The following is a 144,179-nucleotide window of genomic DNA, read 5'->3' on the forward strand; positions in this document are numbered from 1 at the left end:
AGGGCGTCACACATGTAATATGATTGGCTCTCAGCTCTGGCTTATAGAGCCCCCTTCCACTCTGGTAATAGAGGGGTCCTAAATGGATAACACCCTCCATAAAGTCCTCTGTCTTGAATGACTTTGTCAGAGAATGCCTTCAAAATAATTATATTTCTTTAGTATGCTGTTACAGTATCACATTTATCTTTCTGAAAAACTATGAAAAACTAGTTGTCTTTTAAATACATGTATTTTTTCTGCTTTAACTAGTAAAAAACTCCACTACATTATTAACCAGCAAAAAAATGTAATGATCTAATGAATTCACATTTGTATTGGAAAAATATACAAAACTAAGTTCAAATAAACAGTATTCTACAATGTACTTTAAAATCTGCTATTTATATGTTATTATCTCACTTACCATTTAACAATAATACTGTGCTGCTGAAATTTCATTTTTCACTATAAAATAAAAAGTTACTTATAAAAAAATCATAAGAAGAAATAATTTTACAAATTTTTACCACTGTAAAATATGTAGTTCCTTCTCATCCACAGGAGTCACAATTCTCCTGCATTTAATCCTTTACCAAGCATGTCCCTCTGTTTATACTGAAATTATCCAGAGCTAGGGACTAGAGATGAGCGAACCGGTCGCTGTTTGGCTTGAGCTCGGTCCGCCAAACCGAGGTCTGGTTCGAGTTCAGTTCGGCGAACCGGTTCGGCGAACCACTAGAACCCATAGGAAACAATGGGAGGCAATCACAAACACATAAAAACGCATTATAAATGTACACATACAGTTAATAAATATTGCCATAGCACTTACCTGTCCCCGGGATGCGTCCTGCACTCTTTCTCCTGCCGCTATTCCTCCCGATAATCGCTGTGTCTTCCTGTTAACCAGCAGTGATGCAGGACCTACGTGACGTCATCAAAATAGCATGTGACCAGTCACGTGTCTGTTATATCATTGGCTACAGACTGGTCACATGACTATGACGCCTCTTGCTAGGACCTGTCATTGCATCTCTCTGTTACACTAAGCGATGCTCCAATGATCCTACCAGCAACCTGACCTGGCAGGGATCGCTGGAACGTCGCTACACGGGTTGCTGGTGAGCTGTCACACAGGCAGATCTCACCAGCAACCAGTGACCAGCCCCCAGCCAGCAGCACCGCGTGGAAGCGATGCTGCGCTTGGTAACTAAGGTAAATATCGGGTAGCCAACCCGATATTTACCTTGGTTGCCAGCGCACACCACTTAGCGCTGGTTCCCTGCACTCCTAGCCAGAGTACACATCGGGTTAATTTAACTCGATGTGTAGTCTGGCTATGTGTGCAGGAAGCAGGGAGCTGGCACTGGCAGCGTGAGAGTGGCGGATGCTGGTAACTACGATAAACATCGGGTAACCAAGGAAAGGGCTTCTTGGTTACCCGATGTTTACCGTAGTTACCAGCGTCCGCAGAAGCCAGCTCCTGACCGGCTGACACAGCCGGTCAATAACGGAGATCACCGTTGCCATAGCAACGTGCTTGGTAGTGGTGATGGAGACGTCCCGCTACCAGCACGCAGTGGCACCGGAATCACGTAATCGGAGCAGCATTGCTATGGCAACCCGTGCCACCGCTTACAGCTGGGAGCCTGTGGTCACTCTCACAGAATGATTTCTGCACGGAGCCCAGCGTCTTCCCCCATGCAGTGCTGTCTGATGGAGCAGACAGAGCTGCATGTGTTGAAGGAGAAAGAAGACAGAAGACCATGGATCATGGAGGGCTGAGAGGGGGTAATAAAGATGGAGTCTCTAAGTGTGTCTGTGTATTTATTTCTATTAAAGTATTTTTTTTTCTGTGTGGTGTTTTTTTTTAACCCTTTATTGGAGATTCTTAATGGCCGGGTCAAACGTGCCTGACATTAAGAATCTCTGACTTAATACTAGCTAGTAAAACAAAGCCAGTATTAACTCATGATTACCCAACAAGCCACCCAGCTTCAGGGCTGTTGGAAGAGTTGGATACAGCGCCAGATGATGGCGCTTCTATGAGAGCGCCATTTTCTGGGGCGGCTGCGGACTGCAATTCGCAGCAGAGGGGCCCAGAAACCTCGGGCTAACCTGTGCTGTGGATTCCAATCCCCAGCTGCCTAGTTGTACCCGGCTGGACACAAAAATGGGGCGAAGCCCACGTCGTTTTTGTTTTTTTTTTTAATTATTTTATAAAATTCATGAATTAAGTAAAAAAAAGGGCTTCCCTATATTTGTAGTTCCCAGCCGGGTACAAATAGGCAGCTGGGGATTGGGGGCAGCCCGTAGCTGCCTGCTGTACCTGGCTAGCATACAAAAATATGGCGAAGCGCACGTCATTTTTTTGTAGTTTTTTGGCAAAAAAAATAAAAAATGCTTCCCTGGATTTTCCATTGCCAGTGAAGGTAACACCAAGCAGTGGGGGTTAGCAGCCAGTAGCTGCTTGGATTACCCTTAGCTAGCAATACAAAAAATGCAGCGGGAGCCCATATATATTTTTTTAACTATTTATTTAAAGAACTAAAAACAAAAAGGGCTTCCCTGTATTTTGATTGCCTGACACGACAGTGCTGTAAAAATAAATCTTTAAAAAAAATTATGTAGCGCTCTGCGGTATTTTTGATTCTCAGTGCAGATAAAGCAGACAGCTATGGGTTGCCACCCCCATCTGCCTGGCGTTACCTTGACTAGCAATCAAAATACAGGAAAGCCCATTAATTTTTTCTATTTAAAAAATAGTTAAAAAAAAATGACATTGGGTCCCCCCATTTTTGATAGCCAGCTAGGGTAAAGCAGACGGCTGTAGCCTGAAAACCACAGCTGGCAGCTTTACCGTGGTTGGGGATCCAATGTGGAGGTCACCCCAGGCTCTTTTTTTATAATTATTTTATAAATATTAATAATTACAAAAAAAAGTAGGGTCCCCCCCTAATTGGATCACCAGCCAAGGTAAAGCGGACAGCTGTGGTCTGGTATTCTCACAGTGGGAAGGTCCATAGTTATTGGGCCTTTACAGCCTAAAAATAGCAGGCCGCAGGCACCCCAGACGTGGCACATCCACTAGATGCGCCAATTCTGGCGTTTCAGCCCAGCTCATGCCGTGCCCTGGTGCAGTGGCAAACGGGGTAATAAATGGGGTTGATACTAGCTTTAAAGTCACCTGACATCAAGCCCAGCAGTTTGTGAACAAAAAAAATCGACAAAAAAAATTTATTTGAAAAAACACTCCCCAAAACATTCCCTCTTTCACCAATTTATTGTAAGAAAAAAAATAAGGGGGTCCCACGATGACTCTGGACCGTCTAGAATATGGGGGGAGACACTCAGGGAACGTATCCCCTATTTTCTAGGAGTGCAAACCCTCCATGTGAGGAGTGTGGGTGCAATGAATCTGCACTCACTCTCCCCAGGTCCACAGCAGCAGAGTCCATGTCGTAACGGTTGCTACCAAAGCTGCGATGCCCTGCTCATGAGGTAAGGGCATGCCTAATCAGTAGAACTGTTCTACATTTCCAAATATTGGTATTTCCAGATATTATTGCTATTCCACCTACTATATATTGGGGATAGGATCTTGGAGATGGAATACCCCTTTAAGTCCAGTTATCCAGCTGAATGAATACTAAACAACAGAGCTCGCTATTTAGATGTGTTTTCTTGTGGCGTATAACGGACTCTCATGTTTGGTAGTCGTTCAGCAGGGCAACTAGAAAATCAAATACCTCCATTTCGAAATGTAGTATATAGCTCTCCTGATCAACTATGTTCCTTACCTCATGAGCAGGGCATTGCAGTAATAATAATAATTTATTCATTTATATAGCGCTATTAATTCCATAGTGCTTTGCATACATTGGGAACACTGTCCCCATTGGGACTCACAATCTAAATTCCCTATCTGTATGTCTTTGGAGTGTGGGAGGAAACCACAGTACCCGGAGGAAACCCACGCAAACACGGGGAGAACATACAAACTCCTTGCAGATGGTGTCCTTGGTGGGAATTGAACCCAGGACTTCAGCGCTGCAATACTGCAGTGCTAACCACTGAGCCACCATGCCGTCGAATGAGCTTACAGATGCATAACCACCACTCACTGTGTCTGAACACAGGAAGCTGAGCTGACAGCCGCTCTGTGCATGCGGCAGTGTCTATTGTGAAGGAGAGGGCCGCGGGGAATCAACGCTGCACAGGTACCCTGGGACACTGGGGAACATCGGTGGGGTTATAGGGGGTGACCTGGCAGGACCTGGGGAGGAGTTTTCTGTCGCATGTGTCATGGCACATGCAACAGAAATCAGAGGAGTAGGGTGAATGCGACCGGCGCGCTGCTGTGCGCGCGGCCATCTTGGATTTCTGGAAGGGGGCCAGGGGGGGCACTTTGGCGACTCCGGGGGACCGGAGAGGAGATTTATCATGTTTGTTCATGCCAAATGGGAGATAAATAATTTTTTACTGATGCTGTCATTTACTGTAACGTGATCATCGGTATACGGTGTATACCGGTGATCTCTAGAGATGAGCGAACCGGCCGCAGTTAGGCTCGAGTTCGGTTCGCCGAACGGGCGTGTCGTTCGAGTTCGGTTCGGCGAACGTTCGACGAACCGAACTCGAACCGCATAGGAAACAATGGGAGGCAATCACAAACACATAAAAAAACCTAGAAAACACCCTCAAAGGTGTCCAAAAGGTGACAAACAACTCACAACACAACACAAACACATGGGAAAGTGACAAGGACATATACTCATGCGAAAACAAAAGAGCTGGACAAGGAAAAAGAGGAGGAGACACAGATATATGAGTATATGCAAGGAAACATCGATGCCATTACTGTGCAACTTGAGCCCTGCTCATTATAGGCTTCCAATCTGGATAAATTGCCTGAGCTTGCCACGTACGCCTTGGGGATCTTGTCGTGTCCTGCAGCCAGCGTTCTCTCGGAACCTGTCTTCAGTGCTGCTGGGGGTCTGCTGGCAGATAAGCACAAGTGTCTGTCCACTGACAATGTGGACATGGCTCTCAGAGGACTTTTCTTCCCCTGGGTCAGCCAGGGGAGGCAAAAGGCACGCGTATTTTTGAGAGTGCTTCATGCAAAGCATCTTTTTCTTTTTCAAAAGGGGGGTCAACTGATGCCAGTCAAATGGGGTGTGTGTGTGGCCCAATTAGTGGCAACGAGGGAGACTGTGGTTGGAGTCCCCTCGCTGTGTTTCTTAAAGAACCAAGATGAACAAGTCATGGCTCTCAGAGGACTTTTCTTCCCCTGGGTCAGCCAGGGGAGGCGAAAGGCACGTGTATTTTTGAGAGTGCTTCATGCAAAGCATCTGTTTCATTTTGAAAAGGGGCATCAACTGATGCCAGTCAAGTGGGGTGTGTGTGGCCCATTTAGTGGCAACGAGGGAGACTGTGGTTGGAGTCCTCTCGCTGTTTTTTACATGATTTTCGAAGTGCATGACATGCCTAAGAGGTTTAGTTTCGGCATCTCAAACTTGTTAGCTACAGAAAGGCTGCCTTTACACCCTTTTGTCACCGAGGATTTTCGAGACCTTATGCCCATTGCAGTGCCCCAAGAGCCGATGGCCATTTGCCACTCCTTCTCCAAGAAAGGGGTGCCTGCGCTAACACAGCAGGTCACACACAACATCACTGCTTCCTTGAGAAACTCTGTGTGTGACAGGGTGCATCTCACCACAGATACTTGGAACAGTAAGCATGGACAGAGCCGGTACATGTCGCTGACTGGGCACTGGATAACTATGGTGATAGATGGAGAAGTGTCTGCTGTACAAGTCTTTCCGTCCCCACGAGTTGTGTGTTTAAATCCTTCCTCTGTATGTACAAGTTCCTCCACTGCTTCTGCCTCATCAACCTCGTGTTGTTCCTGCACCTCAGCCCAAACCCTGTATGGTCAGGCCACCCTTCCTTGTAACTGCGCCCAAGGAATCCCACACACCTCCTTACTATGCTGGCAGCAGAGCTCAAGGCCATCAGACGGTCAAATGTTTACTTTGAAATGTAGGGGAAATGTGAGACACCGCTGAGGAATTGTGGACGGATAGCTCTGTAGAGTGAGACCGAGTTTCATCAATGGTTGTCTCCACTCAACCAGCAGCCAGGGAATGCCGGGTGCGACAATGATGCTAAACAGTCTGCGGCCCTTCTTCAGGGCAATGTGACACACGTGCCTTGTATGGCTCACGTGTTGAATCCGAATCTCCAGCAATTTTTAAAACACTATCCCGGCCTACATGTCCTTCTGTCGAGGGCACGGTGTAACGCCTGCCTGGATTGACACACTCAGATGGGCTGTAAAGGATAGGCTAGAGGGAACCCACTCACCAAGCTGGACCCCCAGAACCCTGAAACCCATTAATCCCTATACAGTGATGTTGAATGACACAGGGCCCAAGTTGATCAATACCTGTGGAAGGCTGCAGTTCCAGAGAATAGTAGTCATGCAGGGTCAAAACATTAATTGAGGAATAGGAACAGAATGGGAGGGACAGGACTTAATCAGAAAACAAGCAGAGGTGAAATGCAAATCGGCCAACGAGGTACCTAAACAGCAAGCAGGAAAAGTAGTCAGGTAACAAGCACACAAACTCATAAAACTAAACTGGGGGTAACAGTAACCAGAGGTTGATAGCTATGTCTGGCAGTGGTCTTCAGACAGGAGTGGCCTAAAAAAGGGTGTTGTGTCTTCCCATTGGTTGTAGCTGAATGATGGTACTTCATCTGTGAGATACCCACCACCTGCATTCAGCCTGTGGTTCTGCATCTGTCAAGGTAACGCATCCCAGTGGGTGAGCATAACCTGTGTCCACCTGCACCGCTGGCGTCGACTCCTCTCCCATCATCAGCACTATGCACGAAAGGAACACATTGTCACCTTGCGACAGAAGTACAAATTGACGTAGCGGACTACGGTGGTGACTTAACAGCTTTGTGCGGCAATGATGCAAACATGGCAGCGTGCCTTCGTCAGGCCCATGTGACACATGTGACTTGTATGGCTCACGTGTTTAATCTGATTCTCCAGCAATTTTTAAAACAACATCCCGGCCTACATGGCCTTGTACAGCGGGCACGCTCGCTATGTGCTCACTTCCATCGTTCGCACCCAGTAGCTCAACAACTTTCATCACTCCTGAAGTCTTAAGGTCTGGCGGTTAAACGTCAGAAATGCGATGTTCCGACATGCAGGAATTTTAATCTGCACATGTTGCAGCGTCTGTGGCAGCACCGCAGAGCCCAGCTGAAATACGTTATTATGACGTATACCCTGGGCTAACTTGATCCAGAGGTGATGCAGATCACGCTGCTGGAGTGGTGTCAGATCAAGGACATATGCACCGTTCTACACAGTTTACTAATGTCGACGCAGATGTTTCACACTGGCGATGACATTCTCAGCGTGACAATTTTGGTCATCTACATGATGGAACACACTGTAAGTATTATTCGGAGTCAGGTGTTGGTCCAAGAGGAAGGGAGGAAGTACTGGAGGAGTCATATGCAGAAGGGATAACAAGATCTACAAGGTCCAGACGTTCAGCGGCACCTTGTCGGCAGTCATGGTACGGTGGGGGAGAGGGATTATCAAGGGAGCATAGTATCAACAAAACAGTTGAGGAAGGTGCAGGAGCCCAGGAAGAAATGGACGACGAACTGGCGATGGGCATGGAAGACTCAGCAGATTAGTGAGAGCTTGCTCACATTTTGGTTGTGCGAGGTTGTGGGGAGAGGGCAGAGGAAGGAGCCACGATTCTCACCTCTCCGCCACCAAGACACCAAGGACTTGGTCCTCCTGAATGCTCAAGACACATGAGCGCCTTCTTGCTGCACTACCTACAACATGACCCTCGGATTGTACGACTTACAAGTCATGCTGACTACTGGGTTGCCACACTGTTAGATCCCCGGTACAGCACAAAATTTTGCGAAATAACTCCTGCCATAGAAAGGGACGCACGTATGCAGGAGTATCAGCAGAAGGTGGTACGCAATCTTACATCTGCTTTTCCACGAAACACCAGTGGTGCACAGAGTGAATCTCAACGCTTTTTCATCGATAGGAGGAAATGGTCTTACTTGTCCACATCTGAGGGACCGAGGGCTGGCTGCTGTGCTGAGATGGCGTTGAGTACGGTGTCTCTGCAGAGTTGCATTTTTGGTCATATACAAACTGAGTTGAAAAAGGACAGATGCTGGTGGAAAGGGGAACAGGTGTGTTGGAAAGGGTAAAAAAGTTTGTGTCCGTGAGTTTGGTGGTTAAGCAACATTAACATTTGCTGAAGAAACAACATCTGGTATGGTGGGACTGGCAGATTTTGATAAGGTGGTACATACTATGTTACCGCTATATCAAAAATATTAAGAAGAAAAGAAAGAGAAAGGTAGATATCCCAATCGCCATTCGGTGTCCACCGTGCTCATAGATGGAAAAGGAGAGGTTGGCAACTGGAAGGTTAGGTGGAGGATACAGAGCAGATAACTCTCAAACAAATAGTAGCCTGAACCGAGTTAGACGCAACTCAGATCTGGAGACTTGGAGCCCTGTTAGCGTGACAGGGTCCACACGACCACCCAGCCCCAGAACTCCCTGTTAACAACACAGGGGCCATTGGTTACGCAGTCCGTGTGCGTAGGGGACACACCTGTGGACAGCAGGCGCATCAGCAGCAGCAGGCCTGTTTATGCCACTGGGCTGCACTAGCAGGACTGGTAGGACAGGAGCTGTTCTTAAACGTTCTGCGTTACCAACTGTGGTGGCGGCCTGCATCCCTGCCTACCTCTGGCCTAAAGCCGCAATGGGTTCAACACATGGAGGTGTGCTCTTTCGGAGCATAATAGAAGACTGGGCACCTTCTTCTTGGCTTTAGCCCCTTTTATAACCTGGGTCCGTCCCAAACCAGGATGGACCACAATGCACCTCCTGGAGACAAAAGCAGAGTGACACGTCATGAGTGGCATAACTAGCGTCCTATTTTGAACCGCCACTTGAATGATGACCTCATGGCTGCCACAACCAAAACACCTCAACAGTCATCGTCTGACCAACAACAATGAGGTGACAAGTCATAGGGGTGGCCCTCTGCAAGCCTGTTGGGAGTAGCCTGGCCAAATTGTCAGGACACCTGATTCCCTGTGGTCTATATGGGCTCCCCACATCAGGGGCAGGGCCAAAGAGTTCATTACCTGACCTAGCCTCTGATTCAGTAAGTGCCTGAGCATGCTCAGTAGCATGAAATACAGTTTCTGAAAAAAAGACTATCCGCTTCAGCATGCTGTCTAGGCACAACACAGGACTTAGACCCGGCACGGAGTGCAAGTACCTGTGTAAAGAGGCTTTTCTCAGTCAGTGTGAAGCCCCACAGGTGTTGTGTTGTTGCATTACCTTCAGGGACTCCACGTGGAGGAAGAGTCTGGTCACACTTAGGTTGCTTCTTTATATGTATTTTCGTGATGCCACTCTCAGTATTGTGGTCGGTGGGGACCGCCACTGCAGTGTAAAAGGACACCTGGGGCTGATGTTGGGTGCAGTTAGTTTTAGTGGCCTCCCGAGAGTGAGTCAAGCACCAGGGCCCTGTGTAAGTGTGTTGAGCCGCAGGTCGCAGGATGACTCAGGCACAGTCCAAACGGGCATGCGCTGTAGCCCAAAATTAAGACTTTGCCTCAGGAATGACACAGTCAGGCAGAGCATGCTCAGTTGGCGAAACACTGGAGTTAGGCTGCGGCTGGGGTAAATCGGCACACAGGAAGGAGCAACTGCGGAAACACTTCGTTCAATTGTGAGGGGAGTCATTGTGGAGTTTGGTGAGGAGTACCGTAACGCCAGTGAGCAGCATCCTGTGCCACAGACCAACATTTTTCCGGTGCTGTCTATACTGTTAACCATGATAGGAGCGTAAAGTCTGTATTTATGGCAACTGGACATCACATTATCCGGGTACGGTAGGCTGTGCCCAGACAGTAATGCGTGCACGCAACACTTTGTTTTATTATGAAAACACATATCTGTTCTGGGTAGGACGACTATATAGACAATCACACTTGCTGCCTCTGCACTGTCAAATTGTCACGTACAATTTAAATCATAGAGGGACAGCGACACATGTTTGCATTGAATGTTGCTTTACAAGATTTGCATGACTGTGTTGCAGAGCTGTGTGGTTTGCATTCACACTGTTATGATCTGCCTTATCTGTGAGGCTTCAGCTAACAAGGGTATTCAGGGTGGGAGATGTGTTTTGTCTATGTTTAGGTAGATAACTGGGAAGCTCTTGTGATGCGCCACTAGTAAGTTGTCTTCGCACGCACACACATACACACACACACACACACACACACAAATACACGATTACTGCTGCTACGCAGAGGGCTTACCAAGCAGTAGGCAACTGAATAGATTGTTCTATTATTTCAATTTAATGCATGGTTCTTATTGTTTGTTTTCAGAAAGTGAAACAATCATTTATGAACCCAGCTGCATACAGTGCTTTTCATGTTGCGTAGTTTTGCTGCATACTGTGGATCCCACCAAATACAAGACTTAAAATGAAGCATAAGTCGCAATGAGAATTTCACTGTGCTACAATGCGGCCTAGCGGGGCTGTGCAACCACCGCCTGCCCCATCACGTGCATCTGCATGCTCTTCATCATCTGTGACTGTCGGGACAGCAGTCACACATGCTTTTTCACACTGAACTTCCACCCCATTACCCGTAAGCGGGAGTGTGATTGGCAGGTCGTCACTTGTTTTGTAAGTGCAAACAGATGTTATTGTTGAGCTGTCAGACATCGAGAGAACCACCATTGGATGAAGGAAACATTATATCCACGCCTACACCTTCGTCACAGATTGGCTGGACTACCTGCAGTTTATAATTACGTTCCACAAATGGAAAGGAGTGAAGAATGCACAGGTGTTGCACCTTGCTTGGCAGCAAAGGAACAATAACTTAGTATTCCAGACAATTTTATGATGGTAGAAAAAGAGTCAGCTCTTTGGGCAAATAAAATAGCGTGGCAAAAGTGGGCAGGTGAGTACAGTGGCCGTGTTCTGTGGGTACCAGGACAGTAAGAGAGCCTCACTTTTTATTCCTCCTAATGATGAAATGCAGCAAGGAATTCCATCAATTTGCTATAAAAATAGAGTAGCTAAATGAGCAGGAGGGTGGAATACAGAGGTGCTGTAAATAGCTTGGCACCATTGGGGCACAAATGGAATACAACAGCCACTTTTAGGATGCCACTAATTGGCAGCATTTTTTGCTATTATTATAGCTTATTAAAAACAGAGCAGGAGGGTGTAATGCAGAGGTGCTGCAAATAGCTTTGCACCAGTGGGACACTAATGGAAGTCCAACAGCCACTTTTTGTATGCCACTAAGTTGCAACATTTTTTGCTATTATTATAGCTTTTAAAAACAGAGCAGGAGGGTGTAATGCAGAGGTGCTGTAAATAGCTTGGCACCTGTGGGGCACAAATGGAGTACAACAGCCACTTTTTGGATGGCACTAAGTTGCAGCAGTTTTTGCTATTAGAATGGCTTAGCAACAATGAGTTTGAGTGTGCAATGCAGAGGTGCTGCACATAGATTTGCACCAGTGGGACACTAATGGAAGTCCAACAGCCACTTTTAGGATGAAACTAAGTTTACTCAGTGTTTGCTAGTATAATGGCTTAGTAACAATGAGCTTGAGTGTGCAAAGGGCAGGAGGGTACAGTGGCAGGGTTGTGGGTCTGGGTAGAGGAAAGGAAGCCTCCCTTTCTATCCCTCCTAATGGGGAAATGCAACGAGGTAATCCCTGACCTTAGCTACACAGACTCTGTCAACTTGTGTAGCTGTTAAAATCTGTTTTCACGGACCTGACTGTCACCTATGGCTCTGACCCTGCCGGTATTAGCCCTTAAAAAGACTAATAGAAACCTCTATCCCTATTCTGTATAGCGCTGTGTATAGAGCGTACACAGCAGTATCGGAGACAGGAGCTACGCCAGCGGTGACTGACACCAAGACGCAGAAGGCAGATAATGGCGTGCTGGAGGAAAATGTCCGTTTTTATAATGCATGGACATGTGACATGGACATCCTATCACACATGCCGTTGCTTCTCTGGCTAAAAGTCCACTTAGCTGTGTGTGTGTCTGGGATTGGCTGACATGCTCTGCCCACCCCACTACACGCGCGCGCTTAGGGAAGGAAGAGAAGGAAAAAAAAAAAAAAATGGCGATCGCCATTATCCAAACAGCAGTGATCTGAATGCGCTGTTCCCGCACACTATACACTGAAATGTCATAATAGTGTGAGTCACAGAGTGACTTACACTATTACAGCGGAAAGCCAGCTAGTAATTAGCTTGTCTTTTTGCTGCTAGAACTGTTCTCGAACGTATCTAGAACTATCGAGCTTTAGCAAAAAGCTCGAGTTCTAGTTCGATCTAGAACAGCCCCCAAAATCACTCGAGCCGCGAACTGGAGAACCTCGAACCGCGAACCGCGCTCAACTCTAGTGATCACGTGAGCGGGGACCGGAAAAACTTGCCTTAATCATGATCTCCAAGGTCTTAGCTACCCCCTGAAACCCCGGAGATTTTCTGACACTGGGGATCGCTATTCACTTATTTCTGCCTGCTGTTTATAAACGGCAGATCAGAATAAGGCTACATTCACACGACCGATCCGTTTTTTGCGGTCCGCAAAAAACGGTTCATTTTTTTATGGGTGCATCCATGTGGCATCCGTTTCTGTTCCATATGCGGTCCGTATGTCATCCGTATGCCTTCCGTTTGTTTGCGTACTGCAAAAAAACTGAAGGAGGTAAAATACATATACAGTTAGGTCCAGAAATATTTGGACAGTGACACAATTTTCGCGAGTTGGGCTCTGCATGCCACCACATTGGATTTGAAATGAAACCTCTACAACAGAATTCAAGTGCAGATTGTAACGTTTAATTTGAAGGTTTGAACAAAAATATCTGATAGAAATTGTAGGAATTGTACACATTTCTTTACAAACACTCCACATTTTAGGAGGTCAAAAGTAATTGGACAAATAAACCAAACCCAAACAAAATATTTTTATTTTCAATATTTTGTTGCGAATCCTTTGGAGGCAATCACTGCCTTAAACGAGAAAATGGGGGGGAGCCAGCACTGCTTATGAGTGGGATGCAATTATGACAAAATAAAAAGTGTAACATTCACAAATTCATTCCTACTGTATCAATTCAATGAGATTTTTAGCAAATAATTGATCAATGATTTGAGCCCCCCTGCCCCGTCACGGCAAATCTCTATAAGGGGGGTCCCTACACTACAGTATATAATATACATGCGTACCATGTGGTCTCGTGTGATGTGCAGGACCATATAGGAACACCACCTACCTTAGAAGTGTCAGAACCGCTCCCATGCTGCATGGGCTGACAACTGCGAGTAGAGAGGCAGTCCAGGTGCCTGCCACCAGCACAATGTCTGAACTAGCCCCCACAGTGTCAGACCAGCAGACATGGATGAAGGGCGGAACAGCCCCAGGTAGGTGGTGCTTAAGTATTAGTGCCTATGGAACAGGAGGCGGTGGCTGTATGTGAACAGGCACCAACATGCATTTTGATGGCAACAGAAGGAATTTGCAAACCACACTGGGCGTGCACGGCATAGTGGCGGTCAACCACCTGACCAGTAAACGAGAAAATGGGGGGGAGCCAGCACTGCTTATGAGTGGGATGCAATTATGACAAAATAAAAAGTGTAACATTCACAAATTCATTCCTACTGTATCAATTCAATGAGATTTTTAGCAAATAATTGATCAATGATTTGAGCCCCCCTGCCCCGTCATGGCAAATCTCTATAAGGGGGGTCCCTACACTACAGTATATAATATACATGCGTACCATGTGGTCTCGTGTGATGTGCAGGACCATATAGGAACACCACCTACCTTAGAAGTGTCAGAACCGCTCCCATGCTGCATGGGCTGACAACTGCGAGTAGAGAGGCAGTCCAGGTGCCTGCCACCAGCACAATGTCTGAACTAGCCCCCACAGTGTCAGACCAGCAGACATGGATGAAGGGCGGAACAGCCCCAGGTAGGTGGTGCTTAAGTATTAGTGCCTATGGAACAGGAGGCGGTGGCTGTATGTGAACAGGCACCAACATGCATTTTGATGGCAACAGAAGGAATTTGCAAACCACACTGGGCGTGCACGGCATAGTGGCGGTCAACCACCTGACCAGTAAACGAGAAAATGGGGGGGAGCCAGCACTGCTTATGAGTGGGATGCAATTATGACAAAATAAAAAGTGTAACATTCACAAATTCATTCCTACTGTATCAATTCAATGAGATTTTTAGCAAATAATTGATCAATGATTTGAGCCCCCCTGCCCCGTCACGGCAAATCTCTATAAGGGGGGTCCCTACACTACAGTATATAATATACATGCGTACCATGTGGTCTCGTGTGATGTGCAGGACCATATAGGAACACCACCTACCTTAGAAGTGTCAGAACCGCTCCCATGCTGCATGGGCTGACAACTGCGAGTAGAGAGGCAGTCCAGGTGCCTGCCACCAGCACAATGTCTGAACTAGCCCCCACAGTGTCAGACCAGCAGACATGGATGAAGGGCGGAACAGCCCCAGGTAGGTGGTGCTTAAGTATTAGTGCCTATGGAACAGGAGGCGGTGGCTGTATGTGAACAGGCACCAACATGCATTTTGATGGCAACAGAAGGAATTTGCAAACCACACTGGGCGTGCACGGCAAAGTGGCGGTCAACCACCTGACCAGTAAACGAGAAAATGGGGGGGAGCCAGCACTGCTTATGAGTGGGATGCAATTATGACAAAATAAAAAGTGTAACATTCACAAATTCATTCCTACTGTATCAATTCAATGAGATTTTTAGCAAATAATTGATCAATGATTTGAGCCCCCCTGCCCCGTCACGGCAAATCTCTATAAGGGGGGTCCCTACACTACAGTATATAATATACATGCGTACCATGTGGTCTCGTGTGATGTGCAGGACCATATAGGAACACCACCTACCTTAGAAGTGTCAGAACCGCTCCCATGCTGCATGGGCTGACAACTGCGAGTAGAGAGGCAGTCCAGGTGCCTGCCACCAGCACAATGTCTGAACTAGCCCCCACAGTGTCAGACCAGCAGACATGGATGAAGGGCGGAACAGCCCCAGGTAGGTGGTGCTTAAGTATTAGTGCCTATGGAACAGGAGGCGGTGGCTGTATGTGAACAGGCACCAACATGCATTTTGATGGCAACAGAAGGAATTTGCAAACCACACTGGGCGTGCACGGCAAAGTGGCGGTCAACCACCTGACCAGTAAACGAGAAAATGGGGGGGAGCCAGCACTGCTTATGAGTGGGATGCAATTATGACAAAATAAAAAGTGTAACATTCACAAATTCATTCCTACTGTATCAATTCAATGAGATTTTTAGCAAATAATTGATCAATGATTTGAGCCCCCCTGCCCCGTCACGGCAAATCTCTATAAGGGGGGTCCCTACACTACAGTATATAATATACATGCGTACCATGTGGTCTCGTGTGATGTGCAGGACCATATAGGAACACCACCTACCTTAGAAGTGTCAGAACCGCTCCCATGCTGCATGGGCTGACAACTGCGAGTAGAGAGGCAGTCCAGGTCTGGAAACCATGGACATCACCAAACGCTGGGTTTCCTCCTTCTTAATGCTTTGCCAGGCCTTTACAGCCGCAGCCTTCAGGTCTTGCTTGTTTGTGGGTCTTTCCGTCTTAAGTCTGGATTTGAGCAAGTGAAATGCATGCTCAATTGGGTTAAGATCTGGTGATTGACTTGGCCATTGCAGAATGTTCCACTTTTTTGCACTCATGAACTCCTGGGTAGCTTTGGCTGTATGCTTGGGGTCATTGTCCATCTGTACTATGAAGCGCCGTCCGATCAACTTTGCGGCATTTGGCTGAATCTGGGCTGAAAGTATATCCCGGTACACTTCAGAATTCATCCGGCTACTCTTGTCTGCTGTTATGTCATCAATAAACACAAGTGACCCAGTGCCATTGAAAGTCATGCATGCCCATGCCATCACGTTGCCTCCACCATGTTTTACAGAGGATGTGGTGTGCCTTGGATCATGTGCCGTTCCCTTTCTTCTCCAAACTTTTTTCTTCCCATCATTCTGGTACAGGTTGATCTTTGTCTCATCTGTCCATAGAATACTTTTCCAGAACTGAGCTGGCTTCATGAGGTGTTTTTCAGCAAATTTAACTCTGGCCTGTCTATTTTTGGAATTGATGAATGGTTTGCATCTAGATGTGAACCCTTTGTATTTACTTTCATGGAGTCTTCTCTTTACTGTTGACTTAGAGACAGATACACCTACTTCACTGAGAGTGTTCTGGACTTCAGTTGATGTTGTGAACGGGTTCTTCTTCACCAAAGAAAGTAGGCGGCGATCATCCACCACTGTTGTCATCCGTGGACGCCCAGGCCTTTTTGAGTTCCCAAGCTCACCAGTCAATTCCTTTTTTTCTCAGAATGTACCCGACTGTTGATTTTGCTACTCCAAGCATGTCTGCTATCTCTCTGATGAATTTTTTTTTTTTTCAGCCTCAGGATGTTCTGCTTCACCGCAATTGAGAGCTCCTTAGACCGCATGTCTGGTCACAGCAACAGTTTCCAAATGCAAAACCACACACCTGTAATCAACCTCAGACCTTTTAACTACTTCATTGATTACAGGTTAACGAGGGAGACGCCTTCAGAGTTAATTGCAGCCCTTGGAGTCCCTTGTCCAATTACTTTTGGTCCCTTGAAAAAGAGGAGGCTATGCATTACAGAGCTATGATTCCTAAACCCTTTCTCCGATTTGGATGTGAAAACTCTCATATTGCAGCTGGGAGTGTGCACTTTCAGCCCATATTATATATATAATTGTATTTCTGAACATGTTTTTGTAAACAGCTAAAATAACAAAACTTGTGTCACTGTCCAAATATTTCTGGACCTAACTGTATTTACCCAAGATCTGTGATGCCCTGGACCCCCAGGGGTCACAGGAAACAACACACAACACCACACACACCCCCACCCCAGTGAGGCACCAGCAGCCAACAAGTCCTGACCGCCTCCCTCAGGTTTAGCAAGGCACACCAGGTGGGCGGAGATAGGCACGCCCTCCGAGGAGTCTGCTGACCTGAGGCAGGGAAAGGACAATGAGTCAAGTGGGGAGAGGAGTAGTGAGAGGAGTAAAAGTGGCGAGCTGAGAGTCAGGGGCCTAGGACGGAGCCTAGGACCCCTTGGAACGGTCAGGCAGGCAGACGGGGGTGGCTGTCTGCAGGAGTACGGTCAGGGACTGAACTGCGGAACCGTAGGAATCGAGAAGAGGGTGGTGACCCTTCGGACCCGAACCGGGGAGCTAACAAGTCAACCGAAGCACCAGGCAGGGTACTCAGACCCCGTTCTAGCCCAGAAGCAACCGGGCTTAGACAAATCTACTGATTGCGGTCTGGACCTCAGGGGTTCATTCCCACCCAAAGTCCCGATAGACGGCAACAGCCCACCGATTCCGGCCATAAGAGCCACCGCCAAGGGCCAGAGATCCAAAGGGCCAGCGCCTGCGGGCAAAAGGGCTCCTCCGGTACCCAAAATCTGGGGAGCAGACTACCATTGCTGAAGCATAGGAGTCACTATAGCAAATTTAAAGGTGCAGGAGAAAGGCGACATCACCAACCTCACTGGGGACACACGCAGCTGGTCTACAACAAACTTGGTTTACCATTGACTCTGTGTGGTTTAATTGTGAGTACACCAGTGCCATTAGGCACCGTGCTGCAAGTGAGCCCCTGCGTCCTGCAACCCCCCGCTCCTGCCACCTGGCCCCGGGACCAACAAACCCCCTACCCACGGAGGTGTCAACACCTAGCTGCGACCCACCACCGATCCCGGATGAGCCCCCGCACCCTCACCGCAGCGGTGGTGCCCATCACCTCACCACGACCCATGGGTGGCGTCACGAACTGTTACCGGTCACCGCGGCTCCGGCCATGAAACTGGTCCACCCCAAACCAAACAACCCAACCCCCCCTTTCCAGAGCAACGTGGCCCCCGGTCCGGAGGCGCTCGAGCCACCGACAACCCGAGCCCGGATCCGAGCGGCTCGGCGGAGAGCAGCCGAGCCCCCAGGGTGGTACAGATCCATAGCTTCAACCTACATGAGGCGGTCACATGGTCACTCCAGTGCCATTTTCTACTGCTTTTCACAGCGTAGAGCGCTCTGGTGATTTTCTTGTGCTTGTACACTTCATATCAGTCTTTTCTGCCATTACAATGGCAGAAAGACACATAATGTCCCACTATCCTGCATTTTGTAATTTTGCACCCTTTGGGGCCTTTCATGTGGCACTAAGGGGTGCTTAGCCTTGTATTTAGCCAAAAAAATGAAAAAAATGACGTGGGGTTCCCCCTATTTTTGTAGCCAGCTAGAGTAAAGCAGACGGCTGCCGCCTGCAGACCACAGCTGGCAGCTTCACCTTGGCTGGTAATACAAAACTGAGGGCACCTCACGCTGTTATTTTAAATTAAATAAATAATTAAAAAAAAAAACGTGGGGGTCCCCCCAAAATTGGATCACCAGCCAAGGGAAAGCAGACAGCTGGGGTCTGATATTCTCAGATTAGGGAGGTCCATGGTTATTGGACTCTCCTCAGCCTAAAAATAGCAGGGCACAGCTGCCCCAGAAGTGGCGCATCCATTAGATGCGCCAATCCTGGTGCTTCGCCCCAGCTCATCCCGTGCCCTGTTGCGGTGGCAAACGGGGTAATATATGGGGTTAATACCAGATGTGTAATGTCACCTGGCATCAAGCCCTGGGGTTAGTGATGTCACGCGTCTATCAGATACATGACATCACCAACCCAGTCAGTAATAAATAAACGACAAACACATTTTTATTTGAAAAAACACTGCCCAACACATTGCCTTTTTCACCAATTTATTAGAAAGAAAAACAAATCCAGGTCTGCTGTAATCCAAGGAGTTCCCATGACGATCCACACTGTCCCAGTCTATGAAGAGCAGGATGTTCCCCATTGGCTGGGAGAGCAATGCAGTGACCGGAGCTAACATCAATAGCCCAGGTCACTGCAGGGCATGACAAGTGCTGCTGTCAGTGGGGTACATTACCTGCGCTGATCTCCTGCACTGCTGACAGCACCTATCACTGACTTCAATGACCTTCACAGCTAAGTATCGCGAACGGCCCATGACATCACCGCTAGTCAGTCTCGGGTCGGAAGTGAGAGAAGGTGATGTGACAAGTGGCGGCCATGGAGGACAGTGACAGCACTGAGGTCGAGGACTTCATCACCGCAGGTAAGCCGATCGAGGCCATGTGTGCGGAGTGCGAGGTGGGCGGAGCCTAGTGGGGTAATGTGTGCAGAGTGCCAGGTGGGCGGAGCCTAGCGGAGTAATGTGTGCAGAGTGCCAGGTGGGCGGAGCCTAGCGGGACCATGTGTGCAGAATGCCAGGTGGGCGGAGCCTAGCGGGGTAATGTGTGCCGAGTGTGAGGTGGGCGGAGCCTAGCGGGGTAATGTGTGCAGAGTGCCAGGTGAGCGGAGCCTAGCGGGGTAATGTGTGCAGAGTGCCAGGTGGGCGGAGCCTAGCGGGGTAATGTGTGCAGAGTGCCAGGTGGGCAGAGCCTAGCGGGGCCATGTGTGCAGAGTGCCAGGTGGGCGGAGCCTAGCGGGACCATGTGTGCAGAATGCCAGGTGGGCGGAGCCTAGCGGGGTAATGTGTGCAGGGTGTGAGGTGGGCGGAGCCTAGCGGGACCATGTGTGCAGAGTGCCAGGTGGGCGGACCCTAGCGGGGTAATGTGTGCAGAGTGCCAGGTGGGCGGAGCCTAGCGGGGTAATGTGTGCAGTGTCAGGTGGGCGGAGCCTAACGGGACCATGTGTGCAGAGTGACAGGTGGGCGGAGCCTAGTGGGGCCATATGTACAGAGTGACAGGTGGGTGGAGCCTAGCGGGGACATGTGTGCGGGCGGCGGAGTGCGAAGTGGGTGGAGCCTAGCGGGGCCATGTGGCGCTGAGGACGTCAGTGTCGTGGACTGCATGGCTGGGGACAGGTGAGTGTGAGTGTGTGTGTGTACATGCCGCATGCAGGAGGGGGCGGAGCCCAGCGGGGAAGTGTCGGCTTCCTGCACATGTAACTAGGATAAATATCGGGTTACTAGCCAAAGCGCTTTTCTTGGATACCCGATGTTTATCTTGGTTACCAGCTTACCGCAGGCTGCTAACAATAGCTCCCTGCACACTGTAGCTGTAAAAAGCCCTGCTTTTGCTGCTAGAACAGTTCTCAAACATAACTCGAACTGTCGAGCTTTTAGCAAAAAGCTCGAGTTCTAGTTCGATCTAGAACACCCACCCAAAATCACTCGAACCGCGAACTGGAGAACCGCGAACGACGAACCGCGCTCAACTCTACTAGGGATGTCTGACAAAGGCCTATCCTCTTCTCCAGCTATCACTGAACATGAACCATAGACCACAGCATTAGGCTGAAGCTACACAGTGTCTTTGGCCGTGACAATTAAGTTAATGGACACTGCAACAAGTAAGTTGCACAAATTCCAACATGGTTGGACGTCTTGCGATTTGCTTGCAAGGTCACAGTTCCCTCAAGTTCGCAATTTCCTACAGTTTGTGATGTGACCCCATTCACTTTTATTGTGCTGCAATGTAGCAGTGTCATGTAGTGAACTGTGGACATGTACATTTTCTTGCTACAGTTACTAGCTTTTAGATTTTCGGACTGCCATGTTTTTCTGCGAGGAGTGTCTGAAAAGTGATGAGAACATATACAGTCATATGAAAAAGTTTGGGCACCCCTATTAATGTTAACCTTTTTTCTTTATAACAATTTGGGATTTTGCGACAGCTATTTCAGATTCATATATCTAATAACTGATGGACTCAGTAATATTTGTGGATTGAAATGAGGTTTATTGTACTAACAGAAAATGTGCAATCCGCATTTTATCAAAATTTAACCAGTGCAAAGTATGGGCACCCTTATCCATTTCTTGATTTGAACACTCCTAACTACTTTTTACTGACTTACTAAAGCACTAAATTTTTTTTGTAACCTCATTGAGCTTTGAACTTCATAGGCAGGTGTATCCAATCATGAGAAAAGGTATTTAAGGTGGCCACTTGCAAGTTGTTCTCCTATTTGAATCTCCTATGAAGAGTGGCATCATGGGCTCCTGAAAACAACTCTCAAATGATCTGAAAACAAAGATTATTCAACATAGTTGTAGTTGTTCAGGGGAAGGATACAAAAAGTTGTCTCAGAGATTTAAACTGTCAGTTTCCACTGTGAGGAACATAGTAAGGAAATGTAAGAACACAGGTACAGTTCTTTTTAAGCCCAGAAGTGGCAGGCCAGGAAAAATATCAGAAAGGCAGAGAAGAAGAATGGTGAGAACAGTCAAGGACAATCCACAGACCACCTCCAAAGACCTGCAACATCATCTTGCTACAGATGGTGTCAATGTGCATCGGTCAACAATACAGCGCACGTTGCACAAGAAGAAGCTGTATGGGAGAGTGATGCGAAAGAAGCCGTTTCTGCAAGCACGCCACAAACAGAGTCGCCTGAGGTATGCAAAAGCACATTTGGACAAGCCAGTTTCATTTTGGAAGAAGGTCCTGTGGACTGATGAAACAAAGATTGAGTTGTTTGGTCATACAAAAAGGCGTTATGCATGGAGGCAAAAAAACACGGCATTCCAAGAAAAGCACTTGCTACCCACAGTAAAATTTGGTGGAGGTTCCATCATGCTTTGGGGCTGTGTGGCCAATGCCGGCACCGGGAATCTGGTTAAAGTTGAGGGTCGCATGGATTCAACTCAGTATCAGCAGATTCTTGACAATAATGTGCAAGAATCAGTGACGAAGTTGAAGTTACGCAGGGGATGGATATTTCAGCAAGACAATGATCCAAAACACCGCTCCAAATCTACTCTGGCATTCATGCAGAGGAACAATTACAAGGTTCTGGAATGGTCATCCCAGTCCCCAGACCTGAATATCATTGAACATCTGTGGGATGATTTGAAGTATGCTGTCCATGCTCGGCGACCATCATACTTAACTGAACTGGAATTGTTTTGTAAACAGGAATGGTCAAATATAGGAACTCATTAAAAGCTACAGGAAGCAGACTAGAGGCTGTTATTTTTGCAAAAGGAGGATCTACAAAATATTAATGTCACTTTTATGTTGAGGTGCCCATACTTTTGCACCGGTCAAATTTTGTTTAAATATGGATTGCACATTTTCTGTTAGTACAATAAACCTCATTTCAATCCAGAAATATTGCTGAGTCTATCAGTTATTAGATATACTGAAACTGAAATAGCTGTTGCTAAAACCCAAATTGTTATAAAGAAAAAAGGTTAACATTAATAGGGGGGCCCAAACTTTTTCATATGACTGTAGGTGGTGGAGAAACCTTTTGGATTTGCCCCTTAAATCCTTCCTATAATCCCGTCATAAGGCTAGAAAAAAATAATCGCTAATAGGGTATTACCAGATGACAGGAGTATTATATAAAATATATACACTTACCTAATGTGGTTGTGAAAGTCACAACCACTGCCAAGCATAAGATAATGGCGTCTGCCGAAGCCCCACGTGGATGAGCATTCAAACAGGAGAAGAGAAGGGGTTAATGCTGCGCATCAGCCAAATGAAGATGTAGAGTTGTTGATGAATTAATATCTTTTTTATTTCATATGTCGGAGAGCGTCCCGACCCTAAAGAACCCAGTACATCCATACATTACACACACAGTCTGTAGATTACATTATAAAGGATAAAGTCTGGCTCAAACTGTTATAGACTAGGTGCTCTGGGTAAATAGTAGTACAAAATATAAGTAAAACTCATGCACTCTAATGATGAAAGGAGGGAAAATGTATGCAAAGTGTTTTTTATTGACAAACTGCAAAAACATGTGAACCCTGACAGAAGCAACAACACCTGACGTTTCGGTTTTGACACCTTTTTCAAGGTTGTCGCTTAATGACAAAGATGCTAGGAATCACGGGTCACCTGGACGTTGTCGCCGTCGCTGTGTGTGACACCACCTTTAGAATAATCGCCAAAATCAACCCACCTGGGTTTTTAAAGGTAATTAGCATATGCAAACAACAGTGTTAGGGCTCGCTCACAAGGACATAGATTTTCACATGTGGTAGAATGGGGCCGATTATGCTATTGTCTGCCAGAGTTTGATCTGAGTGTCACCTTAGTGTGATCCGATTCTCTTGCATGATGACATCCAAGTGCAGTCCTATGTTTGTATACACCAGTAGACTATTATGGTTGCATGTGATCAGATTTGCAGAGACACCCACAGCAAGCTGTGATTTTTTTCTTATTCCAAATCGGCATGAGAAAAAAATCACAGATCTGCACTGCCCCCTAGTATAACCCAGATACCTGTAATATCTGACAAAATATCTGATCGCACTCGGGAGTGTTATACTCTCATGTGAGAGTACCCTTTAAAGTTAATTTTTTGTTTGTACCAACCAGTGGCATAACTAGAGTTTGATGGGCCCTGATGCAAAATTTGGAGTGGGGCCCTCCCTCCACGTACCCTGACACTTAGGGTATGGGATAATGACACTGACACTCAGGGTACAGGATAATGATGCTGAAACTTGGCTTTTACCCACAGCATCAAGGTTTCCCATGATCTGAAATCCCTCTATCAGCACCCAGCTTTCCTATGTTCTGATATCCATCTTGTCCTCGGCACCCAGCTTCCCCATGCTCTGCCATACATCTTACCCTCATCACCCAGCTTTCCCATATCAGAGCATGGGAAAGCTGGGTGCTAAGAAAAGATGTACAGCAGAGCATTGAAAAGCTGGGTGCTGAGGGAAAGAGCCTTTTTCCTCTCAGCACAAAACATTACCATCCCATGCTTGTATCTTTGTCCTCCCTTGTATATAGTTCTCCAAATACTATAATGGCCCCCACATAGCCTTCCATATAGTATAAAGGGTCCCACATAACCCTTCATATATTAGAATGCACCCCCATAGTTCTCCATGTATTACAATGCATTTCCCATAGTTCTCGATGTATTACAATTCACCCATAGTTCTCCATATTTTATACTGCACCACAGTCCTCCATCTTTTATAATGCACCCCCATTGTCCATGTGTAAGGTAGTCTCCATAGCCCTCCATATATTATAATGTAGCCCCCATAGTCCTATATGTATTATAATGCAGCCCCATAAATCATCATATTGTATTATGCAGCCCCATACTCTTCCATGTATAATGCACCCATATATTCCATGTATAAGGTGTCCTTCATTTTGTATTATGCAGCTCCATAGACCTCCATGTATAATGCACCCCTAGTCCATGTATAAGGTGTCCTTCATGTTTATTATGCAGTCCCATAGACCTCCATGTATCATGCAGCCAGCACCCCCAGGCCTCCATATATCATGCAGCCAGCCCCCCCAGGGCCTCCATGTGTCATGCAGCCAGCCCCCCTAGGCCTCCATGTGTCATGCAGCCAGGCCCCCCAGGGCCTCTATATGTAATGCAGCCAGCCCCCCCAGGCCTCCATGTGTCATGCAGACAGCCCCCCCAGGGCCTCCATGTGTCATGCAGACAGCCCCCCCAGGGCCTCCATGTGTCATGCAGCCAGCAAAATAAAAAAACAAGTACCTCTCTTCTCCTTCCGACCCATGCGACCGCGGTAGTTACGCCCCTGCCCCCATATTTCCCACACCCTGTGCTCCCCATACAGCCTGCACGCCCCATATCACACACACTACACCCCCATATGTCTCACACCCTGCCCCACATATCTCACTCTGCCTGTATCCCAACTTACCCCTCTCAAACACTCTGCACCGCTTCACATCCTTCTGTCACAGTCTGCAACCCTCATATGCCACTCACCCTGCACCCCCCCTCCCTCCCTCATGTCCTCTCTTTTTTCATTACCAGTCATGTGTCCAAATCTCATTCAGGAATCAGTATCTTCTCCTGCTTTCTGCCCGGCAACCTGTGTCTCCTCCCACACAGTTGTGGCGCCCCTGACCTGGTCAGGCACCACTGAGTACTGCACCCATCCTGGGAACAGTACAACACAGGTAATCCAGAAGGCTGATTGAGGTGTGACTACACAGGCGCATAGTGATCAGGTCTCACACATGTACCTTTGAGAGGACCCCTGGGGATCCCAGGAGGGGGAAAAGCCTTGACCTCCACTGGAATAGTGGAGGGGGCCAAAAGCCTCCATCTCCTCTCAAGGGGTGTGGTAAGAGAATCTGGTTGCTAGGTGGCGTAGGCAAGAACAGGAGAGGAGGAGCAGTGAGCCAGGGCAGTGCAGAGTCCAGGGAGCTCAGAGCAGGAGCAGATCCCGTGGGCTGCTGTAGTCTGACAGCGTCCGCGCAGTGGCTACCGACGGGGGAGAACGGTCAACTAGGAGTGCTACCCGAAACCCATCTCAGCTAGAGAGAGAGCACGGAGTGGGAAGTAAGGAGACTGCTAGGGAGTACCAGGCCCAAACGGGCGGCAGATCCCGAAGCGGAGATAGATCCAGCTTTCTTTTGCTAAACCTGCCGGTGTGGGGCTCTCAAAGCCCACGCCACAACACCACAAAAGCCGCAGCCACGTAGCCACAGATAGGGCCCATAGGTCACAGGAGGCAAGTAGCTGGAGTGGCCTGGTCCAGGCGACAAGCAAACGGCAAACGAAGGGGAGAGAGGCTGCAGCATCTTCCCTGGGTGACCCCCATAGGGACTAAAAGTCGGGGTTACCCCAAACCACCAAGGGCTAAGGAAGGCGAGTCGGTAGTCACCCTCATCAGTCAGCCTGAAGGACACCTGGTTCCAGCCTGGTTCATCCCAGCTACGCCCGGGTTACTCACTCTGCCACCTTCTGTGAGTAAAACCCCTGAAAGACATTCTGCTTGTGTGGAGTTATTCTGCGCCTTGTGGTTCTACACACCTACACAGGGCCCTGGGGCTTGCCTCACTCTCAGGAGGCTATTACAACCGACTGCACCCACCATCAGCCCCAGGCATCCCTTAATCTGCAGTGGCGGTCCCCACTGACCGCAATTCTGAGAGTGGCGTCACGACAAATAGAAGATTTCCTACCGGTGACAGGATCCAGCTGCGTGGAGTCCCTGAAGGTAATGCACCGACACAACACTTGTGGGGCTTCACATCTGGCGTCACGAACAGGATAAGGACTAGACCTGTTCAGACAGGTGACCATGTGCCTGGGCGGTCCGCTTGAAAAATTGGAAGCGCCGCCATATTGCCACCATGAAAAGCGCGCTGAAAAACAACAGCAGCCCGCGCTGGAAGAAGTTACCGCCCACGAAGAGGTGTGGCTACCCAGAGATCCCCTGCAGAGTTCTGACCTCGCTTGTGAGGAGAGCGGAAGCGTCCAGAGAAGTCGGGACAGAAAGGGAGCCAGAAGCCTGCTGCTGGGAGAGGAGCTGCTGAAAGAGGCAGAGCGGAAACTGAACAGCTTGCTACTAGAGGCAACGACGAGTCCACTGCTGGGAAATCGTGCAGAAGAGGGCGCAGAAGAAATGGCGTCTGACCGCAGAAACCCAGAACCGGGCTCCGCTGCCTGGTGGTATCGGGAGCTGGCCCAGTTCTGCGACCGACTGGAGACCCGGGTCGTGGAGCAGATCAGAGAAGAACGCATGGAACTTCTGGAGATGGCTGCCGCGGTTCAGGCCTATGAAGGGAGAGCCGCGCGCCGAGCGCCAGACCGAGTGGCAACGACTCAGACCCCGATGCTGCCACCGATGGGTGAGTCCAGTATTACCCCTGCCGGCCCGGATGCCCCGACCCCTGCTGCCACGCCCGCGGTCCCTGAAGAGGCGCCCGGCGCGGCGACGCTGAGCCAGGCCGCAGCCACGCCAGGTGCGGCCCGCCAAGCCCAGGCCGCCGCAGCGATGCCCTGCTCGGCCCACCAAGACCCGGTCCCTGCAGCGATGCTCTGCCCGGCCCGCAAAGAACCGGCTGCCACCGCGACCCTCATCCGCGCCGCAGGCGTAACGCTGACCCAGGCCGCCGCCCTGCTAGGCCCGGCCCGCCAAGACCCCACCGCCGCAGCAACGCTCATCCGCGCCGCTAGTGAGGTGCTGAACCAGGCCGCAGCCACACCAGGCGCGGCCCGCCAAGCCCAGACTGCTGCAGCGACGGCCAGCTCAGCCTGCACAGAGCCCACTGCAACAGCGACGCCGACCCAGGCCGCCGCCATGCAGGGCGCGGCCCGCCAAGACCAGGCCGCCGCCATGCCAGGCGCGGCCCGCCAAGATAAGATTGCATCATCATTAACCCCGGCCTGCAAGGCCAGAGCAGACACCGCTCCCCAGTCCAAAGAGGTCCCTGCTGGAAAGCCCACGCTGGGGGAGGACCCCGCATATTGGCAGCTGAAGGCTGACATGGAGGCCAAGTTTCCACAATGGTTGGTGGACCAGTACATACTCCCTCCGCACACCCCCAAGAGGATTCCGGCAACCCCTGCAGCAATCACGCCAAAGAGTCCCCCGCCTGGGCCTGCTGAAGGAAGTCCATCCCCAGCACCGCCACCAAAGGAGTGCCAAGAAGAACTAAGGGGGAGAGGAGGCCAGGAAGTTGAGGAGTTGACCCCGGAGCCATCAGCAGTGGATCCATGCCCAGAGCCAGAGATGTTGCGATATTCTCGCTGGGATGAAGAGGAAGATTTGTCCAGCAACCTCACCTGGGAGCCTGCCAGCAGTGAAGCAGCCACCCAGCAGAATCAAGCCCGCAAGACACGGCGCCGTAGCAGAAACCAGTTGTCACCTGCCCCGCCATCCCCAGAGCAGAGAGAATTTACGGCCAGAGACCTAAAGGAGAAACGGTTCCTGAGAAGAGCCAAAGCACAGGTCAGAGGACCCCTTTGTAGAGGAATTGTGGAAGACTTTAGCCTGAAGTCAGGATACGGGTTCATCGTTGCACCTGGTATCAAAGAAGGCATTTTTGTCAATAGGAGAGACGTCAGAGCTAATTTGCCCAGAGGACATCCTGGAAGGAACCTGCGTACAGGAGACTCCGTACAGTTTACCATGCATCAAGGAGAAAGAGGGTGGTATGCGCTAGACGTAACACCATGTCCTACAGAAAAAGAAACAGATACAGAGAAAGAAACAGATACAGAAGATACAGAGGAAAGAAAAGAAAAGGAACCCATTGATGACCAAGATGAAGAAAAAGGCCGAGAAAGCAGCAGGTGCCGCAGCCCTACAGGCCCAAGCCCTGGTGAAGAGGAATCTGCCTAAAGTAAGAAGTACAGCAGTTGAAAAGTTAAAGTTTTGACCAGTTTGAAGTTTGCAACGTTTTCAAGTTTAAGAGATGTGCCCACATAAACTATTGTGAGAAATAAACCTTAAGGCTATGAACTGGCTATAGCCACAAACTCTCGCAGTGTAAATAGTTACACCAGAGGGCACCACCACCACCAGAGTCAGCCTGTTTAGGGGCTTGGCTCGTCTGCAACCAGGGAGCACATCCGTATATAGGGCCTTGGCTCACCTGCAACCAGAGAGCATGCCTGTTTATGGGGCCTGGCTCTCCACCACAAAGAGGGTACCTGGTCAGCACCAACTGTGGAGGCCGCCTCTACATCCTGCCAGAAGAGGCTGAAGGCGCGGATCCACCAGGCCAGGTATACCCTGAAACCCCCAGCCCATGAAAGCCGCCTCTACATCCTGCCAGAAGTGGCTGAAGGCGCGGCCAACGTGAAAGGGTTTGGGTGGGTTAACGGACTTGTGGGTGGAGGGTGGTGATGTATGGTACCTGGTGATTTTAAAAATGTTTTACATGTTTTAATGTTTTTATGCATTTTAAAATGTTGTCTTGCAGCCCGAGGACGTGCTGGTGATAACTAAGGGGGAATGTGGCGCCCCTGACCTGGTCAGGCACCACTGAGTACTGCACCCATCCTGGGAACAGTACAACACAGGTAATCCAGAAGGCTGATCGAGGTGTGACTACACAGGCGCATAGTGATCAGGTCTCACACATGTACCTTTGAGAGGACCCCTGGGGATCCCAGGAGGGGGAAAAGCCTTGACCTCCACTGGAATAGTGGAGGGGGCCAAAAGCCTCCATCTCCTCTCAAGGGGTGTGGTAAGAGAATCTGGTTGCTAGGTGGCGTAGGCAAGAACAGGAGAGGAGGAGCAGTGAGCCAGGGCAGTGCAGAGTCCAGGGAGCTCAGAGCAGGAGCAGATCCCGTGGGCTGCTGTAGTCTGACAGCGTCCGCGCAGTGGCTACCGACGGGGGAGAACGGTCAACTAGGAGTGCTACCCGAAACCCATCTCAGCTAGAGAGAGAGCACGGAGTGGGAAGTAAGGAGACTGCTAGGGAGTACCAGGCCCAAACGGGCGGCAGATCCCGAAGCGGAGATAGATCCAGCTTTCTTTTGCTAAACCTGCCGGTGTGGGGCTCTCAAAGCCCACGCCACAACACCACAAAAGCCGCAGCCACGTAGCCACAGATAGGGCCCATAGGTCACAGGAGGCAAGTAGCTGGAGTGGCCTGGTCCAGGCGACAAGCAAACGGCAAACGAAGGGGAGAGAGGCTGCAGCATCTTCCCTGGGTGACCCCCATAGGGACTAAAAGTCGGGGTTACCCCAAACCACCAAGGGCTAAGGAAGGCGAGTCGGTAGTCACCCTCATCAGTCAGCCTGAAGGACACCTGGTTCCAGCCTGGTTCATCCCAGCTACGCCCGGGTTACTCACTCTGCCACCTTCTGTGAGTAAAACCCCTGAAAGACATTCTGCTTGTGTGGAGTTATTCTGCGCCTTGTGGTTCTACACACCTACACAGGGCCCTGGGGCTTGCCTCACTCTCAGGAGGCTATTACAACCGACTGCACCCACCATCAGCCCCAGGCATCCCTTAATCTGCAGTGGCGGTCCCCACTGACCGCAATTCTGAGAGTGGCGTCACGACAAATAGAAGATTTCCTACCGGTGACAGGATCCAGCTGCGTGGAGTCCCTGAAGGTAATGCACCGACACAACACTTGTGGGGCTTCACACAGTCACATGGGCATGTCATCATCGCAGGTCCTGGAAGGATGGATTCCGTCTGCTGTGCAGGAGCACTTCTGCTCTGCCGCAGGTCAGAGAGCCCCTCTACTGACACTGGGCCCCCCTGACTCACAGGCCGGCTCCCTGACGGTCGCGTAGTCGGCCACTACACAGCAGCACTACACATAGAGGCCCGGCAGCCGACTCTGCAGAGCGGCTGCCGGGCCCCTATAACCCTGCGGGCCCGGTCACAGTGGCGACCTCTGCGACCGCTGTCATTACGCCCCTGGTACTAACTATTATCTTGGCTATCTGGTATATTACTGGATGCAGAACTTCCGAATGATACTGGGTTGATTCCCAGTAAATACAACTAAAATCCTCCACAAATTACACCCTGTGATTAGCACATTGTTGGGGACCACTCTAAAAAAATAGATTTCCTTAATATTCTACACAGATTATTTCAGTGTTTGTTGGTACATATTTTACTGCACAAAACAGCTTCAAAACACACAAAACATGACATACCATATATATATGATACATATGATACATATACATAAACACTTAGTAAAGAGCTAGAACAACCACAATGATAACTTACTTTCTAGCCAGTATTATACCTCACTTTTCTTCAACTTAAAAAAGTTATTCGGCACTAAACAGCTAATAATGACCCATCAACAGGTTTGAGGCCGTTCCCAGATACAGCCTCTTATGTCCTGGTCATTTGAACAGAAAATAAGGTGCAGCACCCAGCAGTGGTCACTAAACCCTATACTGACTAATGTATGCCGACCCACATACATATACTGTTTACATCTGGCAACTACAGAAGCAGGTCAGGGGGTGCCAGGTATCAGACCACCACAAATCTGATATTGATGGCTAGTGGATATAGCATTATAGACAATGTTTAGAGAATAGTCAGCCATAATATGCTGAGCAGCCATGTTGTATCTAACAGCCATTGTAGGCAGATTTGAGCAAACTAACTTTGCAGTTAATGAGATGCATTCTCCCCCCAGTGAAGAGCTAGGGATGACATCAGTGTTATTATCAAGTATAAAAAAAGTCCAAAAAGGTTAGTCCAAAAATTGAAGTCCAAAAATTGAATAGAAGAATACAATTGTGTCAGCTGATAGATAGGGATGTGTAGTCATGAATAACAGTTACATTGAATTGATAAAGAAACCAAGTTATCAATAGTTGTCAGTGTTTGAAGAGTTATGTGAAGTAGAGGCGCCTTCAGAGATCAGAGATGTCAGCAATGACATTACTGGATTAGTTAAAAGAGTCATGGAGGTCTATAGGATTCTAATAAGTTTTTACCGCAATGCTCGTAAATAATGTCATGATGTATCATTATATTCTTTGTTCTCCAATGTATACGCCTTTCTCTGCAGTATGAGCTTTCCTTTGACTAGCATGTAGAAAAGCCCCCACACACCTTTCAAGGGCTACTTCTTCATCTGTTGCTAATTCTGCTGTTCTACAGGACACCTGCATATGTCTTTGTGACGTTTAACCTGTCTTATCTGCTGTGCTGCTATCTTGAAATAAACTTCAGTCTTTGCATGGAAAGGATTGTCTACAATGTTTTCTTAGCTCTCGAGGTCTACGTACTTTTTTTTTCATTAACTCCTTTAAATGGCACTAAAAACCTGATCAGAGATTAATGCAAGTGTCAGCATAGTGTGATCTGATGCTCTCGGATAAGAGAATCGGAGCACACTGTGTGGAGAACAACATTACTCCAGCTTTTAGATTGTGTCAGTACGTAGAAATCTGACTGCACTCAGATGTCATCTGATTGCAGACTGACGATTTCACCGCACTCGTTGACTTCCATGGCTGAGTGTACAATATGAATATTGGATGAAACTTGTGTACCGCCCTAAGAGGGGCCTGGCCGCTTCCTCCACTTGCTCGGGCCGAGCCGCTCGAGGTCCGGGCTCGGGTTGTCGGTGGCACGAGCGCCTCCGGACTGGGGGCCACGTCACTCTTGTTAAGGGGAGTAGGTGGTGTGAGGATGGTGGTCGTTGTAGTCGGGGTGCAGGGTGCCGTGCCACGGTGTAGTGTGTCATGCCCGGATGGCACTGGTGTACTCACGATTAATGCACACTGAGTCACTGGTAAACCAAAGTTCGGTAGTGGTCGGTCCCCGCGGCTGACTGCTGTTGTCCCCTGTGGGGTTGATGGTGGCCCCTTTTCCCGTGCACCTCTGGATGCTTGTGTTTCGGCTCCCCCTGCTTCAGCAGTGGTAGCCCGCTCCCTGGTGTTGAGCTGCCGGAGGAGCCCTCGGTTGTCCGCAGGCGCTGGCCCGTCGGGTGTTTGGCCCTTGGCGGTGGCGCTCACCCAGTCTCGGTGGGCTTTTGCCTTCTTTCGGGACTTGGTTGTGGATGAACCCCTGAGGTCCGGCCAGCAATCAGTCAATTTGCCTACACTCAGTGGCTTCTAAGCTAGGACGGGGTCTGAGTACCCTTCTTCTGTTTGGTGCTCCGGTACACGTCTGGCTCCCCGGTTCGGGACCGGCGGGCTATACCCAAGCCAGGTCCATATGGTTCCACCGGTTGTTGCACCAGTACTCCTGCAGACAGCCACCACTACCTGCCTGTCTGACATTTTCCAAGGGGCCCAGGTTCCAACCTGGGTCCCTGACAGTCTCTCTCCTCTTTCACCTCCTGTCACTGTCAACTCTCAACTTTTTCTGCTTGAACTTCCTTCCTGCCCCAGGACAGTAGTCTCCTCGGTGGGCGTGTCTTTCCACCTGACTCCGCCCACCTGGTGTGCTCTACTCGCCCTGGGGAGGCATCAGGTCTCCCTATCGGGTGACATGTATGTTACCTCACAGGTGATGGGGGTGTGTGTGTGTATGTGGCTGGTGTTATTACCTGTGACCCCTGGGGTCCAGGGCGTCACACTTGAGCATGCCGCAAATTTTTCCACGGAGCGCCTCGGTCGCTTGGACTGCGCAGCGCGGTGACGGATGGCACGGTAGTACTCACTCAGCCACAAATGGATGCAAAGTCTCTGGTAAACCAAACGGCTGGATGGATGGGTCCCGCAGCCGGCTGCTGTGGTTTCTCCCGGACGGTTGGTGGTGGCTGCCTTTCCCTGCACCTTTGTGTATGTTCGGTCCCGATGGCTTCCCACCGGTATCCCGCTCCCCAGCATGTATATGTGCCGGAGGAGCCCTTTTGCCCGCAGGCTCTGGCCCTTGGAACTCTAGCTGTGGCGGTAGCTGTATTTCCTTTTGCTGGTTGGACGGTTGCCTTCAATGGGGTCTTGGCTGTTAGGAAACCCCTGGGGTTCCGGTCACTGACGGATTTTACCTATTTAACGGCGACTCCAAGCCTGGTCGGGGTCCGCAGGCCCTGCCGGTTTGTGCTGGCTTCACTTCGCTCCCTGGTTCGGTACCGGCGGGCCACTGTCCGTCCCCGGTCCTACGGTTCCGCGTTGATCTGCCTCTCCTGCAGACGGCCACCACTGTCTGACAACCTTGCTCTGGGTGCCCGGTCCACGTACCCGGACACAGTCAGTTTGCTCTTCTACTACGACTTTACTCCTTACTCCCTCACTTCCCTAAACTGATCTGCTTTCCTTTTCCCGCCTCCAGGACTGTGAACTCCTCAGTGGGTGGGGCCAACCGCCTGGCTCCACCCCACCTGGTGTGGACATCAGCCCCTGGAGGGAGGCAACAAGGATTTTGTGTCTGGCTGATGTGCCTATCTCGGGGTGGGGGTGTCGTGTTGTAGTCCCTGTGACGGTCTGGCTAGTCCAGGGCGCCACAATATTTGATTACCTTTTCTGCCTAATAAAAAGCTAAATATGGCTGACATCATTACTAGTCTCTTGGTGGCATTGTTCCTTAAAAATCTCAGCACTTATTGACAATCCCATTAGGGGTACTTCACACACAGCGAGATTGCTACTGAGATCGCTGCTGAGTCACGTTTTTTGTGACCTCATTAGCGATCTCGCTGCGTGTGACACTGAGCAGCGATCTGGCCCCTGCTGTGAGATCGCTGCTCGTTACACACAGCCCTGGTTCGTTTTTTTATTGTTGCTCTCCCGCTGATAAGCACACATCGCTGTGTGTGACAGCGAGAGAGCAACAATCCTGAATGTGCAGGGAGCAGGAGCCGGCGTCTGACACCCTGCGATAAGCTGTAACCAAGGTAAACATCGGGTAACCAAGGTGGTTACCCGATATTTACCTTCGTTACCAGCCTCCGCAGCTCTCACGCTGCCAGTGCCGGCTCCTGCTCCCTGCACACGCTAAGTTAAGCGGTGTGCGCTGGTAACTAAGGTAAACATCGGGTACCAGTGTCCGCAGCTTCCAGACGCCGGCTCCGTGCAAGCGCAGCGTCGCTTGCACGTCGCTGCTGGCTTGGGGCTGGTCACTGGTAGCGGGTGAGATCTGCCTGTTTGACAGCTCACCAGCGACCATGTAGCGACGCAGCAGCGATCCTGACCAGGTCAGATCGCTGGTCGGATCGCTGCTGCGTCGCTAAAGTGTGACAGTACCCTTAGTGTTGGTCACATCAAGATCGTAGCTAAAGTGTAATTTGGCATTAAAGTCTATGACGATGACTCAGCCATGAGCCAAAGTAATCTTAAGGTACCGTCACACATAACGAGATCGCTAGCGAGATCGCAGCTGAGTCACGGTTTCCGTGACGCAGTAGCGATCCCGTTAGCGATCTTGCTATGTGTGACACCTACCAGCGATCAGGCCCCTGCTGTGAGATCTCTAGTCGTTGCAAAATGGTCCAGGCCATTTTCTTCAAAGGCGATGTCCTGCTGGGCAGGACACATCGCTGTGTTTGACACTGTGTGCCAGGGTCACAGTGACTGCTGAGATCGTTATACAGGTCGCTACTGCGACCTGTATTGTTCCTGCAACGCTGGTAAGGTCTGACTGTGTGACATCTCACCTGCGACCTCCCAGCGACTTACCTGTGATCCCTATGAGATCGCATCGTTTTCAGGATCGCTGGTAAGTCGTCGTGTGTGACTGGGCCTTTAGCCTAGACTGTCTTAAGATATGACAAACTTTTCAAACGGCATCCAGCACATTGACAAATCTGACATATTTTAAGATGGTCTAGTCTGAAGACCTTCCTTACATATTAGATGACTACCAGCCGAACCCACCAATATTGATGGGTTTTCCCAACAGTCTAATGTGTATAGTAGCCCTGGATAATTTATTGTTAGTGATCTGGTACGTCTGATTTCAAAATGCCCATACTATTATGTACCGGAGATAAGGCACAGCCAGTTAGATTCTTTGAAAGGGTTTTTCTGCTTTTCCCAATTTAAAGTTTTTAGATTGGTCTCCGGACTGCCGACTACACCCCACCACAGGGGAAGTATAGCGCTACACATTGCTCATTCAAATGAATGCGCTGTCTGCGTAAAGCGAAACCAACCAGAACCTCCAAAGTGAGAGATGCTCTTTGCAACAAATGACACCCAGTGACTTGCACATTGTTGGGAGACCACTCTAACAAAATTATATTCACATAATATTCTACACACATTATTGCAGTGTCTGTTGGCACATATTTTACTCCACAAAACATTTAGTAAGCTTCAAAACACAGAAAACATTACATATATACAGTGTATATATATATATATTTATATATATATATATATATATATATATATATATATATATATATACACACATGACATACATATGTGCCGCCCCAGCAGCAGATCAAACCGCTCGGATCCATGGGCAACGTCCGTTTGTGGCTCTAGGGTCTCCGGACCCGGGGGCTCTGGGCCACACTCTAAAGTGAAAAGGGATATTTACAAAGGAATGATAGTTCATGACGCCACCCGTGGTGTGCGTCAATTAGGAGTACCGCTGCTGCCATTGTTGGGAGTACCCAGGGTGATGGATTGGGGCAGCAAGGTGTTATTACCCTCCATGGGTAGGGGTAGACCCCGGGGCTCTGGATAGTGCTACTGGGTGCTGTGACGGGGAGATCACTCATGTACTCACTCAGCCAATAAGCAGACGCTGACAACCGGGTATACCAAGTCTCTAGGTGCCGCTGCCTCTCTCAGGGAGCTCGTCTGGGTCCCGTCCCCTGCAGTGTTGCCTGGTGATCTGTGACCTGCCTCCTGGCACAAAGTTGAGATTTACTGAAGTTGCCCGATAGTTTGGAACTTGCCAGGCCCTGCTCCCCACTGTGGCTAAGTGTGGGAGTCTGCTCTCAGGGCTCACAATGGGGAATTTCTTGGGCTGCTTGTATGGAAGGCCCTATCCCCCTCGTTGCGCTAGTGCCCCGATTCTGGAGCGGGTGGGAACAGATCATAAAAGCTCTGTTCTCCTCAGGTTAATTGCCGAGTTGCCTGAAGCTTCTCCCCGACATAGGGTCCGTGTACCCCGCCGCGCCTTCAGTCCCGCACCAGAGATAGGACCAAGCTGCTGACTGTCCTCTTGACAGGTCCTAGGCACCTCGCCTCAATCCCCTGAGACCTGGGATCCAACTCCTCTAGGCCCAGACACCGCCTGCAACCTAGACAGTTACTCTCGGGAGACACCGCTTCCTCCTTCCTCACTCCACTCTCTTCACTCTCCTTCACTTCACTTCACTGACACTCTCCTGACCCACCCTTCCTGACCCCTAGGTGGGCGACCCTATTCTGCTCAAGCCGCCCACTGGTGTGTCTGGTGGGTGTGGTGCAGGGTGGTCATAGGATTTGATTTGCTGTTGGAGGCAGGATGGGGACCCAGAACCATGAGGGATTTGAATACTGCACTTAGGATAAAGAGTGTGCAGTACCCTGTGACGACCTGATAGTCCAGGGGCGATACACATATATAATACATATGATACATATACATAATCACTTAAAGTGCTAAAGCAACCACAATCTTACTTTCTAGCCAGTATTATACTTCATTTTTCACTTAAAAGGGTTGTTTTGGACTAAACATCTAATTATGACCCATCAACAACTTTGTGGCCATTCCCAGATACAGCGTCAGATGTCCAGTCCATTTGAACAGCAAACAAGGTGCAACACCCAACACTGGCCACTAGGGAACTATAGGACTACACAGTGCTCATTTTAATGAATAGGTTGTCTGTGTAAAGCAGAACCAACCAGAACCTCAAAAATGAGAGATTTTCTTTGTAACCACTGTTTTCAATGGCCGAGAGATGAGAATTCAGAACAAAGGATCCCTCTATATTAACTGAACTAGGATTTCTAAGCTAAGTCATTTTAACTTGGTATATAACATGCAGTATATGGGTCAAGTCTTACAGGGTGAAGTCCTAGGCATGTGGGAGGAATACCTGAATGGCTCTGGTTACACCACAGCTTTGCATCGTATTGAATTCCTTTTAATATTACAAATAAGGAACCTTTAAAATAGGATACAAAACACAGGTATAAAGCCAACTTTATGCCCTCTTTGTCCTCACCACTTTATCCATTTCCCTGATGCATTTAGTGGTAGTACATCAATAAGTAACAATATTATTGTTTTCACCCTTTTCCATGACCGGCTTATCCAAGATTCATTCCCAGGATAAACCTTTTTAAAATTCACACACAATAATGTTTTTAGCATCACAAGTCTTATCAATCCATTGTCCTTGTTCAATTATTTCTACACAATTTTCTTTTCGGCCTCCATTAGGTTCGTTTACATTCCAGTTCTTGTAGGACAGTCGATTGCCATTAGTATATATGTAATTGCCTTCTTCTTTTATGTCATTCATGCCAAGAAAAAATCTTTTCCCTCCAGCCTTAACAATTTGCAATAAGGCAGCATTTTCAGCACTATTGAGTGGATTGGGCATTGTGCCTTGGGCTCCTTGGCAGGTAGCTTTGGCTGTATCGTAATTACCTTCCTTTCCATTTGTAACATATATTTTGCTTCCAGATGTCACAACGCCACTTTGGAAATAGCACACTGCGAAAGAAGGGAAGTTTGAGTTTCCAGTAATTGTTTTGTAACACATGACATAAGAACAATAAACCACAGGATCTCATAGTTTCAGTCTATTTTGCATGTCATTGTGAACTCTAGACTGATCTACAGCAAACTGACAGAGAATAGTGAAGCTACAATGAATAGGAATCTGGGGCTCACGTCCTGGATCATTGGCCTGGTGAACTTAACCCCCATGAACAACATTTTGGGGGGACAAGTTAAATAATTTATGTATTTGGGGCAAAAAGAGGAAATTATTACTGTTGAAAGAATCAACAATTTATGTACCACATTGGGGATAGTAACAGGACGGGGAGTTTGTGCAGAGATTAGGATAGAGTAGAAATGGAAAGTGAATGACTAAATTTAAAGAAGATGTCACTTGTGAGTCATTGAATTAACTATACTGTATTGACATTTCCATGTGCAGAACTGGTAACATTATTTTAGAGGTATACTACCATAAAAAAGGGTAAGACACTGCATCTACTGTAAGTTTGCTGTCTTATTTGCTGTACAATTCAAAAATTTGGGGATTTGAGCCCTTGATCTTTTTAGACCTTAGCAGAAAGCTAAATTAACCACCATGTTAGGCCCACTAAAAAACGTGTGTAATGCTTGGAAAACCTCTTTAACCCCTTAACGACCATGGGCAGTAAAATTACGTCCTAGCAGTCATAGTGTTAATCCCCCCCCTGGCTGCCGTGGGCAGCTGGCAGGGATCTGCACACGTCAGCTGATTTGTACAGCTGACATGTGTGCCTAGCAGGCGTGAGCAGATCTGCGATCTACCCTTGCCTGTTAACCCCTTAAACGGCACTGTCAAAATTTGACAGCGCCAATATAATCGTGGTTGCGGTTAAAGTTTACTCACCGCCCGCCACCGAAAGTCACATGACGTGATCACGTGGATCCGATGGTTGTCATGGTAGCACAGGGTCATGTGATGACTCCTGTAGCTCACATGACTCAGGTCCTGTAACAAGCAGCTGAGTACTGCAAGTTACAAGAGGTGAGCATTTCTCCCAATCTGAGCAATGCTGCTCTGATCGGGAGAAAAGAATGAGCGATCAGACAGCTGATCCTTATAGCCCCCTAAGGGGGACTAGTACAATAAAAAAGTAAAAAAAAAAAAAGTTTTGAAAAGTTGAAAAAAAAAAACTAAAAGTCACACCCCATTGAAAATTAAAAAGTTAAAAAATTAAAAAAATATACACATTTAAAATCGCCGAGTTTAGAAACACCCGATCTATCAAAATACAGAATCAATCAATCTGAATGGTACACGGCGTAGCAGCAAAAATGTTCCAAACGCCAAAAATTTAGTTTTTTTGGTTGCTGCAAATTTTGCGCAAAATGCAATAACAGTCAATCAAAATGTAGCATCTGAACAAACATGGTACCATTAAAAACATCAGCTCCAGACACAAAAAATAGAGTCATAGAGCTTGAAAAATGAGAATTCTACGGGCTGCGGAAAATGGCGCAAAATGTATGCACTTTATATGACAAACTACTGATTTTTTTAACCCCTTAGATACAAGTAAACCTATTCATGTTTGGCGTCTACAAACTCACAAAAACCTAAGGCATTACACTGACACATAAGTTTTACCATATAGTGAATACAGTCCATAAAATATCTCAAAAACAATCGTGCAATCACACTTTTTTTTGCAGTTTTTCCACATTTGGAATTTTTTTTTACGGTTTTCCAGTACACTATATGGTAAAACTCATGGTTTCATTTTAAAGTACAACTTATTCCGCAAAAAACAAGCCCTCATATCGCAAGATTGACTGAAAAATATAAAAGTTATGACTCTCGGAATAAGGGGAGCAAAAAAAAAAAACGGAAAATTGGCTGGGGGTGAAAGGGTGAAAATCTAAACTAGAGTTATCTCCTTTATGTGCACAAGATTTACAGCCTGATTCTGGCCAACCCCTGTGTGACTAGATTCCAATTGTGTTTAAACTAAATGCATTTATTTAGTATGTTTACACTATACTAAAACTGTTCAAAGAATAAAGCTGGTCATGTACTGTAGATTTGTTATATGTAGACATTAGGTATCAGCAGTGCTTTTTTTTGCAGTTGTACGCGCCGGTACGGCGTACCAGAAAATCCGAAGAGCGCTGAGGGAAAGCACCTCTGGCTCTGTCCACATGGCTAATTTGTAAACTATGCAAATTAGCCATGTGTGGAGCGGAGGCACAAACAGAACAGCTATTGGAGCTGCAGGACCTGCTATGATGTCACGTACATGTGACTCAGGTGGGCGGAGCCATGGAGTTTTACTATGGAGAAGATGGAGGAGTGCAGGGTATGAGAGTAGAGGGGTGCAGGGGGCCGCAGGCTGTGCAGGGGGAATAGAGTGAGATCAGGGGTATGGAGAATTGAGAGATGAGGGGGATGGAGGATGGAGAGATCAGGGGGATCCAGGATGGAAGAAGCAGGGGCAGTAGCGTAGCTAGCAGGTGGGCAGAGGGTGCAATACGTTTTATTACTTTCATATTTCCTATGTAGATTACAGAGCCGCTGGCCCCATGGGCGGTGCCTTGCCCTATGGGCATCTGCATACTTTCTGTGGTATCACATGAGACCTGCTCCTAGTCTGTGGAGGTAAGCGGTATGACTGGTCTCTGGTAGGCGCTTGTTGTTCACCCATATTCAAATACTTTTCCAGCTTAGCTGGCCTTACATATAGTGTTATTACCATCAAATTATGGAAAAATCAAGTTAGAAAAATGATTACCTTTTTTGAGAGAAATAAGATTTTTCTCTAGATCAGCTATTTTCTTTTCTAAGTTTACAATTTTTGTTGAGAGAGTGGTATCTGAAATGAAAGAGTCACAGGAGATCAATATCAAACGGATGAGAAGTATTTTGATTTATATCTTCTCTAACTGATTATAAAAATGTATCTTTCAGATATGTTTATTCCTTCCATCCCCTTCATTGTTCATGTAAATTGCCATTTGGTAGATCTACAGCAGAAGTGCCATTCATTTACAGCACAGGTATGGCCCGGGCTCAAGAGCTGAGTCCTCACAGTCAGCTAAGAATGATAGTAGGTATAAGGGCCCAGACCACAGACATCTTTAAGCCCAACCGATTAACCCCATAAAGAACTGCAGCATCTAAATCTGGGTTCACACATAGTGACAGCGACAACGACGTCGCTGTTACGTCACCATTTTCTGTGACGCAACAGCGACCTTGTAAGTCGCTGTTATGATCGCTGCTTAGCTGTCAAACACAGCAGACGCAGCAGCGATCATAACGACACGCGTCTCTGTGGAAGCCATTTCTGTGACGCAACAGCGACCTTGTAAGTCGCTGTTATGATCGCTGCTTAGCTGTCAAACACAGCAGACGCAGCAGCGATCATAACGACACGCGTCTCTGTGAAAGCCATGCTGCGCTTGGTAACAAAGGTAAATATCGGGTAACCAATCAAAGTGCTTCTCTGGTTACCCGATATTTACCTTGGTTACAAGCGCACACCGCTTAGCGCTGGCTCCCTGCACTCATAGCCACAGTACACATCGGGTTAATAAGTAAACCTTTGCTTATTTCCCAATGTGTATTCTGGCTGTGTGCAGGGAGCAGGGATCCGGCAGCACCGGCAGCATGAGAGCGTCGGACGCTGTAACTAAAGTAAATATCGGGTAACCAAGGAAAGGGCTTCCCTTGGTTACCCGATGTTTACCTTGGTTACAGCTTACCGCAGGCTGCCAGAAGCTGTCTCCCTGCTCGCTTCAGTTCGTCGCTCTCTTGCTGTCACACACAGTGATGTGTTCTTCACAGCGGGAGAGCAACGAGCAAAAAATGAAGCAGGACATTCAGCAACGAGCGGCGACCTCACAGCAGGGGATCGGGTCGTTGCTGGATGTCACACACAGCAACAGCGACAGGACGTCGCTGCTACATCACAGAAAATGGTGACGTAACAGCAACGTCGTTGTCGTTGTTGCTATGTGTGAACCCAGCTTAAAAAGTAGGTTGACAAACACTTTTCAACCTATCAGTGTCACTCAGAATAATTACAACATGTGGATAATTTCTTTGGCAACCAGGTTTAATGCTGACTTGCATAATACATTGCAATACAAATATCAAATGATTACAAAATACTAGTATCATATCAGGATTAAGAACAATGTATACAGCAACCAATATACCTTTTTAGGGAACCTGTCAACTTCCCAAAGGTCACCCAATTCACCTCCATGTGTTTATTAAACCATTAATATACTTTCAAGCAAGCCTGTTTTGGCTTATTCCTTTGTCTAACATCATATTGTTTTTATAGCCTGTGATAAGCTAATTAGTGGGTGACTAGTCATGAGGGCAATGCTTTACCCAGTTTCCCATTAATTATGTTACCTATGTGGGCTTGATGGACAAGATTTTAAAGAACGATATTACCACCAGCTCTTTGCACAATAAGCTGGATATACAGTCATATGAAAAAGTTTGGGCACCCCTATTAATGTTAACCTTTTTTCTTTATAACAATTTGGGTTTTTGCAACACCTATTTCAGTTTCATATATCGAATAACTGATGGACTAAGTAACATTCCTGAATTGAAATGAGGTTTATTGTACTAACAGAAAATGTGCAATCCGCATTTAAACAAAACTTGACTGGTGCAAAAGTATGGGCACCTCAACATAAAAGTGACATTAATATTTTGCGGATCCTCCTTTTGCAAAAATAACAGCCTCTATTCGCTTCCTGTAGATTTTAATGAGTTCCTGGATCCTGGATGAAGGTATATTTGACCATTCCTGTTTACAAAACAATTCCAGTTCAGTTAAGTTTGATGGTCGCCGAGCATGGACAGCACGCTTCAAATCATCCCACAGATGTTCAATGATATTCAGGTCTGGGGACTGGGATGGCCATTCCAGAACATTGTAATTGTTCCTCTGCATGAATGCCTGAGTAGATTTGGAGCGGTGTTTTGGATCATTGTCTTGCTGAAATATCCATCCCCTGTGTAACTTCAACTTCGTCACTGATTCTTGCACATTATTGTCGAGAATCTGCTGATACTGGGTTGAATCCATGCAACCCTCAACTTTAACCAGATTCCCGGTACCGGCATTGGCCACACAGCCCCAAAGCATGATGGAACCTCCACCAAATTTTACTGTGGGTAGCAAGTGCTTTTCTTGGAATGCCGTGTTTTTTTACCTCCATACATAACGCCTTTTGTATGACCAAACAACTCAATCTTTGTTTCATCAGTCCACAGGACCTTCCAAAATGTAACTGGCTTGTCCAAATGTGCTTTTGCATACCTCAGGCAACTCTGTTTGTGGCGTGCTTGCAGAAATGGCTTCTTTCGCATCACTCTCCCATACAGCTTCTCCTTGTGCAAAGTGCGCTATATTGTTGACCGATGCACATTGACACCATCTGCAGCAAGATGATGCTGCAGGTCTTTGGAAGTGGTCTGTGGATTGTCCTTGACTGTTCTCACCATTCTTCTTCTCTGCCTTTCTGATATTTTTCTTGGCCTGCCACTTCTGGGCTTAACAAGAACTGTACCTGTGTTCTTCCATTTCCTTACTATGTTCCTCACAGTGGAAACTGACAGTTTAAATCTCTGAGATAACTTTTTGTATCCTTCCCCGGAACATCTATGTTGAATAATCTTTGTTTTCTGATCATTTGAGAGTTGTTTTGAGGAGCCCATGATGCCACTCTTCATAGGAGATTCAAATAGGAGAACAACTTGCAAGTGGCCACCTTAAATACCTTTTCTCATGATTGGATACACCTGCCTATGAAGTTCAAAGCTCAATGAGGTTACAAAACCAATTTAGTGCTTTAGTAAGTCAGTAAAAAGTAGTTAAGAGTGTTCAAATCAAGAAATTGATAAGGGTGCCCATACTTTTGCACCGGTCAAATTTTGTTTAAATTCGGATTGCACATTTTCTGTTAGTACAATAAACCTCATTTCAATCCAGAAATATTACTGAGTCCATCCGTTATTAGATATATGAAACTGAAATAGCTGTTGCAAAAACCCAAATTATTATAAAGAAAAAAGGTTAACATTAATAGGGGTGCCCAAACTTTTTCATATGACTGTACACACAACTTCATTGGCACACTGTGTATGCGTAGGGAAGCAGTAGTGATTATAGGACACCAGCCGTATCATATGCATTGCCAGCATCTTTACTGCCACTCTGGGCATCCGGAGTGCAGATGAAGCCGAGATACATACACCCAGTATCAGTTCACATTGTCAGGGAGGCAGAGATTTGCAAAAAGCTGCAGCTACACCACTCTTGCAAATCGTGTGACTCACCTACATTTAACATCATTAGAGGAACAATTATTCTGGGAATAACAACACCCCTAGGACTAGTCACTCACTAATTAGCATAGCATATTACAGGCCATGTTATAAAATCTATATGTTGACAGACAAATCAGTAAGCCACAAGAAAGGGGTAAGTTCCCTTTCGTTTACAATTTCTCGTATTAAAAAAAAATCCCTTTTCATGGCTTAAAAACTTTACATTTTGATACTACCAAGCTCACAATGATCTAAACTATGCAAAACAAGAAAAAGTGATTTGATTATTTCAAACTCCATTAAAAAAAACAGAAAAAAACAATACCAGAATTTATGTTTTTGTAGTTATAAATTGATTTGCTGAGACTGCAAAAAACAATGGAAAGCTGTACTGGTAAAAGTTATAAAGTGTTACTAGATCTCTGAATGCACAATACAAGATAAATTATTTTTTTTTGTAATCAAGAGGCTTTTATTACCCAACTGGCAATATACATATCAGAACAACGTGTCATCATTCACAAGTACTGTTTACAACATGTTCATAAGGATTGTAATATAACACACATCTATTGTTCCAATAATAGAAATTAAACAAAACTAAGGAATGACTGACCTTTGTCTACCCCAAACCAATCCCGTTCCACCCCACCCCCCCTCCTTTATCTACCTCCTTCTCATTCCGCTTTCAATGACAAACACTGCATGTTTCTTTTGGGTAAATTGGCCACAGAAATAAATTAAATAACACTAACATAATAAACTAATCATAATGAAAGGGTCAACTAATAATATCTGGGACCATCAGCTGCTCCTCTCTGCCCATAAGCGCATTGCGCCAATTCTGGGGCCCAACTGCTGAAGAGTGCCACCTGATAAATTGTCCCCTTGAGACTTCATCTCAGTAGGGACCCCTTGAGTATTTGCTTACCTCTTCTAAAATAGGAGCGAAGTAGATGATTGACCCCAACAAAACAGGTCCATACCACCAATTGGCTTTACAAAGACCTGTTCCCGTCCACTGCCATGACATGATGGTTAATATTGAGGAGGCAACAATACAGAAACTCTAACCTTTATTTACCAAATTTTAACCACCTTAAGGGGAGGGTGGGTAGGACGCCGATTCAATAAGGGACTGACCCTACCATGCCCTGGCTCCCCTATTTACCCAGATCCCTTGAGATAATGAACCTGTCTTTTAGACCCAGTTGATTAATAAGGCAACCAAAAGGGTACCAAACATTCTCACTTTCGGGGAATTTATCTTTAAAGTGATTGCAGATATGATTGAAGTTGTTCATAACTATTAAAGGGATGTTAGGACATTCAGCAGATTTCAATAAGATTTTCCTAAGCGTAACATTGCAATATGGTGGGGGATCATAAGCCACAATTAAAATGCCTTTAAAGTGAGATGTTGCGAACTGACAGACTCCTCTAGAATACTTAGAGCATATGTAAGGAGGTGGACCTATGGTCGTGTTTCCTTTCTGAAGACACCAATCACGTCAATGCAGTGTTAGTAATATAAGATAGGAATGTATAATGTGTAAGATGTAGCAGTGCTGATAATGTAATGTGAAATTATGCTGTACAATGTAAGTCATAGCAGTCCTATGTAAAATGTGATAATGCAAAGCATTATAATGTGTGTATAGAAATGTAGTAAAAGGTCAAGTGTGCTTGTAGGGGCAGACAGAGTTAATGTTGGGACTGTCTCTTTGGGGGTTGATAGTATGCAGGGAAAGAAACAGGTTTCTTTCTAGCACTTCAGACAGGGATTAGTTTGCAGCTAGAGCAGATGTGATTCTTAAGCTGGTGTCACACATAACGACGACGACAACGACGTCGCTGCTACGTCACCATTTTCTGTGACGTTGCAGCGACGTCCCGTCGCTGTCGCTGTGTGTGACATTCAGCAACGACCTGGCCCCTGCTGTGAGGTCGCCGGTCGTTGCTGAATGTCCAGCTTCATTTTTTGGTCGTCACTCTCCCGCTGTGACACACACATCGCTGTGTGTGACAGCGAGAGAGCGACGAAATGAAGCGATCAGGAGCCGGCACTGGCAGCTGCGGTAAGCTGTAACCAGCGTAAACATCGGGTAACCAAGGGAAGACCTTTCCCTGGTTACCCGATGTTTACGCTGGTTACCAGCCTCCGCTCTTGCTGCCAGCGCCGGCTCCTGCACTGTGACATGTGGCTGCAGTATGCATCGGGTAATTAACCCGATGCATACTGTAGCAAGGAGAGCAAGGAGCCAGCGCTAAGCAGTGCGCGCGGCTCCCTGCTCTCTGCACTGTGACATGTAGCTGCAGCACACATCGGGTTAATTAACCCGATGTGTGCTGCTGGAGAGCAAGGAGCCAGCGCTAAGCGCGGCTCCCTGCTCTCTGAACTGTGACATGTAGCTGCAGCACACATCGGGTTAATTAACCCGATGTGTGCTGCAGGAGAGCAAGGAGCCAGCGCTAAGCGCGGCTCCCTGCTCTCTGAACTGTGACATGTAGCTGCAGCACACATCGGGTTAATTAACCCGATGTGTGCTGCAGGAGAGCAAGGAGCCAGCGCTAAGCGCGGCTCCCTGCTCTCTGAACATGTAGCACAGCGACCTTATGATCGCTGCTTCTGCTGTGTTTGACAGCTAAGCAGCGATCATAACAGCGACTTACAAGGTCGCTGTTACGTCACCGAAAATGGTGACGTAACAGCGACGTCGTTGTCGCTGTCGTTTAGTGTGACACCAGCTTTAGTGCTCAGCAAGGCCGCGTGACATGGGTGTTCCTACAGCTAATGGAAACTAGAGCCAGGGATAACGTGAAAAAGGAGGTGAAAGGTACACGAAGTATCCAAAGTAGCCGGGTCACCGTGGTGACCAGGAGAAATCGCGACTAGGTTAGTCAGTACCTCATGCATGACATTCCGCATCAAGGTGTCAGACAGTCTACAGCAAGTGAAGGGATTGGTTCAGTACATAAGACAAAAAGGGAACCCTGAGCAGACATTATGAAAGCATAAGTTTCATGAGGCTAGGATTCGGCCATAGTTGTAACTTATCTGCTTGTCAAAGGAAACTGGGCATGGAGTCTCAGAAAGGGTTGGAATGACTCTAACGAATGGCACTATGATGTTGAGCTGGATGGTGGGAAAACAACATGGACTAATGAGGACAGAAAAAACTAGGTTGGAAGGAGAGGAGGAACTATTTGTTGTGATGCTTCATATTGAGCAAGAAATGTCCAAAAAGATTTGTACTCCCTATTACCTGTGGTCTGTGTTTGTCAAGTTACATTAAAGTAAAAGACTGTGTTTTAAGAACTAGTTGTCTCCTTCTGTGCTTAAGTTAACATCTGGTCCTTGCCAGCCAAAGCCATCAGCAGCATGCAATCTGCACAGACGAATCACCCTCACAAATCAACATAAGGCACAGAACATGGGACATGATATTGGATAGTGGCGCAGCATGCATGGGAAGTTCCACCTATCGTGGGTGTTGGAGAACTATAAGGGTTTAGCGCCCCTGAACTCATCAAGGCACTACTAGGTACTGCATCCTGGCAAAGATGCAGGCCTGTGACCTGGAAAACCAATGCAGGTAACACCAAAACACATAAACATCCCCAGTTTCCCTCTCCCAATCATGAGTGACTGACTAGTCCGGGACCCAATGGATTGCCACCCAGGGGTGGAGCCAGTCCAGTCCACTAGACGACAACAAGGTGGGAGAAGACAGACAGAAAAGCAGGGAGTCCGGTAGTGAGAGTTGAAGGGGATGGACGTGTCTCCAGACGGGGTCGTGTAACAGTGACCTAGGTGGCAAAGGAGAGTGGTTTCCAGGGAGGGTACAGCCAGGTATCCCTGGAACCAGAGCACCGACGGGGCACAGGGCCCTAGGTCAGGCGACAGCTTCAGGCAACCTGACAAATATCTGCATAGTGAGGGGACCTTCATGGACCTCACTGACCCAAGAATCCAGGGGCACCAGCAGTAAAGATTGAGCCAGGGACTGGAACAGAACATCGACTCTACAGGGTTCACACTGTCCGTCATACGGTCGAGAGACTGCCGACAGACAGTAAGGGACCCACAAACGCTGCAAGCTACGGGGTCACACCAACCAGTGAGAGGTGCCAGGGAAAGAGACTACCAGGTCACCACACCGGCACTGGGACAAAAAGGGACCAGGGGTCTGAACCAGCCATCCTCAGTGCTTGAACTCAACATCACCGTGAGTAAAACAGAAGTTGCACTGCATCCCCATTGTGTGGTCTCCCTTCTTTCTGCGCCGGATCCCACCATCCACTTCCTGGGGCCCGGCCCTACTTGCAGGAGGGCCTACCATCCAGACAGAAACCACCATCATCCCCAGTGGTAACAGACTGTGCAGAGGCGGTTCCATCACCATAACCGCAACCCGCAAGTGGCATCACAATATAAACTCTTTCATCTCCCCTGTACATAGTCCCTATTAGATAGCGTCCCCAGGGTCACGGAACCGGGCATCTGCCATTACACAACCGTGACATAGAATCCCCGTACATATACGACCCGAGACCGAGTACCCCATAGCCCAGGGTGACACAAGGGCACAAAGATTAATACAGCCCTCCAAAAGCTACGCCTGTAGGAAAGTGTGCCACACCCTGAAATGTTGGACCATGGTGAAGGATGGCTGCCCTCAAAGGCTTGAATGAAACTGCGCCCATTGCTGAGTGACAGTGGATAATGGGCGGACACTTGGAGAATATGGCATGGTGAGAGGTGGTGGTAAGAAACCTTGTGAAAGGCAGAGATGTGACGCAGGATACCTGGAGATGAGTGGGATGGTGCCATTTGCCTGAAAGAAGTTGCTTGCATTAACCTGGTGTTCGCCCTATGCCATGCTGCACCTATGCCGGCACTCTTCAAGCAGTGCCAGCACTTTCTTTCCTGGGGCCTTTAATTTCCTGCAAGCTTTTACCTCAAAATGACCAATCACTGTAAATTTGTGCTCTTTAGTTCTGAGATTTAATTTTGTGTAAGGCCCCTTTCACATTGCGTTTTTCTCTACGTCCACAGGTCCCGTCGGGGCATCCGTCCGGACCGCCCCTCCCCCACTCTGCAAAGCGTGTTCCGGACGCATGCGCCCGACAGGGCCATTCACTGTTATGGAGCGCACTGCATTAGTGTGTGCTCTGTTTTGTGTCATTTTTTGCACATATACGTCTCTGCAGACGGACACCCGAACGTAGTACGTTCGGGTGTCCGTCTGCAGAAACGTATATATGCAAAAAATGGCACAAAACAGAGCACACGGTAATGCAGTGCGCTCCATAACAGTGAAGGGCCCTTTCGGGCGCATGCGTCCGGAACACGCTTTGCAGAGTGGGGGAGGGGCGGTTCGGACGGATGCTCCGACGGGACCTGTGAGCGGAAGGTAAAACGCAAGGTGAAAGGGGCCTAAGCCATTGTAAATTTATAATGCAGGATTATAACTCCTGCAGACTATAGCTATAGACAGGTTGGGTCCCAAATGTCAGAAACAGCAAGAAATAATACAAAAAAATAAGATTTTATATCAAATACATTTAATTACATAGTAATAACAAAAAAAAACCCGCTTTATCCATATAACTAATAACCTGAATTAATTGAACTGGTTATTTAGCATGAAAACATGAACAGTAAAGCAAAAATAATGAAGCTAAAAGTAAAAAAAATATATAGTTTTTTTATATATGTGTGTGGGAAAAAAATATACAAATTACACAGCCATTTCTATGTACTCATAAACAGTTCTGAAAATAAAGTAATTTCTCCAACAATAAATAAGGCTTTATTTATCAACTTCATTTAAAAGTTATCGCTGCTAAAATATAGAGAGGCAAAAGAGGCAGAGAAAATAAAAATTACTGATCTTTAAGGTTTAAGATTACTGGTCTTTCATCAGGTTTTTGCTATGTATTCTGAGAGCAGCATAATATAGGGGCTAAGAACCTCATTACAACAATGTGTCACTTACTGTGCTCTGTATTGCTGCTTCAATAAAATCAATGTTTTATCAGCAGGAGATTATCACTACAAGACTAGGTATATTGGGCCTCCAAGTCAACCTAGAATAGATGCTAATCAATTGTGTGGGCTGGGTTATACAGAGCTCAGCATTTAGTACACTGGTAGAACTGCAGGAAAGAAAACAGTAATGGTAACAAAATGACAGCATGCAGACTAACAAGAGACACATCACTGGAATTAGGGTTTTTGCCCCTACATGATACTGCTCTAAGATTACGAAGCACAAATCAAATGACAGGTTCTCTTTAAAAGGGAATTTGTCACCAGGTTTTTGCCACCTAATCTGATAGCAGCATAAAGTAGGGGCAGAGATCCGGATTTCAGCGATGTGTGACTTACTGGGCTGCTTAGTGTAGTTTTGATAAAATCACTGTTTAATCAGCAGTAGATTATCATTAGAGGACTACTTGGCCTGCTGTCAGGTAGTCCAGCATATTCATGGGCTCTGTATAACTTGCTAGATCTGCAGCAGAGAAAACATTGATTTTTATCAAACTGACAGCAAACAGCCCAGTAAGTGACACATTGTTGGAATCAGGCTCACTGAATCCCCGTGATTCTACTCTCAGATGAGGTAGCAAAAATCTGGTAACAGATTCCCTTTAAGGCACTTTAACAGGAAATGGTAAAGGATTAACAGCCCCAGGTGGCTGGAAATTTAGGCTGAATTAACATGCTGTGAATTTTGAAGAAAGTTAAGCAACTGTCCCATTCATCTGAAACCACACCAATATAATGGGTAAAAGTGGTTTTAAGTTGTGCAAGTTTAAATCTCAAAATCAACAATGTGAGAATTCAACCTATGATTTAGGTATGTTATAACTAATCACATTGCTAAAATAACTGTGCCCTGTCCTTCACAAAAATCCAATAAACCCTACCTGGATCTCCTTTAGCCCCAGCTGTTCCTTTGGCACCTGGAATACCTGGAGCTCCTGTTGCTCCTTTGGCCCCCGCAATACCAGGAGCACCGGCTGCCCCTGAAGAACCCGGTAGACCTCTGTCTCCCTTTACTCCTTGAATGCCTATAAATGTAAATGACATGAATTTTAATAGGAATAACATTCAGTAAGTACAATTGCTTGATAATTCTATAAAGTAATTCTCCAGGTAATTAGTTAGATACCTTACAATGACTCCTTTGGCACCTAGAATCTGAATCACTAAATTTGTCAAATGGCTAATTACTGTACTCTGGAAAAAAGATTATCCTATTTGACATATGTGAGACAACTGGTCTGGCAGGAGATTTAATAATCAGAGGTGTAACTATAATAGGTGCTTAGATAGAAGTCACACCATGCGAATTCATGGAGACTGGTGGACATTTCACCAGATAAGTAGGCACCTTACCTCCAAAATTACTGTTGTCTCCAATCTCTTTGTCCTTTTTTCCCTGGGCAATTAGATTTGACTTACAAAAATTTACCACAATGCTCCAGAAAGCAGATTAGATTATTTGTCTATAATTTCACATGGTAGGTTGGGGGATGGCCTTATTAGATATTCTTCATTGGGGTTTAGGACCCACAAGTTAAATTTCTGTTCATAGTCCCTTACATATTAGTGGTTAACAAAGGATGGTAATTACAAAAATCAGCATGCGATTTTGATGAATGCATACGCATTTCTCCGGGTTTTTTTATTTTTCAAACAGAAGCATAGGGAATTGACATGATCCTCTAAAAGGCAATGGCAAAAAACCCGTATTCCCAATGAGAAAAAAGGAAAAATAAAGTGCAAACAGGGTTTTTCAGTACGTAAAATATGCTTAACAATACATACATTTTCAATATAAGGTAGAAAACAAGTAGCAAAATCAGTGACAGATCAGTGACAAAAGTGGCTCAAAAGGAAAGAGTGTGATGCCCTGGCCTATCAGGTTGTCACAGGATATTGTGCAATCTGCCCTTCTGCATGATATCCATCCCCTCCTTGGTTACGGGTCCCTAGCTTTTGGTGTTGCTAAGAATGAGCTAATTAAAACCCTACAAACACTCTGCACCACACCCACAAGACACACCAATGGGTAGCCTGAAGGGAATAGGGCCGCCCAATTGGGGGGTTGGTAAGGGAGGGTCAGGAGTGTCAGGAGCAGGTTAGTTGTGTTATGACTCTCAAGGAGAGAGGTCACAAGTCAGTCGGAGGAGGTTAGGAGCTGGGCTCCTTGTTTTTACTAGGTGGCAGACGTTGGTCTGGCCCTGGTAGGAGCTGGAAGCCCGGTCGCAGGGGATCATGTCAAGGGGCACGGAACTGCCGAGAAGGGCAGCCGGCGGCGTTGAGCCATCTCCGGCCGGAGCCAGAGCACGACGGGGTACGTGGACCCTAGGCCGGGAAGTAGCTTCAAGCGTCCTGGTAATTTACCCGACGAGGGAGAAGTCTTCAAGATTCGTTCTCCACCTGCTCCAAAATCGGGGTACTAGCACAACGAGGGGGATAGGACTTTCACAATACACAGTCCAACAAATCCCAAGCGTGAATCCTGAGAGCAAGCTCACACAGTTAGCCATACGGGTGAGCGGGACCCAACTAGTTCTACACTATAGGGGCAAAACAGCAAAGACAGTGCCAAGGAAAAGGTCACATGTTAACAAGCAACACCATCGGGCAGGGGATCCAGACGTGCTCCCTCCCTGCTGCAGCGGTGCTCAGAATTTTGGTTTACAAGTTGTCGGTAGTAGTGGTTATGCCTGGCTCACTGTGTAAATAGTAGGTGCTCAGAGAAAAAGAGAATATACACTAAATGGAAAAAGCTCTGGCACACTCAATGAGAAAATAGAGATGCTTTTGATGCTTCAACTGTATATTTATTTGTGCAAGGATCAAAACAATTTTTCAAAATTCATCCAACGTTTTGACCGTGTGTTTTACGGTCTTTATCAAGGATAGAATTTATCTAAATGTAAGATGAGTGAAATTGGTGATATTTGACAATTATTTGTCACAACGAATCAATGAATGGATATACTTGAGATCCTTATGCATCAAATTTTGATAGGTAGTTGATGATGAAATCCACTTTCATAAATGAGGCATCATGTGCGCCTGAATAAAGTTGTGCGAGGTATTCTTGTGCACTTTGTCTTAACAGACGCAATAGGAGGAATTAGTAATTCTGTAAAGGGTATTCTCCTTTTTCTTAGCCTGGTGTGAATAGATAAACAACCAGATCAATGGGTGATATGAGAGAGACACGTCTCTGAAAGGCTATGCAGAAAACCTCACAAGACACTTTTGGTTAAAGGGGAAGACAGCCAAGCTGTAGTGACACGGGTCTTATAATTGGTGATCCAGGGTGGGGACCCTCAGGAAAATGTGCCTCAAGTTGTCAACAAGTTGTCGGTGTCAGCGTTATTGGACTGAGTACAGAGTGACCCTTTCCTCCCCAACAGCATTCCCATTCCTGCATCACCGAGCCCCAGGGCATTCCCCCCTACCCACGGAGGGGTTAAACACCTGGCTTCCATCCCATCGCCACCGGGCGCCCCCAACAGCAGCGGTGGTATCCCACCTTACCACACACCGTGGGTGGTGCCACAAACTCTAAACACAAAACCCCCTGTAAATACCCCCCTTTTATTTCAGGTGACCGCACAACCCCTCCCGCGGCCAGAGACTTCTCGAGCCACCGCGGATCCGGATCCGAGCAGTCTCGGCTGCTGGCGCTGGGGCAGTACAAGAGCATCCTTATTTCCCGGGAATATATCACAATTTACAATGGAAGGCGAAAAGAGACAGTAGGTAAGGGTAGAAGCTGCTCATAGAGCATTGTACTAGTGTAAGGAGATCAATATACTGACCACATTCCACATTGAAAACACAAGTATTATGCATAATGTGTATTGTGACATGTGTCATTACTGATAGTTTGTATTTTGCGCAACAGTAGGGAGAGTTAGAGTTAATGTTTGGGACTAGCTCAGAGTTGGAGGGGCAATCATGAAGGTACAGAGACAGTTTTCTGTCAGAAGATCAGATAGGGCCCAGCGTGCAGTAGAAGAGGACCTAAGGTCTAACTAGTGAGCAGAGCCACATAACATTGTGTCCTTGACATGAGTGGAGACCAAGACATTGGATAGCATGATCCTGAGAAAAGAGGACAGAAAACAGACAAAAGGAAAAAGTTGGCAATTGGAGATGGGTCCTGGGACAGGACTTCTAGTAGAACAGCCCCTAGCGGCAGAGTGAGACGAATCAATAGACAGCCCTGGCACAACAGCCTCACTAAAAAACTTCGGCAAGTATCTAGGGCTGCAGAGCGGCGGTGGAAGAAAACGCACTCCCAGGAAGACTTCACCACATTCAAAAATGCAATTCACACATTTCGTTCAGTCCTCACCTCCGCTAAACACGATTACTTCAGAAACCTTATATCCTCTCTAACACACAACCCCAAACAGTTATTCAATACTTTCAACTCCCTCCTTCGCCCACCACTGCCCCCTCCAACTTCCCTCATTTCTGCAGAAGACTTTGCCACTTATTTCCAAGAAAAAATCGACCAAATAAGGCAAGTCTTCTCTGCTCAACCACCACAACCCCTTCATATAACTGACCACTGCCCCTCCCCCATAAACTTCCTCCCCACCATCACCGAAGGAGAGCTTGCACGTCTTCTCTCAAAAGTGCACCTCACCACCTGCGCACTTGACCCGATCCCATCCCATCTCCTCCCCAACCTCACCACTATCCTTATTCCAGCCTTAACCCATCTCTTCAACCTATCTTTAACGACTGGTACCTTCCCCTCTGCCTTTAAACATGCAACTGTCACACCCATCCTAAAAAAACCTTCCCTCAATCCAACCTCTACTACCAGTTATCGCCCCATATCACTACTCCCACTTGCCTCAAAACTCCTGGAACAGCATGTCCATGCTGAACTTTCCTCCCACCTCTCCTCTAACTCTCACTTTGACAACCTACAGTCCGGCTTCCGTCCACATCATTCTACTGAAACTGCCCTGACTAAAATCACGAATGACTTACTTACTGTCAAAGCTAACAAGCACTTCTCCATACTCCTACGTCTAGACCTGTCCTCAGCCTTCGATACCGTTTACCACTCTCTCCTATTACAGACTCTCTCTTCCCTTGGTGTCAGAGATATTGCCCTCTCTTGGATCTCTTCATGCCTTTCCAATCGCACTTTTAGTGTCTCCCACAACCTCTTCATCCCGCCATCTCTCTGTTGGCGTTCCTCAAGGCTCTGTCCTAGGACCCTTACTTTTTTCTATCTACACATTTGGCCTGGGACAAGTCATAAAGTCCCATGGCTTCCAATACCACCTATATGCTGACGACACCCAGATCTACCTCTCTGGCCCAGATGTCACATCTCTGCTGTCCAAAATCCCGAAATGTCTATCTGCTATATCCTCCTCCTTCTCCTCTCGCTTCCTAAAGCTCAATGTGGCCAAAACTGAACTAATCATCTTTCCTCCGTCTCACCTACACTCTCCATCTGATCTATCTATTACAATAAATAACACCATGCTCTCACCAGTACCCAAAGTTCACTGCCTCGGAGTGACCTTTGACTCTGCCTTGTCTTTCATACCACACATCCAATCCCTCACCACTTCCTGCCGTCTTCAACTCAAAAATATTTCCAGAATCCGCCCTTTCCTCAATTTGCAATTTACAAAAATGCTAGTGCATGCCCTCATAATCTCCCGCCTCGACTACTGTAACATCCTCCTCTGTGGCCTTCCTGCCAACACGCTCGCCCCTCTCCAGTCCATCCTTAATTCTGCTGCCCGACTGATCCACCTCTCTCCTCAATACCACCCCGCTTCTCCTCTCTGCATGTCCCTCCACTGGCTCCCACTCTTCCACCGTATCCAATTCAAACTACTAACACTGACCTACAAAGCTGTGCATAATCTATCTCCTCCCTATATCCCTGAACTAATCTCCCACTACACTCCAACACGTCACATCCCGTCCTCCCAAGATCTCCTTCTCTCCTCCTCTCTCATTCGCTCCTCACGCAACCGACTCCAAGACTTCTCCCGAGCATCCCCAGTCTCCTGGAACTCGCTGCCTCAACACGTCAGACAATCCCCTACCCTTGCAAACTTCAAAAAGAACCTGAAAACCCACCTGTTCAGAAATGCCTACAATCTACAATGAACTCACTGCCGCCCGAACACCGTGCGGAGCTGCCGCCCGACCACCGTGCGGAGCTGTCGCCCAACCACCGTGCGGAGCTGCCGCCCAATCCACACCCCACCTACTGTCTCCTCCCCATAATCCTATAGAATGTAAGCCCACAAGGGCAGGGCCCTCTTCCCTCTGTACTAGTCTGTCTACTGCAACTTGTATATATACTTTGTATGTAACCCCCTTCTCATGTACAGCACCATGGAATTAATGGTGCTCTATAAAAAAATAATAATAATAATAGTTTATGTGACTTTTAGAGATGAAAAGAGTGCACAGGAAGAGAGATCAAGGTGTCAAGAGTATAGAAGCTAAGTGCATGCCCAATTCATTAAAAATGGCCTTTCTTCTTATTAATTGGCATGCTGGAATAAGACTCAATTAATTAAAAAATGTACTCCATTTAAAGTAGACCTATCACCAGGTTAAAGGGAGACAGTATTTTTGCTATTATTTTATTCATGCTCATTCTGAGTATTCAATTTTTTTTTATCTGACATATGGACCCAGACATATGGACCTTTCTACTTAGTCAAAATTTGTGATCACTAAAAAGGCCCATATCTTTGGAACCGTATGGTGAATTTAAAAAAAAACAAAACAAAAACCTGAACGTTCAGGTGAAAAGCTGGAGTAAAAAAAAGTAAAACTGGAAACCTTGACCTAGTGACAGGTAATCTTTAACAAATTTAAGATGGTGATGCCTCTGTGTGCATCACCAAAAATGTTACTATTGTCAAGTACTGAAGTAACATTTCTGACTAAAGTTAAGTCAGAAGTCTTGTCCCAGATCCGCTGAAATTATTGTAAAAAATTTAAAATTAGAATTCTGGTGAAGTACTTTAATGAATCAGACCTTGAGTGGCTGGTGAGTTTGCCAAAATAATTTATTGTACCTGAATTGCCTATCTGTCCTTTAACACCAGCAGTTCCCATTGCCCCTGTAGTTCCAGGTGGTCCAGTTAACCCTCTTTCTCCCTTTGATCCTGCAGCTCCAGGATTACCAGGTGAACCTTTAGCACCAGCGGAACCATCATTACCCTTGAGTCCTTGTGGCCCTAGAATAAGAAAAATAAATTGTTGGATTAATACCATTAATTATTTCATTAATATCATTTATTTGTATATTCACAATAGATTGCAGTAAGAACTACAAGGCAAATAGTTTAAAAATGTTGAACTAAGTTTCAGGTTGCTATTGTTGTTATGAGTTTGAATTTTAACCCTTGAGTCTGTGCCGTTTCTCTTACTGCCGGACCACCACAGATAAACTGTTTCTTCGGGTGTTTAGTTTCTGTTATCCTTGCTTTAGTTCTATTAGGGTAACAGGTACATTCATTTACTCGTTTGGGTACATCTTTAAATACTATCCCTTGCTGGTGATAGTCTCTTTTTGATGTCCAGCCATATTGCTGTTTGTTTATGTTAGTCAGTGGAAGACCAGCTAGGATACAGCTCTCTTCTATTTAATGGAATTTACTGTGCACCAATCCTCTGTTGTTAGTAAGTAGGTGACATATTCTTTAGAAGCATTTTATTGGTCTTACGCACTCTGAGATCACTTTCTACTTCAGCACCCCTTCCCTTTTATAGGTAATTTGCACTATTTTATGCTCTCTGGTTCTTTTGAAGGAACATGAAGCACTCACTGGCTGATCAGGTAGAATAGGTCTGAGTTACCACTGTTTAGTCTGTGGGCAGGACTATTCCAACTCATCCAGGAACAACTAGGGACTGTGAGGTTGAGATCTCTAGTCTATACAGGAACATGCAGGGTAATAGTGTTAAGTATATGCCATGTGAGTTGTTACATGGCCATAACAATTGTCATTCCATAACTCAATTTCCCACCCTCTGAAATGCAGTTTGCAGCCTGCTTCTAGTTTCAGAATTTCTCATGTGGGAATGTCCCTCCCATTAAAGAAGCTGGTCGTAAGCCCTGTTTATTGAGAATGCCAATGTCTTTACTAGCTCACATGAAGCATAGCTTCATTTTTGCACTTATTTCTCCTTTTACAATCCATGGGAAATTTCTCCTATCATTGCTGACAGATGTTAATGCTGTGTGTGTTCTAACTTCTACCCTGAAGGTCTGCCATAGATATTTCTGTCTCCCCGTACACTGATACAGAGCCTATGTGATTCATATCCCACTATGCCATTCTCCCTATTTATAGCCTGTAATATCTGTCCAACCAGTGCCTTCCCACTTTAAGCTCCAGTGTTCATGCTTCTTTTACCTGCCTTTTATTACTTTGAACACAGACAGGAGTGGAAAGAAGATGGATACTGTCAGGATCACAGACTTTTAAATACTTCACAGGAGCAGAATAGTAGTACAAGAGTTTTATTTGATCTAAAATGGTTCTACAAAGGTTCCTTATTTTGAAGTAATTTTACTTGACAGATAATAATTGCTAGAATATTGAAAATCAAGATTGTATCTACAGAACAACTGTAAGGATAGTTTATGTTTGGAGACTAGTGACTAATTTAGGGTTGGTATCCCTTATTTTCATCTGGGACTCTATAATTAAATGTATTTTCATTTCTTTCAGTACTTCATGAGTTAATGTCAGTTTTGTTTCCAGCAGTTCCTAACTGAGTGTTTCAGCTGCAGCTGCTTTGTAGCCACGCCCCTTCAGGTTTAAATAGAGGTGTTACCCAGCAATCATTGCTGAACATACAAATTCAATTGTTCTCTGGCCCCTTGGTGGAAAGACCTTTGAAGAAGTTTTTCAGAAGCAGGACTTTATGCTTTTGTCTTGCTCTGTTTCCCCTGTTTGTCTCCGCTACCCTCTTGTCTTATTTGTGCACCGGTGGGTTTAGTGCACCAGTGGGTTTAGTGAACCTCACCTGCCTCTCACTAGTCAGGGCATCTACAGAGTTTCCCAGGGTCTCAGGGTGCTGCTCGGCGACAGTTGCAGAGATTGTATAGGGACTGGCTAGGAGAAAGTAGGGACATCTACCCTCCAACTAGCTCAAGGGCCCACTGTTTTATTATGTCCCCAGTGCCCCCCTCTTGTTTGTGTTGTTGTTTTGGTATTTTTTTCATTTTGCATCAGACTCCTTTTGGTCTGAATGTGCTTGTCACGCTTGTAGCGTGACAACAACATACCTGCATCTCCTTTATCTCCTTTAGCACCAGCAGCTCCTTTAACCCCTTGAATCCCTTGCTGTCCTGTTGAACCTGTAGCACCTTTAGCACCTGCAGCTCCAGGAGTACCTGCTACTCCAGATCCTCCAACTGATCCCTTTTCTCCCTTAATTCCTTGCAGACCTTTAAGGACAAAATAAGAAAAAAATATGAACATTATAAACTGTTGAAATAATTATCTGTACAAGTTCTAACTCAAGAAAACTGAACTGTAAAAGACGATTGCTATTCTGATATCATTAACAGTCTGTAGAATATGTTTTGCTATATCTAACACAAGGCCACGTGGATATGTTGAGTATTTGCCAACGTTTTTACCTCAGTATTTGTAAGACAAAACAAGGAGTGCAACAATCTGTGGAAAAGTGTAATAGAAACCTTGGCACCACTCCTACATTTATCATCAACTCTTGGTTTTAAGTTACAAAATACCAAGGTAAAAACCTCACCAAGTACTGAACGTGTGCACGTGGCCTAATGGAAACACATTACTACTTCTGCATTTTTCACTAAGTCCTGGTTTTGATTTACAAATACTGAGGTAAAAAAAATCATTAAGTACTTGTGTGCACGTGGCATAAGGAGAGATTGTTTTGGCTACCTCTACAACTTAACTGAAATAGTAGAATTATATGAAATAAATACTATTAACTTTTTTTTACACATTTAAGAAGTAGATGTGCTAAAAATAACTTCTACATACAGTACCTAATTTACTTGTTATTCTTTCCAAGCTCCAAAAGAAAGCTTGATTTAGATGGGACAATCTGACAATTTGCCCTAAATTTTGCCTCAAATTTTCAGTCAATTCCCAACTATAAAGGGGTATAAAGTTAGACAACATGCACTAAATTTATAATCCAACATGCACCACAAGAAATTTAGTTTATCTTTAGGCTATTTGGTCTAAATGTATGCTGTCCCAGTTTTTCTGAGCACAATTGATACACATTTTTGATTTTCTGGAATTCCATGTGGAAGATCTGCTGTGTATTACAATAAATCTCATTTACGAGATGGAGAGAAAATAACCAGAATTGACAATCAAGTGTATTTGAAATTAGCAGCAAGTCAATTTATGATGCAGATTACACCCTTTGCAATGCAATACCAAATGTCTAATTTTTTTGTCATTGGGAAAATCGAAGCAGATATGTCCTATGGGACCAAATCCTAAATATTATAATGTATTTTAAAAATACCCCATAGTGTGAGGCTGTATTTCTCCATACCAAAGGTATGAACGTAGAAGTGATATACAGAATTAGATCCAAAATAAAGCCTCCTGGACGCATATCTGTGGTTGACCACAAACTGTATATAGTCTGGTTAATATTTCCTCTAAAGTTATAAAAAATGTTTTATAATAAAGTTAAACTCAATTAGATCACAGTCTTAACTTTTTCTTTAACCACAGATATACTGTATATACTTAGAATTTCTTTGGTACCTCCATCCCCTTTGTCCCCTTTTGCTCCAGTTGCTCCTGTTCCAGGAGGTCCAATAGCGCCTTTGGTCCCGGGAATTCCTGGGGCACCTTTTTCCCCTGTTGTACCTCTATCTCCTTTTAATCCTTGAGAGCCTTAAATGAAAATTGCCAAGCAAAGTTTTAAGAGTGTATGACGTTATTTTTGATTGCTCTCAGCGGGAGAAAGAAAACAGTAATTTTGTAGGTATGAGAACTTTTAATGGTTAACGAGAATAAACTAATTGATGCTACAAAGCAAGCTTTCCAAACTGCTTAGGTCTCTTCATCAGGCATGATTTCACAATGTATCTGAAGAATAACAAATATCCACACCCAAAGAAGCAGAGGGATGGCATAATAAATGGACATTAAATAAACACACAAACTGAGATTAGAGAATGAATCCTTAATTTGCTTAGATTAGTGATGTGAACAGGAGCAGACTCCTCAGATTTTGCAGTAACTAGTAAGTGATAAATCCTCCCGACAGATTTAAGGTAACGTCACACATAACGAGATCGCTAGCGAGATCGCAGCTGAGTCACGGTTTTGGTGACGCAGTAGCGATCCCGTTAGCGATCTTATGTGTGACATCTACCAGCAATCAGGCCCCTGCTGTGAGATCTCTAGTCGTTGCAGAATAGTCCAGACCATTTTCTTCAAAGGCAATGTCCTGCTGGGCAGGACACATCGCTGTGTTTGACACTGTGTGACAGGGTCACAGTGACTGCTGAGATCGTTATACAGGTCGTTACTGCGACCTGTATTGTTCCTGCATCGTTGGTAAGGTCTGACTGTGTGACATCTCACCTGCGACCTCCCAGCGACTTACCTGCGATCCCTATCAGGTCGCATCGTTTTCGGGATCGCTGGTAAGTCGTTGTGTGTGACTGGGCCTTTAGTCCTATGTGGAAAGTGTCAACGACTATAATAAATTAGGATTCCCAGACACTGATGTTTTGGGGATATGAAATTGCCTTTTAACCCTTTCATCTCTGGGCGATTTTCCATTTTTCCGTTTGCTTTTTTTTTTTTTTTTGCTCCCCTTCTTCCGAGAGCCGTCACTTTTTTACCTGTCCCTCAATCTAGTCATATAAGGGCTTGTTTTTTTGCAGGACAAGCTATGCTTTTAAAATAAACTATGAGTAATACTATATTGTGTACTGGAAAAAAGCAAAAAAATTTCAAGTGCGGAAAAACTGCAAAAAAAGTGTGATCGCATAATAGTTTTTGGGATATTTTATTCATCATGTTCACTATATGATAAAACTGATGTGTTGGTATGATGTCTCAGGTTGGTATGAGTTTGTAGACACCAAACATGTATAGGTTTACTTTATTCTAAGGGGTTAAAAAATTCACAAGTTTGTCCAAAAAAAGTGGCGCACTTTTAGCGCCATGTTCTGAAACCCGTAGTGGTCTCATTTTTCAGGATCTATAGCTCAGTGATGGCTTATGTTTTGCGTGTCAAGCTGACGTTTTTAATGGTACCATGTTTGCGCAGTTGCAACGTTTTGATAGCCTGTTATTGGATTTTACACAAAATGTGCGGCGACCAAAAAACGTAATTTTGGCATTTGGAATTTTTTTGCCGGTACGCCGTTAACCGATCAGATTAATTGATTTTATATTTTGATAGATCGAGCATTTGTGAACACAGCAATACAAAATATGTGTATATTTTTTACATTTTTAACCCTTTAATTTTCAATGGGCCGAATGGAGGGGGTGATTTGAACTGTTAGGTTTTTTTATTTTTTGTCAATTTTTTTTATTTTTTTTAGCTTTTTTTTTTTTTTACTAGGTCCCCTAGGGGACTATAACTGTTACGGGGGGCTGTCTGGTAAGAACCTAAAGGAGTATCAGACAGTCAGGGTCCACCGTGCAAAGACTATGCTGCAGACTATGGCAGAGTGCAATACCTCTGTTAACTCACAGAAGGATATAATAAGTAAATAAAGCAATTCCTCCCTTACTTGGAGGGTGTGTGGAATGATCTCTGTTAATAATCACAGAGACAAAGGCAATGTGTGCGAAATGGCACCTACCTAGGTCCGCTCTTCTAGTGGTGCAAAAGAGACGAACAGCAGCGTAAGCCGCACAAAGCTCCTACCTGCGTTCGCTCCACTAGTGTGCGAGGACACGAACCACTAGATATGGCACCTGCCTAGGTCCGCTCTTCTAGTGGTGCAAAAGAGACGAACAGCAGCGTAAGCCGCACAAAGCTCCTACCTCTGTTCGCTCCCCTAGTGTGCGAGGATACGAACAACTGCCAGACGCAGTATAAGGAACGTTACCCTAGCGGCAACGTCCACCTACGAGTAGAACCACAAGGCCCAGCCAGACCATGTGCCTCAGGCACCTGCCTATGTCCGCTCCCCTAAGAGGTAAGGATACGGACAGCAGCTGAAGCTGTAAGGTATAAGAACGCTACCCTGCCGATAGCGCTCACCTAGCATAGACAGAGGAATGCCTAGAGGAACGCGCACAGAGCGTCTACTCTTATGCATGAACCAAGAGGACTGAGCGCCATGCGGCGTGTGTCAGGGTCTTATATAGACTCTGTGCCTCATCCAAGATGGAGGACACCAGAGCCAATCCGCTGCCAGAACGACAGGAGTGACGTCATGCTGGCCTATCACTGAGCAAGGCATCACAAGCACATGACCAGCGACCAATCGGCATAGAAGGTGTCAGAGACATGTGACCTCGTGTCAGCGATGATGTCACCCGCACATGTGCAATGGCTCCAAGATAGGACTTAGTCTCTGGCGCTCGCACATGTGCAGTAGCAAGAAATCTGGACTTAGTCTCCAGCGCTCGCACATGTGCAGTAGCAAGAAATCTGGACTTAGTCTCCAACGCTCGCACATGTGCAGTAGGAAGAAATCTGGACATAATCTCCAGTGCTCGCAGCAGCCGTAACAATAACGATCAGCAGTCTGATTGCTCTTCCATTTCTCGAGATCACAGCTACACAGCTGAGATTTATAGAAAAGTTGCTTTACTCCAAAGCACTGCCCTCTGCCAGCAGTGAGAGAAAGTGACTCATGATAGCTACCGTAGTCATCACATGACCCTGTGCTACCATGGCAACTAACGGAAGTCACGTGATCACATCTCGTGACTTCCGATAGGGGTGAGTAAGTTATGCTAATAGCGGCGCGCTAATACATCTCGCTGTCAGATTTTCGCAGCAAGATCTAAGGGGTAATAGTCGCGGGAGGAACGCAATTCCACTCACGCCTGGCAGGCATACATCTCGGCTGTTGAAATCAGCTGAGATGTGCGCGTATCGCTGTGAACTGCCCACAGCAGCCCGTGGGAATTAACCTCACACGATCATGACGTATCCAGTACATCAGGTGTCATGAAGAGGTTAATAGAAAAACTTTCATATTGTTAATGTTGTTTTCTGGACCACAGAAATGTTTGGCCACAGGTAAATGGTCCTTTTTTGTCTGTAATTGTGTGGCGGTGAGATCTCATTCTTTCTTTCAGTTTCTGTCCTGTTTCTCCAACATAGAGACCCCCAATAGTACACGGAATTAAGTACACCACATTGGAAGGAGAAAATGTCAATGTTTCAGGAACTTTATACTCTTGCAGTGTTTTAGGCATCTGTATCCTGTCTGTTGTCTCTATACAGTGTCGAACTAACCTGCCATGAGCCAACCAGTAACACTAACTCTGGGGGCCCACTGTTCAGCTACATGCAAATATTACATTAGCTGCATACACACATTTATCTGAAAGTCTATGTAATAATACACTGTGTAGTTTGTTGAGTAAATGATGACATGCTACTTTTTTCTGTACATAGTGAATAATGTAATGGGGACAAATACTGCTCAAATTGGGGGTAAGTGGCTCACTTCAGCAGGGGCCCACCGAAGGATTTAACTGGTCCCCTTTGGGCCAGTCTAAGCCTGCTTCTACATGAATGTGCTGATGCACTACTCTGTACAGCACAAGCAATCGGATAATTGCAGCTTCAAGTCCCCTAAGGGGACTAGTAAATACAATAAAAAGTGAGAAATAAGCTATTTACAATAAATTGTCTCCCCAATAGTGCCATCTTAGCCACCATGGAGGTGGAATCAATATCTTTTAACATCTCACATGAATATGGACTAATTGACTTCGAAATGTTTCTTGAAACTAATGGAATCCCTTCTGAGTCTTTATTATGACTCACTAGATTTATGCTCACACATAGCTTTTTTTTTCAGCAAGGGGCTATATCTACAATGCACCGGAACTGCAATGGGTAGCAAAATGGCACCCGGGTATGTTAGCTTTTTAATGGTTAAATGGCAAAATTACTATTTAGAATCCTGCTTCATTAAACACTTGGCCTATTTCTATTACATTGATGACATCTTAAGAATCTGGACTGAGCCTGAGCAACAACTACTAAACCATGATAAATTCATTACATTTCATCCCATCATAAACTTGACATTGAACCACTCAAAAATGGAAATCAACTTCCTGGATACCACCATAAAAATTCAATCTTTTTCAATCCAGACATCCGTGTATCAGAAACCAATTGACCGGCCTACATTCATTAGATGGGACAGCTTCCACCTGAAACACATTAAATAGTTTACTGCCAAGCCCTTTGATATAATCGTAACTGTTTGAGCGTAATGGACAGAGATGAAAACTTAACCCATCTTAAAAAGAAATTTTTAGATCAAGGCTACCAGCCCACCTCCATTAACCATCAGATCATTAGAGCCACAAGGATCCCTAATCAATTACTTCAATACGAAGAAAAAGAGGAAAATAATTGTGTGCCTCTGGTGGTGACGTACAACCTTCAGCTTAAGGTACTCAGAAAAAAATCTAAAAACTTCACCATATCGTACACAAGGATGACCTTCCAAAAATAATAAACAAAAAAACCCCCTTACTATGCTACAGACAACCTCCTAATTTATTAAATATCATGATCTGAAGTTCAGTACCTTTGAATATACAAACAGTAACTTATCCTTGTAATTTGAAGAGCTGAAATACATGCATTCATGTAGAGACCAAAGAAAGGATAGCGATCCCCAAAACACAGCAGTACTACTAGATTCCCAGGATGTTCACATGTTCCCCTTCCAATGTGGTGTACATAATTCTCTGGAATAGAACAAAAGAAGGGGTTCATCGGCTTATCAGTCCCAAAGGGTAAGTATTCAGCCTTGGTCCGGTGTACGGAAAAAAATTCTAGGCTGACTGTCAAGTAACAGCAGGAATAGTAGAGGGATGATCCAGCCGCTGCAGCAAGGAGAATGACCAAATCCGTAAAAATTAAAACATCTCTTTATTGGTAAGCATTAAAAGTCCATAAAGATCGCTTTTGCATTTCAGACAAAATTTTGTTGTTAATCATAATTTGTCTGAAACAATAAGTGATTTTTAATGCTTACCAATTAAGAGACATCTTAATTTTTACGGATTACCTCATCCTCCTTACTGCGAGAGCTGGATCATTCCCTTTACTCTACATAATTCTCTGCATTATATGTCCTATTGGGGGTCTCTATGTTGGAGAAAAAGGACAGAAACTGATAGCAAGGATGAGGTCTCGTTGCCACATAATTACAAACAAAAAAAAACATTTACCAGTGGCCAAATATTTTTGCAGTCCAGGAAAGGACAAACTATATGAAACAACTTCAATCGTATACTAGATTTCTCCCGTGCCTCCTCCATATTCTGCAACACTCTACCCCAGCATGTCAGATTCTCACCTACCGTAGAAACCTTCAAAAGGAATCTGAAGACCCACCTCTTCCGACAAGCCAACGAGCCACAATAAAGGCCCAGTCAGACACAACGACTTACCAGCGATCCCGAAAACGATGCGACCTGATAGGGATCACAGGTAAGTCGCTGGGAGGTCGCATGTGAGATGTCACACAGTCAGATCTTACCAGCGATGCAGGAACAATACAGGTCGCAGTAGCGACCTGTATAACGATCTCAGCAGTCACTGTGACCCTGTCACACAGTGTCAAACACAGCGATGGGTCCTGCCCAGCAGGACATCGCCTTTGAAGAAAATGACCTGGATCATTCTGCAACGACTAGCGATCTCACAGCAGGGGCCTGATCGCTGGTAAGTGTCACACATAACGAGATCGCTAACGGGATCGCTACTGCGTCACCAAAACCGTGACTCAGCTGCGATCTCGCTAGCGATCTCGTTATGTGTGACGGTACCTTAACTCTCAGCCAAGTACACCACTGCACAACCAGCTCTGTTCTCACCTATTGTACCCCTGTAGACTGTGAGCCCTCATGAACAGGGTCTTCTCTCTTCCTGTACCAGTCTGTTTTTGTAATGTTCATGATTGTTGTACTTGTTTTTATGGATATCTTTTTCACTTGCAAAGCGCCATGTAATAAATGGCGCAATAATAATAATAATAATAAAAAAATCCCCAAAACATTGTAGGGTCTGAGAAACAAATTTATTTCAGTCTTTAATACTCACCACACAGGAATTAATCTGTCTGGAGGATTTATTACTTGCTACTTACTACAAAATCTGAGGAGTCTGCTCCAGACACAGTGAGGGCACCAGGCCTCTGATCCTACATGGATATTGCAACAATAAAAAGTTCACACCACTAATCTAAGCTAATTAAGGATTCACTCTGTAGGCTCAGTGTTTGTTTATGTAAATAACCATTTGTTATGCCATGCCTCTGCTCTTTTTCTGTATATATTTGTGTTTCTTCCATAGTTTGTTATACCATGCCTGATGAAGAGACCTAAGTAGTATGAAAAGTTCTAACTTCATTTATTTTATTTTTGGTAGCCATTAAAAAGGTATCATAAGTACAAGATTATTGTTTTATTTTTCCCACTGAGAACAATCAATCTTTTTTCAACTGGCAAAAACAGTACCAAACCTTATTCTTTTAACATTATTTTAAAAAAATACACATATATTTTTTTCCCGAAAGATAAATCCACTAGATGTAGAAATATTTGACAACTCAGCCTGTCATATATGAGCTGCTCTAGCTACAGATAAACTCACCACAGTCTCATAGTTCAATGTACAGATGTTATATTGGACAAACACACTGAGGAAGGTTTTATAAATGAATACAATTAAACATTTGCTAAATTACCTAGATCGCCTTTGTCTCCTTTGGCACCAGCAGCTCCTTTAATGCCTGGAGTTCCAGTGGCTCCAGTTGCACCTGTAGCACCTTTGGCACCAGGAACTCCAACAGCTCCTGTGGCCCCAGAAGGTCCCAGTGAACCCTTTTCTCCTTTAAGTCCTTGGGGACCTTGAATTAGAAATAGTAAATAAAAAATATAATTTATATGATATATAAAATGTGATTTTCATCTATTTTCACAATATTAATGGACCATTAATACTAAACTAACACCAAACAATTATTGTAACTGGAAGAACATAGTGCTGAAAAACAAAGTTTGGTGCTTTTTCCTAACCATGACCTTTCCTTTAATCTTTTGCAGATTTCCAAACCCTTTGCACTGATTGCAATTTATTTTACAGTATAATAGCAGTAAACTCCCTATGGAATTGGATCAAGTAAAAAAAAAAAGGAAAAAACAATGTGGGCACATTGTGTAAACCAAGCCAAAAAAAGTGCATGCTATTTTCCATACCTTGTTTTCTTTACTACTAAATAAAAGCTAACATTGGCTGTGGCGCTGAAACTTCACCCACTATAATGGCCAACATACATGTTTGTGGCACAACTGAACATCTGGTTTCACCCCAAGGATATATTCACACAATGTCTTTTTAAGGTGGATACTAGAGTTGAGCGCGGTTCGCGGTTCGAGGTTCTCCAGTTCGCGGCTCGAGTGATTTTGGGGGCTGTTCTAGATCGAACTAGAACTCGAGCTTTTTGCTAAAGCTCGATAGTTCTAGATACGTTCGAGAACGGTTCTAGCAGCAAAAAGACCAGCTAATTACTAGCTGGCTTTCCACTGTAATAGTGTAAGTCACTCTGTGACTCACACTATTATGAAATTTCAGTGTATAGTGTGCGGGAACAGCGCATTCAGATCACTGCTGTATGGATAATGGCGATCGCCATTTTTTTTTTTTTTTCCTTGTCTTGCTTCCCTAAGCGCGCGCGTGTAGTGGGGCGGGCCAGCATGTCAGCCAATCCCAGACACACACACAGCTAAGTGGACTTTTAGCCAGAGAAGCAACGGCATGTGTGATAGGATGTCCGTGTCACATGTCCCTGCATTATAAACACGAGTATCTGCCCGTCCGGACGCCATTATCTCTTCTGCGTCCTTGGTGTCAGTCACCGCTTGCGCAGCGCCTATCTCCGATACTGCTGTGTACGCTCTATACACAGCGCTGTACAGCATAGGGATAGCACTTTCTATCAGTCCTTTTAAGGGCTAATACAGGCAGGCTCAGAGCCATAGGTGACAGGTCCGTGAAAACAGAGTTTAACAGCTACACAAGATGACAGCGTCTGTGTAGCTAAGGTCAGGGATTTCCTCGCTGCATTTCCCCATTAGGAGGGATAGAAAGGCAGGCTTCGTTTGCTCTACCCAGAGACCCACAACCCTGCCACTGTACCCTCCTGCCCTTTGCACACTCAAACTCATTGTTACTAAGCCATTATACTAGCAAACACTGAGTGAACTTAGTGGCATCCTAAACGTGGCTGTTGGACTTCTGTATTGTCCCACTAGTGCAAAGATATTTGCAGCACGTTTGCATTGAACATCCAAGCTCATTGTTACAAAGCTATTATACTAGCAATTTATGCTGCCAGTTTAAGAGCCGTAGGTGCATTGTCAGGGATAATTATTGTTGTTTATTCTGCTGTTAATAAAGCTAGACCACCGCTGCAATCTACACCACCTCTCAATTTTTACTACCACATTTTAAGTGCACAATCTTGTCGCAATCAACATGAGTGGCAAAATGACAGATGCTGGTGGAAAGGGGAAGAGGCGTGTTGGAAAAGGAAAAAAAGCGTTTGTCCGTGGGAAAGGTGGCAAAGCTCCATTAACATCTGCTGAAGATAGACCATCTACCAGCAAAAGTAAGATGTCTGCTACTTACCGTGGACAATCCGATGTGCTCCCTTTTTTACGGACACGAACAACTGGAACAAAGGTAAATGATGGCCAAAAAAGGAAAATGCTTGAATGGATCTCAAGTGGTCCAACAAGTGCCCTCTCAGCCACCTCAACTACCGCATCCAAAAAACACCAGTCCTCTGAGTTGTCATCCCAATCAAACTTGCTTTCTCCCAGCTCTGAAGTCTCCATCCGCCCTGCACAGTATGGTGGAACTGAGATGGCTGAGTCTGCAAAGCTGTTCAGTCACACTATAGCCTGGGAATCAGAGGTCTGCTCCCAAGCTACAGTGAGTACAGACCAGGAAATGTTCTGCAGTGATGCCCAGAACCTTAGTGACTCTGATTTAGGCCGTGAGGACCAAGTTTCTGAGCATAATGTTGACCCTTTGTCACAAACTGTAACACCTGTGGTTATAGACAATGAGGAACATACTGATGACAATGAGACACAGATACCAGATTGTGATTACAACTTAAATATTCGGTCAAGGCAAGAAGAGGCTCGGTCTGAGGGTGAGGGGAGTAAAAACACAACAATTGATGAGGAAGTTCTAGATCCCACCTACTGTCAACCCACAGTCAGGCACTCGAGGAGGTCAACAGAGGCGGTGGAGGAGGATGCAACCGACGACGAAGTTACCTTGCGCCTTCCTGGACAGAGTCGGAGCACTGGTAGCACGTCTACAACTGCATCATCAGCCACCACTCTGCCTCTGAGCACTAGTCGGGGGGGCTCAGCAGGTCGCATGCCCTCTAAGCCTTGCCTAGCCTGGTCCTTTTTTGACATAGAAAAAGATCGCCCAAATTATGTGATCTGTAAAATTTGTCGTGATTCTGTTAGTAGAGGGCAAAACCTCAGCAGTTTGACAACTTCTTCCATGAATCGTCACATGAATAAATATCATATGTCCCAGTGGGAAGCTCACCGTGCTGCAATGCGGCCTAGCGGAGCGAACCATCCACGGCCTGCCCCTTCCAGTGCATCTGCGCGCTCTTCATCTTCTAGGACTGTGGGGACAGCTGTCACACCTGGTTTTCCACGCACAACTTCCACCACTGTAACCGCAACAGGCAGTTTGCTTGGTAGGTCGTCAGTTGGTTTGGAAGGGGAAACAAGTGCGTGTGTACAGCTCTCTCAGACATCGATAGCACCAACGTTGAATGAAGGCAACATCATGTCTCCGCCTGCACTTTCCTCACAAACCTGCATTTTTCCAGGGACACCCTACTCAACACCCTCTACACACAGCAGCCAGATCACTGTCCCTCAGATGTGGACAAATAAAAGGCCATTTCCTGCGACCCATGACAAAGCTAAGAGGTTGACTTTATCCCTCTGTAAGCTCTTGGCTGCCGAAATGCTGCCTTTCCGCCTGGTGGACACACAGGATTTTAGAGACCTTATGTCTGTCGCTGTGCCCCAGTACCAGATGCCCAGTCGCCACTACTTCTCTAAGAAAGGTGTGCCCGCGCTACACCAGCATGTCGCACACAACATCACCGCTTCCTTGAGAAACTCTGTGTGTGAACGGGTGCATTTCACCACCGATACTTGGACCAGTAAGCATGGACAGGGACATTACATGTCGCTGACTGGGCACTGGGTAACTATGGTGATAGATGGTGAAGGGTGTGCTGCACAAGTCTTGCCGTCCCCTCGACTTGTGTGTCAATCCTGTCTGTCCAAGTTCCGCCACTGCTTCTGCCTCCTCCACCTCATCTGTGTCCTCCACCTCCACCCCAAGCCTGCCTGGTCAGGCCACTAGCGTTCTCACTGCGCAGAAGGAATCACGCACCCCTCATTACTATGCTGGCAGCAGAGCGCAACGGCATCAGGCGGTCTTTAGCTTGACATGTCTTGGGAATAAGAGTCACACAGCTGAGGAGTTGTGGTCAGCTCTGCGGTCCGAGTTTAATAAATGGTTGTCTCCACTCAACCTGCAGCCTGGTAAGGCCGTGTGCGACAATGCTGCAAACCTGGGTGCGGCCCTTCGCCTGGGCAAGGTGACACACGTGCCTTGTATGGCTCACGTGTTGAACCTTGTTGTCCAGCTATTTTTAGCACACTATTCCGGCCTAGATGGCCTTCTGACCAGGGCACGAAAACTGTCTGCTCACTTCCACCGTTCAACCGCCGCAGCTGAGCGACTTGCATCGCTCCAGTAGTCTTTCGGCCTGCCGGTTCATCGCCTGAAATGCGATGTGGCGACACGCTGGAATTTGACTCTCCACATGTTACAGCGACTGTGGCAGCATCGCCGAGCCCTGGTGCAATACGTCATGACGTATAGCCTGGGCCAACGAGATGCAGAGGTGGGGCAGATCACCCTGATGGAGTGGTCTCAGATCAAGGACCTATGCACCCTTCTGCACAGTTTCGACATGGCGACGAATATGTTTAGCGCTGACAATGCCATTATCAGCATGACAATTCCAGTCATTTACATGCTGGAGCACACGCTAAACACTATTCGGAGTCAGGGGGTGGAACAACAGGAAGGGGAGGAACTACAGGAGGATTCATATGCGCAAGGGACAACAACATCACCAAGGTCCAGACGTTCATCATCACCAACGCGGCAGGCATGGGACCATGGGGGACAGGGATCAACAAGGGCGCATGGTAGCAGGCGAAATGTTGAGGAAGGTGCAGGAGAACATGAAGAAATGGAGGACGAACTGTCCATGGACATGGAAGACTCAGCGGATGAGTTGAAAGAAATTGAATGAGTTGAAATTTCAGTTGAAAGAGGTTGGGGGGAGATGTCAGAGGAAGAAAGAATGGTTAGCACCTCTATGCCACAAACACAGCGTGGTCCGCATGGCTGCGCAAGACACATGAGCGCCTTCTTGCTGTACTACCTCCAACATGACCCTCGTATTGTCAAAATTAGAAGTGATGATGACTACTGGCTTGCCACACTATTAGATCCCCGGTACAAGTCCAAATTTTGTGACATAATTCCAGCCATAGAAAGGGACGCACGTATACAGGAGTATCAGCAGAAGCTGTTACTCGATCTTAGCTCGGCTTTTCCACCAAACAACCGTGCAGGTGCAGGGAGTGAATCTCCCAGTTGTAACTTGACAAACATGGGACGGTCTCGTCATCTTCAACAGTCTACCCGTACCAGTAGCACCGTATCTGGTGCTGGTAACAGCAATTTTATTGAATCTTTTCATAATTTTTTTTTAGACCCAACAAGGCCAACAGAGCAACAGAGACAACAAGTCTGACACATAGTCAACGGCTGGAGAGGATGATACAGGAGTATCTCCAAAAGAACATCGATGCCATGACTTTGCAAATGGAGCCTTGCTCATTTTGGGCTTCAAATCTTGAAAAATGGCCAGAGCTCTCCACTTATGCCTTGGAGATTTTGTCGTCTCCAGCTGCCAGCGTTGTCTCTGAACGTGTCTTCAGTGCTGCTGGGTGTGTGCTGACAGATAAGCGCACGCGTCTGTCCAGTGACAATGTGATACAAGTAAAATATATCTTTGTACCGTGTTAGCCAGTAGAGATAAAAAAATTCTTTAAAAGAACAGAAAGTCCTCAGTGGTTGATACCTTTTAATGGCTAACTGAAAAGATGGTAATAATTGCAAGCTTTCAAGACTACTCAGGTCTCTTCATCAGGCATGGTATAACACAATATGTCCTGTTGTGTATAAATATGTGACTCTTCAGATTTTGTGTTATACCATGCCTGATGAAGAGACCTGAGTAGTCTCGAAAGCTTGCAATTATTACCATCTTTTCAGTTAGCCATTAAAAGGTATCAACCACTGAGGACTTTCTGTTCTTTTAAAGAATTTTTTTATCAGTGACAATGTGGGCAGACTAACGTTCATCAAAATGAACAAGTCATGGATCCACAAGGAATTTACTACCCCTGTGTCATCCTGGGGAGAGTAATGCTTGTGGATTTGGAATGTGCTTGATACAAATCAAAACATCCTGTTTGCAACTAGGGCACAAGTGCTGCCACTGATGGGGTGTCTGTGTGGCCCAATTTTTGGAAAAAAGAGAGAATCCGCTTGGAGTAACCCTTGCTTGCTGTGTTTTTTAAAAGGAGCCAAGATGAACAAATCATGGTTCAGCAAAGACTTTGCTACCTACCCCGGTGTCATCCTGGGGACAGTTAAGAATGGCGTATTTTTGAATGTGCTTGATGCAAATCTAGCTGTGAAGTGTACAACTGGGGCACAACTGCTGCCACTGAAGGGGTGGGTGTGTGTGTGGCCCAATTTTTGGAAAAAAGGGAGACTCCGCTTGGAGTAACCCTTGCTTGCTGTGTTTTTTAAAAGGAGCCAAGATGAACAAGTCATGGTTCAGCAAAGACTTTGCTACCTACCCCGGTGTCATCCTGGGGACGGTTAAGAATGGCGTATTTTTGAATGTGATTGATGCAAATCTAGCTGTGAAGTGTACAACTGGGGCACAAGTGCTGCCACTGAAGGGGTGGGTGTGTGTGTGGCCCAATTTTTGGAAAAAAGAGAGAATCCGCTTGGAGTAACCCTTGCTTGCTGTGTTTTTTAAAAGGAGCCAAGATGAACAAATCATGGTTCAGCAAAGACTTTGCTACCTACCCCGGTGTCATCCTGGGGACAGTTAAGAATGGCGTATTTTTGAATGTGCTTGATGCAAATCTAGCTGTGAAGTGTACAACTGGGGCACAACTGCTGCCACTGAAGGGGTGGGTGTGTGTGTGGCCCAATTTTTGGAAAAAAGGGAGACTCCGCTTGGAGTAACCCTTGCTTGCTGTGTTTTTTAAAAGGAGCCAAGATGAACAAGTCATGGTTCAGCAAAGACTTTGCTACCTACCCCGGTGTCATCCTGGGGACGGTTAAGAATGGCGTATTTTTGAATGTGCTTGATGCAAATCTAGCTGTGAAGTGTACAACTGGGGCACAAGTGCTGCCACTGAAGGGGTGGGTGTGTGTGTGGCCCAATTTTTGGAAAAAAGGGAGACTCCGCTTGGAGTAACCCTTGCTTGCTGTGTTTTTTAAAAGGAGCCAAGATGAACAAGTCATGGTTCAGCAAAGACTTTGCTACCTACCCCGGTGTCATCCTGGGGACGGTTAAGAATGGCGTATTTTTGAATGTGCTTGATGCAAATCTAGCTGTGAAGTGTACAACTGGGGCACAACTGCTTGCCCTGAATGGGTGGGTGTGTGTGGGGCCCAATTTTTGGAAAAAAGTGAGACTCCGCTTGGAGTCACCTTGCGGTGTTTTACATGATTTTAGAAGGGCGTGCCATGCCTATATCTGTGTCTCCTCTTTTTCCTTGTCCAGCTCTTTTGTTTTCGCATGAGTATATGTCCTTGTCACTTTCCCATGTGTTTGTGTTGTGTTGTGAGTTGTTTGTCACCTTTTGGACACCTTTGAGGGTGTTTTCTAGGTGTTTTTATGTGTTTGTGAATGCCTGCCATTGTTTCCTATGCGGTTCGAGTTCGGTTCGTCAAACGTTCGACGAACCGAACTCGAACGGGACCTCCGTTCGGCGAACCGAACTCGAGCTGAACCACGACCGGTTCGCTCATCTCTAGTGGATACATTTTTTTTGGCTGTTGTTGGTAACAGAGGCATATGCAACTATCTGCCTCACCTTAAACATTAAAAGTGTAACAAGACTGTGGTCAGGAGGGTATACAGGACAATGTGCTATATACTTAGATGTGCATAATGTGTATAACTGGTGTAAAGTCTATGACAATACAGTTCTAGAGTGTGTTCATTCCAATGTGCAGAGCAAGGGCGGACATATCGTTGGTGCAATATGTTCAGCCACAGAGGGCCCAAGGAATAAAGGGGCTGTTTTGCACCTCCATATCTAGTGGAAATGTGCATTATGATGAGCTATTAGACTGCAAAGGGCACATTCTTGCTCAAAGGCCCTCTTCTGTCTGTGCCCACCAGTGGTGCAGAGTATGGATGAATTAAATTATATGATTCAAACATTGTGTACAGGTTTGTGGGGTGTATGAAATGTGTCCTGTATTGTTGACCTACAAGTGTGCAGGGTATGTCTGCAGTCTATGCAGTTTTAGTGTGTGCCTTATATATATGCAGAGTGTGTACTAAAGGGTACTTTACACACTGCGACATCGCTAGCGATCCCGTTAGCGATGTCAAATTCTAGATCGCAAGTGCGATCTTTGGAGATCGCACATAGGTAATTTTACGCAAGTGCGATCTCCAAAGATCGCACTTGTGCTCTAGAATTTGCCATCGCTAACGGGATCGCTAGCGATGTCGTAGCGTGTAAAGTACCCTTAACACGGAGTGTCTAGATTCTGGGTATTTGATCAGTTTTGTGTAGACAGGTGTGTATGTGTAGTGCATGTGTAGTGCATGTGTAGTGCATGTGTAGTGCATGTGTAGTGCATGTGTAGTGCGTGTGTAGTGCATGTGTAGTGCGTGTGTAGTGCGTGTGTAGTGCGTGTGTAGTGCGTGTGTAGTGCGTGTGTAGTGCGTGTGTGCAGAGTGCATGTTGCTCAATAATAGGTTTTGGGTGAATGATTTAATATAATTGCTATTACACTGCACTTGGTGTTTTTTTATTTTTTTTTTTAGGTGGTGGGGTTCTTAATTTGATGTTATTCACCTTTATGACAATAAAAACTCGTCCTGCCACTTTGATGGAAAACTGTTGAACTGCAGATCTCACATGCACCATTCTATTATTGCCAGCAGCGGACACATGACACGGATAGAGGAAGTAGATGGGTTCCTTAAATTAGGGCCTAAACTCTCTATGCTCACAACCCAAATAACTCCTATGATTCACAAAGTGCAAAAGCCGATCCTCACTTTCTACACTGTGCAGCTGAAATCCCTTCCACACACAAGAAAGGCCATCAAAGAGGGTCAACTGTGATGTGTGAATGGCTGTAGTATAAGGCTATGTGCGCACAGTGCGTTTTTCGCAGCGTTTTTGCGCATTTTTCGGGTGCGTTTTCGGCCTTAAAACTGCAGGACTTTGCTTCCCCAGCAAAGTCTATGAGTTTTCATTTTTGCTGTCCGCACACATCTGTTTTTTTTACCTGCGTTTTTGAGTTAAAAAAAAAAATGGACATGTCAGTTCTTTCCTGCGTTTTTCTGCGTTTTCCCCCCATGCAATGCATTGGAAAAACGCAGCAAAACGCAGAGATCAAAAACGCATCAAAACGCAGCCAAAAACGCACCAAATCGCGGTAAAAACGCGTGCGGTTTTTTATGCGTTTTTTCGACGCAGGTGCGTTTTTGTGCGTTTTTAGCGGCCAAAAACGCAGCGTCAAAAAGACGCAGTGTGCGAACCTAGCCTTAGTCGCCTGTGCAGCTGACCTAAACAAGCCTTCTACAGGGTCCATGTGACCCCCACTGAAAATCTGACAAACCCATGGCCTTCAGTTACTTGTTCTCCGTCTCTATTCACGCAAGTCTGTAATACGGTGATGAGATTTGATTTGCAGTTACTGTAATATATGTAGTTTTATTTTAAAACGCAATAATTCCGAAGTGAACTCACAGTGAAACCACACAAGAAATATTTCAGAGTTAACACAGATTTCACCCTTTGCTATATAAATTGACAGATTGCAGATGTCCTGTCTGAATTGTCACTCTATTTATGCTGCAGATTTTCTGTGCAGTGTTTGGATAATACTTTGTAGTATCTCACTACTTATAAGCAACATCTCAGACCATTGCAGCAATTGTGGTATGATTTTTGTATTGCACAGTGAGTACTTTGGATTTTTTTTTTACATTTATTTTGTATTAGTACACCACTGAAAAAAGATTACCAATCTCTATGCTAGGAGCTGCAGAATGATCTGCCTGGTCTCTCACTTTGCTCATTGCTCTGATTTATCCTCCCCTTTCTATAGACTTTTTTGAGCATTTAGGTGATACTTCAGTGAATTGGATGCAACCAGAGTGAATGAAGAACAGGTTATACTAGCATGTACAAAAAAACTCCGAAGGGTCCCAGTGAAAAATTTGGACCTGGGCCTCTCCCTACCCACATGTTGATCAGATGTATGGGCCCTCGTATCTTTCTAATTCCTATAAAGACGTGTTGTTGTCCCTTTTCTCCCTTGATTATGTAGTAACCCTGTAATCCTTTAGTAATGTCTTCCATCTTAGGCACCTTTCTTGTTAATAGATCCCCATCCTGGTGAATATGTCCAACCATCCTGGGCCCCTTCCTGGTAAATATGCCCCCCATCCTAATCTATATCTTCCATCCTGGGCCACTTTCTGGTATATATTCTAATCTAACCCAATCCTGGTATGCATATATATATATATATATATATATATATATATATATATATATATGTTCTTATCTTGGTATATACAGTGACAAGCAAAAGGTAACAATGTTTTTGAACTTTGGAATTTCAAGCTCCATATCTCACTATGTACTATATCTTTGAGAGTGAGATTATGTTCATCTTGTAGACAATCACCTTGGCTATCCCATAAATAAATTTGACTTGTAACTATTTAGCATATGACTAGCTATGCAGATTCTTGTCCGGTTACTGCATTGTTTCTCTTTTGTTCGTGGTGTTTGAAAAAAAAAAATGTTCCTGTATACTACAAATTACAACCTGTTCTCACATTTCTTAATAGCTCAGTGTTTTATCAGGTCGATCCCCAAGCAAAACGTCACTTGTTTTAATTGAGGAGCAGCCATGAAGAAGATTTCCCCAGAAATGAGAAATAGAATTGCCCAGTTCAAACATAGTGGTCCCTTGGCAAAAAAAATTGCCAAATTGCATTATGTGAAGTCCATGACAATTGGAAGAATATGAAATCAAGTCCATCCATCCATTCACAAGCCAGGAGGTGGATGTCCAGGCAAAAAATTGGAGTAAACATGTCAGCTCATCAAAAGGTCTATCAGTTCTGACATGACAAACTTAACTGGAGGTGGCTCATATCTTCTGCAATAGTGACAGAACAGAGGTCCACACAAGAACTGTGCGATGCACATTACACAAGTCTGGAATATTGACCTGAAAAAAGGTGAAGAAGTATCAACTTTAATATCATCATAAAAGCCTTTGTCTCAAGTTTGCAGAGAAGTGGACAGTAGAAGATTAAAAACTAGACTCTGATGAGTTCAAATGAGTCTGAAAAAACAAGGGAAAATAGATCTAATGGATTGTGGAATGGAAATAATTGTCCAGTTTTGTATAGGAAGCCTGATGATATGGGGTTGTTTCACAGCCAGAGATGTTGGATACTTGACCAGGATCGATGGTGGTCTCAATGCTGAACTATACACTGTGTGCAGAATTATTAGGCAAATGAGTATTTTGATCACATGATAATTTTTATAAATGTTGTCCTACTCCAAGCTGATTAGGCTTGAGAGCCAACTACCAATTAAGTAAATCAGGTAATTTCTGTAATGAGGAGGGGTGTGGTGTAAACACCCTATATAAGGTGTGCTTAATTATTATGCAACTTCCTTTCCTTTGGCAAAATGGGTCAGAAGAGAGATTTGATGGGCTCTGAAAAGTCCAAAATTGTGAGATGTCTTGCAGAGGGATGCAGCAGTCTTGAAATTGCCAAACTTTTGAGGTGTGATCACCAAACAATCAAGCTTTTCATGGCAAATAGCCAGCAGGGTCGCAAGAAGCGTGATGGGCAAAAAAGGCGCAAAATAACTGCCTATGAATTGAGGAAAATCAAGCGTGAAGCTGCCAAGATGCCATTTGCCACCAGTTTGGCCATATTTCAGAGCTGCAACATTACTGGAGTATCAAAAAGCAGAAGGTGTGCCATACTCAGGGACATGGCCAAGGTAAGGAAGGCTGGAAAACGACCACCTTTGAACAAGAAACATAAGAAAAAAAATGTCAAGACTGGGCCAAGAAATATCTTAAGACGGATTTTTCAAAGGTTTTATGGACTGATGAAATGAGAGTGACTCTTGATGGGCCAGATGGATGGGCCAGAGGCTGGATCAGTAAAGGGCAGAGAGCTCCACTCCGACTCAGATGCCAGCAAGGTGGAGGTTGGATACTGGCATGGGCTGGTATCATCAAAGATGAACTTGTGGAACCTTTTCGGGTTGAGGATGGAGTGAAGCTCAACTCCCAGACTTACTGCCAGTTTCTGGAAGACAAGTTCTTCAAGCGGTGGTATAGGAAGAAGTCAGTATCGTTCAAGAAAAACATGATTTTTATGCAGGACAATGCTCCATCACATGCATCAAACTACTCCACAGCGTGGCTGGCCAGTAAAGGTAAAATAATAATGACATGGCCCCCTTGTTCACCTGATCTGAACCCCATAGAGAACCTGTGGTCCCTCATAAAATGTGACATCTACAAGGAGGAAAAACAGTACATCTCTCGGAACAGTGTCTGGGAGGCTGTGGTGGCTGCTGCACGCAATGTTGATTGTAAACAGATCAAGCAACTGACAGAATCTATGGATGGTAGGCCGTTGAGTGTCATCATAAAGAAAGGTGGCTATATTGGTCACTAATTTTTTTGGCTTTTGTATTTGCATGTCAGAAATGTTTATTTCTAAATTTTGTGCAGTTATTTTGGTTTACCTGGTAAAAATAAACAAGTGAGATGGGAATATATTTGTTTTTATTATGTTGCTTAATAATTCTGCACAGTAATAGTTACCTGCACAAACAGATATCCTCCTAAGATAGCCAAATCTAAAAAAAAAAAACACTTCTACTTCCAAAAATATTAAGCTTTGATATTTATGAGTCTTTTGGGTTGATTGAGAACATCGTTATTGATCAATAATAAAAAAACCCTCTAAAATACAACTTGCCTAATAACTCTGCACACAGTGTATGTGACCTTCAAGACAAGTTACTTTGTACACTTGAGTACCGTATTTTCGGACCATAAGACGCACTTTTTTTCCTCCAAATTTGGGAGGAAAGTGTGGGGTGCGTCTTATGGTCTGAAGCTGCGGGGTAGGGAGCTGTGGGGAGTCAGCGCTATGCAGTGGGATCACAGGAGGCAGGGAGGGTCGCAGCTACAGGAAGCCGGCGCTGGAGAAACCATGTGTGCCCGCTGCTTAAAGTAAGTGAATATTCATGAGCAGCTGACCGCCCACCGCTCTCTCCAGTCAGCGGGTGTGAGGAGCAGCTAATGAATACTTGTTTAATGTAAACAGCGGTCACACGTGGGTTCTCCAGCCCCCGGCTTCCTGCAGCGGCTGGGGAGACTGTGTGTCCGCTGTGAAGGAGGCAGGAGCAGGGAGCCGCTGCAGTCATATCTGGCCCGGGGGAAGTGCAGATCACTGCAGTGTCCGGGCCAGAGCACAGCATACCTTCACAGCACAGCCGCAGTCTCTGTGCTGCGGGCTCAAATTACTTTCACTTTGCTCCTGCTGCCTCTGCACTAGAAACAGTCTCCCGTAGCTGACAAGAACCTACAGTGATGTAATGCAGAGGGGTGGGCCAGAGCAGCACAGAACAGCACAGTGCCCGCCTCTTCATTACATCACTGCAGGTCCTTGAGCTATGTGAGACTGTGTTTGTAATGCCAGGAACAAACTGAAGCATGGTGAGCAGCACAACAGTAAAAGTAAGGCAATAAATAATATAGTATAGGCATTACTGTACACCTGGATGGGATGGATCATATATATATTTATACACACACACACATTCTATATAACTATATACACACACACTATATAACTATATACACACACACACTATATACACACACACAGTATATAACTCTATATATATATACACACACACACACACACACTCTATATAACTATATATACACACACACACACACACTATATAACTATATACACACACACACTCACTATATAACTATACACACACACATATACACACACTATATAACTATATACACACACTATATAACTATATACACACACACAGTATATAACTATATACACACACACACACACACTCTATATAACTATATACGCACACACACACACACTTTATAACTATATACACACACATATACAAACAAACTATATAACTATATATACACACACACAGTATATAACAATATATACACACACACACACACTATAACTATATACACACACACACACACAATATAACTATATACACACACACACTATATAACTTTTTACACACACACACAATATAACTATATACACATACACACACACACACACACACACACACACACCAGATTGGAGGATCACACATATAATGATGGGGAACATACATATTCCACAATGGGGACCATATATACCTGGAAGGTACCCAGAATGGGGGATATGAGGACAGAATTTGGGGATATTATTACCTCAGTAACACTGTCAGCAGTAAAATAACAGTGTGTCATGACCACATTCTTTTACTTTAATTTTTTTTTCTATTGCTTCCGCCTCTAAAACAAGGGTGCGTCTTATAGTCCGGTGCGTCTTATAGTCCGAAAAATACGGTACTTGCTTAAATTTGATTGCGTGCATGCCCAGAAGGATCAGGCAGTGTTGAAAACCAAAGCAGAGTTGCAAGATACTAACAACAGAATAAAGAGTATAATGTAGATTTTTAGTATCATAACAGTAAAAATTCAGTGACTTGACAAGAATCTGCATAAATAATCATATGGTAAATAGTTGCAAGTCAAATTTGTGTATGAGATAGCCAAGATGATTGTCTATAAAATGAAGGTAGTCTCAAGCTCAAAGATTTAAGGGTGCTTTACACGCTGCGACATCGCTATTGATATATTGTTGGGGTCACATCATTAGTGACGCACATCCGGCGCCGTTAGCGACACCGCAGCGTGTGACACCGAGGAGAGATGATCAACGATCACAAAAACGTCAAAAATCTTTGATCGTTGACACGTCGCTCCTTTTCATAATATCGTTGGTGGGGCAAGCCGCTGGTTGTTCATCGTTCCTGCGGCGTCACACATCGCTATGTGTGACACCGAAGGAACGACGAACATCTCCTTACCTGCGTCCTGCAATGTGGAAGAAAGGAGGTGGGCGGCATGTTCCGGACGCTCATCTCTGCTCCTCCTCTGCTATTGGGCGGTCGCTTTGTGACGCCGCAGTGACGTCACTATGATGCCGAACGCACCTCCCCCTTGAAGGAGGGATTGTTTGGCGGTCACAGCGACGTCGCTGAAAAGGTATGTGCGTGTGACGCTGCCGTAGCAATAATGTTCTCTATGGCAGCGGTCTCCAAATGTCGCACGAACGACGGGGGCGGGTTCTATCGCGTATGACATTGCTAGCTATCGCTAAAGCACCCTATAGTGGATAGTGAGATATGGAGCCTGTTAAGCAAAACTTCAAAACAATGTTACCCTTTTGCTTGTCCCTGTATGTCACCCATCCTTGGCCCCATCCTCATACATATGTCCTTATCGAGGCCCCCTGTCTAGTATATATAATCCCCATTCTGCATCTAACGCATAAAAATTCCCTCAACACATTCTCACCTTTTTCCAATTCCACGTCACGCGATGTCCTAGTCTATAGGTGGTGCAGTGGCCAGCAGTTGACATCATTGTGCCTAGAAAAAAACCAAAGGAGAAAAATTGTAGGAAAAATACCCTGACTATAAATAAATAAATTGCAAGTGCTTAATAACAGGGTACTTAGTATATACATTTTTGCAAAAAGGTAAGAAGCTGTCTCACCTCGTCACGGTGTACCCATCTGAGACAGTCCCTAACCTACTAAAGTTAAAAACATATTCTGTACCTGACTTGTGTCATGTCCAAAACTTCAATATGAATGGTAAAGTGGTCAGCTGGGTCCCAGATTAAATACACAGCAAAAAGTGAGACGCAGGTAATTGTTCAGCCTCAGTATCAGGAGGGCTGCACCCCCAACTTGCATTAGAGCAAGATAACAGACAAAAAACACAAAAAAACTGAGCTGTAACAAAGGTTCAATAAACATGCAACATTACAAGCATGTGAATTGCAGCCTCAAGACTAGAAAAAAACCAAAGGAGAAAAATTGTAGGAAAAATACCCTGACTATAAATAAATAAATTGCAAGTGCTTAATAACAGGGTACTTAGTATATACATTTTTGCAAAAAGGTAAGAAGCTGTCTCACCTCGTCACGGTGTACCCATCTGAGACAGTCCCTAACCTACTAAAGTTAAAAACATATTCTGTACCTGACTTGTGTCATGTCCAAAACTTCAATATGAATGGTAAAGTGGTCAGCTGGGTCCCAGATTAAATACACAGCAAAAAGTGAGACGCAGGTAATTGTTCAGCCTCAGTATCAGGAGGGCTGCACCCCCAACTTGCATTAGAGCAAGATAATGTATTGAACCTTTGTTACAGCTCAGTTTTTTTGTGTTTTTTGTCTGTTATCTTGCTCTAATGCAAGTTGGGGGTGCAGCCCTCCTGATACTGAGGCTGAACAATTACCTGCGTCTCACTTTTTGCTGTGTATTTAATCTGGGACCCAGCTGACCACTTTACCATTCATATTGAAGTTTTGGACATGACACAAGTCAGGTACAGAATATGTTTTTAACTTTAGTAGGTTAGGGACTGTCTCAGATGGGTACACCATGACGAGGTGAGACAGCTTCTTACCTTTTTGCAAAAATGTATATACTAAGTACCCTGTTATTAAGCACTTGCAATTTATTTATTTATAGTCAGGGTATTTTTACTACAATTTTTCTCCTTTGGTTTTTTTCTAGTCTTGAGGCTGCAATTCACATGCTTGTAATGTTGCATGTTTATTGAACCTTTGTTACAGCTCAGTTTTTTTGTGTTTTTTGTCTGTTATCTTGCTCTAATGCAAGTTGGGGGTGCAGCCCTCCTGATACTGAGGCTGAACAATTACCTGCGTCTCACTTTTTGCTGTGTATTTAATCTGGGACCCAGCTGACCACTTTACCATTCATATTGAAGTTTTGGACATGACACAAGTCAGGTACAGAATATGTTTTTAACTTTAGTAGGTTAGGGACTGTCTCAGATGGGTACACCGTGACGAGGTGAGACAGCTTCTTACCTTTTTGCAAAAATGTATATACTAAGTACCCTGTTATTAAGCACTTGCAATTTATTTATTTATAGTCAGGGTATTTTTCCTACAATTTTTCTCCTTTGGTTTTTTTCTAGTCTTGAGGCTGCAATTCACATGCTTGTAATGTTGCATGTTTATTGAACCTTTGTTACAGCTCAGTTTTTTTGTGTTTTTTGTCTGTTATCTTGTTCTAATGCAAGTTGGGGGTGCAGCCCTCCTGATACTGAGGCTGAACAATTACCTGCGTCTCACTTTTTGCTGTGTATTTAATCTGGGACCCAGCTGACCACTTTTTTATTCATATTGAAGTTTTGGACATGACACAAGTCAGGTACAGAATATGTTTTTAACTTTAGTAGGTTAGGGACTGTCTCAGATGGGTACACCGTGACGAGGTGAGACAGCTTCTTACCTTTTTGCAAAAATGTATATACTAAGTACCCTGTTATTAAGCACTTGCAATTTATTTATTTATAGTCAGGGTATTTTTCCTACAATTTTTCTCCTTTGGTTTTTTTCTAGTCTTGAGGCTGCAATTCACATGCTTGTAATGTTGCATGTTTATTGAACCTTTGTTACAGCTCAGTTTTTTTGTGTTTTTTGTCTGTTATCTTGCTCTAATGCAAGTTGGGGGTGCAGCCCTCCTGATACTGAGGCTGAACAATTACCTGCGTCTCACTTTTTGCTGTGTATTTAATCTGGGACCCAGCTGACCACTTTACCATTCATATTGAAGTTTTGGACATGACACAAGTCAGGTACAGAATATGTTTTTAACTTTAGTAGGTTAGGGACTGTCTCAGATGGGTACACCGTGACGAGGTGAGACAGCTTCTTACCTTTTTGCAAAAATGTATATACTAAGTACCCTGTTATTAAGCACTTGCAATTTATTTATTTATAGTCAGGGTATTTTTCCTACAATTTTTCTCCTTTGGTTTTTTTCTAGTCTTGAGGCTGCAATTCACATGCTTGTAATGTTGCATGTTTATTGAACCTTTGTTACAGCTCAGTTTTTTTGTGTTTTTTGTCTGTTATCTTGCTCTAATGCAAGTTGGGGGTGCAGCCCTCCTGATACTGAGGCTGAACAATTACCTGCGTCTCACTTTTTGCTGTGTATTTAATCTGGGACCCAGCTGACCACTTTACCATTCATATTGAAGTTTTGGACATGACACAAGTCAGGTACAGAATATGTTTTTAACTTTAGTAGGTTAGGGACTGTCTCAGATGGGTACACCGTGACGAGGTGAGACAGCTTCTTACCTTTTTGCAAAAATGTATATACTAAGTACCCTGTTATTAAGCACTTGCAATTTATTTATTTATAGTCAGGGTATTTTTCCTACAATTTTTCTCCTTTGGTTTTTTTCTAGTCTTGAGGCTGCAATTCACATGCTTGTAATGTTGCATGTTTATTGAACCTTTGTTACAGCTCAGTTTTTTTGTGTTTTTTGACATCATTGTGCCTGCTATGGCAACACATGAATGATGTCACTGCCATGTGTACCCAATCACAGGAATACCGATGTCAGCTGCTGGACTCTGTTTGGCCGGTGACATGTATTACATTGCAGGGACTGATGGGTCTCTTTGCCACAATGCATTTCAGCTGGATAACCGTTTTTAGACACACATCCAGCTGAATTTAGTGCTGAGTGGCAGGTTTTCTCCCCTCCCTGGCCCAGTCGTGGTTGTGACCTCTGCAACCGTGATCGTTACACCTCTGGTTGTTTCTCTAGAACATTAGATCATTACTTTTTAATAGCTGATTATATTAGTATCATTATTAGATTCATTTTGGATGAATAGATCCACTTTGGAGAGAAAGATATCCACCTACCATAAATATAGCAACTATATATTTTTCAATTATATTCATGATAGAATATAATTAAACTCACATCTTAGAAAATAAAAAAATAATTTAAAGTCCTGCTGAGACATTAGTAAATACATATATTTATCATGCACTTAGAGTTGATGCTGGCAACTGTCAAAATGACATTTTTCACATTCTGCACGATAAACATTTTGTGATTGTGACCTGTTACCTGATATTCCATTTATCCCTGTATCCCCTCTTTCTCCTTTCAATCCTTGGGGGCCTGCTTTGCCTGTAACCCCTGAATCGCCTTTTAAGCCTGGCTTCCCTGGTTCCCCAGGAATTCCTAAAATGAGAAAATATAATAGTATTACAATATAAATTTGATGGAAAGTGAATCACAGTGTGTTGCATTATGGTTTTTTTTATTAGAATTAAAAAAAATATTGTTTGGATATTCAAACAGTTTTTGCTCTTATTCTTGTGATGCATGAGTCCTATTTTTTTATGCTATTTCCATACATGCTTTTATTTGGGTTATCCATATCAGGTGTTATACATGAAAAAAAAAAAGGAAATATTGGTCCCTTTCATTTAAAGAAAATATGACTTTAAAGGACCACTGAAATACATTTTAACTTTTTTTTCTCCTTTCAGTAACAATTATATTTATTTATTTTTTCTAAGGGTGTGTACCTACTAACAACGATTGGACTGGAAGCTACATTTTTTTAAATTATTTTTCTCCTGCTTTTTATGTATTTATATATTTTTTCCCATTTACCACACATATCGAGCTCCCTAGAAGCTCATATAAGACCTTTTGTGGACATTTCTATATTTAAATCTTTTTTAATGTCAGTTTTTTCCCTGCAATAACAGCTGGTATATTAGCCCCAGCTACACTGAAAATTCAGCTTTCTGGCTATATCGCAAAGCTGAATGAGTCTGTTGTGACCCAGCAGCTTTTGCTCCCTCTTCACCCAGCGATTGCATGACCACTGGGTCTGGAGGAGGAAGAAGTACCTTTATTGCTTCCTATCATGTATAAAAAGCACTTTGTTAGTGCAAAGCATCTCTGACTTCTCTGTTGGGAGTCTGGCTGTGTCAGACAGCCAGCTCCCCTATATTGCAGATTCTTAATGTCACACAGACTCTGTATTATGCTGTGACATTTTAGAAAAGAGATGATTTAATCTCCCAAGATTTACATCTACCAAATTCCATGAATTTTACAGGAAAATTAAATTCTCAGAGAAGCTGTTTGATGCAAATTGAATGTTCCTTATTAGGCTCCAGGGTCTTTATAGACCCTAGAGCATAATAAATGTAGCAAACCTACCTTGTTTTGCCTCTCTAATTCAGGCCATAGCTTCCTACTCGAATAGACCTCAGACATCACTATCACTCTGGCAATGCATTTCCTAATTTTACAGTGACTGTACAGTGCGCAGTGATATTGAGGGTGTAGTCGAGCCAGAAGCCGAAGACAATTCATGCTACGAGTGAAGGGGTATAGAGGTGTAGAGGACCTAACAGTAGGCTGTAGGGGTGGTTGTTCAGATGAAGAATCAGTTTAATATTATTATTTGTTTATTTTTTTTAGCTTGTCATCTATGGTTCAGAAAATGGCAACCACAGCTTGCCACCATTTTGCTGAATTCACATGGCGTGAATTGTGAAAATTCATCTTCTGAAGAATGCAGATTTTTATTTTTAGTTAACAGTAATTTAAATCTATGATTCCAAAAATGACCATTCACAATTACATAAATGAATGGAATAACTGAAAAGAAAGAAAGTGTGGGATGCTTCAGTTAATTTACTATTGGGAGGATTTCCGTTGCTGATTTGATAGTTTGTCTTTTTTGCATTTTACCTGGTTCACCTTTGCTGCCAGGAGGACCATCTCTTCCATCTCTGCCATCTCTGCCATTAAGACTTTGAAATCCTTCAATAACTGAACATACCGCAGGTTTTTGCGGAGCTTCACATGATGCCAGGAGGAATGATGTCAGCATCAGAATGGTAACTTTCACACAAAACCCTAACTTCTTATAGAAAAGTTTAGACATCTATGTGGGAAAATTTAGATGCACATTATATGAGATTCTATTTCCTAATTTCATTCATTTGAGTCACAGTTACTATAATTAATTTTTCAATCTATCCCTTGACTTTTTTCCCCTATTACTTGCTTTAATGAAATATCTGTAGTAGAATACACACAAAATAATAGATATTTTTTAGTAAAAACTTTAATATTTGCAAGCTGCTTCTTTCCCTTTAAAGATAATATATCACTCATAACCCCCAAAATAGCATATATGGGCATTCAGGTTCTTGAATTGCAAATACATAGACACTTTTATCCTTTCTATTTGTTACTGCATTTCTGAGAAACTAGTGTTTTCATCCATATGTAAATGAAGTATTAAGATCACTGGGTATGACAAAACACTGAACAAGCTTCCGCCTCCCGAGGTTGTTTGTTTCCTTAACACTAGAAGTCCCAGAGATGGGTCATTTAACATTTCTACCTTTGGAACCCAGGAACTGGTCGAATGACCTGAAGGATTTAGCTAACATCCTATAATCACCGTCTTTTGTTCTGTAATTAAGGCCATTACTGTCGCACCACAGGAGGTTGTTGTTTTCCATTGAGTTTAGCCATTTAGTTTCTAGTTAGTTCTATTCAGTTGATTATATTGGGTCATTTGACCCTCTTTCGGGACCTCAGGGGGGAGCTCGAAATTTCTGGGACTTCTAGTGTTAAGCAGCACTAGTCTCTTTAGCTTGATCAATAGCTCATTGTCTGATTTCCTTTCCTGATTCCTAAGGTCACACAGACAGTGAGCTATCAATCATTCAAAAGAGGCTGATGCTGGGTGAGAAATCAATCTTAGCAGGTGGAGGCATATTAAGTGATCTATGGCACCTAGAACACTTGTTTTAACATTAAATAAAAAGGAAATTTCTTAGGAATGTAGCAACAAATAGAAGATAGAAAGGTGTCAATGTACTTAAGTTTCAAAGAATTGCATACCCATTAATGTGATTTGAGGGGATTGAAATTACTGGCAGATTTCCTTTACTTTATTCAGTGCAGCACAATACAATATCCCCTATTATTAATTCATCCCAATGACACATCATAATTTTACCTAATAATTCAGAGAACATTTTTTAAAAAAGTGAATCTAAACCAACCATATAAAATGAGTAATCTCTGGATCACTGTCTTTTTCATATGTCCATAACGAGAAGCTAACAGGAAAAAATAGCTTACCTTAGTGAGAATACTGTCACCTAATATTGGGGTCTTGAGAATTCACTGTCAAACTATGCACTGTAACTCAGACCCTTTTTATAGGCAGATATTTAGATCTATTGCATGTCTTCGTAAACATTTTCTGGAAGATTTGATTGCAAAACATCCTTAGGATTATGCTCTCTGCAAATGCTGGACTTTCTCACATGTTACAAGAGTGTTGCAATCATTCCTCGCATAACTAAGGAAACCGCCAAAAGTTCATTAAGTCACGGCAGGTATTCTGATAACTAACAGTACAAGTAATACTTTTTATGCTGAATTATCAGAAAACAGGAGGAAATTTAAACAATGGTTTTGTTAAGGGTCAGCTTTTCATTACAGAAGTCATGAAGCTATTTATTTTACTACATACTCTTGTGAGAACATGAAAATACAATATCCGGAGGACACATATTTAATAAAAAAAAATTATATAATCCTTGTTTCACTACATTTAAAAGGAAAAAAAAATATATGAATAAAAATATGCAATTGTGACTTATACACAAGATGGAGGAGACTACTTGGGAACAAATGAGCAAATACGAATCAGAAATATGGAATCAACAAGCGCAACAACATATACTGATAACAAACAATGTTAATAGGTAGGGTGAGGGAACGAAGGGTGCAAAACACAATGAGCAGCAGGTATGTGTCAGATATTAAAGAATTAAGCCCCCGTCACACATAGCGATGTCGCTAGCGAGATCGCTGAAACGTCACAGGTTTTGTGATGTATCAGCGATCTCGCCAGCGATATCGCTGTTTGTGAAAAGCAGTAGTGAGCGGACCCCTGTTGCGAGGTCGCTGATCGTTACAAACGATCAGGACCTTTTTTTGCTCGTTGGTCTCCTGCTGTGCAACACGCATCGGCGTGATTGACTGCGGGAGACCAACAAGCACCGACTGTGTAAGCAGCATACACTGGTAACCAGGGTAAATATCGGGTAACTAAGCAATGAAAAAAGAGAGAGAGGGCGCTCCTGTGTGGGATCTTAATGTACCGAGGTATGTACAATGTGAGGTGCACACTCACCTGATAGTGTTGTACGTCAGGTACAACACTGATAGTGGTATTGAAGGGGGTTCGCAAGTTCACCGCTCCGTAGCTACCTGAGGAAGGGGGAGGTTGTACCCCCAAAACGCGTAGTGGCATGTAAATAATTAATAAATCTACATCCCAAATAACCTTATCACTACCTTTCTGAGCAGCGCAGCGAAACCGTGCATTTTTTTTTTTTTTCCGGGTAACTAAGCAAAGCGCTTTGCTGAGTTACCCGATATTTACCCTGGTTACCAAGCGCAGCATCGTTACACGAGTCGCTGGTGGCTGGTTGCTGGTGAGATCTGCCTGATTGACAGCTCACCAGCGACGATGTAGCGACGCACAAACGATCCCTGCCAGGTCGGATCGCTGGTGGGATCATTGGTGCGTCGCTACGTGTGACGGGACCCTTAGAGGGGTTGCCAATAATTCAGAAAACCCCTTCTCAATTATAATATTCCCTCACATAAAATGAAAACACCCTATATTTACCTCCAGTGCCGGAACTGTTCCAGCAATGATTCAAAGTCTGATCAATCGAAATATAAAATTAATTAACAAATCTGTGAAAACTGAAAAATGTAAATGCTAGAATTGTGAATTTTTAGTTGTTAGTATGCCATGTTTTAAACAAACTACTTTGTTGTTGATACTTCCTTTGACAACCTTTTTTGATATAGTCATGTGTGGGTCATATTAGTTTTTGGTGCATTTCTGCCTAAGAAAAGAACTAAAAATGTGTGTGCAAGGGGATAATCTGCACATAAAACTCTATGCACTAAATGTGCACTACAGCACTAAAAATTCCAACTGTACTTATTATAAATTTGAGATTTTTGGCAAAAAATTGCAATTTCTTGAGCTACCCCGCCACATCACAGCAAATCTCTTTGGCGCAGTCCTACGCTAAAATATTTTTAGAAAATGTGCCAGACGGCCTCGCATATGAAATAGTAGAACTGCTCTTAGCAGCACTCACCTGGTCTATTTCAATCCTGTACCCATGACTGAGTCATGGCTGTGGGCCGGACAGGTCCAAGCAAATGCTGCATGAAGTAAATAGCCTGTGGACAGGGCCTGATGACTGAATGTGAACACTCACCAACGCCAAAATCTAGACCGGTGGAATACATCCCAAATTGGGGTGCATAGCAAGGTGGGGGTCAGCCACCGACCAATTCAATGAAGAAAAAACAAAAACGCCAGCACTAAATGTGCACTACAGCATTAAAAATTCCAACTGTACCTATTATATATTTGAGATTTTTGGCAAAAAATTTCAATTTCTTTAGCTACCCCGCCACGTCACGGTAAATCTCTTTTGAGCAGTCCTATGCTAAAATATTTTTATAAAATGTGCCAGACGGCCTCATATATGAAATAGTAGACCTGCTCTTAGCAGCACTCACCTGGTCTATTTCAATCCCGTACCCATGACTGAGTCATGGCTGGTGGCTGGTCGCTGGTGGCTCGTCGCTGGTGAGATCTGCCTGATTGACAGCTCACCAGCGACCATGTAGTGACGCACAAACGATCCCTGCCAGGTCGGATCGCTGGTGGGATCATTGGTGCGTCGCTACATGTGACAAGAACCTTCGAGGGGTTGTCAATAATTCAGAAAACCCCTTCTCAATTATAATATTCCGTCACGTAAAATAAAAACACCCTATATTTACCTCCAGTGCTGGAACTGTTCCAGCAATGATCCAGTCTGATCAATCAAAATATAAAATTAATTAACAAACTGTTAAAACTGAAAAATCTAAATGCTAGAATTGTGGATTTTTAGTTGTTAGTATGCCATGTTTTAAACAAACTACTTTGTTGCTGATACTTCCTTTGACAAACTTTTTTGATATAGTCATGTGTGGGTCATATTAGTTTTTGGTGCATTTCTGCCTAAGGAAAGGACTAAAAATGTGTGTGCAAGGGGAAAATCTGCACATAAAACTCTATGTACGTGCAAGACAAATTAATAGGAGACTTGATTAGAACCATACACGGTATACAGACTGTCCCCAAAAATTGTTTTTTAAGGGGGTGAAGGCTGTTAATGATCTGCTTATCCTGTCTGATTTTGTGGAAGATGTTAGAACCTTTTATAATAACTGTGATAGTGGGATATGGGGGAGGTGTATTTTGCTGTACAGATTCTTATTTTAAGCTTGGTTCACTGTCCATTATTTGTACTGCTTCTGTGTACATTGTATTGTTTGTAAGTAATAACCCCCTATAGTGCAAGGTTATAGCCTCTTGAGGCGCTTCCATCCCTGGGTGTGGGGGAAGGTGGGCCTAGAGTCCACATACTGTGGCCTCTCTACTTACCTGGGAGATTTGTGAGTCTGTTTGAGAACTTGAAGGAAGAAGAATTGATCCCCTGGGAGAAGCTGGGACTTCTCTGAGAGACAGGGACATTTATGCCACTACTGGAGAATTTGACTCTCTGTTTTGTGGATTATGTTATGGACCATTTGATTTGCTTGGAATAAATGCTCTTTGGATTGTACCGCCATCTCTCGCTCTGTTGATTGTGTGATATGGGAGAAGAACCCAGTCACAACTAGTGGCAGCGGTGGGATCAACAGAGCACAGTCCAATGGAGATCCACCCACAGAGTGAGTACAGAGACTGGACCATATCAAGTCTACAGGAGAGAGCCAGAGATCTGGGCCTGAGCTACCAGGGACTGAGTAAATAAATCTTAATTGATCTACTGGTGGATGCGAGCCAGTCCACCTCCTCCCAGATGTTTGACGGACAAGCACTGGGGACGGGGATCCCTGCCCCAAAAATCCATATGTTATGGACCATTTGATTTGCTTGGAATAAATGCTCTTTGGATTGTACAGCCATCTCTCGCTCTGTTGATTGTGTGATATTGATCAAATAGTTGGATATTGACTAAAAGGGCCACTTAATATGGTGGTTATGGTGGTCTCCTAAAAAGAGCCACCCCTTGGCTGGGTCCTTCCCGGAGGGATATCTGGCTGGTTTCTGTGTTGAGACTCCTAACAAAGGCTCCATGGACTTTTTTGATTTGCATATTTCCCAGGGGGCAATGTACCTAGGATTTCACTGTCTTGAGCGCCCTCGCTGGCTGCCGGCAGTGTTTTCTCTGGCTGGTCTCCCCGAGATCAGTGATTGTTTTGTCTTGTTGGTCTACTAGGCATTGCTCCCACTTGGCCAGAATCCTACTCCACACTGATGAGGGGCAATACCCCGAAACAGCTGTCTGTGGATGGATACCTGGCCTTGGTATTTCCCTTGTCATATCTTTAAATTTGTCAAAAAGTTGGATATTGACTAAAAGGGCCACTTAATATGGTGGTTATGGTGGTCTCCTAAAAAGAGCCACCCCTTGGCTGGGTCCTTCCCGGAGGGATATTTGGCTGGTTTCTGTGTTGAGACTCCTAACAGAAGCTCCACGGACTTTTTTGATTGTGTGATATGGGAGAAGAACCCCATCACAATAACCTACTCAAAATTGCTCTTTATGAAAATTTTTTCCTCTTTCAGGATACCTTTTACCTTCAAAAGCAAGGTACAGCCATTGGATCCAATGTGGCACCTTCATATGCAAACTGTTATATGTCATCTTTCAAAGATAACTATGTTTATACTCATCCTCTCTTTTTACACAAAGCCTTAGTCAATAGAATTCGGATTTTTTGTTCTGGATCCGTGTTTTTGTAATCAAAACTGGTAAGAAAGCTTAATGACAACTGATGCAGCTTTGAGGTCAGTTTTAATGGCGTGTATTGAAGCTTCTAAAGAACTTATGCAAAGGTCAGTATGAAAGGAGAACAGGGTCAGCTGTAACAGCACTATTGTGATTGGAGCATCCTGTGTTAACAGCTATGTATAGAGGAGTTTATTGGTTACCTGTTATAACGGGGCTGACGGCTTAGAAAGGAAGGCGTGAACAATCCTAAGCATAACCCGGGGTCTATTGTGCTATTGATGGAATATAGCTGCTAAGAGCCCAGAGAGTAGGAGAGACAACTGTAGATTTAAAGTAAAGCAGGGTATTAATGAGTGCACTAGGTTCTGTGTTAATTACACACAGAAAGGTAACGCAAATTCAGACAACCTGCCTATATACTACTGCCAGTACTAAAGATGCAAATTGAAGCCGTGTATAGCATTGTTTAACCACCGCACACACCGATACTATAGATGCAAATTCACGCGACCTGCTGTCACGCTCCCGACGCCGTCCCTCACTCACCGCTCTGGTCCCCGATCCTCCTGCCCCCAGCCACACAGCTCACTCTTCCTCCTCTGCGTCCTCCATGCTCCCTGTCCCCCGCTCCCGGCGTTCCCGTGCCACCCAGGACACACTGTCGGGCTCTCCTGCATCCTCTGCACCGCTTCCTGCTCTGGCCTCCAGCACTCGGGCTTCACGCATGCGCATTAGGGCGCGCGGTCATTGACCTCCTCTTAAAGGGCTAGCGTTCCAGAAACAGGATATTGCCAAATCCAGGTACAGGCTATATTAAGACCTTTCTTTCAAGTGGGCGGTGCCTGTTCATCGTGTTTCATTAAGCTAGGTGTTCAGGTCCCCTCTTGCCTAGTCTCCTACTAACCTTGTGTATTTCACAGAGCCAGTCCTGCCACTCTAAACCCGGTCCTGACCACGGTTCGCCCTGGAAGTCCTTCGGTGACTGTCGGCTGTGACCCTACCATCTTCTCCAGCCTGAACCCGTCTCCGATCCTCGGCTTCACCTGTGGACCTGCCTCCTTGTTCAGCTGGACCTGGATCCCGCCTGACGTCTCTACCCAGCACCGGGACCTGAGCCTCGTCATCTGGACTTCCTCCAGGAGCTCCGTGGACCCGGAGACATTGTCATTCCAGTCTCCTGAAGGATTCTGTTCCTGTACTGTTAGTGCTCCGGCTACCGTGCATCTAGGCCCTCTGGTGGGGTGATCAGACAGTCCCTGTACAGGGGTTAGCTCCAGGTTGCCTCACTGGAGGAGTCCGGTGCACGGCTCAGAGTATCCACCACCGGGACATAACACGTGCCTGACACACTCACGCCATAAGACTGTAAAAGACTGAGAGCCGTCCGGCATCAGCAGCATCCATATATAACTTAAGCACTGCCAGACTAAGCTCACGCCCAGTTAGCATGGGTATCGTCTACTGGCCTGTCCACAGTTAACGCGTCATCAGGACAGCTGACATCATTAGAACAGCTGAAATCCAATGTTCAATCCAAGGATGCCGTGTCATCAGAACAGCTGATGCCCAATGGCCAATCAGAAGATGCCACTTCATGTGCCTGCACATTGGCCCGTTTTCTGCACTTAGACTCTGGCTGAGCAGATTCAGCCTGCACATGGGCAGTGGCTTGGTTTCTGAACTTAGACTTGGGCAGCAGAGCAGCCAGCAGACCGTCACGAGGTTGAGCCAGACATTGAAAATCTCGAGCAAGGGAAAGGTAGACGACGCCCAGTCTGACCCACGAAGGAGACCACCTCTGGCACATAACACCTGTCATTGTAGTCCTTCTCTAATGAAAGAAAGCCTGCTGAAAACTGTTCATAGTCAAAGTGTTAGTGAAAAGGCCCCAGTGGCCAGTCTGGAAATTTTTAAATGACTAAATTTTATTTTTAAATAAAGAATGCCAAGAATTTATTAAATATATTTTTTACAGGTTAACACAAGTTAAACAATAGAGCACAATAGAGAAAAGTACTTGGAACTCCAAGGAGTTTCAGGAAATATTTATTATAGCGATGCTTTCACAGACAAATCTTTTTGATGTTTCGGGCTTTAGACCTTCATCAGAACTAAAAACATAATTAGAAAACCATGAATTAGACTCAACCGAGTCTTTAAGTGTACATATGTATACCATATTTCCAAAGTGAACAGCAACTATACACAAAAATTGCAAAGGGGAAATTAATAACAGAATGGAAATATGATATACAACTGTAAATGTATACCTAGGGTACTCTGTTTCGGGCGTTGGATACAGGGGGACAATGTCACTCAGGTGGCCGGTGCCCAGTTACATGACCCTAGGGTTAGCTTGAAAAAGAAGGGATATTTACAAGGGAGTATGTACAAAATGTCTGTGACGCCACTTGCAGTGCGCGGCTATTTAGGGGAAAGCCGCTGCTGCTTAATATCCTTTGCTGGGGCTGATGGTGTGGTGCAGCATAGATATTGAAACCCTACGCAAGTAGCGTTAGGCCCCAGGGGATCAAAGTTAGAGGTAGCAGCTGGTGCTGAGGAAGGTATAGCAATGATTCAGACAACACGGGTTCTGTAGTTTAACTGGGTTTTACTCACTGAGTCCTGGTAGCTGCAGCCCGCTTCTTGCTGGTTTTGGGGTCCCAGGTTCCCTTTGTCGCAGTGCTGGCGTGGTGACCCGGTAAAACTTCCTTGTTGCACTATTTGGTATTAGGGTCCCCGTGGCCTGGAGCAACTTGGGGTCCCTCTCTGTTATCCCTCTTGTCCTTCTGGGTACGTATAACAGGTAACTTGAACCTCTTTTGGGTCAGACCTTTCTTTCTGTCTCAGTGCCCAGGTTCCCTCTTTGTTACTGTGTCCCGTACCTTCAGTGGTGATGGACCCTGATAGTCCCCGATCACCTGCAGGATTACTGGGTGGGCTTGAAACTTCCGCCCAAACTAGGGTCCTGTGCCCCGTCATGTTTGGTCCCTTAAAGTACTCGCTCTGTTCCCCTACAGGTGACCGGTCTACTCTTTCATTTACCGAGGCCTCCTCTGGACCACACACACCCTCTCTCACTCCTGACTCTCTCTGACGCCCTCCACCAACTGACATACTGACCACTCCCCTCTTTGTGCTTCTGGCTACTGGATTGGACAGGTCCCAACCAATAGGCAGCTACCCCTCTAAACCTGTTGCTAGCCTGTTGCTCAGCCTGGGAAATGGGCAATTTAAATGTATGTAGTGTGGTTGCCAGCATTGGTCTTCCAGGAACCCGGGGTAATGCAGTCCTCTGCGGCACCTGTTACCTGAGGGTGCTGCATTTACATGGGATCAATATAGGTAATAACAAAATGCAAGAGGTAAATATCAAGGTGTATGCAGATGGGGGTTGTCTGCACCATGTCTTCCCAAGAAACATGAAAGTGATAACCTAGAAACAGAAATAGAACAGAAGAACTACTCCCAGGATAGCAACAGCTTCTGAAAACCTAGTGTCTGCACAGGGATTAGGAGCAAAAGCTGGAGAATAAGCGCTATGAAGAAGCTGATGTTGCTTGTTTAAATAGGGTTTGAGTACATGTGTACAGAGTAGGCGTGTGATGCAATGTCCGGTGCAGAGGGGACAGTGTTGAGGGGGTGTAAACCTATCGTCCAAGAGAGTGTGGGAGTCAGAAGTGGCGCATCACTGCACAGCTGTGGGGGCCGCTACCTGGCAATAGTATAAGTATGAACGCTGCTGTATAGCGATGACATACTGTATCTTCACAGATCAGAGCGGCAAAGATATGGAATGTTCAGCACAAAATGAATGAGCCAGAAGGAGAGGTGCGAGTGTCACAGGAAGTAATATATCATTTTGTTGGGTAAAAGGGGGGTAACTTAGGAGACCGGAAACACCGGCACATAGCGGAGGTGTGGCACCCCTGAGGCTTTAGTCGTCACAGGGTACTGCATCTCCTTTAAGATGCAGTACTCATCCCGGGTATGGAGAGGTTAATCAGTGGTGATTCTCACATTCACGCACCACAGTTAGGTGCCTTCCCACTGGCGGGATGGCCTGGGGTAGATAGGGGGGTGGCCATCACGAAACATGGGACTTTCCCGGTCACTCAGCCAGCCACCTGGGGGCCGGGCACCACTTGGGGAAAAGGGAAAGAGCATCTTCATACATGGTTAGTTAGCCCTGGGCACAGCTTGGGGTGAGATGCACACTGGGACCTCGGTCCACTCTCTTCTAGGAGCACCATAGGACCCATGGCTTGGAGCATCCAGCTCAGCCCGAGTTCTCTACAACTACACGGGATTACAGGGTCTGCGGTGAGTGCAGGAAACATCCACGACCTGTTCCACTTTCCACATACACCGGGATTGAAGGGACCCTGAGCAGAAAGGACTCACAGTGGAAACACCGGCGGTGACCTCAAATTGTTTGGGATCAGCTGGGACCAATCACCCGCAAAGACTGTGCCCGCCTGCCCTTGCTAGCGAGGCCGCCCTGCGCTTTGGCGCCTGCCATTAATACTCCCCTCATCATCCTCCCCAGGGCCCACTCCACCCGTGGGGAGCAGAAACACCTTAACTGCTACTACCATCAGCCCCGGAGGACAGCGACAGCAGCAGCAGCTATCCCCTGGCCGCATACCACAGGTGGCGTCATGAAATCAACCTCCATCCTTATCCCCTCCCCTCTGTGGACACCTCGGGGTCACGAAACAGGGCAGGGCCACCTGTGACATCCCCTGACCCTCACTGGCCCAGTGACGAGTATCATCCCTGACCCCCTGGGCTGCTCCAGAGGGATGACATGACATTAAGGAACAGAATAAGATGGTAATGAATATGAAGATGAATGTGATGAGGAATAGTATGAGGTAAATGAAATAAAGGAAAAGAAGAGAGAAGACTGGACACATTTTGCGGGAGAAGGGGAAAAAGAATGTGGGGAGGTCAGTTTTACCAAAAAACAAGCCCTCATATGGCTTTGTCAGCATAAAAATAAAAAGTTACGGTTCTATATTAAACAGGAAAAAAAATCCCCAAAACAATAGTGAAATTGCTTTTTTTTTTTTTAAATGTAGTCATTCAATAGTACAAATAGTTTTGTAAAAAAACAAACCTTAATGCGGCTATATTGTAAAAAAAAAACAAAAAGAAAAAAATCATTATGGCGCTAACGGATTTGACAAATTCACGGCGACTCCTAGCCTTGTCAGGGTCCGTAAACCATTGCCGGGTGGTGCTGGCTTCTCTTTGCGTACCGGTCCGGTACCGCCGGGCCACCGCTCGTCCACGGTCCTTACGGTCTGCTCCAATCGGCCACTCCTGCAGACGGTCACCACCGTCTGCCAACCTTGCTGCTCCGTCCGAGCCACACACCCGGACCAACTTCAGTCTGCTCTCTTGCCACTTCCTCTCACTTACTCCTCCACAACTGAACTGACTGTTTTCCCGCCTCCAGGACTGTGAACTCCTCGGTGGGCGGAGACCAACCGCCTGGCTCCACCCCCTGGTGTGGACATCAGCCCCTGGAGGAAGGCAACGAGGGTTTCTGTCTGACTTCGGTGTGCCTGCCGGGAGTGTGGGGTGTGTTGGTGTTGTTCTCTGTGGCCCCTGGCTTGTCCAGGGCGCCACAATGGGCATGTTCCAGCTGGAATTGGGATACTGCAGTCTGCTACTCATGGATCCTGGCCAACATATGATAGGTTGAATTCCATCTCGTAGGGTGATCCCATATTAGTCTGTGACGAGGCAAGTGTAAGCACTTCTGCAGCACTGCCAGGCCAGCAAAAGAGGGAGATGACTTGCGGAAATGTGCGCTAATACGTCGTACCTTGGTAAGTAGGTCTTTTATCCCAGGGTATTTCTTCAGAAAGTGCTGAACTACTAAATTTACAACGTGGGCCATACAAGGAACGTGTACAGGCTTTCCAAACTTTAAAGCAGCCACCAGATTAAAACCATTATCGCACACTACCATCCCTGGATGGAGGTCCAACGGCACAAGCAACCTGCTTTGGGATCATATGTTTCCTTAGAATATTGATGTTGTGAGGAAGGAGGACCAGGTTGAAGATTCGATGGCCCAGCCTCTGGGCTACTCAAGTCTGTATGTGTGAACTAGTGTTGAGCCAACCCCCTTAGTGTTCGAGTTCGGTTCAGTTTGTCGAACGGCGGGTCAGTTCAGCCAAAGCTCGACAACGTTCGACGAACTCCTTCGAACACCATTGAAAACAATGGGACACAAACAAACACAAACACATACAAACACATAGAAAACACCTTCTAAGGTGTCCAAAAGGTGACAAACAACTCACAAGACACCACAAACAAATGGAAAGTGACAAGTACATATACTCATGCGAAAACAAAAGAGCTGGACGAGTAAAAGGAGGAGGAGACACAGATAAAGGCATGTCATGCCCTTCTAAAATCATGTAAAACACAGCAAGTGGACTCCAACCAGAGTCTCCCTTTTTTCAAAAAATTGGGCCACAGACACCACTTAAGTGGCATCAGTTGTCCCCCAGTTGCAAACTTGACATATTGATTTGCATGAAGCACAATCCAAATCAACAAGCCTTTACTCTCCCCAGGATGACACAGGGGTAGAAAAAATCGTAGTAAAGGGTGGGGAGGGCACCACCTATCAGAGTTAGTTATACCCTGAATGGGTCAATGGGTTCACCTCAGCACACTTAGTACAACATTTATGAGAAAGAAGGGCAGAAGTGTGCAATCAAGAGGGATACACTAATTTATATAAAAAGGCAATCTTTATTACAAAAATGGACACGGGATCACACACAGTTAAAATCATTTAAAAGGCATACAGCCACATATATCTACCAATCCAATCCTCTGTTGAGGTTTGAAAAACCCCTGCTCCCCAAAGGAACAAACAATGGTGTGACACAGGGCAATACAATCTATGTAAGGGAAACACCAAAAGCTTAGATTATAAATATACATATACACCATGCAAGGTCATATAAAATTGCAAAATGGAGATAGTACATAAAACATATGGTTAATCTTAAATATGCAGTAGTGTTAAGTTATACAGAGCCACAATTGAACCAAAAGGGACTCTACAAAAGATACAAATCCTCAAACAAGGTTCCCCATAAGAATAACCTGTAGGTATAAGGATGTTATGCCCTAGTCATCAGCCATTGCCAAGTTACCAATCAATAGAGTAGCAGAGGGTATAGTCCCCACGCGTATCGTCACCAACTAGGGTGACTTCATCAGGGGTGGGTTCCCTGTGTCCACCAAATACAGGTTTTAAATACCTGAAGATCCAGATACCAGCTGTGTTGATGTTTTCAAAATGCGCGCCTCAGAAGCACCCGGCGTCCCGGAAATAGCAACTGCGCATGCGCGGAATCGTTTAGAAAGGAAGTACTAAATGACGGAGTACCGCGCATGCGCGGGACTCCGAAAAGATGGCAGCCGCCATAGGAAGAGACATATTTTATCAAAAATCATCCAAAGATACAAAGTGAATTTGATCGAAGTATTATATAGAGGGCGAAACGGATCCAAGTTTAAAGATAAGAGGGCAATCCACACACTGTAAGCTATACATCTTAGGGGTCCGTATAGGGAACTGCATATATATACATGTGCACACATATCTGTGTGCAATACATGCAAACCCCCATAGGATACAAACATATATATACATCATCATACAGGGTAACATATCCACCACCCTACCCATAATAGGGCATATTGTGTAGAATTCATAATACGTATACAGCTAGAAAGTATAGGTTGTGGGCATTCATACACAAAATCCCCATGATAAGCACACATATGTGTTGAATAATTTTACAGATACATAGCATAAATATACAGACCAATTACAAACGAAGGGTTAAGGATATTACTTTACATCCCAATATGCATACAACTAGAGGGTACAACTATGGCCTCTCATCATAGGACCTCGTGATAAACACTCATATACAAATTACATAGATAAGCGAACGAACCCCCCCCCCACAAAAAAAGGGGGGGGGGGCCCTCCCTCCAAGAAGAGAAACCCAAACATACACATACAGCTAAACAAGGCTATACATATAGGCACTATCTCTGTTTGTAAAAACCCGTAAACAGCAGTTCCTCGTTTAATCCCCTGGGTGCCAGACTGTTTAGATTATATATCCAAGTGGATTCCCGTCTAAGTAAACCCAATGTCAGATTCCCTCCTCTAACATTAGTCTTTAGACCTTCTAGTCCAAGGATCTTTATCCCAGATGTTTTTCCATTGTGGTGTTGTAAAAAATGTGCTGCTACCGAAGAGAGGGTCCTGCCTTTCTCAAGGTCTGTTCTGGCTGTGTTGATAGTGGAGATATGCTGTTGGGTTCTTCTTCTCAGTTCCTGTCCAGTCTGTCCTACGTATATCTTGGGGCAACTGCAGATTAAGCCATAAATTAGATTTTTTTGTCCGGCAATTGAAGTATCCTTTGGGTTTCTGTAGGGATGAGAACATATTATGAAAGATAGGATCTTTTGCCAACATCAGAGGACAGATATTACAATTACCACAGGGAAAGGACCCCTCCAGAGGGCAGCCCCCTTCCGTTTTTCTAGAGGGTCTATAAAAGTGACTAGAAGAGAGTACATCCCTGAGGTTTCTAGCCCGCCTGGCAATTATCCGTGGGGCATCTGCAATATGTGGCTGTAGAGCCGATTCACTCCGCAGAATCCCCCAATTTTTCTTCAAGATCCCTCGTAAATCCGACCATTGATTATTGAAGGTTGTGATCACTCCAATATCGCTATATATGGTCTTCTGCTCTCTACCCTTAGTCAGGATCTCCTTTCTCTCTTTCACAGTTGCAGATTGGAAGGCCCGAGAAATTACCTTTTTGGGGTATCCCCTTGCTTGAAAGCGTCTCGTCAGCTCCTTTGATTGTTCACAAAATTCCACATTATTACTACAATTTCTTCGAAGACGCAAAAATTGGCCCTTCGGAATCCCCCTTCGAAGGTGCTCTGGGTGGAAACTGCTGTAATGTAAAAAGCTGTTTGTTGAAGTCGGTTTTCTAAACAGGTCCGTGGCAATCCTTGATCCCTCCAGGGAAAGTTTTAGATCCAAAAAATCTACCGAGGTAAGTGACAAAAATGATGTTAAGTAGATGTTGAGCATATTGTTATTTAGTTCGGAGATAAACTCCTCACATTCTTCCCACGAACCTGTCCATAACATTAGAACATCGTCCAGGTACCGGAACCATTGAAAAACATGTTTTTTGTAGGCGGGCATATTCCTCACTTTGGTCTCCTCCCACCAACCCAAATAAATGTTGGCATAAGATGGGGCACAGCGTGCCCCCATTGCAGTTCCTGACACCTGTTTGTAAAAGGTTCTGTCAAAAACAAAATAATTCAGGTTGAGGACAAGGGAGAGCAAATTCATAAGAAATTCATCATGGTCCCTGGTACCTGTGCTCTGTCCAAACAAGAAGTAAGAGACTGCCCCCATACCCAAGTCATGTGATATGCTGGTATAAAGAGATTCTATATCCATAGTGACTAGAATGGTACCTTCGGGGATGTTCAGTTCCTCAAGTTGTAGGATAAGGTCCGTGGAGTCTCTGACATATGATTCAAGACGGAGGGCGAAAGGCTGTAAATAAAAGTCCAAGTAAGAACATAGCTGTTCAAATATGCTCCCGATCCCAGCCACAATTGGTCTCCCAGGTGGTCTTAGGAGAGACTTGTGCACCTTCGGGAGCATATAAAATGTAGGTACTATTGGACTTTTCACCGTGAGGACCATCCCGTTCTCCTTAGTCCGCTTCTCAGAAATCGGCCGTTTCCTTCTACCCCTCCTGCATCGCTTTCTTGATCGCTTGGATCTGATGATAAAAAATCCTCGCCAGAGGACGCTTGATTCTCCCTATTGGGATTGGTTGGCAGGGACGCTTGAGGTCTATTTTTCATGTTCTGTTTAGATCTTATATTACCCCTATGGTTCCATCTAAAGGTTTCCCCCATCTGGAAATCCTTTTTGTCTCTAAGGAGTTTACTGCGTTTACGTTTAATAACCTCCTTCTCAAAGAGATCAATGATTCCCTTCAATTTAGTCTGAAAAGGCGCCACCACCCGAGTTTGATCAAAGTCTTTCAATTTAGACTCCCTATCTTTGATTTCATCCCTGGTGGTAATAAGTAGTTCTCGATCATGTGCCAACAACATATCCAAAATAATTGATGAGCATTTTAACAGACCAGATTCCCAGGTTTTTTTAAATACTGGGTCAACCTCCCATGCAGGGAAGATTTGAACCCTTAATCCTCTTGGTACAATGCCCAGTTTTTTTATAATGTTCTAGGCTTTTAATATTGTGCCATACTTTGGTTAAATTTTTATGCAATTTAATAAGATCTGTACTGATTTTTTCAAAACCGTTACTCTCCTCGGTACCTCCATCTGATTGTACCATTGTGGGAAGATCAAATATATCCACAGCCTGGTTAGACCAGGCATTCTCTCTTTCTTCTAAATTCATTACAGCTGGTAAAAAACAACCTTAAACAAATTACAAACAATAATTTATATACCTTTTGTATAGAAGGTGTGCCACAACTCCAGAAAAATATCCCATAAGTGGGACACTATATACAACAAGTAGTAAAGGGTGGGGAGGGCACCACCTATCAGAGTTAGTTATACCCTGAATGGGTCAATGGGTTCACCTCAGCACACTTAGTACAACATTTATGAGAAAGAAGGGCAGAAGTGTGCAATCAAGAGGGATACACCAATTTATATAAAAAGGCAATCTTTATTACAAAAATGGACACGGGATCACACACAGTTAAAATCATTTAAAAGGCATACAACCACATATATCTACCAATCCAATCCTCTGTTGAGGTTTGAAAAACCCCTGCTCCCCAAAGGAACAAACAATGGTGTGACACAGGGCAATACAATCTATGTAAGGGAAACACCAAAAGCTTAGATTATAAATATACATATACACCATGCAAGGTCATATAAAATTGCAAAATGGAGATAGTACATAAAGCATATGGTTAATCTTAAATATGCAGTAGTGTTAAGTTATACAGAGCCACAATTGAACCAAAAGGGACTCTACAAAAGATACAAATCCTCAAACAAGGTTCCCCATAAGAATAACCTGTAGGTATAAGGATGTTATGCCCTAGTCATCAGCCATTGCCAAGTTACCAATCAATAGAGTAGCAGAGGGTATAGTCCCCACGCGTATCGTCACCAACTAGGGTGACTTCATCAGGGGTGGGTTCCCTGTGTCCACCAAATACAGGTTGGGGTAGAAAAATCCTTGCTGATCAATGACTTGTTCATCTTGGAACATTTAAAAAAAAAAAAAAGGGGGGGACTCCAACCAGAGTCTCCCTTTTTTCCAAAAATTGGGCCACAGACACTTAAGTGGCATCACTTGTCCCGCAGTTGCAACCTTGACCTGTTGATTTGCATGAAGCACATTCAAAAATCCACAAGCCTTTACTCTCCCCAGGATGACACAGGGGTAGAAAAATCCTTGCGGATCCATGACTTGTTCATCTTGATGAACGTTAGTCTGTCCACATTGTCACTGGACAGACGCGTGCGCTTATCTGTCAGCACACACCCAGCAGCACTGAAGACACGTTCCGAGAGAACGCTGGCTGCGGGACACGACAAGATCTCCAAGGCATAAGTGGCGAGCTCAGGCCATTTTTTCAGATTGGAAGCCCAAAATGAGCAAGGCTCCAGTTGCATAGTCGTGGCATCTATATTCACTTGGAGATATTCCTGTATCATCCTCTCCAGCCGTTGACTATGTGTCAGACTTCTTGTCTCTTGTGGCCTTGCAAAGGATGGTCTAAAAAAATCATGAAACGATTCCATAAAATTGCTGTTACTACCAGATACGGTGTTGCTGGTACGGTTTGAGTGATGATGACTCGACAGTCCCATTTTTGGCAAGTTACAACTGTGAAGGCCACTTTACACACAGAGATAAATCTTTCACAGATCTGTGGTTGCAGTGAAATCATGGACATATTGTTCCATTTGTACACAGCCACAAACCTGGCACTGATTGTCCACAATTTCACTGCAACCACAGATCTGCCACAGATTTATCTCTGTGTGTAAAGTGGCCTTCTGATTCACTCTGTGCACCACTGCTGTTTACTGGAAAAGCCGAGCTAAGATTGCATAACAGCTTCTGCGGATACTCCTGCATACGTGCGTCCCTTTCTATGGCTAGAATTATTTCAGCAAATTTTGACTTGTACTGGGGATCTAAGAGTGTGGCAACCCAGTAGTCAGCATTACTTCTAATTCTGACAATCCGTGGGTCATGTTGTAGGTAGTGCAGCAAGAAGGCGCACATGTGTCTTGCGCATCCATGTGGACCAAGTCCTTGCTGTGTTTGTGTCGGCGAGGTGATAACCATGCTTCCTTCCTCTGACGTTACCCCCAACCTCGAACAACCGAAATGTGATCAAGGTCTCCCTCATCTGCTGAGTCTTCCATGCCCATCCACAGTTCGTCCTCCATTTCTTCCTGGGCTCCTGCACCTTCCTCAACAGTTTGGCTGCTACCATGCGCCCTTGTTAATCCCTCTCCCCCACCGTCCCATGCCTGCCACCTTGGTGATGCTGAATGTCTGGACCTTGTAGATCTTATTATCCCTTCAGCATATGAATCCTCCTGTACTTCCTCCCCTTCCTCTTGTCCCACCACCTGACTCCGAATACAGTTTACAGTGTGCTCCAGCATGTAAATGACTGGAATTGTCATGCTGATAATGGCATTGTCAGCGCTAAACATCTTCGTCGCCATGTCGAAACTGTGCAGAAGGGTGCACAGATCCTTGATCTGAGACCACTCCATCAGCGTGATCTGCCCTACCTCCCCACCTCTGCATCTCGTTGGCCCAAGCTATACGTCATAACGTATTGCACCAGGGCTCTGCGGTGCTGCCACAGTCGCTGCAACATGTGAAGAGTCGAATTCCAGCGTGTCGACACATTGCATTTCAGGCGGTGAACCGGCAGGCTGAAAGACTTCTGGAGCGATGCAAGTCGGTCAGTTGCGCCGTTTGAACGGCGGAAGTGAGCACATAGTGACCGTACCCTGTGCAGAAGCCTATCTAGCCTGGGATAGTGGGTTAAAAATTGCTGGACAACAAGGTTCAACACGTGAGCCATACAAGGCACGTGTTTCACCTTGCCCCGGCAAAGGGCCACACCCAGGTTTGCAGTATTGTTGCACATGGCCTTCCCTGGCTGCAGGTTGAGTGGAGACAACCATTTACGAAACTCGGTCTCCGGAGCTGACCACAACTGGTCAGCTGTGTGACTCTTATTTCCTAGACATTTCAACGTAAAGCTCTGCTGTCAGCATAGTAAGGAGGTGTGCGGGATTCCTTGTGCGCAGTTACAACGCAGGTGGCCTGACCAGACAGGCTTTAGGCGGAGGTGGAGGACCCAGACGAGGTTGAGGAGGCAGAAGCAGTGGAGGAACTTCTACATACAGAGGATTGACGCACAACTCGTGGGGACGGCAAGACTTGTACAGCAGACCCTTCTCCATCTCTCACCAGAGTTACCCAGTGCCCAGTCAGCGACATGTAACGCCCCTGTCCATGCTTACTGGTCCAAGTATCTGTGGTGAAATGCACCCTGTCACACACAGAGTTTCTCAAGGAAGCGGTGATGTTGTGTGTGACATGCTGATGTAGCGCAGGCACACCTTTCTTGGAGAAGTAGTGGTGACTGGGCATCTGGTACTGGGGCACTGCGACGGACATAAGGTCTTGAAACTCCTCTGTGTCCACAAGGTGCAAAGGCAGCATTTCTGTAGCCAACAGCTTGCAGAGGGTGAAAGTCAACCTCTTAGCTTTGTCATGGCTAGGAGAAAATGGTCTTTTATTTGTCCACATCTGAGGGACCGAGGTCTGGCTGCTGTGCTGAGACGGCGTTGAGTATGGTGTCCCTGGAAAACTGCTGGTCTGTGAGTAAAGTGCCGGTGGAGACATAATGTTGCCTTCATCCAAAGTTGGTGCTCTCGATGTCTGAGAGAACTTAACACCAGCAGCTGTTTCCACTTCCAAAACAACTGACGACCTGCCAATCACACTGCCTGTTGCGGTTAAAGAGGTGGAAGGTCTGCGTTGCAAAGCATGTGTGACTGCTGTCCTCACAGTCATAGATGAAGAGCGCGCGGATGCACTTGAAGGGGCAGACGGTGGTTGGCGCGCTCCGCTAGGCAGCATTGAAGCACAGTGAGCTTCCCACTGGGACTTATGCTTGATATCCATGTGACGGTTCATGGACGAAGTAGTCAAACTAGTGAGGTTTTTGGCCTCTACTTAGAGATTGGCGACAAATCTTACAGATGACATGAGTTGGGAGATCCTTTGCGATGTCAAAAAAGGACCAGGCTAGGCAAGGCTTAGAGCCCATGCGACCTGCAGAGCCACCCCAACTTGTGCTCAGAGGCAGAGGTGTGGCTGAGGATGCAGTTGTTGACGTGCATCCAGTACTCCATCTATGTCCAGGAAGGCGCAAGCTAACCTTTTTGTCAGTTGCATCCTCCTACAGCGCCTCTGCTGACCTCATCCAGTGCCTGACTGTGGTTTGACAGTAAGTGGGATCTACCACCTCATCATCACCCTGTGTGTTTGCACTCCCCTCGTCCTCAGAGCTAACCTCTTCCTGCCCTGACCGAATAGTTAAGTTGTCATTCCAATCAGGTATCTGAGTCTCATCGTCATCAAAATATTCCTCATTGTCTCCACCAAGAGTTACAGTTTGGGAATAAGGATCTATATTATGCTCAGAAACTTCTTCATCAGGGCATGATTCTGACTCACAAAGCTTCTGGCCATCACTGCAGATAATTTCCTGGTCTGGACTTACTGTAGCTTTGGAGCAGACCTCTGATTCCCAGGCTATAGTGTGACTGAACAGCTCTGCAGACTCAACCATCTCTGTTACCCCATACTCTGCAGGGCGGGTGGAGACTTGAGAGCTGTTAGAAAGCAAGTGCGATGGGGTGACAACTCAGAGGACTGGAGTCTTTGGGATGTTGAAGTTGAGGTGGAGGAGAGGCCACTTGATGGAGCACTTGAGATCCATTCAAGCATGTGCTTTTTTGTGCATCATCTACCTTTGGTCGAGTTGGTCGGTCCCGTAAAACAGGTATCACATCAGATTGTCCACGGAAAGTAGTAGACATCTTACTTTTGCTGGAAGATGGCCTTTCTTCAGCAGATGTTACTGTTGCTTTACCACCTACCCCATAGACACAAACTTTTTTTTCCCTTTCCAACACGCCTGTTCCCCTTTCCACCAGCATCTGTCCTTTTGACACTCATTTTGATTTTGAACAAACTGGACACTTAAAATGTCGTAGCAAAAATGGACAGGTGTGTAGATTGCAGAGGTGGTCTAGCTTTATTGACAGCTGAAGAACCAACCCTGACTATCCCAGACAATGAAAGTATGGCCCTAAAAATGGCAGCACTTTTTGCAATTAAAATTTGCTTAGCAAAAATGGACAGGTGGTGGACAATGCAGAGGTGGTATAGCAAAATTGTCAGCAGAGGAACTCCAACGTAATATCCCAGACAATGAAAGTATGGCCCTAAAAATGGCAGCACTTTTTGCAATTAAAATTGCGTAGCAAAAATGAACAGGTGGTGTACAATGCACAGGTCGTGTAGCTTGCTTCACAGCAGAGGAACCCTAACGCAGTTTCCTAGACAATGAAAGTATGGCCTTAAAAATGGCAGCACTTTTTGCAATTAAAATTGCGTAGCAAAATTGGACAGGTGGTGGACAATGCACAGGTGGTATAGCAAAATTGTCAGCAGAGGAACCCCAACGTAGTATCCCAGACAATGAAAGTATGGCCCTAAAAATGGCAGCACTTTTTGCAATTAAAATTGCGTAGCAAAAATAGACAGGTAGTGTACAATGCACAGGTCGTGTAGCTCGCTTCACAGCAGAGGAACCATAATGCAGTTTCCCAGACAATGAAAGTACGGCCTTAAAAATGGCAGCACTTTTTGCAATTAAAATTGCGTAGCAAAATTGGACAGGTGGTGGACAATGCAGAGGTGGTATAGCAAAATTGTCAGCAGAGGAACCCTAACGTAGTATCCCAGACAATGAAAGTATAGCCCTAAAAATGGCAGCACTATTTGCAATTAAAATTGCATAGCAAAAATGGACAGGTGGTGGACAATGCAGAGGTGGTATAGAAAAATTGTCACCAGAGGAACCCGAACGTAATATCCCAGACAATGAAAGTATGGCCCTAAAACTGGCAGCACTTTTTGCAATAACAATTGCGTAGCAAAAATGGACAGGTGGTGGACAATGCACAGGTGCTGTAGCTTGCTTGTCAGTAGAGGAAGCCTCAATTTCTTTCCCTGACAATTAAACTATGCCCCAAGGAATTGCCTTAGCTGATTTAGCCACATGCTGTGATATAAACCTCTGCACAGTGCTGGCACAGACCTGCCTAGCAACAATGGCTATGAATGGCTGTAATGTAGCCCTGAAAAGGGCTGAAATTACAAGTAGTCCCTAATCCCTAAAGCGATGTGTAGATTGCACTGCATGTCTATAGCACACACAGCAGCAGCGGGAGCAGGAGCGGTGACTGTCACCCACCCGCAGCAGAGTGATAATGGCGGTGAAGGGGAAAAGGTCCGGGTGCCTGTGGTTGGCTGACAGCCTGGCCCTCCCCACTGTACGCGCGGTTAGGAGAAAAAAAATGTAGATCGCCATTCTTTCAGCACTCAGCAGCACTGATCTAAACCCCGTCCCCCCCGCACACTTTACGCTGAATTATGATAATATCATTATTAACAGTGACTAACACTATTAAAGTGAAAAGCCAGCTAGTAACTTTTGGTGATCGAACAGTTATCGAACGGTAACTCGAATAGCCGAACTTGAAGCAAATCGTTTGAGTTCGTCGAACGACTCGAACACCGACCAAAATCACTCGAATTTGAAATTGGCGAACCGTTCGAATCGAACATCGCTCAACTCTAGTAATGTATATTGCAGGTGTAGTATATAGGGGGTGTAGTGATGTATATTGCAGGTGTAATATATAGGGAGTGTAGTGATATATATTGCAGGTGTAGTATATAGGGAGTGTAGTGATTTAGTATATTGCAGGTGTAGTATATAGGGGGTGTAGTGATGTATATTACAGCTGTAGTACACGGGGTGTGTAGTATATTACAGGTGTAGTACATGGGGGGTGTAGTATATTACAGGTGTAGTATATGGGGAGTTGTAGTGATGTAGTAAATTACAGGTGTAGTATATAGGGAGTTGTAGTGATGTCGTATATTACAGGTGTAGTGACTTGCCCTAGGGCTATGGGGTACTCTGTCCCGGGCCGTATATGTACGGGGATGCTGTGTTACAGGTGTGGAATGGCCATTGCCCAGTTCCGTGACCCTGGGGCTCGCTTTAAAAGGGGTTTATGTACAGGGGAGATGAAAGTTTATGTCATGACGCCACTTGCAGGTTGTGGCTAAGTAGTTGGAGCCGCCGCTGCACGGTTTATGGCCACTGGGGCTGCTGGTGATGGCAGTTTGGATGTTGGGCACTCCGCAAGTAGGGCTGAGCCCCATGGACTGGATGATGGAGTGCGGCGTGGAAAGAACGGAGACCACATGATGGGATTGCAGTGCAACTGTCGTTTACAATGGTAATGCTGGGCGGATGGTTCAGACCCCTGGTCCCTGTAGTCCCAATGCCCGTGTGGTAACCTGGTGGCTTCTTTACCCTGCACCTCTCAGTGGTTTTGTGAAACCCCGTGGCTTGGAGTGTCTGGGGGTCCCCTCCTGTTTGTCATCAGGCTCTGGTCCGTACGGCGGGCAGTGTGAACCCTGTAGGGTCGGTCTTCTGTTCCAGTCCCTGGCTCTATCGTTACTGCTGGTGCCCCCGGACTCTTGGGTCAGTGAGGTCCTGGATGGTCCCTTCACTGTGCAGGTATTTGTCAGGCAGCTTGAAGCGTTCACCTAACCTAGGGCCCTGTGCCCCGTCGGTGCTTTGGTTCCAGGGGTACCTCGTCATACCCTCCCTGGCAACCACTCTCCTATACCAAGCAGGTCCCTGCTACACGACCTCGTCTCAAGACACGTCCATCTCCTACTACTGTCACTCCTGACTGCCGTACTGTCTCTCTCCCCCCCCCCGAGTTGTTGGCTAGTGGACTGGATCGGCTCCGCCCCTAGGTGGCCATCCATTGAGTCCCCAACTAATCAGTCACCCACGATTGGGAGAGGGAACTGAGGATGTTATGTGTTTTGTTGGTACCGGCACTGAGATTACAGGTCCCAGGGGGCAGGCCCTGCATCTTTCAGGATGCAGTAGCTAGTAGTAGTAGGAAGTATGAAAAACGTAGTAGTAGTAGGAAAAATGCAAAATGTCCGGGGGTTTAAGAGGTTAAGATTATGTTCAAATGGACATTTTTGGAGGCATTTGAAAATTAGGAGGTCTACCAGCAGAAACAGTTCTTGGAAATGCTCCTTTTTTATAGGAAACTGTTGGAGTTTTTCTTTTCGTAAAGCGTTTTTCTCTTACCAACCTTTTCATTTGAGAATACAGAGTATGGAGCGGATTCCGGACTGTATGATTATACAATACAACACTTTTGAGAGAAAGGTCTGCCTCTGCAGGGCTGGAACTGCCCCCAATCAAGCAAGCTGGGATCGACTCCACCTGTGAACGTTGGGTGTGCAACAATTTCACTGAAACAAATTAGGAGACAAATGAGTAAACGGGTACTCCAGGTTGATTTAACATTTTTGTACTGCAAACACAAACCATAAAGATGAGATGCCCAGTGCAGCTCTATAATCCTCACAATACCTGTAATTCAGTGTGACAGCAGCTGCTCTTCACTGCTCCCCCTCCCCTCTGGGATGTTACATCACACATCAGTGTGAAGCTCCCTGCTGTTACTATCAGCCAGACTCCTGATATCTGCTTCCCACAGTCAGAGAAGGGACATGGCCTCTTTCCCTATTCTCTTCAGAGAAGCAGCTATTATCAGAGAATTGGTTGGTAGTGACAGCAGGGAGCTTCACACTCCTGTGACATAACGTCCAAGAAGGGATGGGGGACATGTTACATTGAATTACAAGTGTCTGAAGAATAAAAGTACTAAACTACACTGGGCATCTAAACTTTATAGTTTAGGGGTGCAGGGACAGTACAAAATTTGTTTTTGTCTCCCAGAGTACCCCTTTGAGGTTTCTGTACGCTACTATGAGATTCATGGACAACTGGAAGTATAAATGAGTTGTATCGGATCAGTCACTACTGCAACCAAAATCAGCTCTGCAGCTACTGACCTCAATAAAAAGAATCTGAAAAAGCAAAGAGGCAGTGTAAAGCATAAGGCATGGAAAGAGCAAAAGCCTGAAATCACTAGGTAGGTGGATTTCAGACTACCTGCTGCTCCAATGGACAATGCAGCTAAGCTTGAGTCAATTATCACAGATGTCGTAAGAAATAGAAGTCCAACTCTTCAATGGGTACAGGAGGCCTACATAGACATTAGTCTAAGGTGTTTTGGGGCATTCAGACCAATCCCATTAAAATTCCCCATTGTTACCAACAAAACCTTTGGTTTCAAGGGAACCTGTCACCGGATGTTTATAGTACTCACCAAGCGGTCGGTGCAGAGCAGTCTGGTCAGATGGGCGTCTCCGTTCTCTGGGTCCACGCCTCCTCTTTCGGCCATCTTTGTCCTGTTCTGAAGCTAGTGTGGATGACGCATTCTACATCATCTACACTAGCCAGCATTGAGGTCCCGCGCAGGTGCACCACAATACTTTGAGGTCCTGCACAGGCACACTTTGATCTGCCAGAAGTAGGGCAGATCAATGTATGGGGGACACTACGTCAATTTTTTATTTATTTTTGCCAATGTAGACACAACACAGAGTCTGTGATTGAAAGCAGTCACACTTTGTCACCCAGGGTGGGGGTGCTGTCTGATTGCATCCAATCAGTAACCCCTGGGCTGCCGGTGGGCAGGGGAAACAGTGCATATGTATAAAGGATGAGCAGCCCTGGTAGTAGTGTTAAGGGTGCTTTACACGCTGCGACATCGCTACTGATATATCGTCGGGGTAACGTTGTTAGTGACGCAAATCTGGCGCCGGTAGCGACATCGCAGCATGTGACACCAATGAGCGTCGATCAACGATCGCAAAATCGTCCAAAAACAGTGATCGTTGACACGTCGCTCCTTTCCTTAATATCGTTGCTGCTGCAGGTATGATGTTGGTCGTTCCTACGGCAGCAAACATCGCTGTGTGTAACACCACAGGAACGACAAACATCTCCTTACCTGCATCCACCGGCAATGCGGAAGGAAGGAGGTGGGCGGGATGTTACGTTCCGCTCATCTCCGCCCCTCCGCTTCTATTGGACGGCCGCTTAGTGACGTCACAGTGATGTCGCTGTGACGCCGAACGCACCTCCCCCTTGAAGGAGGGATTGTTTATCGGTCACAGCGACGTCGCTGACAAAGTATGTGCGTGTGATCACCAAATGTCGCACATACTATGGGGGTGGGTGCTATAGCGCTCGACATCGCTAGCAATCGCGAGCGATTCGCAGCATGTAAAGCACCCTTTAGAGTCGCACAGAGGACTGGTAAGTATAACACACCTGCTTTACTCATGCTTTTCTTAATTTTGCTTAATTATTTTTTTTAATAACCCGAGTTGCTGGAGTTCGATAGGTGCCCGCAATGCCCATCACTAGTCTTGACATGTTATTAACCCCTACACCCTCAGACGATTCTCCGGGGTTTTTGGGGGGGTTTCTCCCCTTCTTCTGAGAGCCATAACTTTTTTATTTTTGCGTTAATCTTGCCATACGAGGGCTCATTTATTGAGGGATGAGTTGTACTTTTACATGAACCATAAGTTTTACCATATAGTGTAATGGAAAATGGCAAAACAATGCCAAATGCGGAAAGTTGCAAATAAAAAGTGCGATTGCATGATTGTTTTTGGGATACTTTATTTATTTTGTTCACTATATGGTAAAACTGATGTGTGGGTATGATTCCTCGGGTCAGTATGAGTTCGTAGATACTAAACATGTATAGGTTTACTTTTACCTAAGGGGTTAAAAAAAATTCTGAAGTTTGTCCAAAAAAAGTAGTGCATTTTTTGCACCATTTCCCGCGACCCATTGCGTTTTCATTTTTCAGTATCTTTGGCTCAGTGATGACTTATTTTTTGAGTCTCAAGCGGAGGTTTTTAATGGTACCATTTTTGCGCACATACTATGTTTTGATCAGGGTTGTGGAGTTGGTAAGCCAAACCTGCGATTCCGACTCCTCAATTTCCCTTGCACCGACTCCGACTCTTGGAATTCGACTCCCACATATATTACTTATATTTAAGTGAAATATTTATTGTAGTACAATTTGAACATCAGACATTTAATCATTTTTATGATACAACAATCTAGATATTTAGATAGAACATAAAATATATTTATTGGAATACAGCTTTAGAACACAAAAACTGTACTAAATTGTAAATATGTAATACACTATGTAATATAGTATATATATATATATATATATATATATATATATATATATATATATTTATATTTATTTATATACTAGCTGTACTACCCGGCTTCGCCCGGGTAAATAACTGCTGTTAACAGAATAGAGTCTATTAACAAAAATGTATTCTGCACACAAAAAACACAAAACAAATAGATAGAAAGGTAATTATTAAAAGGCAAAAACTAAGCTAATAGAATCATTTCACAACATATATTTCAACACCACAGATTTTCCACACAGATTTAACTAAATTGGCCAAGTAATGTGCTCCGTCTGTCTCTTTCCAGATCTGTCTCTTTCCCCGTCTGTCTCTTTCCCTGTCTGTCTCTGTCTGCCTCTTTCCCGGTCTGTCTCTTTCCCGGTCTGTCTCTTTCCCGGTCTGTCTCTTTCCCGGTCTGCCTCTTTCCAGGTCTGCCTCTTTCCTCGTCTGCCTGTCTCTGTCTCTTTCTTTGTCTGTCTCTATATGTTTCTTTCCCCATCTGTCTCTTTCCAGGTCTGTCTCTTTCCCAGGTCTGTCTCTTTCCCAGTCTGTCTCCCCGTCTCTTTGTCTGTGTCTTTCCTGTCTGTCTCTTTCCCTGTCTGCCTGTCTTTGTCTGTCTCTATTTCTCTGTCTCTTTCCCCTTCTGTCTCTATCAAGGTCTGTGTTTTTCCCCATCTATCTTTGTCTGTCTCTCTAGCTGTCTCCTCCTTCCCTGTCTGCCTGTCTCTGTCCCTCTCTGCATGTTTGTCTGTCTCTTTCCCCATCTGCATGTTTGTCTGTCTCTTTCCCCATCTGTCTCTTTCCAGGTATGTCTGTTTCCAGTTCTGTCTCTCTTTTTCCCCCGTCTGTCTCTGTCTGTCTCTTTCCCTGTCTGTCTCTCTCTATCTGTCTCCCTACCAACATCTTATTACCTCACATATAAGCTTCTTATACTATGAATGTCTTTTCTTCCTATCGCAACCAATCACAGCTGTTACTAATAACCTGTAGTTCCAGGCTCCATTTACTTTAATGAAGGCATGTTTTTTGGAGATTAACTGTAAAGCGCGGGGTTACATTTTCCTGTCAAAACATAGTCTACGATGTTCCCTGGGTCACATGAGGTGTCTGTGCAAAATTTTGTGATTGTAAATGCGACGGTACGGATACACTTTTCATTTCACTTTTTCCCCATTATATAGATAGGGGCAAAATTGATTGGTAAATTGGAACACGCGAGGTTAAAATTTCGCCTCACAACATAGCCTATGACGCTCTCGGAATCCAGACGTGTGAGTGTGCAAAATTTTGTGGCTGTAGCTGCGACGGTGCAGATGCCAATCCCGGACATACACATTCATACACTGCCTGGGATAGTAACTGTCTCTCTGTTTCTCTCCCATTAACTGTCTGTCTCCCCCTCTGTATATATCTCTCTGTCTCTCTCTCTCTTTGTCTGTCTCTTTCCCTGTCTGTCTCTGACTGTATCTGTCTCTTTCTCAGTCTGTCTCAATCTCTTTCCCTGTATGTCTATCCATCTCTGTCACTTTCCCTGTCTGTCTCTTTCCCTCTTTCCCTGTCTCTTTCCCTGTGTCTGTCTCTTAACCTGTTTCTCTGTTTCCCTGTCAGTCTGTCTCTTTGTCTGAATCTTTGTGTCTGTCTCTTACCCTGTTTATGTCTGTTTCTTACCCTGTCTGTCTCTTTCCCTGGCTGCATTGTGACACGCCAACATTCCATTTAAGGGCGTCGCTGCACATTCTTCTGAAGTTCTGGCTGCACTGTGGCTCCCAGCTCCATTCGTTTTAATGGAGGCAGGTTTTTTGGTGAATAACCGTAAAGCGCGGGGTTAAAATTTCCCCTCAAAACATAGCCTATGAGGCTCTCGGGGTCCAGAAGTGTGAGTGTGCAAAATTTTGTGGCTGCAGCTGCGACGGTGCAGATGCCAATCCCGGACACACACACACACACACACACACACACACACACAGCTTTATATATTAGATTTTATATATATATATATAACACACTACGTAATAAACTATGTAAGAAAAAAACAGTTTCAACATAAGCATACTAAATAACATTTGTGCAGTCTATGAATTTGTTGTAAGAAATAGAATTGCCTCCATCAGATCCTCCTTCATAGATGACCTCAAATCTGACCTAATAATTTTAGGGCTAGAGAACAACCTCTCTACACTAATTTGGGTTGGAGGCAAAGCCGTTACCACATGAGCAACATCTCTAACAATTTCCGGGTATAAAGGAATTGCCTCATGCATGGTTTTGATGAACGGTTGAATATTTCTATTATTTGAGAGCAAGTGAAAAATGTTGCTGAAATATGGTCAATCTGCTTGCTATGAACACTCTATTCAGGTAGTGGAACCCTTAACCCCATCAGAGACAGTAGAAGGTAGTTGTACCACTGAACACTCAGAAGACTGGTGTCAGGAGTTGCATGTGGTGACTGATTCCATTCCCTCTTACCAAAAATAAGGAGTCTATCGGGTGGTGCAAGAGTATGAACATGTTTTCAGTAAACACCCATTAGATTTTGGGAGGATAAAAGGGGTATCACATCAATTCCCCACAGGAAATCATTCCCCCATCAACGAGAGGTACAGACCTATGCAACCAGCTCATTATCAGCATGCCAAAGAGATGTTACAGGACATTAAGGAGGATGGGGTTATCAGAGAGAGTTGTAGCCCCTGGGCAGCTCCACTGGTCCTAGTTAAGAAAAAGGATGGCACAATGAGGATGTGTGTGGATTATAGGCAAATAAATAGCAAAACACATACAAATACTTACCCTCTACCAAGCATAGAGGAATCCCTCGCTGCACTTAAAGCTTCTAACTGTTTTTCTACTCTAGATCTTCCCAGTGGGTATTGGCAAAAGAAGATCGGGAGAAGACCGCATTTGCAACACCCATGGGCCTATGGGAGTTCAACAGTATGCCATTTGGACTCTGAAACGCGCCTGGGATTGCTGATGGAGTGCTGCCTTGGCACTGTAACTTTTAAACCGTGCTGCTTTTGTGACGCCCTGGAAAAAAATGGAAAAACAAATATACCACTGTTATTATGCTTGTAAAATGTTCTTTTCTTTTATTCCAGTTCCTGTTAAATAAATGTAGGTGCCTGGACAGACCACGGACGGTCTGTATTAAACCAAGGGGGAATGTGACGCCCTGGCAAAATCAGGTAGTCACACATTAGGCCCCCGCATAACACCTTCCCTCACCTAGGAAACATACAGCTGACCTGAAACCCTAGTCACCTCCCTCAGGGCAAGACAGACACACCAGTGGGCGGGACCAGGCGGTTAGGAAACGCCCACCTAGGGGTCTAGAGAGCTCGGGGCGGTAAAACAGAGAGTTCAAGTCTAGAGTTGGAGAGGAGTTCAAGTTTCAAGTTGGGAGTCGAGGTCCCAAGCTGACAGGCGCCAGGGTTGGAGCTCTGGTACCTTGGCTAGGTGGCAGACTGTGATCTCCATTGGCAGGCGATGGGAAGACAGCAGCCTGAGTTCTGAGGTGGACCGGGACAGGGTTGGAGCCTGCCGGTACTGACACCAGAGATCCGAACCGGAAACCGTGCACAGAGGGGGTACTCGGACCCTCAAGCCAGGACCGAAACCAACGGCCTAGCTAATCAACCGATTGAGGGCAGGGTTATAGGTCCTGTCCCAACCAAAGTCCCAAAAAGTAGACAACCACCCACATAGAGGGATAGGGCCACCGCCAGGGCCTGTAGATCCCACTTGTCAGCGTCAGACGGGCACGGCTCCTCAGGCACACAAAAAGCCGGGAGCGGACTCCCATGTTCCAGTCCGGGAAGTTCAACCAAACAACAAACTAGTGCAGAGGAAAAGACGGCCACCACCAACCCAAATGGGGGACCAGAGTACAACCAGGCACGGCAGCCGGCCACCAGCACCTTGGTTTACCAAAAGACTCGTGTGATTCATTTGCTTGTCAGTAACCAAACACCCCCTGGTACGTCCGGGCGCGCAGGCCCCTGCCATTGCCATCCCCTTCACAGAGACACTGGGTCCCGGGGCAACCATCCCTACTCACGGAGGGGTTAACATCCAACTGCCACTTCATCTCCCCAGGGTGCCCCACACCAGCAGCGGTGGTGTCCCACTTCACCACACACCGTGGGTGGCGTCACAAACCGAATACGGCCAAGGCCGTACAACTATGTCAATAAATCAGCAGAACAATACCAAAAATAACACCCTTAATGGGAATAACAGACAAGCTAACAGGGTGGATGATTGCAAATGCAAAAAATAAGTCCTAAAATATAACTTTTAATGTGTACATTAAAAAATGACAATAAAAGTCATTAAATAAACCCGTGTCATAAAAACAAAGACACCTTATCCTCAAGCCACTAAGCTCAAATGTGCTAGGGATAGGTGCCCGGCAAATAAGAACATACGTCCCCAAATACCTAGAAAACAATCAGGATATCAGATCCTGTACCACCAACATAAGGATCCACCTTTTTTGTCTGGTGGTCAGGTGCAAAATAATGGGACTTTAAATGCGGTAAATGCCTACTATAAATAAATAAATAAATAAATAAAGCAGGGATTGCACCTTCTTAATAATAATATGGGTCCCCCTCCTAGACAAAGAAAAGTGGGTCTTACCGCATTCAGGGCATCAAATAGGCAGAGAAAGATTATAGGTCACCATCTAGTGGTTCAGTAAATACCATATCAAACCTTACTGCTGTTAAACCTGCCAGAGAAAGCGCATCATCCCAACCCGTTTCGTATTAATGAATACTCATCAGGGGAATTTCTCTTTGGTGCTCTGCACAACGTCTTGCATCTCACACGAACATTAATATTACGCCCCCATGGACAGAGATGTCCACCACGAACAGACTCACATAGCATGTGCATGTCCGCGTGACCCCCGGGTCCGGAGGATCCCTCGAGCCACACAGCGGGTCCAGATCTAAGCAGCCTGGCTGCTACAGGCGTGGTGGCGGCACACGCCAAAAACTGGCGTCACGAACAGGATTGTAACCCATCCACCTACCTGGTGGAAATGCGCCTTGATTTGGACAGTCAGTGGTGATCCGTTGAAAAACTTCCAGAAATCGCTATTTTTGCCGTCATTTTTAGGTGCGAAAACAGCCCGGCGTCTTCTTTCCCGAGAAAGCTGAAGACCCGCTTCCTGGGAACAAGGCCGGAAGGTAAACCCTGAGGCCGAAACTGAAACTAAGCAGCCGCACAAAGGAGTGCTGCAAAAGAAAAAGGGGGAGAAGCGGGAAGATGTCCGCGCCTAATCCGGATGGCGGAATAGCGCCTGCCGCTGGAGTGGCGGTGCCTGTGGATGTGGCCGATGACGGAAACGTGGCGGTTCTTGCTCTGGTCGCAGGAGCGGGGGGGGGAGCGGTGGCCCCGGCGATCACCCAAGTCATGCCAATCAACCTGCCCTACGTGCCCGGTGCTGCCTGGATACCTGAGTACGATAGGAAGCCCTATGCCCTGCAGGTATTCAAGAAGAAAATATGCACCGTTCTTGATATGCATGCAATGACCGGCAAGCAGCGTGCATCTGTGGTGCTTGGGCAGGTGACCGGTGCCGATGAGCAGGAAGTGTAGACTTGGGCTGGTGCCAACCGGGTCTCAGTAACCGCCATCTTTGACAAACTGTAGGTCGCTTTTGAAACTCGTACCAAAGCGGAATTGCGGATGCATTTTTATAACTGCCGACAACGCCCTTAGGACAGCTTTCGGGACTACGCCTTGAGACTGCAGACTGCACTACGTACGCTGAAACATAGGGACTCCATTACTGAGGCCGAGAACAACAAAATGCTGGTAGAACAGTTCCTGCAGGGGCTAGGATCCGCTGAAGATCGCAAGCAGCTGCGGCTGTGGTCCCTAGAACATTCAGACTTGAGCTTTGCGGTCCTAAAAGACCGGGCCATTAAAGCGTTACAGACATCCAATGCAAGTGCCCCCGGCACCGCGCACATTTCAGTAGCGGCTCCCTTGTTGGCCTTGCCGGCACCCGCAGCAGGAGCTGGGGCCCCGGAGGACTTATCGTCGCAAGTTCAGCGCCTGAGTGATGACGTCGCCAGAATCCTCGCCGCTTTACAGATACCACCGAAGGTCAAGCCTGCAGAGAAAATCCAGCTCGCCGACAGCCCGGAAGATGTCCCCTGGATGGAAAGAAGAAAGAACAACAACAGCCGTTATTGGCAGCCCGTCTGCTACAAGTGCAACAAGACTGGTAATTATTCCCGTCGGTGTCCTTTAAACAAGCAACCCCTGAGGCCAAGGGCCAATCCTCAGGAATAGATCCTCAAGGCCCAGCTGATTGGCGTGATCGGTACGTTGGAGGTCACCCCATCATCTCTCTTGCTGTGGATGGTATCCCGACATACACCCTCCTGGACATCGGTTCACAGGTAACAACTATGCCTTATGTACTGTACAAAAGTTATTGGTCTGATAGTGAGTTCACCCCACCCCACCTTAACCATCATTGTAGCCAATGGACTCCCTATTACTCAAGTAGGGTTTAAGGAGGTAACCTTAAAAGTGGGACGTGTAGAGCTGAAGCATCAAAGACTTATTGTAGTGCAGAATGATCCCAGTGACCGTAACCCAAAGATGGTCCTAGGGACAAACGTGATTGAAAATTGCATGGGTAAAGTGCTGCATCTATTGCAGCAACTGTCTGCCACAGCAGTAGTAGGCTGGCAGAGGGCTTTGCAACGTGAGATCCGGGCTCTCCTGCAGCGGCAACAAGTGAACATGTCAGGTGGAAAAATTTGTAGCGTGTGGGTGATGGATGTAGCGCCTCTAGTGGTGCCTCCGCGGAGTGAGATGATGATTTGGTGCAGGGCAGCAGTATGTCCCTGTGGACAGGATTACCCGGCAGTGGTGGAGCCTCTGCTTTCAGAACATTGGCCCACAGTAATCGCAAGGGTGATTGATGTAAAGAAGGGGAGAGTGCCTGTGAGAGTGATGAATTGTGGAGAGGAGGTTAGGCTAGCCTGTTACGCCACCATTGCTAAAATATTCACCGTAGACACTAATGCCATTCAAGTAGCAGCCCCCACTATCACTACATCACAGCCAGACAGTGACAACTCACCAAAGCAGTTAGAAGATTGGTGTCAAGAATTACACGTAGGCACCGACTCCACACCTGCACACCACAAGGGAGGGGTGTACAGGGTAGTGCGAGTATGAGCAGGTATTCAGTAAACATCAGTTAGATTTCGGGAGGATCAATGGGGTCCAACACCACATTCCCACCGGTACACATCCACTCATCAAGGAAAGATAAAGGCCGATCCCGCCTGCGCATTACCAGTGCGCCAAGAACATGCTGAGGAGCCTGAAGGAGGCAGGGGTCATTTGTGATAGTTGCAGTCCCTCGGCAGCCTCGTTGGTTGTAGTAAAGAAAACGGACGGCACTATGAGGATGTGTATGGATTACCGAAAAATTAACCAGATAACTCACAACGATGCGTACCCCCTTCCCCGTATTGAGGAGTCGTTGACTGCACTGAGAACAGCAAATTACTTCTTGACCTAACCAACGGTTACTGGCAGGTGTCTGTCGCAGAGGAGGATCGGGAGAAGACCGCTTTCGCTACCCCGATGGGGCTCTGCGAGTTCAACAGCATGCCTTTTGGGCTGTGCAATGCGCCATGAACCTTCCAGAGGCTGATGGAGTGCTGTTTGGGGCATCGGAATTTTGAAAACTGTCCTGTTGTATTTGGATGACGTCATCGTCTACTCCAGGACATATGAGGCCCATTTGGAACACTGCTGAAGTGTTTGAGGCTCTCTCCAAATACGGGATGAAACTGAAGCCCTCCAAGTGCCATCTGCTGAAGCCCAAAGTGCAGTACCTCGGGCATGTGGTGAGTGCCGAAGGTGTGGCGCCGGACCCTGAGAAAATCACAGCCATCCAGAGTTGGCCGAAGCCTACCACAGCTAAAGAGGTGAGGCAGTTCCTGGGCCTGGTGGGCTAGTACCGCCGCTTTATCAAGGGCTACACCAAAATGGCAGCCCCCATGCAAGACCTCCTAGTGGGGCAAACTAAAAATGGCAGGGCTCCTGGGCCCCCGCTTGCCTGGAGTGAAAAGCACGAAGAGTCCTTTCAACAGCTGAAGTTGGCCTTAACCGGAGAAGAGATCATGGCCTACCCTGACTACGGTCTCCCATTCATCCTTTACACGGACGCTAGCAATATGGGCTTGGGTGCTGTCCTGTCCCAGATGCAAGATGGCAGGGAGAAGTTGATTGCTTATGCCAGCAGGAAGCTCCTGCTGACGGAAAGGAATCCCGAGAATTACAGCTCCTTCAAGTTGGAGTTCTTGTTAAGCTGTAGGGGGGAAAAAGCGCAATAGGGTCTTACCCGGTATGAGGGTAGAGAGACAGAACAGAAAGAGATACACTCACCTGGTAGGGTTGTGCCAGTCACAACCCCCTATGATCGCATGTGAGTGTTTTTATGTGGTTTACCAGCGGCCCGGAAAGCAGGTTATCATATAAATCAAATAGAAAACCAGTTTTAAATACCGGGCTAAAAACCACAGATGCTGTAGATAAAGAGATTTCCTTTATTTCACAGTTCTACGTGTTTCAGAGACATCTCCGTCTCCTTCCTCAGAAAAATAGAATGATTTATTTTCCTGAAGAAGGAGACGGAGATGTCTCTGAAACGCGTAGAACTGTGAAATAAAGGAAATCTCTTTATCTACAGCATCTGTGGTTTTTAGTGCGGCATTTAAAACCGGTTTTCTATTTGATTTATATGATAAGTTGGAGTTCTTGGCACTCGTCTGGGCAATAACGGAGAGGTTTAAGCATCACCTAGCAGCCGTGAAGTTCATGGCCTATACGGACAATAACCCTCTGACTCACCTGGACACGGTGAAGCTAGGAGCCCTAGAACAACGCTGGGTAGCCTGGCTAGCGAACTATGACTTCACCATCAAGTACAGAGCCGGCCGCAAGAATACCAATGCGGATGCGTTGTCCCGGATGCCGCACCTACCTGATGGAGGGTTGGATGAAGATGAACTGGAAGAAATTGAAATACCCACGTTCCAGCAGTCTGAGGACAGAAAAGACGAAAAACCGTACGTTGGCCAGCAGCAATCAACCTTCGACCCATTACCCCGCCATGCGTGGCAAGAGGCCCAAGACCAGAAGCCTGCGGTCTGGTTAGTCAAGATGATGATATCTCAGAATGGTTCCAGGTTAGCACCCACCGCCCCCGCGGAAGCACAGCGGCTGTGGAAGGAAGGAGACCGCCTGTACCTGACACAGGGAAAGCTGTACAGAGGGCTAACTAACCCGAAGACACATGAGAAAGTCTGCCAGTTCATGGTACCACAAGCGTATGTACCTGTGGTCTTGAAGGCTTATCATGATGGGGCTGGACATTTTGGCTGGAAGAAGTTGGAGATGCTACTGAGGGAGCGCTTCTACTGGAGTGGAATGAGAGTCCATCGAGGCGTGCTGACGGGAGTGTGGTCCCTGCGCGTTGAGAAGACGGGATGGAACCAGTCAGAAGGCCCCATTGCAGCCAATCGTTACCTGTCAGCCGTTGGAGTTGGTTGCCTTGGACCACGTCAAGCTCACGCCTAGCCGGAGTGGCTACACGTATACCCTCAACATTGTGGACCACTACTCCAGGTTCATGGTGGTGGTACCCGTCAAGGACTTGACAGGTCGTACCGCGGCAAGAGTCTTTCAGGCATACTTCTGCTGGCCGCATAGTTACCCAGAGAAGGTGCTTACAGACCGGGGCCCTGCCTTTGAAGCAGAGATCTTCCAAGAATTCTGCAACTTGTATGGGTGTAGGAAGATCCGGACCATGTCCTATCATGCTCAGACTAATGGGATGTGCGAGAAAATGAACCATCTTGTCCTCAACCTCCTCAAAACCCTACCCCTTGAAGAGCGGAACATAGTGGCCTGAAAAGTTGCCCGACTTGGTGGACATGTACAACAATATCCCTAGTAGTTCCACTAAATGCACACCCGCATACTTGATGAGGGCAAGGGCCGGAAGGTTGCCGGTAGATCTGGAATTGGATGTTGAAGTGCCTGAGACCATTTCCCCAACTGCCAATTGGGATGCCAAGCGCCAGAAACAGTACCGGCAGATCCAAGAGTACGTAGAAAGAAACCTGCGCCAGAGCAGGGAGAAGCAGGAGCAACATTTCAACAAACAGGCCCACGCTGCCCCCTTTGAGCCTGGAGATGTTGTACGAAAAAGGAATAGAAGACTGCACAAGCTGGATGACCAGTGGGAGAAGACCCCTTATGTTGTCCAACCCACTGGATGGGGGAATCAGAAAACGTACCTCGTCAGTCGTGACCAGGGGAAGACTACGGCCACCGTTTCCAGGGACTATCTGAAGAAGTCTCCAGAACCACTGAAGATGATGGAGAAGGTTCACGCTCCCACTCAGGGCGCTGAGAAGGCGAAAGATGTGATCCACACTGTCATGGGTGACGTCCCAGATGACTAGCCTATGCAGAATGGAGCTGTGATTGTTCCCATGATAATGTTCCCACAACCCGTGGAAGATATGGAACCAGAGAGGCCTGTCAGCAATACACTACCACCCACATCCAGGGAAGCACCTGCACCTACACCACGCCCCCCGTAGGTCCCTGCTGGCTGTACCTGACATTAGGGCAGAGGAACCAGTCATTCACTCTACCCCATCAGTCCCCAGTGAGAGTAGGGAGCTAAGACGGTCCACACGCCCCAACTTGGGATGGCCACCCCTCAGATATAGGGAAACTGACGTCTAGTGAGTGGTGCCCGCTTGCTGTGTAAATAGTCTTGTGTGTGAGTTGATGAACTCCAAGTAATCGAGTAATTCACCTGATTAAAGTTAAGGTAGCGGAAACCCCAGCTACCCCAGTTATGTGAGTCCCCGTTGTGACCGCACACTGTTGAAGTGTCCGAAGTTAAAGGTTTTAAAAATGGACCACAGCCGTGAACTGGAAGGCCAACCCAAAAGCTATCGGGCCTTGTACATAGTCCCTGACCAACATTCTCACCCTGCTACAGTCTCTGGAGAGTCTGGAGGAAGGGCCTGCGGTAGAGTAGGCCGAGGCCCAGTCACCATTGAGACCGGTGACTACTCTCCAGACCAGAGGTCCCGGATTTGGGGCCCGTGACAAAAAGACTGCCGGGTAAGGAACTTTTTATCCGGCCTGTGTGGGCAACACCCGGACCTGTCCTGGACTTGGGCAAGGGGTGCACACCATTGCTTAGCGGTAGCACTAGGGGGCAGGTTGTTTTGGGTGGGGTGAAGTGAGAAGGACTCGGTCCGTCCCGTCCCGGTTTAAATGTGCAACGTTTAAGTAAAAAAGGGCCTCCCGTAAGGGAAGAAAAACAAATATACCACTGTTATTATGCTTGTAAAATGTTCTTTTCTTTTATTCCAGTTCCTGTTAAATAAATGTAGGTGCCTGGACAGCCCACGGACGGTCTGTATTAAACCAAGGGGGAATGTGACGCCCTGGCAAAACCAGGTAGTCACACATTAGGCCCCCACATAACACCTTCCCTCACCTAGGAAACATACAGCAGACCTGAAACCCTAGTCACCCCCCTCAGGGCAAGACAGACACACCAGTGGGTGGGACAAGGCGGTTAGGAAACGCCCACCTAGGGGTCTGGAGAGCCCGGGGCGGTAAAACAGAGAGTTCAAGTCTAGAGTTGGAGAGGAGTTCAAGTTTCAAGCTGGGAGTGGAGGTCCCAAGCAGACAGGTGCCAGGGTTGGAGCCCTGGTACCTTGGCTGGGTGGCAGACGGTGGTCTCTGTTGGCAGGTGATGGGAAGACGGCAAATGGAGTTCCGAGGTGGACCAGGACTGGGTTCGAGCCCACCAGTATCGACACCAGAGATCCGAACCGGAAAACGTGCACAGAGGGGGTATTGGGACCCTGATGCCAGGACCTAAACCCACGGCCTAGCTAATCAACCGATTGAGGGCAGGATTATAGGTCCTGTCCTAACCAAAGTCCCGAAAAGTAGACAACCACCCACAGAGAGGGATAGGACCACCGCCAGGGCCTGTAGATCCCACGGGTCAGCGTCAGACGGGCACGGCTCCTCAGGCACACAAAAAGCCAGGAGCGGACTCCCGTCTTCCAGACCGGGAAGTCCAACCAAACAACAAACTACTGCAGAGGAAAGGACGGCCACCACCAACCCAAATGGGGGACCAGAGTACAACCGGCCGTGGCGGCCGGCCATCAGCACCTTGGTTTACCAAAAGACTCGTGTGATTCATTTGCTAGTGAGTAACCAAACAACCCCTGGTACATCCGGGCGCGCAGGCCCCTGCCATTGCTATCCCCTGCACAGACACTAGGTCCCGGGGCAACCATCCCTACCTACGGAGGGGTTAACATCCAGCTGCCACTACATCTCCCCTGGGTGCCCCACACCAGCAGCGGTGGTGTCCCACTTCACCACACACCATGGGTGGCGTCACAAACCGAATACGGCCAAGGCCATACAACTATGTCCCCCTTTTTATTTGGCATGTCCGCGTGACCCCCGGGTCTGGAGGATCCCTCGAGCCATACAGCGGGTCCAGGTCCGAGCAGCCCAGCTGCTACAGGCGTGGGGGCGGCACACTTTACCTTGATGATGTCATAGTGTATTCCAAAACCTATGAAGAGCGCCTGAAGCACTTGGCTGAGGTATTTGAAGCATTGTCAAAGTATAGGATGAAGCTGAAGCCGCCAACTAAATGTCACCATGTGAGAAGCCCAAAGTTCAGTACCTTGGACACGTGGTTAGTGAAGAAGGTGTAGCACCAGAACCAGAGAAGGAAACTGCTATCCAGTTTAAAGTTCCTCGATTGTCACATCTAATGGATGTGACAATCCTGGGCAGCTGCAGGTTGCTATTTTTAAGTGGCTGGGGGGCCCAATAAGCATGGTTCTCCCCAGTCTGAGAATACCAGCCCCCAGCTATCGGCTTTATCATGGCTGGGTATCAAAACTCAGGGGGACCGCATGCCGTTTTTAAAAATTATTTATTTAAATAACTAAATAAAAGCCGCATGGAGTCCCTTTATTTTGATACACAGCGAGATAAGTGCACATCTGGCCACTACATGCTGTAGCCGTATGCATTACCTGCACTGGGTATCATAATTTGGTGGGACCCAATGCCAATATTTTTATTAATTTATTTTTACATCAATATAGACACAGACAGCATCTCTAATTGCAAGCAGTCAAGACACGCTGTCACACAGGCTGAGGGGCGCATCTGACTGCAACCAGAGACGCAGGGACTGCCAGTGGGCGGAGTAAGCAGTGCTTATGCAAAAAGGATAATGGGCAGTCCCAGAAGTAGTATGAGTGGCCTGGAAGCAGTATACAGCCACGCAAGAGACTTGGCAAGTATAATGCACCTTCTTTCCCCTTTCTTTGTTAATTTTTTCCTTTATTTTACTTACCCAAGTTGCCAGCTCGGATCATTACCCAGAGTTCTCTGAGAATTCTGGGCCCAGAGTCGGTGCTCAGGTACTTTTGAACTTGCACCTCTCAGGACTTTTACAGTCTGGGTTCGCCCATCACTACTTACACGGCTTCTCTTATACTTTTCAATGTTATATATGTAGAGCACATGAATGGCACACGGATGCCATTGGTAAGCTGTAGATGTTTTTCATGGACCCATAGATTTGTATTGGCCCTTTTCATTTGTGATATCGAAGAAACCCAGGAGATGTCTCTCAGTGTGTTTTGCATGGACACACATTCTGTGAAAAACATAGACATGTGAATAGCGTTATAGATTGTAATGGATACATGTGTTATCCATGAAAACCCCCAGATACAACACGTTAGGACAACACGGCTGTCTGAATGAGGCCTTAGCCTTTCATGTCTGATATTCTTGTCCCTCTGAGTTATACAGTGATGATAAATATGTTAGAGCTATACAAGGATTACTATTATTATCATCAAATTTTGCATTCATTCCTGTTACAAATTTCAGACTTGTTTCCCTATGTAAATACAATTAGTTTGTGTCAGGTTAGTTATTTTTGCACTTTTTCTCTCCAAATATATAATATATTGGATTTTTCAGCTATTTCATGTTGTAATAATACAGATTCTTGCAATAAAAAAGTAAGAATACAATTTTCTATAAAATATTTTTTAAAATACATTACAGTAATAACCACAATGTTAAAAAGCCATAAAATGAACTATGCACTGGTATTTTGCTGCCCTCTTGTGGTAAGAAACGAAATTGCTCTAAACTAATTCACTTGTAATATTAAAAACTATGTCTATGCATTATAAAATTACAGAAGCTTCTCCTGTGTGTCTAATAATAGGATTTATGTGATATAGTGTAAATAATAAACTGTTTTCTTTAAAATAAAAAAGAAAGAACTTTATTTTCTTGATCGCTAAACAATTAAACAGTTAAAAACAATTTTTCCTAGTAACATGGGATGCTAAGAAATGTATCTGGATTGAAATCCACAGAAATTACTATAAGGGATAAATGGCTGCATCCTGCAAAAAAAAGAAAATTCTGCAACAAAAAACATGTAAAATATGCATGGGGGTAATGGTCAATATTATGACCAAACTACGCAGGCGTCCAACCCAAGTTAGGCCTCATTCACACACGTGTGTCCCATACTTTGCTCTGAAGTACTAATACGAGAGTATGGGTCTATGAAAAACACGTACAGCTCATAGATCTGATTAATGTTCTGTCTGTATTTAACATTGCAAAGAATAGAAGAAGCTTTGTATTTATGTATTTCGATATAAAAGGCAAAAAAAAAAATAGAACAGCACCACTATTGCAGGTACTAGGTGGCCTTAATTATCCAAAAAGTTGTAATATGTAAATCCAAAAAAAAGGTATAGGCAGCACTCCAGTTTTTAACCCTTTCACGACCGACCGATTTTTCGCTTTCCGGGGTTTTTTTCCGCCATTTTTCTTCTGAGACACAATTTTTTTTATTTTTCAGTCAATATGGTCATGTGAGGGCTCAATTTTTGCGGAACGAGCTACACTTTTAAATGAAACCATAAGTTTTACCATATAGTATACTGGAAAACGGCAAAAAAATTCCAAATGCACATAAATTGCAAAAAAAGTGCGATAGCACTATTGTTTTTGAGATTTTATTCACTGTGTTCACTATATGATAAAACTGATGTATGGGTGTGATGCCTCAGGTCAGTGCGAGTTTGTAGACACCAAACATGTATAGGTTTACTTTTATATAAGGGGTTAAAAAAATCGGAAGTTTGTCCGAAAAAAGTGGCGCACGTTTTATGCCATATTCCGTGACCCGTAGTGTTCTCATTTTTTGGGATCTATGGCTCAGTGATGGCTTATTTTTTGCGTCTCGAGCTGACGTTTTTAACTGTACCATTTTTGCGCAGATGCTACGTTTTGATCGACTGTTATTGCATTTTGCGCTAAAGTTGTGCAACAAAAAAGTCATTTTGGCGTTTGGAATTTTTTTGCCGCTACACCGTATACTGATCAGATTAATAGATTTTATATTTTGATAGATCGGGCATTTCTGAATGCGGCGATACCAAATGTGTGTATATTTTTTTTATTTTTTTAACCCTTTAATTTTTAATGGGGCGAAAGGGGGGTGATTTGAACTTATTATTTTTTTTAATTTTTTAAAACTTTTTTTTTTATTTTACTAGTCCCCCTAGGGGGCTATAGCGATCAGCAATCCGATCGCTCTGCACTATCTACTGATTACAGCTATACAGCTGTAAATAGCAGATACGCTCACTTTCTGATTCACTCGGCTCCCGGCTGAGTGAAACTGAAAGTAGTTCATGTCTAGCACAGGAGTCATCACATGACCCTGTGCTACCATGACAACCACCGAAAGTCATGTGATCACATCACGTGACTTCCGGTATCGGGCGGTAAGTAAAAGTTTACCGCGATCACAATTATAATGGCGCTGTCACATATTGACAGCGCCATTTCAAAGGTTAAACGGCACGAGCAGATAACGATTCTGCTCGTGCCTAGCAGGAACACATCTCAGCTGTGAAAATCAGCTGAGATGTGTGCCGATCGCGGCATGCTGCCGGCGGCAGACCGCGGGCAGTAACAATATGACGTAATATTACTGCACGTGGTCGTTAAAGGGTTAAGTATAAAATATGGACTTTATTGAGCCCAGTGGCAACTTTTCAAGTTCCTGAGAACCTATATCAAGCAATTACATGGGTATCCACAGGATATATACAGTATATCATTATCCATTAACTTCATAATTGCTTTTTATTAACAAATTCATATAAAAATATAAGGATTCTTTAGTGTCATTTCATATATAAATTCTTATTACAATACTGTTTACAGATTCATGTACTTAAACACATACATCCTTTTATAAAATGCATCATTATTACATAGGTGCTTCAGTGTAAAACATTACTAAGCTCTCACATGTATATGATAATTAGGGAGGATGACTCACCCCTTTGCATGCTGAAATAATCATATTTGTATCAGGAATAGTGTAGTACCCCACGGGGCAGGTGTTTTAACCTACTCGTTGCCGGGCCAGGGGTGCAGATCCTCTGAATCGTCACGGGGTGGCCTGGCCCGGGTCCGTTGCACCAAGGTGTACAGGCAGGAGGACTAGAGGGTGGCAGGGAGGATGGAGGTACTAGTTGGATAGTTGGAGGTTTAGCAAAGTATTTTAAGGTGATCGTGACGCCACCTTTGGTACGCGGCCAGTGATGGGGGCGCCACTGTAGGGTCTCTCACCGAGGGCAGATGTTAAGTGCAGCCGGGATGGTGTCGCTCCCCACAGGCGGAGCAGGATTGCCCTGGGAAGGATGGCGGAGGACGAGGGTGGTGGTAGTACCCGCTAGCGCCGCAGCACTTAGCGTCGGTTAAAGAAGAGGCAGAGGCAGGGGATGCAGTTCCAAGTGTTTTTACTCACAGGTTGTTTAAGCGCTACCCCGAAGTGCCGTTCTCTGCCACGATGGGCTCCATCCAATCCCGGATCCGTCGGCGGTCACCGCCGGTGCCAGTGAAAGTCTGTTTGTGAAGTGTCCTTCGGTTGCTATCTGCAACCCGGGCTGAGCCTCCTACTCCAAGCCACAAAGAGCGAGGAACAATAACTCCAGTTGTTAGTGCTAGGTGTTCTCCCAAGCTGGGCCCAGGAAGGTTCTGTCTAAAGTGAGATGGGTATGCCTTCTTCTACTCCATGTGGTGCCTGCCCCAGGTGTTTTTCCTAGCGACTGGACAAGTCCCATGCTTCGTGATGGCTGGCACCCGTGTGCCCTTGTCCAACCGCCTGTGCATAAGCCTCCGGTAACTCACTTAATAATATAGGCTACTCACATAACACAAAATAAAGGAAAAAACATGGCCTCGACTATCCGTCCAATGAAAACGCATAACCATCGTGAGACATTGGACTACGCAATTGCACACAGTCATACGCAGTCCATGGGTGTGATATTGTGGGTTATGTACCATTTTGTGTGGGTTAATGTTTAGGCGTGGTTCACTGTCCATTCTCTATTCCTTGTGTGTACATTGTCCTGTTTGCAGGTTTAATCCCTCCCCTGCCAGGCTTTTGTTCCTAAGTCGGGGGAGGGGGCGTGAGATCCACCTAAACTCTCTGCTTACTTGAAATATTAGGCTGGAAACACATTTATGCGTGTAAAATCGGTCCGAATTGCATGCTAAAAAGTCGGACGATTTTAGTTCCCGTTAAGATCAGTGTGCAATGCAACTGCACTGCGATCCTGAGATTTTTCTCATGATTTAATTCCGTGTGCAATGCGTGTTTGATGCGTATGGGATCCGTTTTTACTATGTCATCTGCCATTCAGCTCTGCTACATGGCCGCTGACAGCAGACACAGACAGAGCCGCACGATCAGAAAGAAGTTGGATGAACTTCACCCAACTTCATTGTCATCCTGCGGCTCTGTCCGTGTGGCATGGCCTGATTTGCGGTCACCGGTGAAGGTCTCACCGGTGACTGCAAATCCCCTGAGTGACCGCAGTCAACTGCGCTATCAGCGGTGCAGTCACTGCGGTTACCCGCGGCCACAGCAGAAGTCCTCACGCTGAGATCTGTGGCCGCGGGTAACCTGAGTGACGTCATCGCTGATAGCGCGACTCACTTCAGTTGCTGCGGGGAGCTCACAGAGAGCGGTCGTGGTCTGTGGCCGCTCTCTGTCAGCTTCCGATGTCGCAGAGCTGAAAGAGTCGTGGGACTGCTGTGGATTACGTCGGACTTGGAGGGGTATTTGGGGATTTTATTAAAATGGTGAAAGAGGTTGCTGTTTTTTGTCTTTTATTACAAATAAAGAAAATAAACACACATCCAAAAAATCCTTTAACTAACAGGTTAATCATGGAAGATATCTTGGGGAGACATCTGCCATGATTAATCTTGGACTTAGTGGCAGCTATGGGCTGCTGCCATTAACTCCTTATTACCTCGATTGCCAATGCACCAGGGCAATTCGGGATGAGCCGGGTACAGTCCTGGGACAGTCGCATCTAATGGATGAGGCCATTCCGGGCGGCTGTTGGCTGATATTGTTAGGCTTGGGGGGGCTCCCCGTAACGTGGAGCTCCCCATCCTTCAGCCGTTTGGCTTTAGCCTGGCTGGTATCAAAATTGGGGGGAACCGCACGCCGTTTTTTTAAATTATTTATTTATTTAACTTCATGATATAGACCCGCCCACCGGCAGCTGTGATTGGTTGCAGTGAGACAGCTGTCACTCATCGTGGGGGTGTGTCTGACTACAACCAATCATAGGCGCCAGTGGGCGGGGAAAGTAGGGAATACGACATTGAATAATGAGCGGCCGGCTTTTTCAAAAGAGAAGCCGCCGGAGCAGTGAACGCTGTGCAGCGCCGCGCCGGTGATCAGTGAGTATGAGAGGGGGGGGAGGGGTGGGGGAGAGGGATCGACCGACATGGACAGAGAGAGAGAGAATAGAGACCGAGAGGAAGAGACCGACTGACCGAGATAGAGATTGACCGACATTGTGAGACCTCTCATTTCCAGTGTTTTCTGAAACATGCGATAAATGTATTTAGAAAAACGAATGTCACTAGGATGGTGTGTGCGCCGGTCCGTGTGACATCTGTTTATTTACCCGCTCCCATAGAGTTGCATTGGAGAGACTCACGCGAGAAACTCTCCAAATCACAGCATGCTGCGATTTCTCAGTCCGATTTGGACTGAGAATCAATGAGGCAGCTCCCATCTGCGATTTTTTTTTTAACAAGTGTCCGAGTGCAAAGCGAGAATTACTCGCATTGCACTCATCCAAGAAAATCGCAAGTGAGAAGCCGGCCTTAGGCTGTGTGCGCACATTGCGTTGCATTCCGCAGCGTGTAACTCACTCCATGTGCGTCTCAGAATGCAGCCAAAAAAGCTGTGTTCTGAGACGCATTCGTCAGAACGCAACGTGCACACATTCCTGGAGAATTCATGCGTTCTGGAGGCTTGTTCTGCCATAGACAGAGTGAGAAAAGCATCCAGAACGCATATTTTTCACAGTGAAGTCCCACTCGGCTCTGCAGCATCCCCATAGACTTGCAGCAGAGCCGAGTGGGACCGCACTGCCAAAAAGAGCATGGCTGGCTGTGAGACAGAGCCGCGCTATCAGAATGAACTCGGATGAACTTCACCCGACTTCTTGTGATCGCGCAGCTGTGTGAGTGTGCCGCGGCTTGATTTGCGGTCACACGTGAAGGACTCACCTGTGATCGCAAATTCCCTTAATGACTGCAGTGAGCCGTGCGATCAGCTGTGCTTTCACGCAGGTTACTCGCGGCCACAGCTGCAGTCCTCCACCTGAGGGCGGTGGCCGCAAGTAACCGCAGTGACAGCACAGCTGATCGCGCGACTCACTTCAATTGCTGCATGGAGCTAACAGCAGCGGCGGTGTTCTTCTGCCGCTCCCCTTCAGCTTCCGATGTAGCAGAGCTGAAAGCGTCGTGGGACCTTGCGTGGATTACGTGCGGACCTGGAGGGGTTTTTGAGGGGGTTAATAAAGTGGTGAAAGAGGGTGTATTTTTGTCTTTTATTACAAAGAAAATACACACACATCCAAAAAATCCTTTAACTTACAGGTTAATCATGGAAGGTATCTCGGGGAGATGCCTGCCATGATTAACCTAGGATTTAGCGGCAGCTATGGGCTGCTGCCATTAACTCCTTATTACCCCGTTTACCACCGTACTAGGGCAATTTGGGATGAGCCGGGTAGAGTCCTGGGACTGTTGCATCTAATGGAATGCGGCAATTCCGGGCGGCTGCTTGCTGATATTGTTAGGCTGGGGGGCTCCCCATAACGTGGAGCTCCCCATCCTGAGAATACCAGCCTTCAGCCGTGTGGCTTTAGCCTGGCTGGTATCTATATTGGGGGGGACCGCACATCGTATATTTTTTTTTTTTTATTTATTTTTTTAACTGCTCGATATAGACACGCCCAACGGCGGCTGTGATTGGTTGCAGTGAGACAGCTGTCACTCAGTGTGGGGGCGTGTCTGACTGCAACCAATCATAGGCGCCGGTGGGTGGGGGAAGCAGGGAATACGTGATGGATTAATGAGCGGCCGGCATTTTCAAAAGAGAAGCCGCCACAGTGTGAATGCCGTGCAGCGCCGCGCCGGTGATCGTGGATCGGTGAGTATGAGTGAGGGGTTTGGAGGGCGAGCGCGACATGGACAGAGAGAGAGATAGAGACAGAGAGACCGACCGGCAGACCGACCGACAGAGAGACCGAAAGACCTGCGTTTATTATGTCAGAAACATGCAGATTGCTACTAAAAAGCAAGTGAAACGCAATCTTTCTTGAAAAATATGCGTTTAGACATTTCTCATTGACTTCAATGTTATTAAAACGCTTCCAAAATGGCAAGAACAATTGCCATGTTGCTCCTACAAATGCAGGGATTTTGACAAATTTTCTGCAACTAAAATGCAGCATTTGTAAATGCATCGTGCGCACAAGAAAGCCCTATTTTCCATAGACTTTGCCTGGAAATCAAAACGCATGCAATTTTGCATTAAAACGCTGCAGCTCAAACGCTGCTGAAACGCATGAAAAAAAGAAAAGTGCGCACATAGCCTTACCTGGGCCAAGGAGAAAAAGAACTGGACTGTTGCTCTGTGGTCCAAGGTGTTGTATTCAGATCTAAGTAAATTTTGCATTTCATTTGGAAATCAAGGTCCCGGAGTCTGGAGGATGAGTGAAGAGGGCACAATCTAAGCTGCTTGAGGTCTAGTGTGAACTTTCCACAATCAATGATGGTTTGGGGAGCAATATCATCTGCTGGTGTAGGTCTACTGTGTGTTATTAAGACCAAAGTGAGGGCAGCCGTCTACCAGTAAATTTTAGAGCACTTCATGCTTCCCTCTGCTGACAAGCTTTTTAGAGATGGAAATTTCATTTTTCCAGCAGGACTTGGCACCTGTCCACACTGCCAAAAGTACAAATACCTGATTTAATAACCAAAGTATCACTGTGCTTGATTGGCCAGCAAACTCGCCTGACCTAAACCCCATAGAGCAGTGTTGGTGAACCTAAAACCTGCTTTACACCTTACGATCCAGCATACGATATCGTATGCGATCGTAACCGCCCCCATCGTATGTGCGGCACGTTCAGTTTGTTGAATGTGCCGCACAAACGATTAACCCCCGTCACTTGTACTTACCCGTCCATGCGACCTCGATGTGGGCGGAGAACGTCCACTTCCTGGAGTGGGAGGGACGTTCGGCGTCACAGCGACGTCACGAGGCAGCCTGCCAATGGAAGCGGAGGGGCGAAGCTGGTCGGGACGTAAACATCCCGCCCACCTTCTTCCTTCCGCATTGCTGGCCGGGAGCCACAGGTAAGATCTGTTCATCGTTCCCGGGGTGTCACACACTGCGATGTGTGCTACCCCGGGTACGATGAACAATCTGACGTTCAATTCTAGAGAAATGAACGATGTGCGTGCGATGAACGTATTACCGTTCAATCGCAATCGCACGTACCTGTCACACACTGCAATGTACCTTACGATGCCGGATGTGTGTCACTTACAATGTGTCGGCGGGGTCACGTCGTAAGATACATTGCAGCATGTAAAGCGGGCTTATGGTAAGTGCCAGACTGGGCACGCAGAGCCTTTTTTGCTGGCACGCGCGCTGTCGCCACATTCAGCCACTTTGCACTGTCGGTGTGGTCGCACCGACAGTGCAAAGTGGTGTTGAAGCAGAGGAGACATCTCTCCTCCTTTTGACACGCCTCCTCTCCTGAGCCGCAGGCCTGTTGCCTAGGAGACGGAGGAGCATCAGTAGGCGGCGCCGGCGTCTTGTGGCCGCACGGGAACTGAACTGACTGAGGACGCACCAATGGAGCGGGTGCTGCAAGGTGAGTTTTTTTATGTTTTTTTATTTTTAAGCTGTGAGCGGCTGTGCCAAGGTGTGGGGGACAGAGCCAGCGCGGGGCAAGCAGACAGAGCGCGGGGCAAGCAGACAGAGCGCAGGGCAAGCAGACAGAGCGCGGGGCAAGCAGACAGAGCGCGGGGCAAGCAGACAGAGCGCGGGGCATACATGGCTGCAAGGATGGGGGTAAACATGACTGCAAGGATGGGGGGAAACATGGCTGCAAGGATGGGGGGGAAACATGGCTGCAAGGATGGGGGGGAAACATGGCTGCAAGGATGGGGGGGAAACATGGCTGCAAGGATGGGGGGGAAACATGGCTGCAAGGATGGGGGGGAAACATGGCTGCAAGGATGGGGGGGAAACATGGCTGCAAGGATGGGGGGGGGAAACATGGCTGCAAGGATGGGGGGGAAACATGGCTGCAAGGATGGGGGGAAACATGGCTGCAAGGATGGGGGGGAAACATGGCTGCAAGGATGGGGGGAAACATGGCTGCAAGGATGGGGTAAACATGCCAGGATGGGGTACATTTAGCAGGAAGGGGAACATGCCAGTAAGGGGTACATTTACCAGGATGGGGGATACATTTACCAGGATGGGGGGGAAACATGAAAGGATGGGTGGAAATATGCCAGGATGGGGCTACATGAACATGCCAGGATGGGGGTACATGAACATGCCAGGATGAGGGCCATTGCCAGAATGGGGAACATTTAGCACGAAAGGGGACTTTTACCAGGATAAGGGAACATGCCTGGATGAGGTACATTTACCAGGATGGGGTCATTTAATAGCATGGGGGAACATGCCAGGATGTGATACATTTATAATGATGGGGTACATTTACCAGGATGGGGTACATTTACCAGGATGGGGTACATTTACCAGGATGGGGTACATTTACCAGAGTGGAGGACATTTACCAGGAATGGAGTACATTTACCAGGATGGGGCCATGATGGGGACAAATATACCAGAATGTAGGAAATGTATATCTGGATGAGGGACATGTTTACCAGGAAGTGGCCAGGAAGGGGGACAGAACTACACAATGAAAGGGGAGGGGAGCAACTCATACGTCTTTATGGGATTTCAGGATGTTCAGACTTTGAAATGTAGATGTGGATTACAGGGTGACATCTGATTGCATTCCAGGCTAAAATCTCTGTCTAATTTGCTGTAATTTTTTTCCAGAGGGATCAATCCAACTGCTGTGTCTGGAAAGGGCAGGGGCTCAGCTTTAATGTGTGGTAAGCACGAGTGTGATGCCCCCTGCTGAAGAGAAGACTGCAAAGATAAGGTTACAATCAATTATTTACATAATAGGATTGGTTGGCATGTCGGAAAAAAAAAATGGGTTTAGGGCTACAGTTTGGGCACTCAGCCTGTAAAACGTTCGCCATGAATGCCATAGAGAATCTATGGGGTATTGTCAAGAGGAAGATGAGGGACACCAGACCCAACAATGCAGACGAGCTGAAGGCTGCTATCAAAGCGACTTGGACTTCCATAACACTTCAGCAGTGCCACAAACTATTCACCTCCATGCCACGCAACATTGATGCAGTAATTCATGCAAAAGGAGCTCCGGCCAAGTATTGAGTGCATTTACTGTACAGACTTTTCAGTAGGCACCAACATTTCTGAGATTTAAAATGTAATTAAAATCTTTGTTTCAGTTGGTCTTATATAATATTCTAATTTTCTAAGATAATGACTTTTTGGTTTTCGTTGGCTGTAAGACATAATCATCAACATTAGCAGAAATAAAACACGTAAACACCTGTGTGTGTAATGACTATAATATGGGTTTCCTTTTTTGTATTGAATTACTGAAATAAGAAGGGAATTTTGTTTACTTACCGTAAATTCCTTTTCTTCTAGCTCCTATTGGGAGACCCAGACAATTGGGTGTATAGCTTCTGCCTCCGGAGGCCACACAAAGTATTACACTTTAAAAAGTGTAACCCCTCCCCTCTGCCTATACACCCTCCCGTGCATCACGGGCCCATCAGTTTTGGTGCCAAAGCAGGAAGGAGGAAACTTATAAATTGGTCTAAGGTAAACTCAATCCAAAGGATGTTCGGAGAACTGAAACCATGAACCAAAGAACAATTCAACATGAACAACATGTGTACACAAAAGAACAACAGCCCGAAGGGAACAGGGGCGGGTGCTGGGTCTCCCAATAGGAGCTAGAAGAAAAGGAATTTACGGTAAGTAAACAAAATTCCCTTCTTCTTTGTCGCTCCATTGGGAGACCCAGACAATTGGGACGTCCAAAAGCAGTCCCTGGGTGGGTAAAAGAATACCTCGATAAAAAGAGCCGTAAAACGGCTCCCTCTTACAGGTGGGCAACCGCCGCCTGAAGGACTCGCCTACCTAGGCTGGCATCTGCCGAAGCATAGGCATGCACCTGATAGTGTTTCGTGAAAGTGTGCAGACTCGACCAGGTAGCCGCCTGGCACACCTGGTGAGCCGTAGCCTGGTGCCGCAATGCCCAGGACGCGCCTACGGCTCTGGTAGAATGGGCTTTCAGCCCTGAAGGAATCGGAAGCCCAGACGAACGGTAGGCTTCAAGAATCGGTTCCTTGATCCACCGAGCCAAGGTTGACTTTGAAGCCTGCGACCCCTTACGCTGGCCAGCGACAAGGACAAAGAGCGCATCAGAACGGCGCAGGGGCGCCGTGCGAGAAATGTAGAGCCTGAGTGCCCTCACGAGATCTAACAAATGCAAATCCTTTTCACATTGGTGAACTGGATGAGGGCAGAACGAAGGTAAGGAGATATCCTGATTGAGATGAAAAGGGGATACCACCTTAGGGAGAAATTCCGGAACCGGACGCAGAACCACCTTATCCTGGTGAAACACCAGGAAGGGGGCTTTGCATGACAGCGCTGCTAGCTCAGACACTCTCCTAAGTGATGTGACTGCCACTAGGAAGACCACCCTCTGTGAAAGGCGTGATAGGGAGACATCCCTCATCGGCTCGAAAGGTGGTTTCTGAAGAGCCGTTAGCACCCTGTTAAGATCCCAGGGTTCTAGCGGACGCTTGTAAGATGGGACTATGTGGCAAACCCTCTGCAGGAACGTGCGGACCTGCGGAAGCCTGGCTAGACGCTTTTGAAAAAACACTGAAAGCGCCGATACTTGTCCCTTGAGAGAGCCGAGCGACAAACCCTTGTCCATTCCGGATTGAAGGAAAGACAGAAAAGTGGGCAAGGCAAACGGCCAGGGAGTAAAACCTTGATCAGAGCACCAGGATAAGAAGATCCTCCACGTCCTGTGGTAGATCTTGACGGACGTTGGTTTCCTGGCCTGTCTCATAGTGGCAATGACCTCTTGAGATAACCCTGAGGACGCTAGGAGCCAGGACTCAATGGCCACACAGTCAGGTTGAGGGCCGCAGAATTCAGATGGAAAAATGGCCCTTGAGACAGCAAGTCTGGTCGGTCTGGTAGTGCCCACGGTTGACCCACCGTGAGATGCCACAGATCCGGGTACCACGACCTCCTCGGCCAGTCTGGGGCGATGAGGATGGCGCGGCGGCAATCGGACCTGATCTTGCGTAACACTCTGGGCAGCAGTGCCAGAGGAGGAAATACATAAGGCAGTCGAAACTGCGACCAATCCTGAACTAACGCGTCTGCCGCCAGAGCTCTGTGACCTTGAGACCGTGCCATGAATGCCGGGACTTTGTTGTTGTGCCGAGACGCCATTAGGTCGACGTCCGGCGTTCCCCAGCGGCAACAGATCTCTTGAAACACGTCCGGGTGAAGAGACCATTCCCCTGCGTCCATGCCCTGGCGACTGAGAAAGTCTGCTTCCCAGTTTTCTACGCCCGGGATGTGAACTGCGGAAATGGTGGAGGCTGTGGCTTCTGCCCACAGCAGAATCCGCCGAACTTCTTGGAAGGCTTGACGACTGCGTGTGCCGCCTTGGTGGTTGATGTACGCAACCGCCGTGGCGTTGTCCGACTGAATTCGGATCTGCCTGCCCTCCAGCCACAGCTGGAACGCCTTTAGGGCTAGATACACTGCCCTTATCTCCAGAACATTGATCTGAAGGGAGGACTCTGTCGGAGTCCAGGTTCCCTGAGCCCTGTGGTGGAGGAAGACCGCTCCCCACCCTGACAGACTCGCGTCCGTCGTGACCACAGCCCAGGATGGGGGCAGGAAGGATTTTCCCTTCGACAAAGAAGTGGGGAGAAGCCACCACTGAAGGGAGGTTTTGGCTGCCCGAGAAAGGGAGACGTTCCTGTCGAGTGACGTCGACCTCCTGTCCCATTTGCGGAGAATGTCCCATTGGAGAGGACGCAGATGCAATTTTGACTTTGGGAAATTGATGATCCACCCGAACCTCTGGAGAGTCTCCAGAGCAGTGTTCAGGCTGTGTTGGCATGCCACCCGGGAGGGTGCCTTGACTAGAAGATCGTCTAGGTAAGGGATCACCGAGTGTCCCTGAGAGTGCAGGACCGCCACCACTGTTGCCATGACCTTGGTGAAGACCCGTGGGGCTGTCGCCAGGCCGAAAGGCAATGCCACGAACTGAAGGTGTTCGTCTCCGATGGCGAAACGCAGGAAGCGTTGATGCTCTGGTGCAATCGGCACGTGGAGATAAGCATCCCTGATGTCGATTGAAGCTAGGAAGTCTCCTTGGGACATCGAGGCGATGACGGAGCGGAGAGATTCCATCCGGAACCGTCTGGTTTTCACGTGTCTGTTGAGCAGTTTGAGGTCCAGAACGGGACGGAATGATCCGTCCTTTTTTGGCACCACGAACAAGTTGGAGTAAAAACCGTGCCCACAT

At 45.9% G+C, this 144,179-nt stretch overlaps 1 protein-coding gene across 1 annotated transcript; it reads right to left on the reverse strand.

Annotated features, from left to right (window-relative positions):
- Positions 1 to 35,718: 35,718 nt before the first annotated feature.
- Positions 35,719 to 105,503, reverse strand: LOC142312700 (uncharacterized). The gene is made up of 13 exons (XM_075351687.1): positions 105,132 to 105,503; positions 104,167 to 104,931; positions 103,698 to 103,773; positions 93,283 to 93,317; positions 89,125 to 89,320; positions 87,475 to 87,591; positions 68,444 to 68,605; positions 61,281 to 61,412; positions 59,792 to 59,953; positions 57,570 to 57,731; positions 51,390 to 51,533; positions 40,888 to 40,968; positions 35,719 to 38,110 (listed from the first exon to the last, which is right to left on the reverse strand). Exons 1-13 carry the CDS (start codon positions 105,501 to 105,503, stop codon positions 37,734 to 37,736), a joined length of 2,781 nt encoding a protein of 926 aa, XP_075207802.1. The 3' UTR covers positions 35,719 to 37,733.
- Positions 105,504 to 144,179: the final 38,676 nt, after the last annotated feature.

This window comes from Anomaloglossus baeobatrachus, chromosome 5 (assembly GCF_048569485.1).
Source record: "Anomaloglossus baeobatrachus isolate aAnoBae1 chromosome 5, aAnoBae1.hap1, whole genome shotgun sequence".
Lineage (NCBI taxonomy): Eukaryota > Metazoa > Chordata > Amphibia > Anura > Aromobatidae > Anomaloglossus > Anomaloglossus baeobatrachus.

Excerpts from the sequence above, each read along its gene's own strand:
- LOC142312700 (XM_075351687.1), bottom strand. The coding sequence starts at position 105,503 with ATGTTGTTGGCACATGATCGAGAACTACTTATTACCACCAGGGATGAA. Across the intron at positions 104,932-105,131 it reads AAGAAAGCGATGCAGGAGGG|CCTTTCGCCCTCCGTCTTGA; the intron begins GTAGAAGGAAAC and ends TTTTATTTACAG. Across the intron at positions 59,954-61,280 it reads AGGGGACAAAGGGGATGGAG|GTCTGCAAGGAATTAAGGGA; the intron begins GTACCAAAGAAA and ends TTGTCCTTAAAG.